Consider the following 144,179-nt stretch of genomic DNA (forward strand, 5'->3'; position numbering starts at 1 on the left):
TTGGAACAAAAGGTTATTTATTGAAATGGAAAACTAGAACTTAATGATGCCATGGGCTTCACCTCGGCGTGTTCCTCCCGAATCTCCCCTGTGCCCCCTCGTGTCCGCTCTCACAAGCCAGCAATAAATGGGCTCCTTGATGCCAGGTGGCGTTAGTTGTCCATAGTAGACGCAGTCCTTAACACACCCGGGCTCCTAAATAATGCGTCCTCGCATTACGCTAATCTGTCACGAAATGTTCGAGCTAATGTGGTGGCTTTCTTTGTCTGGGCTGGTCATAGGAAGCCGTTGGGGCTTGAGTAGGTTGGGTGGTGTCACAACGCAGTTGTGAAGTTGTGTCCTGTGTTTTCTCATGGAAGCACTTTAACTGCGTTGCAGTAGCCAATCTTGTTTCTGTGCTGTTCTTCGTTCTTGAAATAGTGTACGTTTCCTTGTTGCGGTGAGTTATCGTACATGGTCCATCATACCAAGGATCAAACTTCCCAGCTTTTGTGGAAGTCTCATACCATACTTGATCGCCTACTTCATATGGTGCTGGCGGGTGCTTTTGGTAGTGCTTGGCCTTCATACTACTTAGGTAGACTGTTATGTTGTCAAACGCTTCTTCCCTGGCCTTGTCAATGTCTTCTTGGGGCTCTTGTATGTCTACTTCCAGTTGGTTGTCAATTATCCTTCGAGGTGTATAATTAAACAGTTCGAAAGGTGAATTCTTGAGTCCAGCGTGGAACTGTGTGTTGACTTCGAACGTTGTTTTGGCAAGGTATTCACTTCAGTTGTCAACGTCTCCATCGACATTCTTGCGCAAAGGCGGGAGAATTCGACCGTTTGCTCTCTCTACAAGTCCGTTGGTCCATGGCAAGTATAGCACGATGAAGACATGTTCAATGCGACGATGCTGAAGGTAGTAATTAGTTGTCTTTGACGTGAACACACTGTCATTGTCACTGGTTGTGGCTCTTGGAATGCCAAATTTCATGACGATGTCTTCGTCAATGAATTGGATCACGTGTGACGCACTCTTACTCAGTACTGCCCGTGTCACAATGTATCTTGTAGCAGCGTTCACTGCAGGTATGAAGTACTTGTTCTCGTCAGCTGTGTTGATTGGCTTTATTTGGTCGATGGCCACTGTATGGAAGGGTGTTCGTGGTACTTCCTTCGGGTTGAGCGTTCCTGGTTGTACCCCCGTTGCATGGTTGTGCTGTCGACATGTGCGGCATTCTCGCATATATTTTGCAATGTCTTGGTCTATATTCTGCCAGTAATAACGTTTGGACAGCTTGGACTTTGTTCGCAGGGCATCTCTGTGACCTGCATGATCATGGTGACATTGTACTACAGCGGATTGAAGTGATTTGGGCACCACAACACGTATCGTCTTGCTGTGTTGGGTTGTACTGTGCATTAGTATGTCCTCGACGATCTGGGAACTTTTCCCAGCTTTGCTTTGACTTCCTGCTTTGCAAGGAGTCTCGATGTCTGCAATAATGGCGACCAGTTCTGCATCTTTGTGCTAGGCTTGCGAAGGCGGAATCATTTGCCTTCAGCACAAACACTGCATTGACCATTCTTGATAGTGCGTCTGCCGCCGTATTTGTCTTGCCAGACGTGTGACGCACAGTGAAATGGTATGGGGATAGGTCAAAAACCATGCGTGCAAATTGCCTATTGGGGTTTTTTTTCGACATAATGTGTGCTACAGCCCAGTTGTCCGTAACGAGCTCGAAGTGTTCTGGTCCTTGGAGGTAAGGATGGAAACGTTCCGTTATGCATTCGTTTTCTCGCTGTGCTCTTGCGTCAATGTAAGCAACCCATTGGCAAAATAGTAGTGGCTTGTCGAATTCCATTTTCAGCGCCTTCGCCCATTATGTCCAATCATTGTACAGGTTACCTGTCGTTTGATGCCAAGCGGCTGCATGGCCCCTAAGTCGTGAAATGCCTGCGTTTAGCGTCGCTGCTTCCGTCCATGCGCAATGATCGCGCATTGATTCCACCGCGGTTTTCCACTGTTCAAAATTGTCCGACTTGGTTCCCGAGTATGTCGGCAAAGTTCCTGTTAGATCCGGTGTTGTCGTTATTCGCAGTGGAACGCTGGTTTCACTGTCGTTCGGCGCATTGGATGGTTAGGCCTACGTCAGGCTTACGAGCCATGAAATCAACAATCGAATTCGGAATCAGCGGCATCTAATGAATCAATCTTCATTACACACATTAGTTGAGAAAAAGCAATAACTGCAGTTACTTCTCCTAGCTTACGAACTTCATGCGTTACCAAGAATTAAGCCCAGTTTGGTACTCGGAGAGCCGTCACTTCGATGGGTGCCGCCATATTTGCTGATGCAAAGCTTTTGGGGCAGCTTTTGGGGCTCCCGCTAAATTGGTGAAATAGTGTGCCCAACACAAAGCCCAAATGCAGTTTGCGTCTCGCGCATGCGCAGTGGTGTCGACGCTATTTTATTGGGGCCCCAAAACGTTTGGGGCCCCTAATCTAGAACTCTCTAATGACTGAGCGAAAAAGATTAACACTCAAAAACCACTTGAATGGGTTTGTACATAAATGATAGGTGATGACATGAATGTCATGACTAATTATTTTTATGTCATGTCATGACATGCATGTCATGTAGGTCATGAAACAGCCGCCTACACCTCGGTGCTCCCATGGTCGCTTCATTAACTTGGTAGGCTCCCCGCACACTGCTTCACATAACATCGATTCACACAGGGCGTGGGATCTGCCGGCTTTTCTTTTTTTATGAGGTATCTTCTGAGGATGCACGATAAACACAGAAGGCACGGACGACAGGAATGCAACCTGCGCACATTCAACACACCGAGACGAAAGCAAGATACCGACGACACGGATGTAATTAGTGCCACACGAGCGATGAAGCCTCACATATTTGATGCTTTCCGACTGAAACAGTTACAACGCGCACTTAAATATCGCACACTGCACATGCGTACCTCCGCTACCGTGTCAACAATTCCTGAGGCTACAGTTCATGTTGACGACAGCAGAAAGTTATTTAAAACGAAGTAACAGAGCGCACAGGCAGCTGCGCAGTATGTCATGAAGGACAAATTGGTTAGGTATGAGAAAAGCAAATTTGGCGCTATCTACAACTGACCGAAGTCCAACATCGTTCAAATCACGCCCCAGCGACGGCTTCCTGAGCATAGCATAACCAGATCTCGAAGGCCGTGCTTTTGTTGGCTTCATATGGCACAAGCTATTCAATATAGAAAATACGTCATAAAATATCTTTCTACGCTAAACATTAGGGTAAAATATAGACGGTTCAATGCTTATTTTTGTCTCACAACATCTATACGTAGTTGAGCGCAACACCGCACAAAACATGAGTACTGGTGAATATTTTAGGTATCACGGAGGCCACAACAGCCTGACAAGTATGCAGGTGGCGCTGTTGTTATTCCTGCGTGTTCAGTGCCAGGTTTTTGTGCGAGCTGCTACTTCTGTGCTTCAACGATGCTTTTGTTTGATCGCGTGTTTTTGTGTTTGCTGTAATGAAATGTGATGTAGTTAGTGTACACAAAAGTGCCAGAAGATAGCTTGTGTCTTGATGCAAACTCGCCGTATGCGTGGCGAGCCAGACAAATGTTGACCAATGATTTTCATGCCGTGGAGTGCGTTCCCTTTGTCACTGGCTGTGGAAAGTTGGGTGGACGTCGCTAAGAAATAATGCTTATTATTAGGGTGCCTCAGTTCGTCCACTACGCAGCGGCATGTATGCTGAGAGTAACATCGTCAACGCAGCACCGGCAACTTGGAGAGCGCTTTTCGACCGCTTCGTACCATTTGAAAGGTATGTAATTGTGCTTGTGCATATTGTGTGTGTATAAAGTGCATGAACGTTGGAAATATAACTCCCACGTCAACAGTGAAACCTGTACTGATGCTTGCTGAGCGCTGGTTGTCAGAATTAATTTACGCACGTTTATTGCTTCAATGCAAAATTGAAAATCTTGATTACCGTTTTCTTTCGATGAGAAATATTGCGTTCGGAAATGATCATGTTTATCACGTGTGCCTATGCGTGAGCTCCGGCTTTTCTACTGAATTTGCATAATGACGACTCATCTGCATCTTCACCGATTCTTACTGCAATGTTGTTTCCTCACTTATAAATGCTTTCACATTGTAAATAATCTGTGCTTACGAGCAATTTTAGAGGAAAAGATTAAGTAATCACAGCTTGCTACTAGTACAGCTTACTATCGATGGGGGCGAAATGTGAAAACACTCGTGTGCTTAGATTTAGGTGCACGTTAAAGAACCCCAGGTGGTCGAAATTTTCCTGAGTCCTAAACTACGACGTGCCCCATAATCAGATCATGGTTTTGGCGCATAAAGCTTCATAAATTAAATAAGTACAGCTTACTTTTAAAAGGTGTGTTGAAATAACTGACACGCAACTGAACATGACAGGGGAAGGTTGCTTATACTAAGTCATGAAAGAAAAAAATGAATTTTCATGTAAACAAACATTTATTTGTAATTTGCTGCTGCTGCGTCTCTGTTAAAAATTTTACTGTGATGAAGGGGTCCCTGTTATGACATTCATCGGTGACTTCGACCTTGTGCTCTGTTGCCACTCTGCACTAGGGCAAACATTGTTTTCGTGACTACTTTTAGATGCTCCTTGTATGTGTTAATAAATGTTGACAGCTTTAATGTGTCACTGCTATAAGTTAACAAAAAACTTATTTTGTAGTGGCAAGGCTGTGACCCACAACAGTGTCCGCATAACGGAGCCACCAGACCCCTTGGCTATACTTGCCATAGTGCAACGTGCAATCTGGATGGTCAGCTAGGTATGTATGAAGTGTACGTGCTCCAAAAAGTAGGATCTTGGTATCATTAGTGGATAAGTTTATCGACATATTACTCAACATGGCTTACTAAATAGGCTAAATGTTTATGCAACTTGCCGTTTATTTATGTAAGTAGCTGTTATGCACACATTATCATGTTCTATATAAAATTATATCTAACATGTCCTGATCTTGAGTATTTTTTCTTGCATTAATCGCTTGGCTGCAAGTTACATTTTATTTTTGCTTAGTACAGAGTGTATTTATCACATTTTATTTTTGTTTTATTGTTTTGAAACTTTCCTATGCTGCAGCTTTTATGTGATTTTTTTCTGTTTATGCTACACGCTGTGCAGTTTCTGTGCATGCAAGAATTCGAAGTGTAGTGGGCCAAATATGTCAAAGGTCTAAGCAGACAGCGTGCTTACCACTGTTTAACATTCATATTCACAATTATTTCTCTCTTGTTCCCAGAATAACTGCCACTGGCAAATACACATTTGATGAGCTTGAACTTCTTGAAATGATACATGAGTATCGGTGTTCACTGTGCTGCAGTTACTACCATAGTGAGGTGTTTTCTAGTAAGCTTGCTTTTATTCCCATTTTTTTATATTCTTGGCAAGCTATCCCCATTCATGCAAGTAGGCATTGTAGCAATTGCAAGTCTGTGACCGGTTACATTATCTTTCACTTGAAGTCAATACAGCATAGAACACATGTTAGCTGGTAGAGTACAGTGCATTGAGGCTCTATCATTAAAGCAGCACACTATTTTGCACATAGTGCTAATTGTCTGCTTGCTCTTGCTATGACGTTTGCTGGTTATTGCAATGTTGCCCATCAAATGAATTTTGATTTCAACCATACTACACAGAACATTCTGATTGGCACTGGTGCAATTTTAATAGTGATAACCAATCAAGAAGCCCTAATTCTACATCTGTCAACAATTATTTCTAATACTTTGGGTCCCTTTCCATGTGTTCTGTTTCATCCTGTGTATTTGGTCAGCACAGTGGGCAGTCTTCTATTCATTCTGCTTGGCCTGTTCAGGTCAGAGTATGTTCAACCAGTAAGTCCAAATTATAATGCTACCAGTAAGACTTCGATTACTGGGCGATGAATTGAAAGCGTTATATCTAATTCTAAAAGTATTTTTGACAAAAATACCAGTGTGTACAACAAGCATCATATGCACTGGAACTTATAGCTTTAAGTTGGGTAGGTAATTACCTGTAGCTAAGCATACTTGTACGTATACTCTCTACATATTAGCTAGTGTTTTATCTACATGAAACAGCCTATGTTGGGACTGCTGAAGTCAAACTTATCATTGATGTACCTGCTTGTTTTTGTTGTGCACTTACACTTCCGTGGTGTCTTAAGCACTGTAGCCGTGTGACAGCTGAAGTACGGCAGCAGTGTCGAAGCTAACTTGCACCTACTATTGCTACAGTATGCCAACAGATACCTATCACCGTATTTGTGCATTTTCTGAAAACCAGCTGCATGAAATGTGTAGTGACCTTATGAGTTTGCCGGTTACTTCATGTAACTTTTCAGGAGAGAATTTACACAGGGAGTGAAGGGAGACAATGCAACTTGAGTGCTGCTTGCAACTGACCGTTTATTTTGATAGAAGGATTAAAAATAACACAGCACTGGATGTTGCTTATGTTGTGCACAAGTTTTTTCAGAGGGAAGGCATAACTTGTAAGTAAAAGGCATAAAATTTTTTGTATTTTCACATACTGCAGCCCATGGTGGGGATATAGCATGAGTGGATAATACAATAAAATACAAAAAAGAAATACAACAGGCAACAAAGAAAGTAAATTCTATAATGTGTTTGTATATTACATGCTCTAGTATTTTGCATGAATATGGTGTTAAAGATATTGGCCGGTAGTTAAAGATGCTGCTTACTACCCTACTTATGTAATGGAAGCACCTTAGCCATCCTCCATGATGAAGGTACTATGCCAGAAGTTCGTGATTTTTTGAAGATAAGAGTAAAGTAGCATGAAGTCCATAAGTCATACCGAACGAGAAACAAATTCGGGATACCATCAGGCCCTTCACTTTTTTTTGTTTTAAGATTTAGTATGAGGTTTAAGACACCTTCAGTGCTAAGACATTATTCATGGGGCAAGTTACATGAATGTTTGAGAAAGGAGGAACAATATGATTATCGCAAGTAAAAACAGACCTAAAGTATGCATTGAAGGCGTTAGAGATTACTAATGAATCACTAGTCGTTTCGTTGTTCACACATAAAGATGTACACCAGCTGTCATGATGAAAAATGGAATCCCAGAACTTACGCGGGTTACTTTTAAACAGAGGCGGCAGCTGCACGCTATAAAAAAGTGTTTAGCTGGGCCGGTATTTTGTAGCAATGCTTTTCCGATGCTAATGCCTTTTCGCACTTGGTCAGTGGTCAGAGCGACGGTCCACTCACGTTATCAATGATATCAGCCGGCCATGAGCGGTGGATGATAACACTAGTATAGAATAAAGCGTAACGCATCTCTACAAAATACCGGCCCCGATTTGGTTTTTGTACAAAGGTCCTCCTTCGCCTTAGCAAACCTAGCAATGTGGGCGGGGTTATGGGAATCCTTCAATCGTCTAAGCCTGCGAGCACGACGTGAAAGATGTATATTGTTGTTCATCCAAGGGATTTTAGTATTTTTCTGTTTTGTTTTGATGGGAATGAAGTGTTCAATACATGACATGACAATACCTTCAAAATATGTCACGAGAACATTCACCTCACTTCATATACTGAGTGTTTCAAAAGTGGTGATGCCGTCAGGTAATGTATCTAGAATAGAGGTGTCATCAGCGTGATTGAAATCGCGAAATGTAAGAATGAAGGATGGTTTAGGAACAATGCACGAAAGGGAAACAAAAACAGCCTGATGATCAGAAATGCCTTCTACTACTTCACAAGTGTAATCATTTGCGGCAAGGTTCGAGCTAAAGAAGACCAAGTCCAAAAGAGCCTTCTGCCTGGTAGGCGCGCAAACGATTGAGTAAGCCCCAAATTCAGTTTAAAATTTATAAGTTCGTTATCCAAAGTGGCATCAAGACCGCATGTCAATAGAGAGGGCCAATGAATGCCTGGTGCATTGAAAACACCAAGACAGATAGCGTTGAGTCCACCGTGGTTTCCAGATGGCGATAGAAAGCACTGATTACAAAACGCATTTTTTCCAAGTAAAGTTTGCACCAGGCCGACTCCGTATCTAGAGGAGCGGGAAAAATTTAGAACCTAAGATCTGACCGAAGCAAAAGGGCGATGCCGCTCCCTTTGCTGTTTTGTCTGTCCGTCCGAATTGTGATATAGTCCGGTGGAGTGAATTCTGAGTCAAAAATCCCATTGTGTAGGCACGTTTCCGTGAGGGCAACTATGTGAAGACAGTATCAGTGAATAAGAGGCAACAAGGCAGGAAATTTATTGGTGATACTTCATGCATTAACATTGAGTAAATGTAGGTAATCAAGCGACGTGGAAGCTGGTCAAAGATACGATGATGGTGGTAAGGTATGGCTGCTGGCATTGGCGTGGTTGGTAACGAAGGCACAGATGAGGAGCGAAAAAAATGACTGGAAAATTTCAACATTGAGTTAGACGCATGATCCCAATGATAGCGAATTGTATAATAAAGAGATGATCATAGCGCATTTTTACAACAGAACCTTTGTCGCAAAATGAACCGGAGGCCTCCCAGAGCTTTTTTGCAAACAAATCTTACATTTGAAGACAGGTCATCAGTGAAGCGCAGGTCTGAATTTTCTAGTTTAAGGCGATTTTGAAGATCTGAAGCTTATCTTGGAAATTTCAAATCTTCATTATGACTGTGCACTGGTGGCCTTCTCGAGGCAGACCAAGCCTGTGCCACCGCTCAATTCAGGGACATTGCATCGTCAGTGTCTCGTGTTTCGCGAGTTTCGCCAGTCGGTTCATCAAAACCGTGTAGAATTATATTGTTTTGACGGGACCTGTTTTCTAGTTCATCATTCTTGGAAAGTAGCATGTCACAGTTGTCAAAAGCGAAGCCACCTCTGCCTGTAGTTGGTGCACAGGTCAATGACTGCAGGGGCGTTATCGGCTGTGGTCATGTGATTGGCTAAGTCCTCAAGAAGAAGAAACAGTCTTGAAGTTGTTTTCACTGAGGCAAGCTTCCAATTCACCATTTTGCTTGACAAGATTGTAACCATTGAACCAGAATCGACGACGCATCCTGGACCGCCGGAGGGGGGCCCGCAGTAGCAAGGAACCCAAAGAGAAACTGCAGAAAGAGCAGAATTAGCCTTAGCATAGTTGCGGCGTTGCTGTTGCCTTGTTGCCATCACAATAAATGGTATTTGCGTAAACAGAAAAGTAAATATGCGCAGACTTAGCTAGTTCTATCCCTTGTCATCTTGAAAGGACACTTTTTTTTCATGCATTGATAATGGGGGCTAGCTCACACATCTTATTTATGTGATATGCCTCACTGATTTCGCATCAATTTTTCACCTTGGGTGAAAACAGATGAACGATCTTAATCCAGCCTGAAGGCTTATCTTGGCAATGCATGGCCAAGTTGGACGTGCATACTGGTCGTTTTTATTTATTTGGCACATTTAGTTACCGGCCAGTCTGCCCTGTGTACATTTGACCACGTGAAAGGAATACTGTACACTGCCTCTCACACACTAGACAAATTTAATTTGGTGATATCTTTAACCAAATAAACCTCACTTGCCTGCTCGCCTTTCTCAGTTCACTTGTGGACTGTCGTGCATATCCTGACTACTTTATTTTTCGCTGCAAATATGTGGTGCAAATGTGGAGCATAGCAGTCCACAAGCGAATTCAGAAAGGCACCCAGGCAAGGGAGGCTTGCTTAGTTAAAGATGCAACCAAATTTTGTCTCGTGTCCGTCAGGGGTAGTGTATTCCTTTAATCATCTGTATATTTGGTCAAATGTATATAGGGCAGACTTGCCAGTGCCTCAACATGCACCCAGGAGAGCATTATAATTCACTCAAGGGACAAGTATGCTTGTCTCACTTGACAGTGCATTGAAACGACTGGTGCTGCATGCCAGATTTCAATTGTTCTTCTGTTTTGTTTGTTCACCTATGGCCACCGATGGACGATCACAAACAGTGAAGAATACCATATAAAAGAAGGGGACAACATGTGTCAGTCAGTGCTCATTATAATTGCATGACAAAGAGGAATACTCTCTAAATGACATGGAATAGTAATCACTTTGTGCTTTTTATTCAATTTTTATGCAAATATTGTTTATCATGATTTTATACATTTGTATTGCAACTTCTGCCCCCTTTCTGAAATAACTCTTGTGCAGTACAAGAGCACATGCTGTGTAAATATTTTCTTTAATCCTTCAATAAAAATAAATGTTGGATTGATAGCTTTTGAGCCCTGTGGTCTTCCTTCGTGCACTTGTGTCGCACTCAAAAGTTAACCACGAACATGCACCAACTTTCTCAGTTACTTGTCAGCCAGCGTTGATAAATTGTAAATGTTTTGAGCCGGAGCATTCTTACTATTTATGTCACTTCTGGTCAGTATAGTACTACTCCTCTGGCTTTTCATAAAGCATGCTATTATGTAGTTCTGCATTTATGGTTTATGTAATGATAGCCTCACAGCGCACACCAGGAGTTGTATTTTGGCTATCACTAATTGCTCAGAGGGTGATAAGAGGCAGATACTAGCAGAGCTGGTCTCTTTCAAAATTACTTTCAATCAGAGGGAAGTCACATAATTTTGTGTGCAGTCCCTACACTAATGCCACTGGATGTACCTGCTCTTTCCGGTTACATTTATTACACAGTTAGACAGACTTCTTTTTGCTACTAGTACCTAATGACATAAAACTGATGGCCGATTGCATTAACAATAAAAGCACATCAAAAATTCTTGGATTGATGTCAAATTTGTCTGGTAGGTTCCTGTACACAAAGAAAACTAATTGCTTTAATAAGAAAGTTTGGCGGACCGGGTGGGAATAGATCCTGGGGTGTGAAACGAGCACGCTTCCCTGATGACACGGCGGCTCTGATTTAGGGTGTGCCATATTACACACATCACATTGAAGCCGGTTGCTTGACTAAAGGTGCTTTCGCGTTCGCACAAATAAACAGTCTTAATGTGTGGTAAGCAGTCTTGTGAGTCTCTGGCGTCTTTTATTGCGGGTACACATGGCAAATGCTGTATACATTGATGAGAGGTGGGACTTGCTCCAGTGTTATGGCCGATACTCCCTTTTCTGCAAAGAAGTGGCAAAACTGGGGTTGGGAGTCCCTGCACTCAGGGTTAGGAGCTTCGCAGTGGCTCTTTGTCAGCGCTTCCTGAAGGACGGCAGTGCAGTTGAGAAGCCGGCATTGAGCACACATAAATTGGGAGGTGTGGGTAGTAAGTATCATTCACATTCTTTCAAGTTTGTTTTTGTAATGATTGTAACAATACATGTATAACACTGAAAGGATGAATTCTTTAGATACATTTGATGCATAGAGCCCATCACAACAGGACCTCATGGTGCAAGAGCGGCATGAGATATTAAGCCTACAATATATACTTGTTGTGCAGCACACAAAGCCCAATAGTAGCGTAAGGCAGTGCATACAAGGGCCTCGTATTCATATATACTTGTTGTGCAGCACACAAAGCCCAATAGTAGTGTAAGGCAGTGCATACAAGAGCCTCGTATTCATACGTGAGATACGAGGACACATATCCAATAATTTTGTATATACGAGCCACGTATAACATGTACATATTCGATTTTTCAGTAGGGGCACGCGCGCGATGCGACGATTTCGCTTTTGCACAAACGCAGAAGAGAAAAGTAGGAAAACAAGTCAAATTTAGCACTCAGTGGTGGGATCTTAATTTATTTTATTCTGTCTTATAATTTAGCATTTAGCAAATGAGTTTAGACTGTCTATAGAGTTTGTGCAGGCTTCTTGTATACGACTAACTTTCTATAGATTCATTCTTTTGTCTATACAAAATCTGGAGACGGTCTGTTGACAATAGGTGACAAGGTTTCTATTTTGTTTTGTCTGCTCCCATTCTATAGTCAGTCTATAGAAAAAAGTCAATGTTTATGTCTTGTCTACTTGCACTCTATAGACTACCTGGAGATAAAAGTCAATGCAGTATCTATTCTGGTTCATTCTTTGTTTATAGACGACAGTCGATAAGGTAAGGGTCTTTTTGTATACTCCCAGTTTATAGGTTGTTGAAAGAAAAAAAGTTGATAAGGTGTATTTCTTATTTTTTTGTAATGATATTTAAATAAATATTTATCAGTCCAGTCTAGCAGCAGCTAGCAGCAGAGCGAACAGCCCGAGCTCTGGTAAACACAGAACGGGTCGTCGTCTTCGAGCTGCTACCGAAAACATGAGGCACGTCTGCTTCATTACATTGGCCCCAGGTGTGAAATGGAGCCATCGGGGCGACTCAGGGAGCAGACAAGATGAGGGGGGTCATTTATGGCTTTAACCAGTTAACATGCACTCTCTCGTGACCCCGACAACGAAGGTCCGGCGATGGTGTGACAGGCTCAACGATATAGTTCACAGGTGATGAGGTGTTGATGATCCAGTACGGACCATGGTATCGCGCAAGTAGTTGAGAAGAAAGACCAGGAGTGTGAGGCGGTATCCACAGCCAAACAAGGGAACCGGCAGGGAAGGTGGGCATGGCCTGATGACTGTCACGTCTTGTCTTCTGATGCCCTTGATCCTTGTTGGTAAGCGAACGAGCCAGCTGGCCGCAATCTTCAGCAGATCGGGCGAGTTCTGAAGTTTTAGTGCACTCGGAGGCGTCAGGTCGGTAGGGGAGGATAGTATCCAGTGGACACGAAGGCTCACGTCCATACAAGAGACAAAAAGAGTGAAAAACTGGTGGCGACATGTCGCGGTATTATGGGCGAGCGTAACGATGGAAGTACGGTATCCCAATTAGTTTGGTCGGGCGAGACATACATCCTCAACATGTTGCCTAAAGTTTGGTTGAAGTGCTTTGTGAGACCGTTCGTTGAGGGGTGATTAGCAGACAATTTCCAGTGAATGATCTGGCACTCGCGAAGGAGGGATTGTATCGCTTCTGACAAGAAGACACGAACCCTATCACTGAGTAGCTAGCTCTCTAGGAGCTTTGCGGTGAAGGACGAAGTTGCAAAGAATGAACATAGCAACGTCGCACACGGTCGCGGCGGGGATAACCGCGGTCTCGACATAGCGTGCCAAGTGATCAACACCAACAATAATCCAGCAGTTGCCACATCCGCTGTATGGGAGTGGGTCGTAGATGTCGATGCCTACGCGGTCAAACGGTCTAGCAGGACACCTGTGGACCGGTTTACTCAGCTACTGGCCCACTACATGCGGCTGTAGTGAGCCAGTAGGGTGCAGTGGAGTTTTGCTTTGTTTGCAGGCGGTGTAGGCAAAATAACAACAGGGATTAAACCCGGACCTGGATGTCTGACTCATTCGTCAGCTGGCTGCAACTGAGCTAGCAGCGCCCGTGGCAGCGGCGCGTGCTCGGCGCACCTTCTTTATTTGTAACACACTCCCACAGCCGACAAATTGCTAGATGTTGCTGGCTTCAAGAAGGTAAACCTTTTGCATTGGACGCCTTATCACGGAGCCGGATGCCAGCTTCAGGCAGCATGCTCGAGTGACGCCGTCGCGACCAGGAAGCAGTTCCGTCATCCGGGCCAGCTTCTACAGGATAGGCGGCCGATGCATGCTTTGACATTGCAGTTCAACGCTTGTTGACTGGGGTAGCGTGGTGTTCAACTCTTGAGGCAAGCACGTTGCACATTTGCCAAGAAGTGTGAAGGCGTCAGAGGGCATAGCTTGTCAGGGTCTACAGACAAATGTGTTAAGGGACAGCTGTTGATGTTCGCCTCTACCTCACAGAAAACAGTTATCTCTTCAAAAGAGAGGGAATTTCGACCTAGAGCGCGCTTCAATGTGTCCTTAGCGATGCGGACCAGTTGTTCCCACCATCCTCCCCACCAAGGCGCTCGCTTGACGCTGAACTTCCATTCGATGCGACGTGCACTGCAGAAATCTGCCCAACTGAATGTGGGATGATTTACGAGTTGTCGAGCACTGTGATGAAAGGAGAGGGCATTGTCTGAATAAATGGTCGAAGGGATGCCCCGACGAGAGATGAAACGCCAAAATGCGGCGAGGAAGCTGGTGGCCGTCATGTCAGGTGTAAGCTCGAGATGAAGAGCACGTGTTAAGGCACATGAGAAGACGGCAATGTAGGCTTTGGGGTAAGTTTGCTGTGCTGAACAACAATAAAGTGGTTCACAGAAGTCAACCCTGACAACTATAAATGGGCTCTCTTCAGAAATCCGGTCTCGTGGCAATGCTGCTATGTGTGCTGACTCTGGTGCGAGCTTGCATCTTCTACAAATCAGACATCCTCTCAAGGCAGACTTCACTGCTTGGCGCCGTTGTAGCAGCCAGAAGCTTTCGCGTAGCTCGGTGAGTGTCTGTTCGACACCATAGTGAAGCGTCCGTTCTTGGGTTGAACGAATGAGCAGCTGCGCAACGTTTATTGATTCCGAACACATGTAGACTGCAATGCCATACGCCCGCAGACTGGCGTCTGCGAAAATATGCAGCTCCGTGACTCCAACTGTGTGTTCTTGTGGGCTGTTGACTTGTCAGGGTAGATGAACCTTGCTCAAAGCCGGAAGTTCGGAAACCCAGGCATTCCACGCGGTGAGCTGCTCTTGAGGTAGCGGACAATCCCATGGGTGCTGCAACTTCCAGAGATCTTGAAAATCAGCTTGGCACGAACGGAGAATGGTGCAAGAAAGCCAAGAGGGTTGTACAGCCTTGCAAAGCCTTGAAGCATTGTTCGTTTTGTATAGGTATGGTTGACACAAAGTTAATGATTTGGTCTGCACTGACGATCGAATCGTCGCTTCTCTCCCAGCGAAGTTCCAAGACCTTCATGGTGTATGGATCGCCACCTTCGTCTTCAAAAGAGAGGCGGTCCTTCTGGAAGTGTTCTTGCAGTACTGAGTGATTTGATGCCCTTTTATGAATCTCCATGCCAGCGTCCGCTAGAATGGTCCTTGCCTCCATATATATTTGGGGTGCTTTCTGAACACATTTCGCACCGACTACGAAATCGTCTACATAAAAGGATTCTTTGAGGCATGCCACCGTATCGGGAAATAGGCTTTCAGTGACAGAAAAGTGATGATGCAGCATTGCCACTAACAGTAACGGGCTGGGCATGGCGCCGAATGGAACGCGTGTCATCCGCCACTGAACAATTGGCAGCAATGGTTGATGCTGCGTTGGGAGATGAGCGATCCACAAGAAAGGAGAGTGCATCTCTCTCCTCAGGCCGAATGACCACCTGCAGGTACGCCTTCTTTATGTCAGCCACCGTAACGATTGGATGAAAGCAGTTTCAATAAATCAGCATCCATTTTTGGCCCTAAGCATGCTGTTCAGGGCTGGTTGACTGGGAGCATGAGACGATGCGTCGAAAACAACTCGAAGTTTGGTAGTGACTGCGTCGCGCCGAATCACTCCATGATGCGGCATGTAGTACGTGTTGAGGTTGACGGGTACGTCTTGGTCAGGAACTCGTTTGGCGTGACATTCGTCAAAATAAGTTGTGGAATAATTTGTTTCCGCCTTCGACAGCGACCGGCTAGCGTAACTTACAACCCTTTCTAGTCTGTCAGTCCTCTGCACAAGCACGGCGCCGAGTCCTACACTGCTTGCATCGGTGTGCACTTCGGTATTGGCGTTTTCATCGAAATGTGCAAGTATTGGTGGTGATTGCAGGCGTCGCTTAAGTTCTTCAAAAGCTTCGACTTGCGGCGCGTCCCACTTGAACTCATTGTCGGCCTTCGTGAGGTACATCAGTGGCTCAGCGATCCGCGAAAAGTCCTTGACGAAGCGCCTGTAATAGGCGCACAGTCCAAGAAATCCACGGACTGCCTTCTTCTCGGTGGGCAGAGGAAAGTCAGCGATTGCCACAGGTTGCTGTGGATCAGGGCACACTCCAGACCTATTGATGACATGGCCCAAAAATAAGAGCTCCTCGTATGCGAAGCAGCACTTTTCTGGCTTTAACGTGAGTCCGGAGGTCTTGATTGCTTGAAGAACTGTTTCAAGGTGCCGGAGGTGTTCCTCGAAGCTTGAGGCAAACACGTCGTCATCCAAATAGATGAGGCAAGTCTGCCACTTCAAGCCTGCCAGTACTGTATCTATGAAACGTTGGAGAGTCGCAGTGCCGAGCAAAGACCAAACGGCATGACCTTGAACTCGAACAGTTTGTCTGGTGTTGTAAAGGCAGTCTTATCCCGGTCCCTCTCGTCGACTTCAATTTGCCAGTAGCCGGTTTTGAGGTCCATCGATGAAAAATACTTTGTGTTGTAGAGTCGATCCAAGGCGTTGTCAATCCATGGGAGAGGGTATACGTCCTTCTTCGTGATTTTGTTGAGGCGACGATAATTGACACAGAAACATAGGGTTCGTTCCATTCTTCTTCACTAACACCACGGGGGATGCCCACAAACTCTTGGACGGCTGGATGATGTCGTCGCGTAGCATTTTGTCGACTTGTTGCCTTATGGCTTCGCGTTCGCACGCCGAAACTCGGTACGGACTCTGACGGAGTGGGCATACATATTCGTCGGTTATGATGCGATGCTTGGCGACAGGGGTTTGTCGAACTTTTGACGACGACGAGAAGCAGTCCTTGTATTGCAGGAGCAGAGCTTTTAGTTGTTCTTTCTTATGCCTGGGAAGGTTCTGATTGACGTCGAAAGTTGGTTCAGGTACTATAGTCATCGTTGCAGGTGCACTGTAATCCGCGAAGGCAAAAACACTGCTGGCTTGTACTATTTCATCGATGTAGGCGACCGTGGTGCCTTTGTTAATGTGCTTGTATTCGTGGCTGAAGTTCGTGAGCATCACTCTTGCTTTCCCTTCACGTTGCTCAGCTATGCCTCTAGCGACGCAAATTTCACGGTCGAGGAGTAAGTGATGATCGCCCTTGATGATGCCCTTCATGTCTGCAGGCACTTCGGTACCGACGGAAATGATTACGCTGGAGCGAGGCAGAATGGTGACTTGTTCTTCTAACACATTCAAGGCATGGTAACTGATGTTTGTATCCGGTGGTATCGCGTTGTACGTTGAAAGCTTCATCGACTTAAACCTCAAGTCGATGACTGCACCGTGTTGGTTTAGAAAGTCCATGCCTAGGATGACATCCCTGGAGCAGTGCTGCAGGATTACGAAGCTCGCCGGGTAAGTGCGGTTGTTTACCGTGACTCACGTTGTGCAGATTCCAGCCGGCGTTATTAGGTGGCCTTCTTTCGGTGGCGAAGTGCTGTCGTGAAGGCTCTTTCCAGGCGGCGTGCTGATACCTCGTCGTGATGATTTGCGAATCTTCGGCGGCGGCAGAGGATCTTCGGTATTGCGTCGTACAGCAACCACGCCTACATCGGTTGCTGCTTTTAGTTTCCCGGATAGGGGCTCAAGGACTGGCCCCGGGCTGGGCCTGTGTATGGTCGGCACTGCGGTGACAGGTAACGTCCTGGTGACGGCGAACGTGAGGGTCGTCGTGGTTGCCACTGGGCTCCGGTGAGGTAGTTGGCAATGTCGCGTGGTTGCTTGCCAAGCTGTGGACGTGGCGCGTTAACGGCGAACCATGGCCGGCTTCCCCACAGTGATAGCAGAGCGGGTGGTGGTCGGGGGCGCGCCAAATGTCCGTCTTCCTCTGGTAGCTGCACTGGGCGACGGGCGGGCGTGCTGGCGGCAGCGGCGGTGGACGACGGAACTGCGGCGTTACGGGGCCCTGGCGCGAGCACGGAGGGGGCCTTGACGACAGGCGACGGCGGCGTAGGTCATCGCTTGCGGCTGTGGGTGATGCGATGCTGGAACTTCTGGCACGTTCAGTGATCGCTGAACCTCTTTAACTATGTCAGCGATCGAAGTCACCTGAGGCTGCGATCTTGGGAATAATTTCTGTAGCTCTTCCCGTACAACCGCTCTGATTGTCTCGTGCAGGTCGTCGGCGCCTAGCGCTTGAGCTTCGGCGTAGTTTGTCAGTGCACGGCGGTCATATTGCCTGGCTCGTATTTTAAGTGTCTTCTCGATCGTTGTGGCCTCCGAAACAAATTCTGCCAGTCTTGGGCGGATTGCACATCAATCCGGTGAATAGATGCTCTTTGACGCCCCGCATCAAGAACCGAACTTTCTTTTCTTCAGACATGGGGTCAGCGTGGTGGAAGAGGCGAGGCATCTCCTCCGTGAAGATCGCGATGCTCTCGTTCGGCAATTGAACTCTAGTTTCCAGGAGAATTTCAGCCCTTTCCTTTCATACGACACTCGTGAAAGTCCTCACGAAGTTCTCGCGAAATATGTCCCAAGTTACCAGGGTGGTCTCTCTGTTCTCAAACCATGTCCGAGCAGCATCATCCAACAAAAATAGACATGGCGCAGCTTGTCATCGTCGCTCCATTTGTTGAATGTCGCGGCCCTCTCGTATGTCCCCAGCCAGGTTTCAGGGTCTTCAGCTGATGATCCACGGAAGGTCGGTGGCTCCCGAGGTTGCTGCAGCAGGATGGGGGACGCTGGGGCTGCCATTGGGGTCGTTGACTTGGCCTTGATCGCTGTGGTCTTCTCGGGAAGAAGTCCGTATTCTGGCAAAAGACCTTGCTGCCTACGGCTAGCTCACTGGTCCTTGGTGACGTTGGTCTCGTCCTCCGGTTTCGGGCTTGGGTCGCGGCTTTGCGGGGGCGTCCGCTGCATGGACACAAAAGCACCTCCACCAGATGTCACGTAGCAGTGAAGCTGAAGTAAACAGTCGTAAAACTGTGTATGACGAAACTGATTCTTTATTGGGTGAACCTGTGCCCACAAAAGCAAGCTACACTCGAAGCACAACGAAAGTGGCGAACACAGTCGGCGATCGTCGAAATCTGATCAGCAGTGAAACGCGCCGGCTTTTATACATGAGCGTCGAATGTTCCAGATTAATCCCTGGTACCCGCAGTGTCTTCCAGAAAGTTCTAGACAATTCGTGTCGGTCATGCAATCAGATAACATAAGCGTAGAGGAAAACAGGCAACGGAAAGAAGCATTGATAACGTTCTAGAAACTTCCGATACAGGCGCATCCTGCGCCAAGCGATAACGTTTAACATTTGTTAGCCGGTGGAAAGCGGCCACCGGTGAAAGATAAACATGTATACACGTCAGTATGATGTTGAGTGCTTAAGCCCTCCATGCTAAAGTGCTAAATTTTAGCAGTAGCCTTGACTGACAGAAGTTAATGACGGCTCACCAGACAAAACTAGGTGCACTACTTGACATTGCCATGAACACTTGTTCGTGAAGCGTGCTAACAATTCCTTGTGGCCTAGAGGATGTGCTTAGGTAGCCTGAAAGTGTTGTAATATAGGAATTGTGGAGAAGCTATGCTCAAGTGCAGTTATTGCTCAACTCGAGGGATGGCACTTTCACCAAATTTCAGCAATCAAATTGGCCCTCCGGGTTCTGTAATGCAAAGCACAGTAGTTTCACCTATTTTAAGAGACCACATTGAATGAACGTTGGTCCTGTCTTGAAGGAGTTCCATGTGCTGCCAGACGGCAGCCTTTCAGCAGAGGGAACATAAGTTGTCTGGCATTTTTCTTTGGTTGTTTCGATCAAAGCAACAATAGGGACATAGTTCCAAGCATCACTGTCAATAATGCTGTGTTAAGCGAACTCTCATTCTTTCTAAGCACCTAACCTATTTATTAAAGTATATGCACTTCATCACTTTGTATTCTAAGATATGGTAAAAAATACATTTATGCGGCTTTTCTCCAGATGTTTAAATAAATTGAGCAGAACGAATACAGTCTAAAGCTTTTTACCGACCATGTCCACAACTCTTATTCTGCAATGGTGCGAAGTTTCTCCGGCTTTTTTACTTCAAGGGAGCACTTGCCTGTTCATAGGGTTATTATAAACCATTGCTCAAGTAGCCTATGGGTTTAAATTTATCAAAAAGATGAATGGGCTCTCAAGTTCCACTTGTTTAAGCCGCTGCGGATCACATTTTTGGGGAATATGTCTCCCAATTAAGATGTTATATATTTTTTAGGGGTGTGGAATATTCGAAACTTTTGACTAACAATTTGAATAGTGTCCTATTTGATTTGGTTTTCAAATTGAATAGTCACTATTCGTAAATGCAAATATTTTTGGAATATTTTTGAAATATTTCAAAAGCCCAATTAAACCAAAATTGGAGCAAAAGTATGGTAAATTTTCACCTCAACAGGCATAGTATAGACATAAAACATCAGAACTTGCTTAGCAGAACAAGCTATGTCACTTGCATAGCCGTACTTTACATGCTATACAGCAATCATTCACGCTAACTGAAAAGTCCTGTGCATCTGAAGAAGCTACTCTTTTGCTGCTCCATTTGTGTTTTTAATAAACAGTGCTTCATAACGTAGTATGCAATGACCAGAACTTGTCAACCTTAAGGATACTAGGATGTGAACATAATTTTGTAATAATTGTTATAGCGGCTGTTTATTATTCCAAAGCTATTGATTATTTGATTCACTTCTGGCATTATTTGATTCATATTGATTTGATCTCAAAAATCACTGTTCGCACACCATTAATATTTTCGTTTCAGATTTATGCTCTTCAGAGTGACTTTTCTAGAAAAAGTGGGCAAATAATGTTTAAGTGACAATAAAGTGACAGAACTTCTTTAGTATTTGCAGTTTACACATGGTTTATTGTATGTGGGATAAAATAGCATAATTTTTTAATGTAATGAAATTTACAAAACTTGCTTTAGTAAGCTAGGTGAATTGGGAATACTCCCAAATTACTGCAGGTACAGTCACATAGAGCTAACAGAAAAATCGGTTTTGTAGAAAGCCAATGGGTGACAGCACAGTACAAATTTTTTCTATAAGTCCCAGAAGGTTGCAGCACCTCCAGCATGATGCTAGACGACGCTTCGTTCTGAAAAGGCAGTTTTCTTTTTTTAAAATGTTCCGTTGCCGTCTCACTTTCAGGATGGTGACCCTCAAAGGGTTAAAGACGCCAATCCACTTCCATACGTTCTTAGAGGACTCAGCATTTCTTCGTATAGCGGTCATGTTCTGCATGTGTTAGTGTAACCAGCTTGGCGCACAAATACAGAGAATCCTCTTTAGAGTCATTGAAGCAGGACACACACTTCCTTATAAGCTGTACTTTCTTTAAAGTAGAGAGTCCTAGAACAGCCATTGTAAGGTGAGAAGTGCACTGCAATTTGCTGCACAAGGACTTGTGGTTGGACAAGTTGGTGTTTGCTTAACGACGTAGCGCGAAGACACAATTACAAAGAAGATACACAGACGCACGTCACAGGCACCTGTGACCCGTGTCTGTGTGTATGTTCTTTTTAATTGTGTTTTCGCGCTACAATATGTCGTTATGCACTCCAATTGTAACTTCAAATGAAGCCACACTCATTTCTAGTGACATGACCATATTGTATTTGGAGCATGAAAAAGCGCAATAAAGTGTGGCACATTTGAATTATGAAAGTTATAAGAAATATTTTTAGTAGCCAGTAGATTCCCCTTCAGGAACGACATGAAGTTTTTTAAACCATTTTGTTTCTAAGCAAGCAAGGTTCACATCTTTGACATCGAGAATATTCATTAAGTTATCCTGCCTCAGGGTGGTGTTGCTCTATGCCCGCATCTGCATTTATGCTAAGTGGAGTCTAGTGCCACTTTACTTTGAATAAAATCAACTGGTTATGCTCTGCAGTTGTACCTGCAAAATGTTTGAATAAAGCAAAATAAATAAATCAATTTTGTTATAACGACACCATACGGTATGCCACACTCTTGCATGTGGAACTTGGCTCTTAAAACTTGTTCTGTTTTTTTTAAATTGTTTTTGCAGACTTCATCTGGTTGCAAATTTTCTGGTACCAACATGCCCTATGTAAAGAACACCCTGGCCTCGTTTCTCGCATGGGACCTAAAGTCTCCTGAAGAGCCCAAGTTGGGCAGCTCAAACCAAAACACAAGTGTTGTGTGTTTGTAAATGTTGTCATTTTTACGTTCATTTATGTTTGTTATGTCAGTGTCCTGAAGAGCCCAATTCGGATTTCTCAGGCGAGCACAGAAATGTGCTTTTGTAACTCTTGACATCTTTATGTTAATTTTATTTATGTTATTTATACTGGTCTCCTGAAGACCCACTGTTGGATGGCTCAAACCAGAACACAAGTGTTATGCTTTCAAATTTTTAGTAAGTTTTTGTTAATATTAATGAAGTGAATTATGCTAGTAGCACTTGTTTGATGCTTCAAAGCAGCATACAAGTGTTGTGTTTTTTAATTTTTTACTACATTTTTATGTTATATTTTATATAGTTCACCAAAGATAGCGTTTCTTTGCCTATACCCAGATACCTATATTTTATAGGTAGCTTGGGTAATTTCATGCCAAACAACCCGGTTTTCAAAAGCTGTTTTCAAAACCAGTTCAAAAGTTGTCAAAACCCAGTTCAAAAGCTGTTCCATGATAGCACATCATTTCAAGTTTGTTTGATAAGCAAAAGTAGGTACTACTAGAAATTTGTCGGAAAATTTGGTTTCATACACACAGCTGCAAGTGCATATGTGCCATTGTCGGAGTAGTTCATTTCAATACAACTGTGTTTTACAAAAGTTCACAAAAATGGTTTGTCTTGCTATCCCAATACATGACTAGGATTTAAGGGGTATAAGTTAGCTTGAATTTAAAGTGCAACAAAAGCTGTCTGCTAATGGCAATGATGTGCCTTTCATGTATTCATGAAACCAGATTTTTTGTTAATTCTTTCCAACGTTTTTTTGTGGCACTGAACAAAATTGAAATGGAACTCATGTGAGGAATAATTTTTAATCCTCCAGCACGTCACTGATAGTGATAGTTTTTAATACAGATATCTGAAGTCGTGAAAATGTTTAAGTCGCTTGGCATGGAGTGACCTGCTCAGGAACTTAGTACAGTATAGACCACTTGTAACATAACCGCTTATAGTGCAGGACCTGATATAGTGCGGTCTTTTCAGAGTCCCGTTACTTTTCCCATAGCACTCCATGTTTACGGTATCGCTTATAATGCAGTTGCGAGAAACGAAATACCGGTTACAGTGCGGCTGCCTGGGAGTACGGAAGTCAGCGGAGATGGCGAACGCTCCCCTAAAACGGGCGCCCCAAGGAGTGCTAGAGGAAGAAAGAGAGACGAAGTGGAGGAGAAGGGCACGTGGTGCGAACGAACAGCCAGTGAGGCTGAAACCAGAACCTTGAGCGCGAAAACATATCACGGCGTGCATAGCGAGCGAGGGCCACGAAACTGCCAACGTCGGCGAACGCTCGCTTCAAGATAACAGCAGTAAACGAAACTTTTGGGAGATAACGGGCGGTGCCGGGCACGGCATGGTGAAGGGCGCACGCGGAAACTCTGGAATGTGAGGGAGGAGGGCGGCAGGGAAGCGGATTTCGCCTCGGCAACTCTGCCGCTTCGGTGGCTCCCCTCTCCCTCCCTCGTAGCTCCCTAACTTTAGACTGCCACCCTGCGCGCCTGCAGGCGCCGCCGCTCCAGCCGGCCCGGCACCAGCTCCCTGAAGTTTTGTTTTCTGCCGTTATCAGGAAGCGGGCATTTGCCGGCGTGGGCAGTTTCGTTGGCCGGCCTGAGACAGCGCCGCTGCTTCCCTCTGCACCGTAGCCGCAGCGGACAAGGTGAACACGTGACTAAAAAGTAGAGGAAATATAAAGGAGAAAGAAGGGTTCACTGCCATTTTCTACGTGTGGCTACGGTAGCGTGGCTGAGACGTCGGCACGTACACGCATGTTCCGGCACAACGCAGAATCGGCGACCTTGCCATTTGAGAGAGGGTGAAATTTCCACCGCATTTTTTTCTTTCATTTTCTTTATTATTATTATTATTATTATTATTTTTTGTTCACGTGCGACATTGAGGGGTCTCTCCTAAGCTTTCACTCTATGGCGGTGCCGGAGCAATGCCGGTCGGAGGCGCCACCGCGTGATTTGGTTCGAATTAACGAGATTCGACTATAAATCGAATGCAAACGTTCTAGCCGCATTCCTCGACTGTCGCATACGCGTGGCGGCTCGGTGCGCATGTTTTGCATGTGTGCGGGCCTTGAAAATTGTTGCTTTGGTTATAGTGCGGTACCGCTTATACTGCGGATACTCGCGACTCCGGCGACTTATTTTATAAGCGGTCTAAACTGTATTCATGGCAGAAAACAACCGGATGTTGCAACAAGCAATGCAGCAAAATAAACTGCTACCATGGCATCACTTATTGCAATTGCCATGTTGTTTGAGAGGTAGATATTGTTTAGTGAAATTGGCACACACCATTCAACCTTTAAATAAAAGGATTATACAGAATGACCACCTTTGAGTTTTACAGAAGTTCTAAAGATTGCCTGTGGCAGATAGCATAATTTTTCTTGAGCTGGTATATTCAAAGTTGTATACATTACTAACACAAGAAATTTAAACACATATTCAGTTAATTTTTGCAAATTTAATAATTCACTAAATAATTACTTTACAGCACGTAATGCAATTGACAAGTTGTTGCCGGTAAGTTTGCTAGATGTATCCACTTGAAGTGGATTTCCAGGATGACACCAGTTTCGAGATATTTCCAAAAATATGGGACAAACTACATAGGTGTCCCGCATACTTTTGTGCTTCATTGCATTGAAGTGTGTTTTGTCAAAGAAGTAATTTGAAGAACAGTCCATTTTTATGGCCAGTTTGATGGCATATATTCATCTTGAAACAGGCGTCATTCTGGAAATTCATTCCAAGTGCATACACCTTGTAAACTCATCGGCTACAACTTGTAAATTGCAATAGGAGCTGCAAATAATTAGGTTAGCAAATATATTGTTAAATAATTGAATATGTGTTTTGATTTTTCATGCAACTAATGTCTGCCTCTGAATAATCCAGATTAAAGACTAGAATTATGTCAACTGCATCAGCTGATCTTCAAAAATTCCATGAAACTTAATGACCTCCCGGTATATCAGTTTCTGCCGCGGGCTCATGCGGCTCGTGTTATGGTTACTGTCACTGGCTGCCTAATAAAGAAAGCAATTTTTTTTGTTCTTGTGTAGTGTCATGTCCGTCTGCTTGTGCATTTATTTATGTATTATTTGCTTATTTACTTATATTGTTTGCTGTTTATTTCTATTTGGAGATGTGTTTTACTTTAGGGCCACACAGACTTTACATCTATCAGTATTCAACGTTCTTATGGTGTCAAGCTGCAAGCAGTTTGTACTTTCCAATACTTGTTAAGAAATTTCTGATGTCCTCAAGCTACTAGTGGTTGTACATTTACGCAAATGTTTAGTTACAAATAAATACTTCACCTAGAAAAATGATTTTTGTCTGCATCAGTTTTGCACTCTTGATTTAGTATAGGTGCATTGGTTTTGCAGTGTTAAGCCAATTGAAAAATGGCAAACGGTCCTGCTAGCAGATTTAAAATATGGTTTATTGCAGGCTAAGAGCATGCTTTTGAGCCCAGGTGGCCTAGGCCTGCAACACAGAAGCACCTGTATTTAATTTTGCCCCTGTCCAATAATATGCAAGGACTATATCAACCTGACATCAATGCTATGTGACACAACATAGCTGAAGAGTATTTAAAAAAAAGTGCAGTTTTTAACACTGCTGAATGTACAGGGAGTTCACTTGAGCGATACTTTAAAAATATGCAAATGCTATGTAGCTGGACAAAACAAGATAATGTTTGCCGTCACTTGGAGATACTCGGATTATTTTTTGCATTCCGCCTAATTACATAATTTCAATCAACTTCTGAATTATAATTACATGAAAAGTGTCAATAATAAAATTGTAGATCAACGTGAAAAACTCCCGTTACAGCTTTCTATTGCTCAATAGGTGCTACATAAATGTGCTTTTCCGAGCATGAGAGATGTCCGCGAATACACACAAAGTGCTTGAGTGGCCAGTCGCGCTGCAATTTTGTGAGTATTCACAGGCTTCTTTCATGCTTGGAAAAACACTTGTATGTAGCACATATTCAGCAACAGAAAGCTATATTGGGAGTTTTTCATGTTAATTTAATATATGGGGTTTTACGTGCCAAAACCACCATCTGATTATGATGCACGCTGTAGTGGGGTACTCCGGAATAATTTGGACCACCTGGGGTTCTTTAACGAGCACCTACATCTAAGTACACAGTTGTATGCCGCTGTGGCCGGAATTCGATCCTGCAACCACGGCGGGTATTTTTTCATGTTTCTCTATAATTTTCTCCTTGACACTTTTCATCTAATTATAATTCAGAAGTTCATCAATGAAATAAGACTAATTATCTAAATAGGCAGAATGCAAAAAATAATCTTAGTATCTCCAAGGGACGGCTAACATTACCTTGGTTCTGTCCAGCTACATATCATTTGCATATTTTTGAAGTTTGGCCTAAGTTAAGTGAAACACCCTGTACATTCGTTTAATATAGCTCCAACAATATTTCAATGGGCTTTCAATATTTACATGCAATGTATCCCAACAATGTTTCATTGGACTTTCAATATTGATATTCGGCACATCTTCAACAATGCTTCAACGGGCTTTCAATATTGACATACAACGCATCTTCAATGCTTCGATGGGCTTTCAATGCTGAGACTAAACACATCTTCAACAATGCTTGAATTGGCTTTCAATATTGAAATACAACATTGTTTTAACAATACACCAATGACTTCTCAAATTGAAATGCCTCAATGATGTCTTGACAAAATGCCGCAGGCCAATTATTAACACTTGTCAACAACTGCCTCAATGATGGTTCAACAATACCACAATGTACTTTCAATGCCATTTGTTGACATTGACCAATGGCATTTCAGTAACTTCACAAGAATTTTTTTTGTATGGACGTACGCATACGTTTCTTGTTTCAAAGGCATCCAGCTTTGAAACACTCGTTGCGGGCACCACGTGCCACTTTCTCGTCTTTGCATGTGACAGCTTGCGCTATGAGCACCGTGTTAGACTGCCCTACCTCCGGGACCGGCCCTCATTTCCCACGGCTTTTCTCGTAGCAGTTTACGATACGTAGAAACTGCACGACATTGTACCAACTTAATGATGTTTTAACATTTATTCATCGGAGTACCAAATGTCATCGTCGTTTTAACGTACACCACATGATATAACCATAGGTGCGTACGATTGTATTAGAAGTAGTTGCAGCCAGGTGTTGTAGCATAGTGGCTTTGGTCTTCCCCCCATGTACTGTGCATTGGATGCACGTTAAAGAATTGCAGGTGGTTAAATTAATCCAGAGTCTCCCACTATCGCATGCCTAATAACCATATTGTGGTTTTGGCATGTAAAACTAGAATTTTATTTAATATTTACACGTAGTTGCTGATGACATCACAATCAGTCCTTTCTCGCTTGGGTTCATGCACTACCTGTATTACCCAGTATTAACCCAGAACCCAAGTTGCTCGTCAAGTACAACGTAATACCCCATAATTGTCATGTCGTAAGCTCGCATTGAGCGGCTGGCATAGATACGCCTTTGCTGCCATACGATCGTCTTTGGTGTGTTCGTTGTCATGCTGCTGTCACAGAAACGATCACTACCGACCCACACACACAACTACTTAACTTACACAAGCACGTTGGTTCATCTGGTAACAGTTTGCGGGACTCCAAACAATGCTGCATAGCCAGATAACTCCAAAAAAGCTTCGCATAACATCGATACCCACAGTGCATTGGATTTGCAGGATTTGCTATTTGTGTTTGATGCCGACTCTGGACTAATGCTCAATGTGCACGTGTCGTCTCTGAAGGTTGCCGAGGGAGCGCCTGGACCCAAAGCAGAGCCCGGAGAATCTGTGAAAGGAAGCAAGGGCGAGCCGGGCCAACCGGGACCACCGGGGCAGGGCACATTCCTGGGAGCGGTACGTTTGGAGGCAGTGGGGAGCTGGCACTGTAGGCCGGCCCTCCAATACATTCGTGTTTATGTTGTTCAACACAGAATGGTTATCTCGTTCGCGTCTACTTTGTTTCACAAGTTCAGCACGCCAGGACTCATAACATACGGCGTGTTTCCGTGCATGCAAGCAATTGTTCTACGTTAACATGTGTGATACCCTGATTTAAATGTACCTAAACCTTATATGGTCGTCTTATATGGCCACCATACATAATTATATGGCTTCGATAAGCTCCTGTTCTAGTATGGAAATGGTGGGAAAAAGACATTGATTAATGTTCAGTTTTGACAGGAATTTCACTATCAGCTGAGAAGGAATTGGCAGACACACAGTATTTTTAAGGTTTTGTCAAATATAAGAGATGCACGTAGATAATCATTAATGATTTTACCTTCAGAAATATCTCGGGTGCGGAGGAGTGGAGGTACAAGAATTTCGCAACTCCTGTGCCCTTATAGGATGAAATTTCGTGACAAACCGCAAGAAGCACTTGTCACACAGTCACTTCAATACATTCTGCGAATGCTCTTAATCTTCCCGGAAAATTTGCGTATTACTATTTATTAGCGTAAGCACAGTACGGTTCTTCCCATTTTCATTTGATTCATAATTATCGTACACTGCTTCGGCGAGATTTCTGTCCGGAAGAACAGCGTTGCTTGACGTGCATAGCTTCGCAGTGGGATTGATATTGTTACGATGGGGTGCGTTTATTTTACAGATGAATTGATGATAAGGGGCCGCGCCGACACCGAGCCGCTACCAAGACAAGCGCACTTCGTTCTCCTCTTCCTCCGTCCTTGCCGTAGCTTTTGCGTAACACTCCTCCCTTCACAGACGAAGCCCGCTGGGCGAGTAACTGTTACGTCCACTCGGAGTCACGTGGATGACAGCGTTTCAGGCGAGCGACATGAACAAGCTGCGTCTTCTTAGACCGGTAGCCATTGGACACGAGCCGAGCAATCGAGTAGGTTACATCACTTAGGCGATCGGTGATGACGAAAGGCCCGGTGTAACGAGCCAGAAACTTCTGGCACAGGCCGCGCTTGCGAAGTGGTGTCCAAAGCCATACAATGTCCCCTTTGTCGTATGACACATTCTTATGTCTTGAATCGTAGCGGATCTTGGAGTGGTCCTGGGATGCCAACGTACGGAGTTGAGCTATGCGGCGTGCTTCCTCAGCGCGGCAGAGAGTCTGGGCAATAGAAGAGTCCGCATGAGGAGTAAAAGGTAGAATGGTGTCAAGGAAGTTGCGGGGTGGTCTAACATAAAGAAGATAGAAAGGGCTGTAGCCTGTAGTTTCATGCTTTGCAGTGTTGTAGGCGTATGTGATAAAAGGCAAGATGTCATCCCAATTTTTGTGCCTGGAATCCACGTACATCGAAAGCATGTTGGTCAAAGTTCTGTTAGTGCGCTCGACGAGACCATTTGTCTGTGGGTGATACAGGGTCGCGTGGCGAAACTGGCAAGCACAGAGACGCAACAGCTCTTCGACTACGTCGGCCACGAACTGGCGACCGCGATCACTCACAATAACACGAGGGGGTCCATGACGGAGTATAACGGAGGATAGGAGGAAGCTCGAAACATCAAGAGCCGTGGCCGTTGGCATCGCTGCGGTTTCAGCATAACGCGTCAGATGGTCGACGCAGACTATAATCCAACGGTTGTCATTTGTTGAGCGCGGGAATGGGCCGAGAAGATCCACTCCAACCATTTCGAAAGGAGATGATGGTGGCGCTACAGGGTGAAGGAGTCCGACCGGAGCAGTATTAGGGCGCTTGAATTGCTGGCACTTGTTACAACTGGCCACATACTTCTCTATATCCCGTCGCATACTGGTCCAGTAGAATCGGCCCTGAATCCGGTGGTATGTTCTGGTGAAACCCAGGTGCCCAGCGGTCGAGTCGTCGTGCATAGCACGGAGCACGTGGGTTCTTAAATTTTTAGGGACCACTAAGAGGAGGCGGGCACCATCAGCCGCATAATTCTTCTTGTAGAGCAGGCCACTTTGGATGACAAAGCCATTGTTGCCTGTTGGCTGAGCAGCTGAGGCGAAGAGGGCATCCAGGCTGCGGTCGTCACGCTGCTCTTCCCGGAAGGTGGCCAGATCAGGAAAAAGAATGTCGTCGATGGCGGCCAGAAACTCATCGAAATTGTCGGCGTCACATTCACTTGTTGGTAGAGGGAGCCTCGAAAGACAATCAGCGTCCGCATGATGTCTGCCACTCTTGTAACGGACTGCAAAGTCAAATTCCTGTAAACGTAGCGCCCATCGAGCAAGGCGGCCAGACGGGTCGCGGAGACCAACCAACCAACATAGTGAATGGTGGTCCGTAACGATTGTGAAGCGACGCCCGTAGAGATATGGCCGGAACTTCTGGACTGCAAAGACGACGGCAAGACACTCTTGCTCAGTGACGGTGTAATTTTGTTCGGCCCTGCTCAACGAACGGCTGGCGTAGGCAATGGCATGCTCGGCGTCACCAAAGCGCTGCACGAGGATGGCGCCGAGGCCGATTCCACTCGCGTCGGTGTGCAATTCTGTAGTGGCAGAGGGGTCAAAATGACGAAGTATGGGTCCAGAAGAGAGCAGGAACTTCAGTTGACGAAACGAGGAATCGCAATCTGCTGTCCAGGTGAAAGGGTTATCCTTGCGCAGCAATGAAGTCAGGGGGTAGGCAGTATCGGCAAAGTTGGGAACAAAACGTCGGAAGTACGAGCAAAGACCCAAGAAGCTCCTCAGCTCGCGTTGTGACTGCGGTTGTTTAAAGCCGCTAACTGCAGCGACCTTCTGTGGGTCTGGTCGTACCCCGTGCTTGTCCACCAGATGTCCTAGTACTAGCGCCTCTCGTTGGCCAAAGTGACATTTTTTTGAATTGAGTGTAAGGGCAGCTTGTTCAAGGCACGTCAGAACAACGTCCAGTCGATGGTTGTGTTCTGCAAAGGTGCGGCCAAAAATGACGACGTCGTCAAGATAACACAAACAAATCTCCCATTTCAGGCCGCGCAGTACCGTGTCCATAAACCTTTGAATGTTGCAGGCGCGTTGCACAAACCGAAAGGCATGACGTTGAATTCAAACAAGCCGTCTGGGGTCACAAAAGCGGTTTTCTCTTTGTCAGCTGAATGCATGGGTATCTGCCAATAGCCTGATCGGAGGTCCACAGATGAAAAGTAGGATGCGGAATGAAGGCAGTCAATAACGTCATCGATCCGGGGAAGTGGATACACGTCCTTTTTCGTCACAGAATTGAGACGCCGGTAGTCGACACAAAACCTCCAGGACCCATCTTTCTTTTTCACGAGGATGACCGGCGCAGCCCAAGGGCTAGAGGAATCTTGGATGACGCCCTTGGCTAGCATGTCGTCGACCTGTTCAGCGATGATCTTGCGCTCTGACGCGGACACGCGGTAAGGCTTCCTTATGGGATGCGCGGACCCCGTGTCAATCCTGTGGCGCGCCCGCGTAGTTGGAACGCGAACTTTGTTAGCGTTCTGCGCGAAATCAAATAATGACACATGTTTGCTAAGGACGCTGACCAGGGCTTGACGCTTCTCTGAAGACAGTGACTTGTTGATCATTCTGAGAAAAGGCAACGAGTCTTCAGGGACACCGGGGCCAGCCCCGTGCTCTCGGGATTCATGTGACGTGTCATCAGTTAAAGCGCCTATGCTGAGACTGGTGTCCACTTCAAAAGAGGCGAGTCGCATACCCCTGGGTAGCACAACAGACTGGGAGGCTAAATTTGACACCCACAATGTAGTCGTTCCGCAGGCCACAGAGAGGACGCATCGAGGTACGAGCACACTTTTCTTCACTACCATCGAAGGCACAGGCTCAACAATTGCATCAAATGTATCGGCGTCGACACCGCAAGCAGCAACCCGAACTCTGGATACGGAACGTGCCGGTAAGACTGCATCTTCAATGACGGCGAGAGTGCATGAACAGGTAGCAGGTTGGTCGGCAAGCGAAGAGAGGAACAGCTCGCCAGTACCGCAGTCAACAGTGGCACCACACTGTTGTAGGAAATCGAGGCCAAGAATTACGTTGTGAGTGGATTGAGCAAGTACGGCAAATTCGGCTTGATACACCTTATCGGAGAAATAAACGTTCGCGGTGCACACTCCAATTGGTCGGAGCAACTCTCCACTCACAGCACGAAATGCATTAGCGTTATTCCAGCGGAACATCACTTTACGGCCTAGTCGGGTTTTGAAAGCCAGACTGATAACGGAGACACTCGCTCCCGTGTCCACTAAGGCCAACGTAGCGACATTGTCCACTAAAACATGAATCTTGTTATGACGCATGGTGACTGGCGGAGGCATAGGGGCGTGTAGCTGATGATGACTGGCGACCTCACCTCCATTGGTCTCGCCGCCTAGTTTCCCGGCGGCGGTGACGTGAGACGTCGTCGCGGAGGTGGAGACCTGCGCTGGCGTGAAGGCGGTGGCGTCAAGCTCCGCACAGAAGCTGGAGAGTCACTACGGTGATGCGCCTGGTGGTTTGTCCTGCTATCGGAGTCAGAAGGCCAGCGTGTGCCGCCGCCGTGCCGGTTGCTACGCCGATAAAACGTGCGCGGTCGTTCATACGACGGTGGTGACATGCGTGGGCGATGAGGACAAAATCTGGCGACGTGACCGCGAATACCGCATTGGAAGCAGATGGGACGCTCACGGGGCGCACTAAAATTGTCATTAGCAGGATAACTGGCACGGTCATCCCACTCGTGAGAAACTGCAGGTGCTCTGGGTGAGTAACCGTCGTGGAACTTATAACTGGGATACGCGTTCAGAGTAGGGTTTGGCGCTCTTGAACGAGGAGCGAAGTTGTTGGCGTCTATGGAGGCGGCAGTGATGGACGTCTCACCGAAGTCGCAGTGAGAAAGGGGCTCTCGAACCCGCGGAGTAGAGAGGGAAGCCGCCTCACGTCGGTCAAGCTCTTCGCGCACCACTTGCCGAATAACTGACGCAAGGTCGGATGGAGTTGGGACCAGGTCAACACTGGCGACGTTAGTTACATTGGCCAGGCGGCCGAACTTCGGTGTGATACGCCGAGCTTTCAAGGTTTCAAACGTGCGGCAGTGTCGAATGACGTCGCTTACGGAGTCCAGACTGTCTTTGCCGATGAGGAACTGGTACACGTCCTCGGCGATCCCTTTTAGAAGATGACCAACTTTGTCCTCTTCTGTCATCTGAGGGTCCAGGGCCTTGCACAATTTCAGGACTTCCTCGATGTACGTCGTGCATGTTTCGCCGGGAACTTGGGCTCGCTGCATTAGGGTTTGTTCCGCACGCTTCTTTTTAGCTGCCGGATCTCCGAAGCACTTCTTGATTTCATCTACGAACCGTTCCCACGTCGTCATGCTTTCTTCGTGGTTTTCAAACCACACTGACGCGGTTCCCTTGAGGAAGAAGGCAACGTTGTTAAGCTGGGCGGTGGCATTCCAGCCATTGAACCGACTTGCGCGTTGGTAAAAGCTGAGCCATCCGTCCACGTCTTCCCCGGCTTTTCCGGCGAAGGTTCGTGGTTCGATGTAGGGCTGCCATTGGGAGCTGGAAGACGGCGGCGGGTTGTCGCCGTCGGAAGCCATCTCTGGTGGCAGACCGGCAATTCGGCGACTTCGGCGAAGCTCCACGGATTGCACTTCTGCGGGCGGTTCGTTGTCGTTGTTCGGGGACGCCGTTGTTGTACCCTGGCACCTCCACCAAAACTATTACGATGGGGTGCGTTTATTTTACAGATGAATTGATGATAAGGGGCCGCGCCGACACCGAGCCGCTACCAAGACAAGCGCACTTCGTTCTCCTCTTCCTCCGTCCTTGCCGTAGCTTTTGCGTAACAATATTATTCTTTAAAACATCGTGAGTAGTTCTCCCGATAATTGAGATTTAACGTAGTTTAAAATCATGTGCAAGCCATAACTATGGTCGCTCAGACGACATTGACTCTATTAATAAATATGAGTGTATAGCTAGTAAGAGTGCCATTTATGGCGATAGATATGGAGCTAGTCGGTACACTTTACAGGAATCGTTCGTGAGGTCTAAGGGATATTTAGATAGAAATGTATGAAGAGACCCGTGTCACAGCCTTTTTATTTTTTCAATAATCTAAATACGAAGGAGATGAGCGCACTTTTTGCACCTTCGAACAGGCTCCTCCTAGTCACACATTGCCAGCAAGACGCAGAAACTCTCTCCCGACCTCGTTAGTATGGAAAGAGGCCGTTCCCATATACTTTACACTGTTCCCATATGTAATAATGTATTATAGTTCTGAATAATATTCTCCTCTACTCACGTTTCAGTTTATGTTGCTGGTACGCAAGATACAACAAGTAAAGCTTCGCTCACAAAAACCTTTACTCTTTACTAACTGTGAACTTATATACTATACAGGCTGTGATTGGGCTTTGCAGTTTGCATGCAGTACAGACATACACAATAAAAAATATTTTTTTGACTCTATGCTCTTGCTTCTCCTTCTTCTGTTTTCAGGATGGCCTTACATACGCAACAAGTAAGTAATATTTTTTGTTATGTGGCTACAATAAAAATATCCACGTTGGCGTGCTTTTCAGGACTTCTCCAAAATAATCAGATAATGGGCTAGTAACAAAGCTAGCAGATCCCATACAGCGTAATTTTCAGTAAAAAATACGCTTATGCTGCCCAATATTTCTAATGACAGAAGGTCTTGTTTCAGATGCATAGTTGATTTGCTATGATAATAGCTTTTTAGCCATAAATGGCATTATTTTTTGTACGATCTTTAACATTCGTTACGTGCATAAGAAGTTTGATAAACATGCGGCTGAGCGAAGGAAGGCTTGAGACATTGACTGGCCATTGTAAGGTTGACGAATTCGTAGGAGGCGCGAAAACTTCGCTTAGGCTCCCCACTTTTTTTCCTCCCACACCTTCCACTTTCCCCAAACTTAGTGAAAGGCTCTACACTAGAATGTGCTGATATAAAAGCGTGCGCTTATATTTGTGTGGGGAGTGATTAACAAATGTGTTCGCAAAAAAGACGTTGAAATGAAAAAAAAAACACCGCATATCCACGGGGTGAATGATGATGAGTGGGCGAAGCTCCGGAGGGAATCATCGGTAAACCGTGAATCTTCCGTGTAATTCGCCCAGTCTCGCCGCACTAAATCGAACGATTGACTTCCGCCAATGACACGCGCCATATGTGACGTCATTCCTATTTTATAACAGCGCCCTTCATTATAATTGCACCATCTCCCCTTAAGGGGACGCTAGCACAAAAGCGTTCGAAACGTGCAGTACTCTCTAGTAAGGGGGAGAGGCCACAGCGTCTTACGCAGCCGTTTATACATGCCGGAACGTGCACCACGTTTGCCGACGCCATCACATGACTGCTGAGAGAGTATAACCCCCGTATTCATAAACGCTCCTCAACTTGAACTTGACTTGCCACCGCCTTCAACGCGTTTCGAACGCGCTGCCCAAGTCAAGTCAAGTTCAAGTCGAGGAGCGTTTATGAATACGGGGGTAAGGCGGAGAGGCCACAGCGTCTTACACCAGCTTCTTACATGCGCTGTAACGCACTAGCACAAACGCGTTAGAAACGTGCAGTCTTTCGTTAATGTTGGGTATTTATTGTCATCGTGGTGCGTGTCCATGTGCGCTTCGTGGCATAGTGGCTAGCGCCGCGCGTTCAGAAGCGAGGGGTCCCTGGTTCGATTCCGCGCTACGGACACAACTTTCGGAATTTTTTTTTCATAAAAGTAGACGTGGCTACCTACTACGACGACGACGACTACTACTACTACAACTACTACTACTTCTACTACTACTACTACTACATACTACAGAGGAGGGACAGACCCACACCCTAAGGAGCTTCGCCCCTAAAAGTCTTGTGCCATATCACTCAGGGAACGAGCGTGGTGAACCTGGACCGTGTGCGCCTCCAGGAGAGCGAGGATCCATAAGATTCCCAGGGCTCAAGGCAAGTGCTTCTGACATTTTTTCGTTGAACGTAGAGCAATTTGAAGCATTACGCTTCATCTCACTTGATTCATACAACTTTGGATACTTGGTGTGGTCCTTTATACAGGAAGTATATGAACAAATCACACCTAGGAGTTTGGGCATTGTGTTATATTCCGCCGTAATTTCCGCCTATTAATTTACTTCAGAATCTTTCAATATCTGTGAAATACCTAAAAAGTGGCATGCCAATTGCCTAACGCGTGCGACTTAGTCTGATGATTTTCTGGCATATTTTCAATGTAATTCTTGCAGTGGAGGTAGCGTGTTGAAGTTATGGAAAACAAAGAGATCGCTTTTTATGTAGAGCGAAAGCACATCATATTTACAAAAAGTTCATGAAAAGAAATAGCCTCATAAAATCACAGACTGCAACTCACCAATCGAAATGTAGGTCCTATAGGATTATTTACAGGAAAGCTTATTAGTACAACATTGTGAATTGCTACTGTGAACAGCCGCGAAATCAGAGATGACATTCATGTCATTGGCTGTTCTCTTAAAAATTTGATTTCAGTTGACTGGCACTCTTTCTTGACACAACTTTGTTTAGCTGTTGTATAATCAGGCAGAATAATTATTAATATCAAGAACCCACCATGTGAATTCTTGGTACAAATGCTAAAGTTGTTGAAGGTTCATCAAAGAACCCAATCATAGTTTTAGTGAAAGTTCATATGGCTCCTGTAGGCTCGATAACATTTGTCAATGTTAACTATTGACCTTTCTAAACAAGCACTATTAATTCGGGCTTGGCTACATTAATTTTTTCAGCGATTTGGTGTATTGTCCGAAGTATGACAGTTTTATTTTCCTAAGAAAGGTGGGGGATGAGGTGTGTGGTTCTTTCGCTGAGGTACGTCTGTCGCACTTATCATTTTAAGTGCTGATAAGCTTAATCAGACATATATATATATATAGATATATATATATATATATATATATATATATATTCATTTATTTTTCATACTGCGCATACTGCCCTCCTACTCTGTCCCGTGATTAGCGTGACGTTAGTTCAACTACAGCCTCAAACAATACATTGACTACTCAAAGCAGAGAAAAAGTTCTTTCAATCATTATTGATATGTATCATCTACATTCAATGATGATCCATTAAGATACACTTGGAATTCCTAGAAATAGACTGAGCATATCATGATCTCCAGTTCAGGTTCTCGCGCCTCACTCTCAACATAGTGTGAGCAAAGTCAGCAGGTCATAAGCATTTTCCAATGGCCGTGTTCTTTCAGAGGAAGAGAGGTGAAAGCGGGCCGCCTGAACCTCCAGGTTATGGATCAGGCTGCGGAGAAAAGGTATGGCTTCATAGTCTTCTTAAATAACTTCAAGGTGCTACTTTGATGAGTCAGTGCAACCTGCAGCAGAATTTGGTGATAGTGGGTGATATACCTACTTTCAGAAATGTATATGCGCCGTCCACCATACGCCGCTGCTTCGAGACAGATTCGTCTGAGTGTTGTTTATGAAATTATGCCACCGTGGGAAAATAGGCCACTGAAGGATCGGCTATCCCTAACATCAAAGATAAATTGTAGTGACTGAGGAATGTAGAAAAAGGCAAAACAAAGAAAAAAATTACCACGATGTCACACCGCGGGAACCCGTGTCTTAAGTTTTTGGATCTTTACATAGCTCGTTAATAATGAATTCAGCTTAGTCCACGCGAGTCTCAGCAATAGCCAAACTGTGGCATATGTAGACTTCCCAAGGCATCATGCTTCTGCTATACGGAATCAAACCTATCCCAAGCCATCACTCTGATGATTTCACTCTCCACTTCCCCACTTTCACGAGCGCATTGGTTATAGAAAAAACATTTGCATTCAAAATGGCAAGATACACATGTCTGTTTCGTCATGGTTGCATGAATTGGTGTCGAAAGTATGGTGCACACTTCAATTTACAGAGGCCTTCAATCTTAAGGGAAACTCCTTGTCAATATTTGAGTGGTTATTGGGGCTTTTATTTTCCATAAACATTGCAGACTAAGCATCCAATAATGGCTACCTTTGCAAGGTGTGACCTACTCCACACTTTTATAGTAAAGTTAAATGCTTAAGTCACATATTTAATGCTGATGAGGTTGTCACAAACCCTGTACTTTCTTAGCCACTCTTGCTTATAAACAAGTGATCATAGGTTGCGTCGCAAGACTTACTGGCTTCATATGATTGTTGGAAGCACAATATACATAATGATGGCCTCGATTTATGCAGCCCTGATGCCTTCAGGTTTTCGTACCAGGGCTTATTGTCCAATTGCATGCTCCTACAATCACATATTATAGGACGCCAGGGGTCAAAAGAATGTTCCTCATCTGCCACCTCTACTTTCAGCAGCGCTGGCTGACGCTCCCGGGGCTAAGTCTACGGAGCAATTGTTTTTAAGTTATCTGGAATTTTCAAAGATCGCCTGTTGTAGATGCCATAATTCTAGTTCTTTGGCTGAATAATTTGAACAGTTTAAAGAGGTGCTAAAGAGGAATATTACTGAAGAACGGCAGATTGGGCGAGTTGGTGGTTTGCATCTTACCTAAAAGAAGAACATTACGTTATCCTTAACTGACGTGTTGAACATCAGAATGCCGAAAATAGTAGTTTTACCTAGCCAGAAGCCTCATAAGTGTACAAAAAAAATTCAGAGCCCTTCCACTACTGTGAAGACGGAAGTCAGCGAAGCTGTGACTATGGTGGGTCTGCTATAGGTAATGTTGCTATACTGACTGTTACTATAGTGAATATTTATATTGTTATTGACTATATTGAGCGTTTTCAACATGTTTGTCAAAGAGCAAGGACATCGGCATCTTGTTTGCTGCGCTAGGTGCGTTTGCTGCGCCAAGTCCACCCCATCGTCATAGACTAGCGTATGAGCCACAGCATTCATAGCCGCGGAACACTGCACGGCATCGTCAGGATCCTGGAAGATGTAGTTAAACGAGCATCCATTCCATAGCGAGTCCAAAGGGCAACTGCTCATAACAGTGATAGCGTGATCTCTACATCACTAGAAAAAGGGGCACAACGATTGGTGGGACGTGCTGCCACCGAGTATCGTGGCACTTGTGAAAGAGGCATCAATGGTGGCGAGGGGTATAACAACTGGCCATCCATCATCCGTATCTATTTGCACACCTGTGCTAAGGCACAGCTGATGGGAAACCGCCACGCACATGGAGCCAAGTCACCATGCACATGGAGCCAAAATTGTTGATCTACCCGTCTATCTATCTACTTCCGTTGCCAGACACAATCTCCAGAAACCTAGCCTATAAAAGCTCGGCTGTAAAAAAAGGAAAGAAAAAGAAACATTACGGGCGATGCCGCCTTGAAGATCATGCACCTGGCTTCCGTGGACATGGTAGGGCATTTAACACTAGTTGTTTAAAGACTAATTGTTCTTATGTCAAAAGATGGTGTTTTTGTTGCGGGTCTCTCTGGAACGTAGGGCATGTGGCTGCAAACAAACCCACCCAGCGTGCGTTCAAAAAAAGTTCGAATGTTGACCAATGGTAGGGCCACTCGTGATCAACCGCGGACCAGAGGCGGGAGACAGGAGGCGATGCAAAAACATAAGCTCAATTAAAAGGAACTTATGCGACAGAACATGAAAAACAGAACATATACACAAGTAAAAAAGCTTCGCTAAAGGTGAGACGAAACAACAATAGCGAACCCTTCTACGATGCGTACAGTCAAACCCGCATATATCGAACGCGCAAAAAAACAGGATTTTGTTCGATATATCGAGTCATTCGATATAGAACATTTAAAGAATTTGACAATGTACAAAACGCACCTCATTAAATAACTGTTCTTTATTTCCTAAATACATGTGCAGTGGGCATATTAGCGTGAGAAATAGTCGCTGATCTTCTTCTGCTTTTTCATTTTTAAAGCATTGTTGAGCATTCACTTTTCAACATTGTCGAACGACTCGGAAAAGCCGAGCCCACAGCCTTCTATGGACGCGCAGTGGCGGCAAACAACTCAGTGCATGAAGTGCATCGGAACACGTGGGCGGGTAGGAACTGGTTGGGTCTTCTCAGTTACTGTTGCCGGCAAGATCCCTAGCCAGATCGGCAGCAATGTCTTCGTCAGCGAGCTCTCCGGTGGTCGCACCATGGTCGTCGACGGTGACGAAGTCTGTCGCTGCAGTCCCATCACAAACGGCACCCGGGAACTCAGACAGCTGGCTAAACAAATCATCAAGTTCCTCAATTGGTTCATCGCAATTTTCGAATGAGATTGCGCCAGCCTCGCCGGAAACACCGAGTCCACAATGACGGAAACAATTCTGAATTGTTTTTTAACATCATTCCATGATGCATTCAGCATCGTTATTGCATCCAAGAAGTCAATTTTCAACTCCCGGCCAGTGCGAAGGTTTAGCAAAAGCCGTTGCAGAAGGCGCTTTCGATAGCCTGCCTTCAGTGCACGAATGATGCCTTGGTCTAAGGGCTGCAGCACTGAGGTTGTGTTCGGCGGCAGGAAACAAAGCTGACGCTTACAATGATGTGCAGAGCATTTATCATCGAGTGAGCAGATTTTTGTTCCTTCGCTTACCAGGTCATCGTCCGTACTCGGTGGGCACCGGTAGCACCTGGTCTCTTGTCTGCCTTACGTCGGCCTTATTTTTCAGTATCGTACTCAGCGTACTTCTTGGGATGCTGTATGCTGCGGCGACATTCGACATCTTTTCTCCACGTTCAACTCTTCTGATGATTTCCTGCTTTGCGGATATTGGCAGGTTCTGCCGTTTCACGGCAGCCATCTCTTATGGAGCGGACGATTGCTGCATTCCGAGAACGCGACTACGCACACATCTTGCAACTTCACGAATGACAGAGGACTGAGAAATCGAGCCGATCGCATGCAGGCGCACGTGGCCATGAGTGAGCGAGAGAGTAGTCGAACCACTTTTTCTAGGGGGTGGCTGTCCGAGGGAGCGAAATCAGCACCGCACGCGCTGATTTCGTGCGTGCGGGCTAAACCACTTTGTTTGGGCTAAACCACTTTGTCTGGGGGGTGAGGAGGGGTAATGGCAGCTCGCCGGTCGCGTGTATGATGCTCGCCATGCGGGAAAGCCAACTTCTGGGGTTGTTTTGTGCTGCTTCAAGTTTGATATACCGATAGCGGCTGCTATTTTTGTTCGATGTAACCGTAATTTTTGCTATATATTTTCATTGTAACATTACGGTGTTGAAAAATGTTCTATATACGGGGTAATTTGATGTAAACGGGTTCGATATAGTCGGGTTCGACTGTAAAACAAAGCCCACCCCGTGGGGATTTATGTTTGATGTGGAAAAAGAGATAAGCGAGCAAAGGAAAAAATACAAACCGCAATACACGCGACAACCACTTTACTGGCCAAATATACAATGAATGAGTACGCGATGATTTTTAAAATGAACCCAAAATGCAATTAAGAAAAGATAGTCTGATGAAATTCCCTGGGAGCAGTCAAACATGTGGGCCTATCTGCAGTCTGCGATGAGATTCCGATCCGAAGAAGCGTCAGAGTGCTGGTTCCTTGCTGTCGGGAAAGATGGCATTACTGCGTGTCGGTCTGCTTGCCGAGGACTCTGTCCTGGAAAGTTTAGGCTGCCGACCACATCTTCAATTGACTCCCGATGCATGTACACTCCACCCAGACGTCTAAAGCAACTGTGCCGCTTCCCTGCGCTGTCCTTCCCACTGTCTCCCTCGCTCCGCGCCAGTGATCATGCAGCAAACAGGTCGGGTGGCTTACGGAACAATATGAGAGCTTCGCTCCCCACAGCCGCGTGAGCGATGCCATGGCTGCAGCGGTAGTGGCTGCCATATTTGGAGGGGCACGCATGCACGCGCTTTGTGACATTGTCGAGAGATGTGACCCGCCGTGCTCACGTAGTGGCTATGGCGTTGCGTTGCTAAACCTGAGAGCTCGAGATCTAATTCCTGCCATGGCAGATGCATTTTGTTGGGGGCAAAATGCAAAAACGCCCGTGACCGTGCATTGCGTGCACGTTAAAAAACCCCAGGAGGTAAAAATAAATCCAAAGTATAGGGCATCTCATATTTTGCCAACGCCGCAAGTCCCCTTGCATGCCTCCCTCTGCGCTTCAGCATCTGATCGAGACTCCTACCGAATCATTTTTTCGTGTGATGCTCGATCTACTTGGCCCTTTCTCAATTTGAACTTCCGGCAACAAATGGGTTACAGTTGCGACCAAATATGCCACCCACGAGCCCTGCCCACCTGCTGCACCGCAGGCGTCGCGGATTTTTTCTGGACAATGTTATATTGCACCACAATGTTATACTCCTCACTTATTTGGGACACTACTTCTAAAGAGTGATTGAAGACATCCTTTGCTCATGCTCTACTGCACAACAAGTCGCCAATGCTTACCACCCCCAGACAAACGGCCTTACCAAGTGCCTCAACAGAACACTCACCGACGTGCTTGCTATGTACTCCTTCGCAGACCACCCTGACTGGGACGTCGTTCTGCCGTATGTCACTTTTGCATATACCTCGTTCTGTCATGACACCATGTTACTTGCGGTTTTACTGTTTGGCCATGATCCTGTTTTGCCTCACGACACCGTACTTCCCAAGGCAGTGCAGATGCTGAGCGCTTATGCTCGCGATGCAACTCCCCTGGCTGCCAAAGCTCGTCAGATTGCGCATGTCCGCCGCATCACGTTCACGCTTCGTGACATCTCGAACGTTATCAATCACCATTAAGTCATTCTCGAACAACAGCCTGTCGCACACCGCACAACTGAATCTGAAATGCCTGCCCAGAAAGTCCCTCTGAAATTTTGCATGCACACCCGTATGCTCGTCCAATTTACTGCCGTGGTACCTGCATCGCTTCGCTGCACTCTCCGCTTCGCAGCATCCCTCTTCCTGTCAAGCCCGCCACTTACGGGCAGCCTCTTGGGCACGATCTTCACTTCTACTCGCGACCGGTTTCCCAGCTTTCCTCTTGCTACGCCAGGTGTCAGCATGGGCCTTGGTGGTTTGCTCCTCATCCTCATTGAGGGCGGCTTTATGTAGTATTGGGTGGTTTCTTATTTGTTTGTGCCCGCTTTCAGTGCCTCACCGTAGCGTTCTCCAGGTCAGTGCATCATTGCCGGCGGGGTACTGTCGCGGTGACTAAGACGACAAGCGAACTGAAATGAGGAGGATGAAGTTCAGTGTCATCAGTTGGTGGCTGCCTGTGGCACGTTTCAAGAAGGAGTTTAAACTTCTGTGTTTGTCGTGTTGCTTTCGCCTGTGTCAAAGACTAGCTCTTACCTCTGCCTCGTAACAATATTATGGTTTTGGCACATAAAATCCAAGAATTAGATTTTTAAAATTGTGGATTACATTGTATTTCAAAAGAACGAAGCTTTCAAAATAATCAATGTTGATAGCGCTTTTTGTGGAGAAACAGCGCAATTAGTCGAGTGCACTTTACAACCTGTGGTGCCGGAGCGACGTTGCGACGCTGCGGATTGGGCCGCAATATTTAAGAAAATTAATTTCTGTCCTGAATGTTTTTTTGTTTCTCTTGTAAATAACCTGTTCTTGCCTGAAAAATACAGCAACCTTTCAAAGAACATTGCTCGTTTCTAAGCTGACTTGTGACTGCTGTTTAGTGTTTCGTTAGACAGCGAAACTCGAGATGGGTCACAGGTGACTCTAAAGTGACGTATAGGTGACAACAGATCTAGGGGAGAAACAAAAAAGGCAAATTTAATCAGCGACAAATCTAAATGCACAACAAGGCGCATTTCTGCATATAATCCAGTCGACATGCAGACATAACCGAAAGTATTGCGTTGCAAAAAATGGAATGGCTTGTCGTATTTCGGTACCTGCAGATGTCGTCACAACAAAATTTTTTGATCATAGCTCACGAAAAGTCGACTCTGTCTTAGCAGTAGCAGTCTATATGCCTCATGTGTTGCTGTTGCTACTTCAGTGTTGTGGAGACAACAAAACACTTGACTGTCGTGACAAGAGGACAGGCAAATGAGAGGATTTTCTGCAGTATTTTGGGACCTTCTCTGTCGTACTCTTCAACTGCGAAAAACAGGAAGCTACGAGGACACGTGCAGCTTAGCGTATTTACTTGCATTGCAGTACGGCCAGTTGTTTACCCATGAAGTGTCCTTGCAGGCGGTGACAGTCGAGAACATGGAGTCGCTACTGCACATGTCCCACATCAGCCCCATGGGAACACAGGTGTTTGTGCTCGACGAGGAGGCACTACTCATCCGTGTCAGCAGAGGCTGGCAATACGTGGCTGTGAGTAGACCCTTGCACTCAAGTCTGCAACAGTTAACCTTTAACCTGTGACCTACTGCTACGCAACGTCTGGTATTTATAGAGAACGGTTGCGGTGCTGGCGTGCCAATGCAGGTGCCAGCATTCTTTTTTCACGATGCCAGCATTATAACACTTAAGAATTGCGTGACGTCTCTCGATTATTTCTTTTGTCCTGTTGTTTGTTATGTCATTTGCACAATGTGTGCTAGGTCTGCTTTCCTTAACATCAAGAGCAAAGCGTCAAAAAAAAGAAAGAAAATGAAGCTATTACTGGCAGGAATTTAGACCTTCCTAAGCCATCTTCTCTTTTATGTATACATTATCATGTAAGCTTGGTTGTCTTTGACTTGATAACTGTGAAATTACAGCTCCCAAACTGAATTGATAGGTGATGATTATAGGGCTGCTATCAAGGCATAACAAGTAACTCTTATAGCAGGCAACGTATCAAAAAATTAAATTTTAATTTTGATACTTCACGGGTTCATCGCCTATGACCCTCAGTCATTGTAAGGAGCTGCTTTCACAGCACCTGATGTGTACCTTAATTCGCCGCTCTGTCACTGAGACAGGAAGAATTGCATAGCGGTAGAAGCACAAGTAAGGTTCTGTTCTAGAATGTCACAAAGCTCTTTATGAGCAACAACAATGCATACTTGTAAGTTTTGCTAGGAAGAATTATTTCTTGTAATGATATATGCCACACCTCTTCCCTATTATCAGTAGGGGTTTAAGAGCTAAGAGTTTTCGTTGAGATTTTAGAGTTGGATCATGGAATGAATTTGCCTGGGGTAAGCCAAGATACCGTCGAGTATCAACTTCCACTGACGATAACCTCTGCTAGGACCATTTCTGACTTCTTCGTCCACCACTGACGCCTTCTTGTTTTATGAACAAGGAAAAAATCTACACTGCTCTTGAGCAGTTGTCCACGTTATTTTTGCGCACGGGTGTTGTGGTCTTACTGACGACATTCACTCAACAGTTCCACTGAACCGGGTTACGCACCTTGTGATTGGCGAACATGCGCAGCATGAAGAAAGTTACTTGAAAGGGATAAATGGAATTCACCTGAGAATAGCACAAATCTACAAGGAAACATGCATGGTATTCTTAAAAAAAAGCTTCGTAGTTGATTAGATATTTGTCCTGATCCGGGATATCAAAACCGGTACCGATGCCTCCCCGAAGCAGTCGCTCCACCATCTCATCTAACCGCGTGCCGACAGGGGTCCACATATACGCTTTAGCGTTCTCCACTTCGATGTGTGCACCATGAATTTTTTTAAAGGCATAGACGCACAGGTTTGTCAACCCGACGGAACTTCGGACATGCACTATGGACATGCAGTCCAAGATTGTACTATGGTAGCTAACAGCGAGTTAGAGGTGTCTCCCTCACTTCTACAAGTCATCTCAGTACAATATGCATCAGTATAGAACTGAATGTAATAATAATCAGGACACAGCCATAGCCACAGGAAGTCTGCACTCTTGCTGCGCACATACTGCTATGAAAAAAAGAAAACATGCGAGCGTGCAAACCTTCCCAATACACCCATCACCGCGAAACGTATGACTCGAATGACTTGCCTGAGTCCTTCCTGATAGGAATGTAATTCCACGGAACCATGCAAGGGCTACCACAGAAATGTGATAAGGGATGCTGGCGCGTGGGAAATGAATGTCACATTGACTACCAGCATTGATTCGAACGCATAAAGAAAGTCGAGAACGACTGGAGTGCATGTTTGAGTTTCCAGATTTTGCTCAATTTGTAACAGTGTCATATTTCTGACTCTAAAACGTAATTACGGGACTACGCCATGCATCTAAAGCAGCTACAGGGAGATTTCACATTGCGCTCTCATTCATTTATTGGTACTTTACTGGCTTTTTTCTAAGTTACTTTTCTCTTGTTCGCACCTAAATTCATGCTATAGGGGTACTGCTGTCTTGAGATAAAGGTTAGTCGAAGCGCTTCGCCTCCCCCTCCTCTCCCCCCATTTCACACACACACTTGGCTGAAAAAACTTTTTTTTTCCTTGCAGCTCGGATCTCTGGTTCAGCAACCCAAGAAGACGACACTGGTATTTCCCCTTGTTTATACTTCCCGTTTAATGTGCGCTAGTGGCAGGCAAACCAAACAAGAGGAATTTTAATGCAAGAAATTTTAAATGCACGCATTTTCAAGGTGATTGAGGGCGACGTGTTCAACACCGTGCAGTTTCAACTGTTAAGAGTATAATAGAGAAATCACCACAACACAAGAAGCACTTTATTGCGTGCGCAGTTTCAGAAGACTCTACAGGATGAATCGAAATTTTGCAGCATGTTTTATCAAGTTGAGTTATTCGGCTTTCACTGGCTATGAGAGCGGCCGTCTCAGAACGACCCACAATGTGCAGTAGGTGTACTTTTTGCAACACTGTCGAAAAAATATAACACTGATGTCTATACTTTATTTTGAGCTTGAAGAGATACACTCGTTTGGGGTGTGGCCTAGTGGTAAGGCGACTGCATAGAATGTTCCCCGAGCACTTTCTTTTTTTAGAAAAATTTTTTTTTCAAGAACTGGCATACCTAGCCCAGGCGAAGTGGCCAGACAGGCGAAGTGGCCAGGTGTACATTAGCAGCAAGCAAAATGTCAAATGGCAATTTTGCTAATTAGTTAAAATGCGTAATATAACGTTTTGATTATTCACTCTAGGGCATGTGTGATTGCAAAATTAAAGCCGATGCTCGTCAGCTTCACTTCTCACTTAATGACTTGGCTTCAGAACTTGTCGGCTTCAATTTCAGGATAAGAAGATGTGCGCTAAAGTGAATAATTAAAAATTCAGTACCACATTAGAGGTAATTAGCAAGGTTACCACCTAAATGTTTTTGCTGCAAATGTCCGCCTAGCCACGTAGCGTATCTGCAATAATGCCAAGGCTCAAGATGTGAAATTTTCTGCTAACAGAAAGTGTTCCGCATAAAAAGAAACAACTGGTATATCTGTGCTCTTTCGAAATTGTGCACTCTTTCGGAGTTATTTGTATTGTTGGTGTTACAGAATTCTGATGTTGTAGAACGCTGTTTCTCGTGTGTTCGTTGTGCATTCATGTGTTCTTAATGAATGTTTCTCATCTGCTGTGTTGTCTTACACTTCTTATCTCTACTCTATCTTTTGCAAATGCAAACCAGATTAAAAGAAAGGTATGATGAGGTTGCGTTCTTTTGCACGAATATGTTAGCTGTTCCTTGTCCACATTGCTATGTCCTTCTAGGGCCCTTATCGTCTACAAAATGCATAATCATACACAAAGTGGCATCTATGTGATAACACACTCCCGACCCTTTGTTCAGTTAAAATCATGTAGTCCGTCTGTCTTGTTGGTCAGCACAACTGTACTCTGCATTTCAATAGTTCTCACACATATTGGCCTGTATATAATGGAACATTTGGTTAAAGAAGCTGGCGGATGGATTAAACAATGGCGTATCTATCACGCCTTCCACAAAACTTGTTTCGCTTTTGCGTCCAGCCCATGTAGTGCTCTATATATGTTCTTTGAAATTCGACTAAATTTTAGTAGTCGATTGGAGTTACTGCTTACATGGCATATTTGTAAAGTGTAACGAACTTATTTAGGCATTATTTGTTGTGCTAGGGCGAATACTTTTGCTCAATCTTGTCTGTATAACCCTGTATTGACTATCAAATCCTTTTTCATTTTAGGAACCATCAATGTTCTATTGCTTTTACCATGGTATATGCTTTAATGTACATAAGTATTTAGTAGTCGCGCACTCAACCAAATTGCAGCAACTTGATTGGAGGCCACGCACTTCCTGCTACTGACGTAATAGTTCAGCGGAAATCCGCTTCCTGCTACTCCATTTCACTTATACTGTTTCTGCTAAGGTGCCCTATGAGTCATGACAATTACTCGGAATAATACTAAATAAGATGAAAATATTCGGAAAGAACCAAAATGGTAGATTATGTGATTACACATTAAATTACGAGGTTGAAATAAAACGAATGAAAAGAAAGTTCAAATGCATGCAATATAAGTAAAAAAAAAGAAAGGAAAGTCTGGGAATACAATGTCAGTTAAGATAGGAAGAAAGAAAATGTAATGCATCTATTCTACATACCCTTTCTGCCAGAAAGTAAGATGTGCTATCATTTGAAAAGAAGGCTGAATCTAGATTGGAGTAGTTCCCAAAATCAAGTTTTTCTCGTCCAGTCCTCGTGATGTAGCGGAGCATTGTAGCGGAGGTTGGAGCATGGCTATGAAAGGGAAACCGTAAACATTGATGCACAGCATTCACTACTGACTTTCGCTGATGGCTACACTTTCTTCCAGCTCTGTTTGCACAAGTGTTTTGTTCACGTCTGTCACTACCTTCCTCTTCAAATCGCAGGGCTCAACCAGGCCATGCAGGGAACAGGGCCTAACGGGCTTACCTGGTCGGCCCGGACTGAGGGAACCCACGGGACCAGAAGGACCACAGGGACTGAAGGTGAGACTGCAGCCGATGCTGTAACAAATACGAAATAAAAACAATACAGTGCAGTCCACTTATAACGATATCGAGAAAAACGAGAAATCCGATCGTTATAACCGATTATCGCTATATCTGGACTGCGAAAAAAAAAAATGCCGAATATACCTTTGCAGTCCCGAAACCGAAACTGACACTTGCGATAAAAAATCGACGTTGTAGAAAGTAGGCCGTGAAAAATGAAACCTTTATTCATACCTCTAAATAGCGTCTCAATCGTTAGGCACGCTGAAATAAAAATCTGCTTTTGCTTTCGCGGAAGTTTCGGAGTCACAACCGCCGTGTGCATCGCGTCCATCTGCTGCGCGAACACTGGCGGCTATAATTTAGCGCGCATGAATTCAATGAGCGACTCGATCGACGATGTTGCACTTTGGTTGAACCTCGGGGTCGGTGTCAAAGGCGGGCAATTGTCAGTCTCATTGTCACTGCTGCTGCTGTCATCGCCTCCGTCGCACAACGCCGCCGTCTGTCGCGACAACGATCGCCCCGTCGGAGTTCTCTTCGCAGAACGAGGCAGCACTATTTTCACTCAGAAGCTCCTCCATCGAAGCACCACCTATTTCATCGTCAGTAGCAACGTGCTCCCAGAGTTCGGACACCACCTTGTTGGTTTCGCCCATGGGGTTTTCGTCGTGGCGCACGAAGCCCGCCTTTTCCGTTGATCGGCATGGACACTGCTTCTAGCCTTCATGATCGTGGCGCTCCCAGTTTTCATAATCGTCATATCATCCACTGCGCGAGTTCGTATTTCAAGTCTTGCAAAATTTGCAGCTTCGTCTCGAGAGACGCAGCTTTGCGCTTTGACGGCGCACCTCCCGCTGCTTCCGCGGTGCATAGGCCGCGCAGGCGCCGCTTGCTTATCGCTTTCTCCCCCCTCTTGCAAAATTAGTTTCGTCTCAAGGGGCGCACCTGCCGCTGCTTCCGTTGAGAGAGAGAGCGCGGCAGGGAGTGCAGGCGCCCCTCGCCAGAGGAGGCGTTGCCTTCGCTTATCGCCTTTCTTCCGCCCTCTGCTCGCGCGACCGCTGGGGACGCGGGGGTGAAGCAGCTGGCGCCATCTTGTGCACGCTGCACCAACTTGCGATGCTCTCCGTGGCTTTCGCAATCGGCGCGCGGGCGGGATGCGCTGCGCGGTAATGGCGGCAGATACGAACTCGCGTAGGCAAACTTTTCGCCCCGTCTCGGTTAAGGGCAACGTAGGAACGCAATTTTCACGATTATTCTGCATGAAAAGCACTGCCCAGAAGCAAAATTTCAATCGTTATATCCGATATGCGGTGAATAATATATCGTTATATACGTTTTTTTTTCTCATAGCCCCAATGCATAAGTTGATACTCTTACGTCGACTCATCGTTATAACCGATATATCGTTATATGTGGTATCGTTATATGTGGACTGCAGTGTATAGAAAGGGTTCCTTTAGGCAAAGATGAGTCAGTGTCGTTTGCAACACTACGCCATGACAGCACAAGGAGATGGCCAACATCTGTTTCCTATTATGTCAATAGAAAAAGGAAAATTAACAATTTGGTGGAACAGTATTTGTTTAATAAATGATGAGGCACCGCAGGGAAATACGCCACCGAAGTGCCGGCTATCCCAATCATTGAAAATAAGTTACAGTATAGAAAGAGAAGGCACCACAAACAGGAAGGCGCGTGACAGACTGAATTCAGGTACAATGGAAGAAGTGAGAGGCTTTCTAATAAATTTTGCACGATAAAAAAGTTCCATTCGTATTGAAAAGACAAGATTGCAAGTGTGACTAGTAACGATGCATGGAACCGAAATGACCGCAGTGACCAAGTCTACTGTTCAAAAAGCGTTAATTACAGTAATACTCTGCTCATATATTGAAGCAATTTCCTGAAGCAGAAAAGATAAATATCCCTTCAGTTACAAAATGTAAGTTCCTTTCATGTGTAAAGTTGAGCGAGTGGATGGTCAAAGGGCCTTCGATGCGACACATAAACAGAAGGAAAACAGAAGGGAAGGAGCGAAAAAAGTTTGCGCCTGACTAGCTACCTAACATTTGGGCAAGATGGGACCATCAGATAACGAGGATAAAATAGTAAATTCACGCATGCATACGGAGGAACTTTTCTTTCAAATAAATGTATTTAAGGAGAGGTTGGTGCTCCTGTGTGGCGCTGGCTATTCTTCTGTTACATCATAGTTTTCGTCAGAAAGTCGTCAAAGATCACAAAACTGGACTAACAAACACATGGACGAACATTCACGTACTAAGTCTTAGTACTGCAATATAAATAAATGTTTCCACAACAGAAGAGTTCACGTAACATAAATACTCGCAAAACGGAAGAGTTCACACGCAACACATGAGTCCACACAGCATAAATGTTCGCGAAACCAAGATGTTCACACAGAAGATGTTGGGCACGTGCGAATTAGGTCCCTCTTGAATGCCACACTCTAAATACAACAGTCTTGTATGCATCCACAAATGCTACATTAACACGAAAACACAATAAACATGTAATAAAGAGTACCTGTTAATAATAGCAATGCGAGCAATAACTGTTATCTGACAGTATTTTTGTCATATTTTTGATTCCTGTGAAAATTTTACTAAGGCACGCGCAACAATGTTTTGAACTTTTTCTGTTGGCCAAGGACCCAAAATTTTTCTTAAGGATAATGGCCGTCTATCCAAGCCATTTAGTTTTTTCGAAAGCTTCTTACGAGGAGCAACATGTTCTTTACAGTGCAGAAGAAGGTGTTCTAGGTCTTCTTCAGCCTCTTCACATGAGCATGTAGCACTGTTAGTTTTTCTTATTCTATACAGGAAGCTTAGCGCAGTGCCTAGCCAAAGCCTATGAACTGTTGTTTCAACAGATCGGCTAATTTTAAACGGAATATTGAATTCTATTCCAGGATCAATATTATATAATTGACAGTTGTGCGCATCATTTATGAACAAAGTTTCCTCAGAAAATCTACCGCAGTTTGTTCAATAAACATCGCGCATCACTCGTCGTTAGAGAAAGTAGTGACAATTCATTCTTTTGATGCGCTGCACGTGCCGTGTGATCAGCTGTTACAATTGCTATGATTTCACAGTGACTTGGAATCCACTGGAAAGTTATGTGGCGTTGTAGATCTTTCGCTATGGCGTATGTCTTCTGTATTTAGTATGCCAATGTGCTGTTTGTTTTTCTTAAGCTGATTTCATTTAAGCACAGCTGTGAGGCTGGCGAGTCACTCAGAACTACCCAGTAAAGAGGTCCTGACTGCTGACATGTAATGTAAAACAGAAACTATTCCTTAAAGTTCTGCCGTTAAAGACGTAAATTGGCAAAGCTGATAAGCTCTTTTCTCTTGGTATGCAGGTATATAAAACGCTGATGTAGAGCGTTCTTTGCAGCATGATCCATCGGTATATACGTGAATGCTATCTACATACTTAGTGTAAAGATGTGATAAAGTTAATTGCTTTATCGCAACTACGGATAAATCACATTTACCACATACTCCAGGAATTGAAGTGACTATTTCTGGAATTGCAAGTCGCCATGTTGGATGAGTTGTGCATGCAGGCCAATATTCGTAAGCAGGCAGCATGTTTTTGCACCGCCATATTTCTTTATCTATGCATGCAGCGGTTCTATCCGGATAGTCTTGGCATAGTGGATGATTAGCGTGTTGTGTTGCCAAACGAAAAAAGTGGCGACAAGTTTCCGTAAATCTTAGTGCAGGAAAACTTGGTTCGCGGTTCTCCGCAATTACCAAAGCACTGGCAGATGCGCGGGGAATGCCAAGACATACGCGAAAGCTTCTGGTCAATAATCTTTGAACTATTTCCTCTAGAATACGGGATATTCCATGTAGCACAGGAGCAGAGTATGCTATTCTTCTAATGATTGCTGAGTGAATGCGTTATAAAGAAGAGGTTGAACTACCCCATCTCACTCCAAAAAATTTACGAAGAATGTTGATTAGGGAGTTGACTTTCTGCTCTAATGCTTTTATTTGGGAAGGCCATGATAGCCGTCTGTCTGTAATAATACAGTTAAACCCGCATATATCGAACTCTAAAAAAAACTGGAATTAGTTCGATATATCGAGTAATTCGATATAGAACATATAAAGAATTTGACAACGTACAAAATGCACCTCAATAAAAAAGTGTTCTTTATTTCCTAAATACAGGTGCGGCGGGCATATTACCGCGAGAAATAGTCGCCGATCTTCTTCTCCTTTTTCATTTTTAAAGCATTGTTGAGCATACACTTTTCAACATTGTCGAGCGACTCGGAAAAGCCGAGCCGACAGCCTTCTATGGACGGGCAGTGGCGGCGAACAACGCTCAGTGCATGAAGTGCCTCGGAACACGTGGGCTGGTTGGAATTGGTTGAGTCCTCGCAGTTACTGTCGCCGGCAAGATCCCTAGCCAGATCGGCAACGATGTCTTCGTCAGCAAGCTCTTCGGTGGTCGCAACATGGTCGTCGACGGTGACGAAGTCTGTCGCTGCAGTCCTATCACAAACGGCACCTGGGAGCTCAGACAGCTGGCTAAACAAATCATCAAGTTCCTCAATTGGTTTATTGCAATTTTCGAATGAGCTTGCGCCAGCCTCTCCGGAAACACCGAGTCCACAATGACGGAAACAATTCTGAATTGTTTTTTAACGTCATTCCATCATGAATTCAGCATCGTTATTGCGCCCAAGAGGTAAATTTTCAACTCCCGGCCAGTGCGAAGGTTTAGCAAAAGCCGTTGCAGAAGGCGCTTTCGATAGCCTGCCTTCAGTGCACGAATGACGCCTTGGTCTAAGGGCTGCGGCACTGAGGTTGTGTTCGGCCCTAACGTCGGCCTTATTTTTCTGTATCATACTCAGCGTACTTCTTGGGATGCTGTATGCTGCGGCGACATTCGACTTCTTTTCTCCGCATTCAACTCTTCTGATGATTTCCAGCTTTGCGGATATTGGCAGGCCATCTCTTACGGAGTGGACGAGCGCTGCGTTCCGAGGACGCGACTATGCACACAATCTTGCAACTTCACGAACGACAGAACACTGAAGCAATCGAGCCGATCGCATGCAGGCGCACGTGGCCGTGAGTTAGAGAGAGAGAGAGAAACAGTAGTCGAACCACTTTTTCAAGGGGGTGGCTGTCCAAGAGAGCGAAAGCAGCAACACGCACGTGCAGTTGGGCTAAACCACTTTGGGGGGGTGAGGAGGGGTAATGGTGGCTTGCCGGTCACGTGTACGGCGCTCACTATGCGGCAAAGCCAACTTTAGGGGTAGTTTTGCGCTGCTTGAAGTTCGATATATCGATAGCGGCTGCTATTTTTATTCGATGTGACCGTAATTTTTGCTATATATTTTCATTCTAACATTACGGTGTTGAAAAATGTTCGATATACGGAGTAATTCGATGTAAAAGGGTTCGATATAGTCGGATTCGACTGTACAACAAAGCCCACCACTTGGGGATTTAGGTTTGATGTGGAAAAAGAAATACGCGAGCAAAGAAAAAAATACAAATGGCAACACAGGCGACAACTGCTTTGCTGGCCAAATATACAATGAATGGGCACGTGATAATTTTAAAGGGAGTCCTTCCTGATAGGAATGTAATTCCACGGAACCATGCAAGGGCTACCACAGAAATGTGATAAGGGATGCTGGCGCGTGGGAAATGAATGTCACATTGACTACCAGCATTGATTCGAACGCATAAAGAAAGTCGAGAACGACTGGAGTGCATGTTTGAGTTTCCAGATTTTGCTCAATTTGTAACAGTGTCATATTTCTGACTCTAAAACGTAATTACGGGACTACGCCATGCATCTAAAGCAGCTACAGGGAGATTTCACATTGCGCTCTCATTCATTTATTGGTACTTTACTGGCTTTTTTCTAAGTTACTTTTCTCTTGTTCGCACCTAAATTCATGCTATAGGGGTACTGCTGTCTTGAGATAAAGGTTAGTCGAAGCGCTTCGCCTCCCCCTCCTCTCCCCCCATTTCACACACACACTTGGCTGAAAAAACTTTTTTTTTCCTTGCAGCTCGGATCTCTGGTTCAGCAACCCAAGAAGACGACACTGGTATTTCCCCTTGTTTATACTTCCCGTTTAATGTGCGCTAGTGGCAGGCAAACCAAACAAGAGGAATTTTAATGCAAGAAATTTTAAATGCACGCATTTTCAAGGTGATTGAGGGCGGCGTGTTCAACACCGTGCAGTTTCAACTGTTAAGAGTATAATAGAGAAATCACCACAACACAAGAAGCACTTTATTGCGTGCGCAGTTTCAGAAGACTCTACAGGATGAATCGAAATTTTGCAGCATGTTTTATCAAGTTGAGTTATTCGGCTTTCACTGGCTATGAGAGCGGCCGTCTCAGAACGACCCACAATGTGCAGTAGGTGTACTTTTTGCAACACTGTCGAAAAAATATAACACTGATGTCTATACTTTATTTTGAGCTTGAAGAGATACACTCGTTTGGGGTGTGGCCTAGTGGTAAGGCGACTGCATAGAATGTTCCCCGAGCACTTTCTTTTTTTAGAAAAATTTTTTTTTCAAGAACTGGCATACCTAGCCCAGGCGAAGTGGCCAGACAGGCGAAGTGGCCAGGTGTACATTAGCAGCAAGCAAAATGTCAAATGGCAATTTTGCTAATTAGCTAAAATGCGTAATATAACGTTTTGATTATTCACTCTAGGGCATGTGTGATTGCAAAATTAAAGCCGATGCTCGTCAGCTTCACTTCTCACTTAATGACTTGGCTTCAGAACTTGTCGGCTTCAATTTCAGGATAAGAAGATGTGCGCTAAAGTGAATAATTAAAAATTCAGTACCACATTAGAGGTAATTAGCAAGGTTACCACCTAAATGTTTTTGCTGCAAATGTCCGCCTAGCCACGTAGCGTATCTGCAATAATGCCAAGGCTCAAGATGTGAAATTTTCTGCTAACAGAAAGTGTTCCGCATAAAAAGAAACAACTGGTATATCTGTGCTCTTTCGAAATTGTGCACTCTTTCGGAGTTATTTGTATTGTTGGTGTTACAGAATTCTGATGTTGTAGAACGCTGTTTCTCGTGTGTTCGTTGTGCATTCATGTGTTCTTAATGAATGTTTCTCATCTGCTGTGTTGTCTTACACTTCTTATCTCTACTCTATCTTTTGCAAATGCAAACCAGATTAAAAGAAAGGTATGATGAGGTTGCGTTCTTTTGCACGAATATGTTAGCTGTTCCTTGTCCACATTGCTATGTCCTTCTAGGGCCCTTATCGTCTACAAAATGCATAATCATACACAAAGTGGCATCTATGTGATAACACACTCCCGACCCTTTGTTCAGTTAAAATCATGTAGTCCGTCTGTCTTGTTGGTCAGCACAACTGTACTCTGCATTTCAATAGTTCTCACACATATTGGCCTGTATATAATGGAACATTTGGTTAAAGAAGCTGGCGGATGGATTAAACAATGGCGTATCTATCACGCCTTCCACAAAACTTGTTTCGCTTTTGCGTCCAGCCCATGTAGTGCTCTATATATGTTCTTTGAAATTCGACTAAATTTTAGTAGTCGATTGGAGTTACTGCTTACATGGCATATTTGTAAAGTGTAACGAACTTATTTAGGCATTATTTGTTGTGCTAGGGCGAATACTTTTGCTCAATCTTGTCTGTATAACCCTGTATTGACTATCAAATCCTTTTTCATTTTAGGAACCATCAATGTTCTATTGCTTTTACCATGGTATATGCTTTAATGTACATAAGTATTTAGTAGTCGCGCACTCAACCAAATTGCAGCAACTTGATTGGAGGCCACGCACTTCCTGCTACTGACGTAATAGTTCAGCGGAAATCCGCTTCCTGCTACTCCATTTCACTTATACTGTTTCTGCTAAGGTGCCCTATGAGTCATGACAATTACTCGGAATAATACTAAATAAGATGAAAATATTCGGAAAGAACCAAAATGGTAGATTATGTGATTACACATTAAATTACGAGGTTGAAATAAAACGAATGAAAAGAAAGTTCAAATGCATGCAATATAAGTAAAAAAAAAGAAAGGAAAGTCTGGGAATACAATGTCAGTTAAGATAGGAAGAAAGAAAATGTAATGCATCTATTCTACATACCCTTTCTGCCAGAAAGTAAGATGTGCTATCATTTGAAAAGAAGGCTGAATCTAGATTGGAGTAGTTCCCAAAATCAAGTTTTTCTCGTCCAGTCCTCGTGATGTAGCGGAGCATTGTAGCGGAGGTTGGAGCATGGCTATGAAAGGGAAACCGTAAACATTGATGCACAGCATTCACTACTGACTTTCGCTGATGGCTACACTTTCTTCCAGCTCTGTTTGCACAAGTGTTTTGTTCACGTCTGTCACTACCTTCCTCTTCAAATCGCAGGGCTCAACCAGGCCATGCAGGGAACAGGGCCTAACGGGCTTACCTGGTCGGCCCGGACCGAGGGAACCCACGGGACCAGAAGGACCACAGGGACTGAAGGTGAGACTGCAGCCGATGCTGTAACAAATACGAAATAAAAACAATACAGTGCAGTCCACTTATAACGATATCGAGAAAAACGAGAAATCCGATCGTTATAACCGATTATCGCTATATCTGGACTGCGAAAAAAAAAATGCCGAATATACCTTTGCAGTCCCGAAACCGAAACTGACACTTGCGATAAAAAATCGACGTTGTAGAAAGTAGGCCGTGAAAAATGAAACCTTTATTCATACCTCTAAATAGCGTCTCAATCGTTAGGCACGCTGAAATAAAAATCTGCTTTTGCTTTCGCGGAAGTTTCGGAGTCACAACCGCCGTGTGCATCGCGTCCATCTGCTGCGCGAACACTGGCGGCTATAATTTAGCGCGCATGAATTCAATGAGCGACTCGATCGACGATGTTGCACTTTGGTTGAACCTCGGGGTCGGTGTCAAAGGCGGGCAATTGTCAGTCTCATTGTCACTGCTGCTGCTGTCATCGCCTCCGTCGCACAACGCCGCCGTCTGTCGCGACAACGATCGCCCCGTCGGAGTTCTCTTCGCAGAACGAGGCAGCACTATTTTCACTCAGAAGCTCCTCCATCGAAGCACCACCTATTTCATCGTCAGTAGCAACGTGCTCCCAGAGTTCGGACACCACCTTGTTGGTTTCGCCCATGGGGTTTTCGTCGTGGCGCACGAAGCCCGCCTTTTCCGTTGATCGGCATGGACACTGCTTCTAGCCTTCATGATCGTGGCGCTCCCGGTTTTCATAATCGTCATATCATCCACTGCGCGAGCTCGTATTTCAAGTCTTGCAAAATTTGCAGCTTCGTCTCGAGAGACGCAGCTTTGCGCTTTGACGGCGCACCTCCCGCTGCTTCCGCGGTGCATAGGCCGCGCAGGCGCCGCTTGCTTATCGCTTTCTCCCCCCTCTTGCAAAATTAGTTTCGTCTCAAGGGGCGCACCTGCCGCTGCTTCCGTTGAGAGAGAGAGCGCGGCAGGGAGTGCAGGCGCCCCTCGCCAGAGGAGGCGTTGCCTTCGCTTATCGCCTTTCTTCCGCCCTCTGCTCGCGCGACCGCTGGGGACGCGGGGGTGAAGCAGCTGGCGCCATCTTGTGCACGCTGCACCAACTTGCGATGCTCTCCGTGGCTTTCGCAATCGGCACGCGGGCGGGATGCGCTGCGCGGTAATGGCGGCAGATACGAACTCGCGTAGGCAAACTTTTCGCCCCGTCTCGGTTAAGGGCAACGTAGGAACGCAATTTTCACGATTATTCTGCATGAAAAGCACTGCCCAGAAGCAAAATTTCAATCGTTATATCCGATATGCGGTGAATAATATATCGTTATATACGTTTTTTTTTCTCATAGCCCCAATGCATAAGTTGATACTCTTACGTCGACTCATCGTTATAACCGATATATCGTTATATGTGGTATCGTTATATGTGGACTGCAGTGTATAGAAAGGGTTCCTTTAGGCAAAGGTGAGTCAGTGTCGTTTGCAACACTACGCCATGACAGCACAAGGAGATGGCCAACATCTGTTTCCTATTATGTCAATAGAAAAAGGAAAATTAACAATTTGGTGGAACAGTTTTTGTTTAATAAATGATGAGGCACCGCAGGGAAATACGCCACCGAAGTGCCGGCTATCCCAATCATTGAAAATAAGTTACAGTATAGAAAGAGAAGGCACCACAAACAGGAAGGCGCGTGACAGACTGAATTCAGGTACAATGGAAGAAGTGAGAGGCTTTCTAATAAATTTTGCACGATAAAAAAGTTCCATTCGTATTGAAAAGACAAGATTGCAAGTGTGACTAGTAACGATGCATGGAACCGAAATGACCGCAGTGACCAAGTCTACTGTTCAAAAAGCGTTAATTACAGTAATACTCTGCTCATATATTGAAGCAATTTCCTGAAGCAGAAAAGATAAATATCCCTTCAGTTACAAAATGTAAGTTCCTTTCATGTGTAAAGTTGAGCGAGTGGATGGTCAAAGGGCCTTCGATGCGACACATAAACAGAAGGAAAACAGAAGGGAAGGAGCGAAAAAAGTTTGCGCCTGACTAGCTACCTAACATTTGGGCAAGATGGGACCATCAGATAACGAGGATAAAATAGTAAATTCACGCATGCATACGGAGGAACTTTTCTTTCAAATAAATGTATTTAAGGAGAGGTTGGTGCTCCTGTGTGGCGCTGGCTATTCTTCTGTTACATCATAGTTTTCGTCAGAAAGTCGTCAAAGATCACAAAACTGGACTAACAAACACATGGACGAACATTCACGTACTAAGTCTTAGTACTGCAATATAAATAAATGTTTCCACAACAGAAGAGTTCACGTAACATAAATACTCGCAAAACGGAAGAGTTCACACGCAACACATGAGTCCACACAGCATAAATGTTCGCGAAACCAAGATGTTCACACAGAAGATGTTGGGCACGTGCGAATTAGGTCCCTCTTGAATGCCACACTCTAAATACAACAGTCTTGTATGCATCCACAAATGCTACATTAACACGAAAACACAATAAACATGTAATAAAGAGTACCTGTTAATAATAGCAATGCGAGCAATAACTGTTATCTGACAGTATTTTTGTCATATTTTTGATTCCTGTGAAAATTTTACTAAGGCACGCGCAACAATGTTTTGAACTTTTTCTGTTGGCCAAGGACCCAAAATTTTTCTTAAGGATAATGGCCGTCTATCCAAGCCATTTAGTTTTTTCGAAAGCTTCTTACGAGGAGCAACATGTTCTTTACAGTGCAGAAGAAGGTGTTCTAGGTCTTCTTCAGCCTCTTCACATGAGCATGTAGCACTGTTAGTTTTTCTTATTCTATACAGGAAGCTTAGCGCAGTGCCTAGCCAAAGCCTATGAACTGTTGTTTCAACAGATCGGCTAATTTTAAACGGAATATTGAATTCTATTCCAGGATCAATATTATATAATTGACAGTTGTGCGCATCATTTATGAACAAAGTTTCCTCAGAAAATCTACCGCAGTTTGTTCAATAAACATCGCGCATCACTCGTCGTTAGAGAAAGTAGTGACAATTCATTCTTTTGATGCGCTGCACGTGCCGTGTGATCAGCTGTTACAATTGCTATGATTTCACAGTGACTTGGAATCCACTGGAAAGTTATGTGGCGTTGTAGATCTTTCGCTATGGCGTATGTCTTCTGTATTTAGTATGCCAATGTGCTGTTTGTTTTTCTTAAGCTGATTTCATTTAAGCACAGCTGTGAGGCTGGCGAGTCACTCAGAACTACCCAGTAAAGAGGTCCTGACTGCTGACATGTAATGTAAAACAGAAACTATTCCTTAAAGTTCTGCCGTTAAAGACGTAAATTGGCAAAGCTGATAAGCTCTTTTCTCTTGGTATGCAGGTATATAAAACGCTGATGTAGAGCGTTCTTTGCAGCATGATCCATCGGTATATACGTGAATGCTATCTACATACTTAGTGTAAAGATGTGATAAAGTTAATTGCTTTATCGCAACTACGGATAAATCACATTTACCACATACTCCAGGAATTGAAGTGACTATTTCTGGAATTGCAAGTCGCCATGTTGGATGAGTTGTGCATGCAGGCCAATATTCGTAAGCAGGCAGCATGTTTTTGCACCGCCATATTTCTTTATCTATGCATGCAGCGGTTCTATCCGGATAGTCTTGGCATAGTGGATGATTAGCGTGTTGTGTTGCCAAACGAAAAAAGTGGCGACAAGTTTCCGTAAATCTTAGTGCAGGAAAACTTGGTTCGCGGTTCTCCGCAATTACCAAAGCACTGGCAGATGCGCGGGGAATGCCAAGACATACGCGAAAGCTTCTGGTCAATAATCTTTGAACTATTTCCTCTAGAATACGGGATATTCCATGTAGCACAGGAGCAGAGTATGCTATTCTTCTAATGATTGCTGAGTGAATGCGTTATAAAGAAGAGGTTGAACTACCCCATCTCACTCCAAAAAATTTACGAAGAATGTTGATTAGGGAGTTGACTTTCTGCTCTAATGCTTTTATTTGGGAAGGCCATGATAGCCGTCTGTCTGTAATAATACAGTTAAACCCGCATATATCGAACTCTAAAAAAAACTGGAATTAGTTCGATATATCGAGTAATTCGATATAGAACATATAAAGAATTTGACAACGTACAAAATGCACCTCAATAAAAAAGTGTTCTTTATTTCCTAAATACAGGTGCGGCGGGCATATTACCGCGAGAAATAGTCGCCGATCTTCTTCTCCTTTTTCATTTTTAAAGCATTGTTGAGCATACACTTTTCAACATTGTCGAGCGACTCGGAAAAGCCGAGCCGACAGCCTTCTATGGACGGGCAGTGGCGGCGAACAACGCTCAGTGCATGAAGTGCCTCGGAACACGTGGGCTGGTTGGAATTGGTTGAGTCCTCGCAGTTACTGTCGCCGGCAAGATCCCTAGCCAGATCGGCAACGATGTCTTCGTCAGCAAGCTCTTCGGTGGTCGCAACATGGTCGTCGACGGTGACGAAGTCTGTCGCTGCAGTCCTATCACAAACGGCACCTGGGAGCTCAGACAGCTGGCTAAACAAATCATCAAGTTCCTCAATTGGTTTATTGCAATTTTCGAATGAGCTTGCGCCAGCCTCTCCGGAAACACCGAGTCCACAATGACGGAAACAATTCTGAATTGTTTTTTAACGTCATTCCATCATGAATTCAGCATCGTTATTGCGCCCAAGAGGTCAATTTTCAACTCCCGGCCAGTGCGAAGGTTTAGCAAAAGCCGTTGCAGAAGGCGCTTTCGATAGCCTGCCTTCAGTGCACGAATGACGCCTTGGTCTAAGGGCTGCGGCACTGAGGTTGTGTTCGGCCCTAACGTCGGCCTTATTTTTCTGTATCATACTCAGCGTACTTCTTGGGATGCTGTATGCTGCGGCGACATTCGACTTCTTTTCTCCGCATTCAACTCTTCTGATGATTTCCAGCTTTGCGGATATTGGCAGGCCATCTCTTACGGAGTGGACGAGCGCTGCGTTCCGAGGACGCGACTATGCACACAATCTTGCAACTTCACGAACGACAGAACACTGAAGCAATCGAGCCGATCGCATGCAGGCGCACGTGGCCGTGAGTTAGAGAGAGAGAGAGAAACAGTAGTCGAACCACTTTTTCAAGGGGGTGGCTGTCCAAGAGAGCGAAAGCAGCAACACGCACGTGCAGTTGGGCTAAACCACTTTGGGGGGGTGAGGAGGGGTAATGGTGGCTTGCCGGTCACGTGTACGGCGCTCACTATGCGGCAAAGCCAACTTTAGGGGTAGTTTTGCGCTGCTTGAAGTTCGATATATCGATAGCGGCTGCTATTTTTATTCGATGTGACCGTAATTTTTGCTATATATTTTCATTCTAACATTACGGTGTTGAAAAATGTTCGATATACGGAGTAATTCGATGTAAAAGGGTTCGATATAGTCGGATTCGACTGTACAACAAAGCCCACCACTTGGGGATTTAGGTTTGATGTGGAAAAAGAAATACGCGAGCAAAGAAAAAAATACAAATGGCAACACAGGCGACAACTGCTTTGCTGGCCAAATATACAATGAATGGGCACGTGATAATTTTAAAGGGAGTCCTTCCTGATAGGAATGTAATTCCACGGAACCATGCAAGGGCTACCACAGAAATGTGATAAGGGATGCTGGCGCGTGGGAAATGAATGTCACATTGACTACCAGCATTGATTCGAACGCATAAAGAAAGTCGAGAACGACTGGAGTGCATGTTTGAGTTTCCAGATTTTGCTCAATTTGTAACAGTGTCATATTTCTGACTCTAAAACGTAATTACGGGACTACGCCATGCATCTAAAGCAGCTACAGGGAGATTTCACATTGCGCTCTCATTCATTTATTGGTACTTTACTGGCTTTTTTCTAAGTTACTTTTCTCTTGTTCGCACCTAAATTCATGCTATAGGGGTACTGCTGTCTTGAGATAAAGGTTAGTCGAAGCGCTTCGCCTCCCCCTCCTCTCCCCCCATTTCACACACACACTTGGCTGAAAAAACTTTTTTTTTCCTTGCAGCTCGGATCTCTGGTTCAGCAACCCAAGAAGACGACACTGGTATTTCCCCTTGTTTATACTTCCCGTTTAATGTGCGCTAGTGGCAGGCAAACCAAACAAGAGGAATTTTAATGCAAGAAATTTTAAATGCACGCATTTTCAAGGTGATTGAGGGCGGCGTGTTCAACACCGTGCAGTTTCAACTGTTAAGAGTATAATAGAGAAATCACCACAACACAAGAAGCACTTTATTGCGTGCGCAGTTTCAGAAGACTCTACAGGATGAATCGAAATTTTGCAGCATGTTTTATCAAGTTGAGTTATTCGGCTTTCACTGGCTATGAGAGCGGCCGTCTCAGAACGACCCACAATGTGCAGTAGGTGTACTTTTTGCAACACTGTCGAAAAAATATAACACTGATGTCTATACTTTATTTTGAGCTTGAAGAGATACACTCGTTTGGGGTGTGGCCTAGTGGTAAGGCGACTGCATAGAATGTTCCCCGAGCACTTTCTTTTTTTAGAAAAATTTTTTTTTCAAGAACTGGCATACCTAGCCCAGGCGAAGTGGCCAGACAGGCGAAGTGGCCAGGTGTACATTAGCAGCAAGCAAAATGTCAAATGGCAATTTTGCTAATTAGCTAAAATGCGTAATATAACGTTTTGATTATTCACTCTAGGGCATGTGTGATTGCAAAATTAAAGCCGATGCTCGTCAGCTTCACTTCTCACTTAATGACTTGGCTTCAGAACTTGTCGGCTTCAATTTCAGGATAAGAAGATGTGCGCTAAAGTGAATAATTAAAAATTCAGTACCACATTAGAGGTAATTAGCAAGGTTACCACCTAAATGTTTTTGCTGCAAATGTCCGCCTAGCCACGTAGCGTATCTGCAATAATGCCAAGGCTCAAGATGTGAAATTTTCTGCTAACAGAAAGTGTTCCGCATAAAAAGAAACAACTGGTATATCTGTGCTCTTTCGAAATTGTGCACTCTTTCGGAGTTATTTGTATTGTTGGTGTTACAGAATTCTGATGTTGTAGAACGCTGTTTCTCGTGTGTTCGTTGTGCATTCATGTGTTCTTAATGAATGTTTCTCATCTGCTGTGTTGTCTTACACTTCTTATCTCTACTCTATCTTTTGCAAATGCAAACCAGATTAAAAGAAAGGTATGATGAGGTTGCGTTCTTTTGCACGAATATGTTAGCTGTTCCTTGTCCACATTGCTATGTCCTTCTAGGGCCCTTATCGTCTACAAAATGCATAATCATACACAAAGTGGCATCTATGTGATAACACACTCCCGACCCTTTGTTCAGTTAAAATCATGTAGTCCGTCTGTCTTGTTGGTCAGCACAACTGTACTCTGCATTTCAATAGTTCTCACACATATTGGCCTGTATATAATGGAACATTTGGTTAAAGAAGCTGGCGGATGGATTAAACAATGGCGTATCTATCACGCCTTCCACAAAACTTGTTTCGCTTTTGCGTCCAGCCCATGTAGTGCTCTATATATGTTCTTTGAAATTCGACTAAATTTTAGTAGTCGATTGGAGTTACTGCTTACATGGCATATTTGTAAAGTGTAACGAACTTATTTAGGCATTATTTGTTGTGCTAGGGCGAATACTTTTGCTCAATCTTGTCTGTATAACCCTGTATTGACTATCAAATCCTTTTTCATTTTAGGAACCATCAATGTTCTATTGCTTTTACCATGGTATATGCTTTAATGTACATAAGTATTTAGTAGTCGCGCACTCAACCAAATTGCAGCAACTTGATTGGAGGCCACGCACTTCCTGCTACTGACGTAATAGTTCAGCGGAAATCCGCTTCCTGCTACTCCATTTCACTTATACTGTTTCTGCTAAGGTGCCCTATGAGTCATGACAATTACTCGGAATAATACTAAATAAGATGAAAATATTCGGAAAGAACCAAAATGGTAGATTATGTGATTACACATTAAATTACGAGGTTGAAATAAAACGAATGAAAAGAAAGTTCAAATGCATGCAATATAAGTAAAAAAAAAGAAAGGAAAGTCTGGGAATACAATGTCAGTTAAGATAGGAAGAAAGAAAATGTAATGCATCTATTCTACATACCCTTTCTGCCAGAAAGTAAGATGTGCTATCATTTGAAAAGAAGGCTGAATCTAGATTGGAGTAGTTCCCAAAATCAAGTTTTTCTCGTCCAGTCCTCGTGATGTAGCGGAGCATTGTAGCGGAGGTTGGAGCATGGCTATGAAAGGGAAACCGTAAACATTGATGCACAGCATTCACTACTGACTTTCGCTGATGGCTACACTTTCTTCCAGCTCTGTTTGCACAAGTGTTTTGTTCACGTCTGTCACTACCTTCCTCTTCAAATCGCAGGGCTCAACCAGGCCATGCAGGGAACAGGGCCTAACGGGCTTACCTGGTCGGCCCGGACCGAGGGAACCCACGGGACCAGAAGGACCACAGGGACTGAAGGTGAGACTGCAGCCGATGCTGTAACAAATACGAAATAAAAACAATACAGTGCAGTCCACTTATAACGATATCGAGAAAAACGAGAAATCCGATCGTTATAACCGATTATCGCTATATCTGGACTGCGAAAAAAAAAATGCCGAATATACCTTTGCAGTCCCGAAACCGAAACTGACACTTGCGATAAAAAATCGACGTTGTAGAAAGTAGGCCGTGAAAAATGAAACCTTTATTCATACCTCTAAATAGCGTCTCAATCGTTAGGCACGCTGAAATAAAAATCTGCTTTTGCTTTCGCGGAAGTTTCGGAGTCACAACCGCCGTGTGCATCGCGTCCATCTGCTGCGCGAACACTGGCGGCTATAATTTAGCGCGCATGAATTCAATGAGCGACTCGATCGACGATGTTGCACTTTGGTTGAACCTCGGGGTCGGTGTCAAAGGCGGGCAATTGTCAGTCTCATTGTCACTGCTGCTGCTGTCATCGCCTCCGTCGCACAACGCCGCCGTCTGTCGCGACAACGATCGCCCCGTCGGAGTTCTCTTCGCAGAACGAGGCAGCACTATTTTCACTCAGAAGCTCCTCCATCGAAGCACCACCTATTTCATCGTCAGTAGCAACGTGCTCCCAGAGTTCGGACACCACCTTGTTGGTTTCGCCCATGGGGTTTTCGTCGTGGCGCACGAAGCCCGCCTTTTCCGTTGATCGGCATGGACACTGCTTCTAGCCTTCATGATCGTGGCGCTCCCGGTTTTCATAATCGTCATATCATCCACTGCGCGAGCTCGTATTTCAAGTCTTGCAAAATTTGCAGCTTCGTCTCGAGAGACGCAGCTTTGCGCTTTGACGGCGCACCTCCCGCTGCTTCCGCGGTGCATAGGCCGCGCAGGCGCCGCTTGCTTATCGCTTTCTCCCCCCTCTTGCAAAATTAGTTTCGTCTCAAGGGGCGCACCTGCCGCTGCTTCCGTTGAGAGAGAGAGCGCGGCAGGGAGTGCAGGCGCCCCTCGCCAGAGGAGGCGTTGCCTTCGCTTATCGCCTTTCTTCCGCCCTCTGCTCGCGCGACCGCTGGGGACGCGGGGGTGAAGCAGCTGGCGCCATCTTGTGCACGCTGCACCAACTTGCGATGCTCTCCGTGGCTTTCGCAATCGGCGCGCGGGCGGGATGCGCTGCGCGGTAATGGCGGCAGATACGAACTCGCGTAGGCAAACTTTTCGCCCCGTCTCGGTTAAGGGCAACGTAGGAACGCAATTTTCACGATTATTCTGCATGAAAAGCACTGCCCAGAAGCAAAATTTCAATCGTTATATCCGATATGCGGTGAATAATATATCGTTATATACGTTTTTTTTTCTCATAGCCCCAATGCATAAGTTGATACTCTTACGTCGACTCATCGTTATAACCGATATATCGTTATATGTGGTATCGTTATATGTGGACTGCAGTGTATAGAAAGGGTTCCTTTAGGCAAAGGTGAGTCAGTGTCGTTTGCAACACTACGCCATGACAGCACAAGGAGATGGCCAACATCTGTTTCCTATTATGTCAATAGAAAAAGGAAAATTAACAATTTGGTGGAACAGTTTTTGTTTAATAAATGATGAGGCACCGCAGGGAAATACGCCACCGAAGTGCCGGCTATCCCAATCATTGAAAATAAGTTACAGTATAGAAAGAGAAGGCACCACAAACAGGAAGGCGCGTGACAGACTGAATTCAGGTACAATGGAAGAAGTGAGAGGCTTTCTAATAAATTTTGCACGATAAAAAAGTTCCATTCGTATTGAAAAGACAAGATTGCAAGTGTGACTAGTAACGATGCATGGAACCGAAATGACCGCAGTGACCAAGTCTACTGTTCAAAAAGCGTTAATTACAGTAATACTCTGCTCATATATTGAAGCAATTTCCTGAAGCAGAAAAGATAAATATCCCTTCAGTTACAAAATGTAAGTTCCTTTCATGTGTAAAGTTGAGCGAGTGGATGGTCAAAGGGCCTTCGATGCGACACATAAACAGAAGGAAAACAGAAGGGAAGGAGCGAAAAAAGTTTGCGCCTGACTAGCTACCTAACATTTGGGCAAGATGGGACCATCAGATAACGAGGATAAAATAGTAAATTCACGCATGCATACGGAGGAACTTTTCTTTCAAATAAATGTATTTAAGGAGAGGTTGGTGCTCCTGTGTGGCGCTGGCTATTCTTCTGTTACATCATAGTTTTCGTCAGAAAGTCGTCAAAGATCACAAAACTGGACTAACAAACACATGGACGAACATTCACGTACTAAGTCTTAGTACTGCAATATAAATAAATGTTTCCACAACAGAAGAGTTCACGTAACATAAATACTCGCAAAACGGAAGAGTTCACACGCAACACATGAGTCCACACAGCATAAATGTTCGCGAAACCAAGATGTTCACACAGAAGATGTTGGGCACGTGCGAATTAGGTCCCTCTTGAATGCCACACTCTAAATACAACAGTCTTGTATGCATCCACAAATGCTACATTAACACGAAAACACAATAAACATGTAATAAAGAGTACCTGTTAATAATAGCAATGCGAGCAATAACTGTTATCTGACAGTATTTTTGTCATATTTTTGATTCCTGTGAAAATTTTACTAAGGCACGCGCAACAATGTTTTGAACTTTTTCTGTTGGCCAAGGACCCAAAATTTTTCTTAAGGATAATGGCCGTCTATCCAAGCCATTTAGTTTTTTCGAAAGCTTCTTACGAGGAGCAACATGTTCTTTACAGTGCAGAAGAAGGTGTTCTAGGTCTTCTTCAGCCTCTTCACATGAGCATGTAGCACTGTTAGTTTTTCTTATTCTATACAGGAAGCTTAGCGCAGTGCCTAGCCAAAGCCTATGAACTGTTGTTTCAACAGATCGGCTAATTTTAAACGGAATATTGAATTCTATTCCAGGATCAATATTATATAATTGACAGTTGTGCGCATCATTTATGAACAAAGTTTCCTCAGAAAATCTACCGCAGTTTGTTCAATAAACATCGCGCATCACTCGTCGTTAGAGAAAGTAGTGACAATTCATTCTTTTGATGCGCTGCACGTGCCGTGTGATCAGCTGTTACAATTGCTATGATTTCACAGTGACTTGGAATCCACTGGAAAGTTATGTGGCGTTGTAGATCTTTCGCTATGGCGTATGTCTTCTGTATTTAGTATGCCAATGTGCTGTTTGTTTTTCTTAAGCTGATTTCATTTAAGCACAGCTGTGAGGCTGGCGAGTCACTCAGAACTACCCAGTAAAGAGGTCCTGACTGCTGACATGTAATGTAAAACAGAAACTATTCCTTAAAGTTCTGCCGTTAAAGACGTAAATTGGCAAAGCTGATAAGCTCTTTTCTCTTGGTATGCAGGTATATAAAACGCTGATGTAGAGCGTTCTTTGCAGCATGATCCATCGGTATATACGTGAATGCTATCTACATACTTAGTGTAAAGATGTGATAAAGTTAATTGCTTTATCGCAACTACGGATAAATCACATTTACCACATACTCCAGGAATTGAAGTGACTATTTCTGGAATTGCAAGTCGCCATGTTGGATGAGTTGTGCATGCAGGCCAATATTCGTAAGCAGGCAGCATGTTTTTGCACCGCCATATTTCTTTATCTATGCATGCAGCGGTTCTATCCGGATAGTCTTGGCATAGTGGATGATTAGCGTGTTGTGTTGCCAAACGAAAAAAGTGGCGACAAGTTTCCGTAAATCTTAGTGCAGGAAAACTTGGTTCGCGGTTCTCCGCAATTACCAAAGCACTGGCAGATGCGCGGGGAATGCCAAGACATACGCGAAAGCTTCTGGTCAATAATCTTTGAACTATTTCCTCTAGAATACGGGATATTCCATGTAGCACAGGAGCAGAGTATGCTATTCTTCTAATGATTGCTGAGTGAATGCGTTATAAAGAAGAGGTTGAACTACCCCATCTCACTCCAAAAAATTTACGAAGAATGTTGATTAGGGAGTTGACTTTCTGCTCTAATGCTTTTATTTGGGAAGGCCATGATAGCCGTCTGTCTGTAATAATACAGTTAAACCCGCATATATCGAACTCTAAAAAAAACTGGAATTAGTTCGATATATCGAGTAATTCGATATAGAACATATAAAGAATTTGACAACGTACAAAATGCACCTCAATAAAAAAGTGTTCTTTATTTCCTAAATACAGGTGCGGCGGGCATATTACCGCGAGAAATAGTCGCCGATCTTCTTCTCCTTTTTCATTTTTAAAGCATTGTTGAGCATACACTTTTCAACATTGTCGAGCGACTCGGAAAAGCCGAGCCGACAGCCTTCTATGGACGGGCAGTGGCGGCGAACAACGCTCAGTGCATGAAGTGCCTCGGAACACGTGGGCTGGTTGGAATTGGTTGAGTCCTCGCAGTTACTGTCGCCGGCAAGATCCCTAGCCAGATCGGCAACGATGTCTTCGTCAGCAAGCTCTTCGGTGGTCGCAACATGGTCGTCGACGGTGACGAAGTCTGTCGCTGCAGTCCTATCACAAACGGCACCTGGGAGCTCAGACAGCTGGCTAAACAAATCATCAAGTTCCTCAATTGGTTTATTGCAATTTTCGAATGAGCTTGCGCCAGCCTCTCCGGAAACACCGAGTCCACAATGACGGAAACAATTCTGAATTGTTTTTTAACGTCATTCCATCATGAATTCAGCATCGTTATTGCGCCCAAGAGGTAAATTTTCAACTCCCGGCCAGTGCGAAGGTTTAGCAAAAGCCGTTGCAGAAGGCGCTTTCGATAGCCTGCCTTCAGTGCACGAATGACGCCTTGGTCTAAGGGCTGCGGCACTGAGGTTGTGTTCGGCCCTAACGTCGGCCTTATTTTTCTGTATCATACTCAGCGTACTTCTTGGGATGCTGTATGCTGCGGCGACATTCGACTTCTTTTCTCCGCATTCAACTCTTCTGATGATTTCCAGCTTTGCGGATATTGGCAGGCCATCTCTTACGGAGTGGACGAGCGCTGCGTTCCGAGGACGCGACTATGCACACAATCTTGCAACTTCACGAACGACAGAACACTGAAGCAATCGAGCCGATCGCATGCAGGCGCACGTGGCCGTGAGTTAGAGAGAGAGAGAGAAACAGTAGTCGAACCACTTTTTCAAGGGGGTGGCTGTCCAAGAGAGCGAAAGCAGCAACACGCACGTGCAGTTGGGCTAAACCACTTTGGGGGGGTGAGGAGGGGTAATGGTGGCTTGCCGGTCACGTGTACGGCGCTCACTATGCGGCAAAGCCAACTTTAGGGGTAGTTTTGCGCTGCTTGAAGTTCGATATATCGATAGCGGCTGCTATTTTTATTCGATGTGACCGTAATTTTTGCTATATATTTTCATTCTAACATTACGGTGTTGAAAAATGTTCGATATACGGAGTAATTCGATGTAAAAGGGTTCGATATAGTCGGATTCGACTGTACAACAAAGCCCACCACTTGGGGATTTAGGTTTGATGTGGAAAAAGAAATACGCGAGCAAAGAAAAAAATACAAATGGCAACACAGGCGACAACTGCTTTGCTGGCCAAATATACAATGAATGGGCACGTGATAATTTTAAAGGGAGTCCTTCCTGATAGGAATGTAATTCCACGGAACCATGCAAGGGCTACCACAGAAATGTGATAAGGGATGCTGGCGCGTGGGAAATGAATGTCACATTGACTACCAGCATTGATTCGAACGCATAAAGAAAGTCGAGAACGACTGGAGTGCATGTTTGAGTTTCCAGATTTTGCTCAATTTGTAACAGTGTCATATTTCTGACTCTAAAACGTAATTACGGGACTACGCCATGCATCTAAAGCAGCTACAGGGAGATTTCACATTGCGCTCTCATTCATTTATTGGTACTTTACTGGCTTTTTTCTAAGTTACTTTTCTCTTGTTCGCACCTAAATTCATGCTATAGGGGTACTGCTGTCTTGAGATAAAGGTTAGTCGAAGCGCTTCGCCTCCCCCTCCTCTCCCCCCATTTCACACACACACTTGGCTGAAAAAACTTTTTTTTTCCTTGCAGCTCGGATCTCTGGTTCAGCAACCCAAGAAGACGACACTGGTATTTCCCCTTGTTTATACTTCCCGTTTAATGTGCGCTAGTGGCAGGCAAACCAAACAAGAGGAATTTTAATGCAAGAAATTTTAAATGCACGCATTTTCAAGGTGATTGAGGGCGGCGTGTTCAACACCGTGCAGTTTCAACTGTTAAGAGTATAATAGAGAAATCACCACAACACAAGAAGCACTTTATTGCGTGCGCAGTTTCAGAAGACTCTACAGGATGAATCGAAATTTTGCAGCATGTTTTATCAAGTTGAGTTATTCGGCTTTCACTGGCTATGAGAGCGGCCGTCTCAGAACGACCCACAATGTGCAGTAGGTGTACTTTTTGCAACACTGTCGAAAAAATATAACACTGATGTCTATACTTTATTTTGAGCTTGAAGAGATACACTCGTTTGGGGTGTGGCCTAGTGGTAAGGCGACTGCATAGAATGTTCCCCGAGCACTTTCTTTTTTTAGAAAAATTTTTTTTTCAAGAACTGGCATACCTAGCCCAGGCGAAGTGGCCAGACAGGCGAAGTGGCCAGGTGTACATTAGCAGCAAGCAAAATGTCAAATGGCAATTTTGCTAATTAGCTAAAATGCAGTAATATAACGTTTTGATTATTCACTCTAGGGCATGTGTGATTGCAAAATTAAAGCCGATGCTCGTCAGCTTCACTTCTCACTTAATGACTTGGCTTCAGAACTTGTCGGCTTCAATTTCAGGATAAGAAGATGTGCGCTAAAGTGAATAATTAAAAATTCAGTACCACATTAGAGGTAATTAGCAAGGTTACCACCTAAATGTTTTTGCTGCAAATGTCCGCCTAGCCACGTAGCGTATCTGCAATAATGCCAAGGCTCAAGATGTGAAATTTTCTGCTAACAGAAAGTGTTCCGCATAAAAAGAAACAACTGGTATATCTGTGCTCTTTCGAAATTGTGCACTCTTTCGGAGTTATTTGTATTGTTGGTGTTACAGAATTCTGATGTTGTAGAACGCTGTTTCTCGTGTGTTCGTTGTGCATTCATGTGTTCTTAATGAATGTTTCTCATCTGCTGTGTTGTCTTACACTTCTTATCTCTACTCTATCTTTTGCAAATGCAAACCAGATTAAAAGAAAGGTATGATGAGGTTGCGTTCTTTTGCACGAATATGTTAGCTGTTCCTTGTCCACATTGCTATGTCCTTCTAGGGCCCTTATCGTCTACAAAATGCATAATCATACACAAAGTGGCATCTATGTGATAACACACTCCCGACCCTTTGTTCAGTTAAAATCATGTAGTCCGTCTGTCTTGTTGGTCAGCACAACTGTACTCTGCATTTCAATAGTTCTCACACATATTGGCCTGTATATAATGGAACATTTGGTTAAAGAAGCTGGCGGATGGATTAAACAATGGCGTATCTATCACGCCTTCCACAAAACTTGTTTCGCTTTTGCGTCCAGCCCATGTAGTGCTCTATATATGTTCTTTGAAATTCGACTAAATTTTAGTAGTCGATTGGAGTTACTGCTTACATGGCATATTTGTAAAGTGTAACGAACTTATTTAGGCATTATTTGTTGTGCTAGGGCGAATACTTTTGCTCAATCTTGTCTGTATAACCCTGTATTGACTATCAAATCCTTTTTCATTTTAGGAACCATCAATGTTCTATTGCTTTTACCATGGTATATGCTTTAATGTACATAAGTATTTAGTAGTCGCGCACTCAACCAAATTGCAGCAACTTGATTGGAGGCCACGCACTTCCTGCTACTGACGTAATAGTTCAGCGGAAATCCGCTTCCTGCTACTCCATTTCACTTATACTGTTTCTGCTAAGGTGCCCTATGAGTCATGACAATTACTCGGAATAATACTAAATAAGATGAAAATATTCGGAAAGAACCAAAATGGTAGATTATGTGATTACACATTAAATTACGAGGTTGAAATAAAACGAATGAAAAGAAAGTTCAAATGCATGCAATATAAGTAAAAAAAAAGAAAGGAAAGTCTGGGAATACAATGTCAGTTAAGATAGGAAGAAAGAAAATGTAATGCATCTATTCTACATACCCTTTCTGCCAGAAAGTAAGATGTGCTATCATTTGAAAAGAAGGCTGAATCTAGATTGGAGTAGTTCCCAAAATCAAGTTTTTCTCGTCCAGTCCTCGTGATGTAGCGGAGCATTGTAGCGGAGGTTGGAGCATGGCTATGAAAGGGAAACCGTAAACATTGATGCACAGCATTCACTACTGACTTTCGCTGATGGCTACACTTTCTTCCAGCTCTGTTTGCACAAGTGTTTTGTTCACGTCTGTCACTACCTTCCTCTTCAAATCGCAGGGCTCAACCAGGCCATGCAGGGAACAGGGCCTAACGGGCTTACCTGGTCGGCCCGGACCGAGGGAACCCACGGGACCAGAAGGACCACAGGGACTGAAGGTGAGACTGCAGCCGATGCTGTAACAAATACGAAATAAAAACAATACAGTGCAGTCCACTTATAACGATATCGAGAAAAACGAGAAATCCGATCGTTATAACCGATTATCGCTATATCTGGACTGCGAAAAAAAAAATGCCGAATATACCTTTGCAGTCCCGAAACCGAAACTGACACTTGCGATAAAAAATCGACGTTGTAGAAAGTAGGCCGTGAAAAATGAAACCTTTATTCATACCTCTAAATAGCGTCTCAATCGTTAGGCACGCTGAAATAAAAATCTGCTTTTGCTTTCGCGGAAGTTTCGGAGTCACAACCGCCGTGTGCATCGCGTCCATCTGCTGCGCGAACACTGGCGGCTATAATTTAGCGCGCATGAATTCAATGAGCGACTCGATCGACGATGTTGCACTTTGGTTGAACCTCGGGGTCGGTGTCAAAGGCGGGCAATTGTCAGTCTCATTGTCACTGCTGCTGCTGTCATCGCCTCCGTCGCACAACGCCGCCGTCTGTCGCGACAACGATCGCCCCGTCGGAGTTCTCTTCGCAGAACGAGGCAGCACTATTTTCACTCAGAAGCTCCTCCATCGAAGCACCACCTATTTCATCGTCAGTAGCAACGTGCTCCCAGAGTTCGGACACCACCTTGTTGGTTTCGCCCATGGGGTTTTCGTCGTGGCGCACGAAGCCCGCCTTTTCCGTTGATCGGCATGGACACTGCTTCTAGCCTTCATGATCGTGGCGCTCCCGGTTTTCATAATCGTCATATCATCCACTGCGCGAGCTCGTATTTCAAGTCTTGCAAAATTTGCAGCTTCGTCTCGAGAGACGCAGCTTTGCGCTTTGACGGCGCACCTCCCGCTGCTTCCGCGGTGCATAGGCCGCGCAGGCGCCGCTTGCTTATCGCTTTCTCCCCCCTCTTGCAAAATTAGTTTCGTCTCAAGGGGCGCACCTGCCGCTGCTTCCGTTGAGAGAGAGAGCGCGGCAGGGAGTGCAGGCGCCCCTCGCCAGAGGAGGCGTTGCCTTCGCTTATCGCCTTTCTTCCGCCCTCTGCTCGCGCGACCGCTGGGGACGCGGGGGTGAAGCAGCTGGCGCCATCTTGTGCACGCTGCACCAACTTGCGATGCTCTCCGTGGCTTTCGCAATCGGCGCGCGGGCGGGATGCGCTGCGCGGTAATGGCGGCAGATACGAACTCGCGTAGGCAAACTTTTCGCCCCGTCTCGGTTAAGGGCAACGTAGGAACGCAATTTTCACGATTATTCTGCATGAAAAGCACTGCCCAGAAGCAAAATTTCAATCGTTATATCCGATATGCGGTGAATAATATATCGTTATATACGTTTTTTTTTCTCATAGCCCCAATGCATAAGTTGATACTCTTACGTCGACTCATCGTTATAACCGATATATCGTTATATGTGGTATCGTTATATGTGGTATCGTTATATGTGGACTGCAGTGTATAGAAAGGGTTCCTTTAGGCAAAGGTGAGTCAGTGTCGTTTGCAACACTACGCCATGACAGCACAAGGAGATGGCCAACATCTGTTTCCTATTATGTCAATAGAAAAAGGAAAATTAACAATTTGGTGGAACAGTTTTTGTTTAATAAATGATGAGGCACCGCAGGGAAATACGCCACCGAAGTGCCGGCTATCCCAATCATTGAAAATAAGTTACAGTATAGAAAGAGAAGGCACCACAAACAGGAAGGCGCGTGACAGACTGAATTCAGGTACAATGGAAGAAGTGAGAGGCTTTCTAATAAATTTTGCACGATAAAAAAGTTCCATTCGTATTGAAAAGACAAGATTGCAAGTGTGACTAGTAACGATGCATGGAACCGAAATGACCGCAGTGACCAAGTCTACTGTTCAAAAAGCGTTAATTACAGTAATACTCTGCTCATATATTGAAGCAATTTCCTGAAGCAGAAAAGATAAATATCCCTTCAGTTACAAAATGTAAGTTCCTTTCATGTGTAAAGTTGAGCGAGTGGATGGTCAAAGGGCCTTCGATGCGACACATAAACAGAAGGAAAACAGAAGGGAAGGAGCGAAAAAAGTTTGCGCCTGACTAGCTACCTAACATTTGGGCAAGATGGGACCATCAGATAACGAGGATAAAATAGTAAATTCACGCATGCATACGGAGGAACTTTTCTTTCAAATAAATGTATTTAAGGAGAGGTTGGTGCTCCTGTGTGGCGCTGGCTATTCTTCTGTTACATCATAGTTTTCGTCAGAAAGTCGTCAAAGATCACAAAACTGGACTAACAAACACATGGACGAACATTCACGTACTAAGTCTTAGTACTGCAATATAAATAAATGTTTCCACAACAGAAGAGTTCACGTAACATAAATACTCGCAAAACGGAAGAGTTCACACGCAACACATGAGTCCACACAGCATAAATGTTCGCGAAACCAAGATGTTCACACAGAAGATGTTGGGCACGTGCGAATTAGGTCCCTCTTGAATGCCACACTCTAAATACAACAGTCTTGTATGCATCCACAAATGCTACATTAACACGAAAACACAATAAACATGTAATAAAGAGTACCTGTTAATAATAGCAATGCGAGCAATAACTGTTATCTGACAGTATTTTTGTCATATTTTTGATTCCTGTGAAAATTTTACTAAGGCACGCGCAACAATGTTTTGAACTTTTTCTGTTGGCCAAGGACCCAAAATTTTTCTTAAGGATAATGGCCGTCTATCCAAGCCATTTAGTTTTTTCGAAAGCTTCTTACGAGGAGCAACATGTTCTTTACAGTGCAGAAGAAGGTGTTCTAGGTCTTCTTCAGCCTCTTCACATGAGCATGTAGCACTGTTAGTTTTTCTTATTCTATACAGGAAGCTTAGCGCAGTGCCTAGCCAAAGCCTATGAACTGTTGTTTCAACAGATCGGCTAATTTTAAACGGAATATTGAATTCTATTCCAGGATCAATATTATATAATTGACAGTTGTGCGCATCATTTATGAACAAAGTTTCCTCAGAAAATCTACCGCAGTTTGTTCAATAAACATCGCGCATCACTCGTCGTTAGAGAAAGTAGTGACAATTCATTCTTTTGATGCGCTGCACGTGCCGTGTGATCAGCTGTTACAATTGCTATGATTTCACAGTGACTTGGAATCCACTGGAAAGTTATGTGGCGTTGTAGATCTTTCGCTATGGCGTATGTCTTCTGTATTTAGTATGCCAATGTGCTGTTTGTTTTTCTTAAGCTGATTTCATTTAAGCACAGCTGTGAGGCTGGCGAGTCACTCAGAACTACCCAGTAAAGAGGTCCTGACTGCTGACATGTAACGTAAAACAGAAACTATTCCTTAAAGTTCTGCCGTTAAAGACGTAAATTGGCAAAGCTGATAAGCTCTTTTCTCTTGGTATGCAGGTATATAAAACGCTGATGTAGAGCGTTCTTTGCAGCATGATCCATCGGTATATACGTGAATGCTATCTACATACTTAGTGTAAAGATGTGATAAAGTTAATTGCTTTATCGCAACTACGGATAAATCACATTTACCACATACTCCAGGAATTGAAGTGACTATTTCTGGAATTGCAAGTCGCCATGTTGGATGAGTTGTGCATGCAGGCCAATATTCGTAAGCAGGCAGCATGTTTTTGCACCGCCATATTTCTTTATCTATGCATGCAGCGGTTCTATCCGGATAGTCTTGGCATAGTGGATGATTAGCGTGTTGTGTTGCCAAACGAAAAAAGTGGCGACAAGTTTCCGTAAATCTTAGTGCAGGAAAACTTGGTTCGCGGTTCTCCGCAATTACCAAAGCACTGGCAGATGCGCGGGGAATGCCAAGACATACGCGAAAGCTTCTGGTCAATAATCTTTGAACTATTTCCTCTAGAATACGGGATATTCCATGTAGCACAGGAGCAGAGTATGCTATTCTTCTAATGATCGCTGAGTGAATGCGTTATAAAGAAGAGGTTGAACTACCCCATCTCACTCCAAAAAATTTACGAAGAATGTTGATTAGGGAGTTGACTTTCTGCTCTAATGCTTTTATTTGGGAAGGCCATGATAGCCGTCTGTCTGTAATAATACAGTTAAACCCGCATATATCGAACTCTAAAAAAAACTGGAATTAGTTCGATATATCGAGTAATTCGATATAGAACATATAAAGAATTTGACAACGTACAAAATGCACCTCAATAAAAAAGTGTTCTTTATTTCCTAAATACAGGTGCGGCGGGCATATTACCGCGAGAAATAGTCGCCGATCTTCTTCTCCTTTTTCATTTTTAAAGCATTGTTGAGCATACACTTTTCAACATTGTCGAGCGACTCGGAAAAGCCGAGCCGACAGCCTTCTATGGACGGGCAGTGGCGGCGAACAACGCTCAGTGCATGAAGTGCCTCGGAACACGTGGGCTGGTTGGAATTGGTTGAGTCCTCGCAGTTACTGTCGCCGGCAAGATCCCTAGCCAGATCGGCAACGATGTCTTCATCAGCGAGCTCTTCGGTGGTCGCAACATGGTCGTCGACGGTGACGAAGTCTGTCGCTGCAGTCCTATCACAAACGGCACCTGGGAGCTCAGACAGCTGGCTAAACAAATCATCAAGTTCCTCAATTGGTTTATTGCAATTTTCGAATGAGCTTGCGCCAGCCTCTCCGGAAACACCGAGTCCACAATGACGGAAACAATTCTGAATTGTTTTTTAACGTCATTCCATCATGAATTCAGCATCGTTATTGCGCCCAAGAGGTCAATTTTCAACTCCCAGCCAGTGCGAAGGTTTAGCAAAAGCCGTTGCAGAAGGCGCTTTCGATAGCCTGCCTTCAGTGCACGAATGACGCCTTGGTCTAAGGGCTGCGGCACTGAGGTTGTGTTCGGCCCTAACGTCGGCCTTATTTTTCTGTATCATACTCAGCGTACTTCTTGGGATGCTGTATGCTGCGGCGACATTCGACTTCTTTTCTCCGCATTCAACTCTTCTGATGATTTCCAGCTTTGCGGATATTGGCAGGCCATCTCTTACGGAGTGGACGAGCGCTGCGTTCCGAGGACGCGACTATGCACACAATCTTGCAACTTCACGAACGACAGAACACTGAAGCAATCGAGCCGATCGCATGCAGGCGCACGTGGCCGTGAGTTAGAGAGAGAGAGAGAAACAGTAGTCGAACCACTTTTTCAAGGGGGTGGCTGTCCAAGAGAGCGAAAGCAGCAACACGCACGTGCAGTTGGGCTAAACCACTTTGGGGGGGTGAGGAGGGGTAATGGTGGCTTGCCGGTCACGTGTACGGCGCTCACTATGCGGCAAAGCCAACTTTAGGGGTAGTTTTGCGCTGCTTGAAGTTCGATATATCGATAGCGGCTGCTATTTTTATTCGATGTGACCGTAATTTTTGCTATATATTTTCATTCTAACATTACGGTGTTGAAAAATGTTCGATATACGGAGTAATTCGATGTAAAAGGGTTCGATATAGTCGGATTCGACTGTACAACAAAGCCCACCACTTGGGGATTTAGGTTTGATGTGGAAAAAGAAATACGCGAGCAAAGAAAAAAATACAAATGGCAACACAGGCGACAACTGCTTTGCTGGCCAAATATACAATGAATGGGCACGTGATAATTTTAAAGGGAACATGAAACGCAATTAAGAAAAATAGTCTGACGAAATTCCCTGGGAGCAGTCAAACACGTGGGCATATCTGTAGAGTGTGTGACGAGATTCCGATCCGAAGAAGCGTCAGAGTGCTGGTTCCTTGCTGTCGGGAAAGATGGCATTACTGCGTGTCGGTCTGCTTGCCGAGGACTCTGTCCTGGAGAGTTTAGGCTGCCTACCACATCTTCAGTTGACTCCCAATGCACGTACACTCCACCCAGACGTCTAAAGCAACTGTGCTGCTTCCCCGCACTGGCCTTCCCACTGTCTCCCTCACTCCGTGCCCGTGATAATGCAGCGAACAGGTTGGGTGGCTTACGGAACAATATGAAAGCTTCGCTCCCCACAGCCGCGTAAGCGATGCCATGGCTGCAGCGGTAGTGGCTGCCATAATTGAAGGGGCACGTGTGCACGCCCTTTGTAACATTGTCGAGAGATGTGACCCGCCGTGCTTACGTAGTGGCTATGGCATTGGGGTGCTAAGCCTGAGAGCTCGAGATCTAATTCCGGCCATGGCAGCTGCATTTTGTTGGGGGCAAAATGCAAAAACGCCCGCTACTGTGCATTGAGTGCATCTTAAAAACCCCAGGAGGTAAAAATAAATCCAAAGTATAGGGCGTCTCATATTGTGCCAACGCCACAAGTCCCCTTGCATGCCTCCCTCTGCGCTTCAGCATCTGATCGAGACTCCTACCGAATCTTTTTTTTCGTGTGATGCTTGATCTACTTGGACCTTTCTCAATTTGAACTTCCGGCAACAAATGGGTTACAGTTGCGACCGAATATGCCACCCACGAGCCCTGCCCACCTGCTGCACCGCAGGTGTCGCGGATTTTTTCTGGACAATGTTATATTGCACCACAATGTTATACGCCTCACATATTGGGGACACTACTTCTAAAGAGTGATTGAAGACATCCGTTGCTCATGCTCTACTGCACAACAAGTTGCCAATGCTTACCACCCCCAGGCAAACTGCCTTACCAAGTGCCTCAACAGAACACTCACCGACGTGCTTGCTATGTACTCCTTTGCAGACCACCCTGACTGGGACGCCGTTCTGCCGTATGTCACTTTTGCGTATATCTCGTCCTGTCATGACACCATGTTACTTGCGGTTTTACTGTTTGGCCGTGATCCTGTTTTGCCTCACGACACCGTACTTCCCAAGGCAGTGCAGATGCTGAGTGCTTATGCTCGCGATGCAACTCCCCTGGCTGCCAAAGCTCGTCAGATTGCGCATGTCCGCCGCATCATGTTCATGCTTCGTGACATCTCGAATGTTATCAATCACCAATAAATCGTTCTCGAACCACAGTCTTTCGCACACCGCACAACTGAATCCGAAATTCCTCTCTAGAAAGTCCCTCTGAAATTTTGCATACACACCCTTATGCTCGTCCAATTTACTGGCGTTGTACCTGCATCGCTTTGCCGCATTCTCCGCTTCGCAGCATCCCTCTTCCTGTCCAACCTGCCGCTTACGGGCAGCCTCTCGGGCATGATCTTCACTTCTACTCGCGACCGGTTTCCCTGCTTTCCTCTTGCTACGCCAGGTGTCAGCATGGGCCTTGGTGGTTTGCTCCTCATCCTCATTGAGGGCGGCTTTATGTAGTATTGGGTGGTTTCTTATTTGTTTGTGCCCGCTTTCAGTGCCTCACTGTAGCGTTCTCCAGGTCAGTGCATCATTGCCGGCGGGGTACTGTCGCGGTGACTAAGACGACAAGCGAACTGAAATGAGGAGGATGAAGTTCAGTGTCATCAGTTGGTGGCTGCCTGTGGCACGTTTCAAGAAGGAGTTTAAACTTCTGTGTTTGTCGTGTTGCTTTCGCCTGTGTCAAAGACTAGCTCTTACCTCTGCCTCGTAACCATATTATGGTTTTGGCACATAAAATCCAAGAATTAGATTTTTAAAATTGTGGATTACATTGTATTTCAATAGAACGAAGCTTTCAAAATAATCAATGTTGATACCGCTTTTTGTGGAGAAACAGCGCAATTAGTCGAGTGCACTTTACAACCTGTGGTGCCGGAGCGATGTTGCGACGCTGCAAATTGGGCCGCAATATTTAAGAAAATTAATTTCTGTCCTGAATGTTTTTTTGTTTCTCTTGTAATTAACCTGTTCCTGCCTGAAAAATGCAGCAACCTTTCAAAGAATATTTCCCGTTTCTAAGCTGACTTGTGACTGCTGTTTAGTGTTTCTTTAGACAGTGAAACTCGCGATGGGTCACAGGCGACTCTAAAGTGACGTATAGGTGACAACGGATCTAGGGGAGAAACAAAAAAGACAAATTTAATCAGCGACAAAACTAAATGCACAACAAGGCGCATTTATGCATATAATCCTGTCGACATGCAGACATAAGCGAAAGTATTGCATTGCAAAAAATGGAATGGCTTGTCGTATTTCGGTACCTGCAGATGTCGTCACAACAGAATTTTTTGATCATAGCTCACGAAAAGTCGACTCTGTCTTAGCAGTAGCAGTCTATATGCCTCATGTGTTGCTGTTGCTACTTCAGTGTTGTGGAGACAACAAAACACTTGACTGTCGTGACAAGAGGACAGGCAAATGAGAGAATTTTCTGCAGTATTTTGGGACCTTCTCTGTCATACTCTTCAACTGCGAAAAACTGGAAGCTACGAGGACACGTGCAGCTTAGCGTATTTACTTGCATCGCAGTACGGCCAGTTGTTTACCCATGAAGTGTCCTTGCAGGCAGTGACAGTCGAGAACATGGAGTCGCTACTGCACATGTCCCACATCAGCCCCATGGGAACACAGGCATTTGTGCTCGACGAGGAGGCACTACTCATCCGTGTCAGCAGAGGCTGGCAATACGTGGCTGTGAGTGGACCCTTGCACTCAAGTCTGCAACAGTTAACCTTTAACCTGTGACCTACTGCTATGCAACGTCTGGTATTTATAGAGAATGGTTGCGGTGCTGGCGTGCCAATGCAGGTGCCAGCATTCTTTTTTTACGATGCCAGCATTATAACACTTAAGAATTGCGTGACGTCTCTCGATTATTTCTTTTGTCCTGTTGTTTGTTATGTCATTTGCACAATGTGTGCTAGGTCTGCTTTCCTTAACATCGAGAGGAAAGCTTCAAAAAAAAAGAAAGAAAACGAAGCTATTACTGGCGGGAATTTAGACCTTCCTAAGCCGTCTTCTGTTTTATGTATACATTATCATGGAAGCTTGGTTGTCTTTGACTTGATAACTGTGAAATTACAGCTCCTGAACTGAATCGATAGGTGATGATTATAGGGCTGCTATCAAGGCATAACAAGTAACTCTTATGGTAGGCAACATGTCACAAAATTAAATTTTAATTTCGATACTCCACGACTTCATTGCCTATGACCTTCAGTCATTGTAAGGAGCTGCTTTCATAGCGCCTGATGTGTACCTTAATTCGCCGCTATGTCACTGAGACAGGAAGAATTGCATAGCGGTAGAAGCCCAAATAAGGTTCTGTTCTAGAATGTCATAAAGCTCTTTACAAGCAACAACAATGTGGACTTGTAGGTTTTGCTAGGATGAATTATTTCTTGTAATGATATAAGCCGCACCTCTTCCCTATTCTCAGTAGGGGTTGAAGAGCTAAGAGTTTTCGTTGAGATTTTAGAGTTGGATCATGGAACGAATTTGCCTGGGGTAAGCCAGGATACCGTCGAGTATCAACTTCCGCTAACGATAACCTCTGCTAGGAATATTTCTGACTTCTTCGTCCACCACCGACGCCTTCTTGTTTTATGAACAAGAAAAAATCTACACTGCTCTTGAGCAGTTGTCCGCCTTATTTTTGTGCACGGGTGTTGTGGTCTTACTGACTACATTCACTTAACAGTTCCACTGAACCGGGTTACGCACCTTGTGATTGCTGAATGTACGCAGCATGAAGAAAGTTACTGGAAAGGAATAAATGGAATTCACTTGAGAATAGCACAAATCTACAAGCAAACACGCATGGTATTCTTCAAAAAAAAAAGCATCGCAGTTGATTAGATATTTGTCCTGGTCTGGGATATCGAAATCGGTACTGATGCCTCCCCAAAGCAGTCGCTCCACCATCTCATCTAACCGCGGGCTGACAGTGGTCCATGTATATGCTGTAGCATTCTCCACTTCGATGTGTGCGCCATGACTTTTTTTAAAGGCATAGACGCACAGGTTTGTCAACCCGAAGGAACTTCGGACATGCACTGGGGACATGCAGTCTAAGATTGTACTATGATAGCTAACAGCGAGTTACAGGTGTCTCCCTCACTTCTGCAAGTCATCTCAGTAGAATACACATCAGTATGGAACTGAGTGAAATAATAATCAGCACACAGCCATAGTCGACAGGAAGTCTGCACTCTTGCTTCGCACATACAGCTATGAAAAATAGAAAACATGCGAGCGCGCAAGCCTTCCCAATACGCCCGTCACCGCGAAATGTATGACTCGAATGACTCGCCTGTGTCCTTCCTGATAGGAATGTCATTCTGCGGAACCATGCAAGGGCTACTGCAGAAATGTGTTAAGGGATGCTGGCGCCTGGGAAATGAATGTCACATTTACTACCAGCATCGATTCGAACGCATAAAGAAAGCCCAGAACGACTGGAATGCGTGTTTGACTTTCCAGATTTGGCTCAATTTGTAACAGTGTCATATTTCTGACTCTAAAACATAATTACAGGACTACGCCATGCATCTAAAGTGGCTATAGGGAGATTTCACATTGTGTTCTCATTCATTTATTGGTACTTTACTGGCTTTTTGCTAAGTTACTTTTCTCTTGTCCGCACCTAAATTCATGCTCTGGGGGTACCGCTAACTTGAGATAAAGGTTATTCGAAGCCCTTCGCCTCACCCTTCTCTCCCCCATTTCACACACACACTTGGCCGAAAAAAACTTTTTTTTCCTTGCAGCTCGGATCTGTGGTACAGCTACCCAAGAAGACGACAACGGTATTTCCCCTCGATATACTTCCCGTTTAATGTGCGCTAGTGGCAGGCAAACCAAACAAGAGGAATTTTGAGTACACGAAATCTTAAATGCATGCATTTTCAAGGTGATTCCTTTTATTGGGTCTCGTTAGATGTCAGTGCAGCGTAACTTTCTCACCTTTTTGGGTCTCCATATTACATATTATTTCCTATAGTTTTATGCTATCATTCTTGCTCTGCCGTAATTTCTTTTCTCTGCTCACACGTTTCTGTTTCCATGCTATCCACGTACAGTATAATATAAAGATTTTTTCCATCATAGCAGTTGCGAAGGATAAATTAAAGAATAGCTGGCAATAATACACGGGTACATTTTTGTTGTTTTGTTATGCTTACTGTGTTTGATGAGTGACCTTGAGAAGTGCAAAAGTTCTCTCCCTCCTGTACACCGCTCCCTCTCTCTCACGCCCTTCCCGTCCTTCTTTCACTCCAACAGACTACGTCAACAGCATCACCACTTTTGCCACCAGATAGTCTGCGACTCGACGGATCTGCACCAAAGGTAGGCGACACGAACCGACCACATGCGCGCATTGTTTAATGGCTCAGCTGCATGCCACCTCACTGCTTTTTCCTCCAAAAAGAATACTCAAATATAATATTGCTTTGACACCCGGTTTTCTACACTTTAGCTTTATCTCACCGCCCCCCAACCCTTCTGTTCTTTTTTGATACCTTGAGCGACAAGGTAATATGTCTTGACATGCCTTCGAAAAGGACCGTAGCGAAATCTGCTACATCGATGATAAGCAGATGCCATGAAAGCAACAAAGGCACGCGCCTTAAAAATTCCCGGCGTTTTTGCTCGGGTACATAGCTTTTTCTTCTCTACCATTCTCACATCTCTTGTGTCATAGACTGTGCGTACCCACATTTAAAGATCTTGTCCCCCTTAAAAAATATTAGCTTTGCAAAAACATTTTTGTTCTCTGAACACCGAGTACACAAGCACAGGCAAAGGCAAGATTAGTAGCCAAACAAGAAGACGAGTGCGTCGGAAGTACGTGGCACGAAGTAAGCACGCTGCTTGTGAGCATGTTACGTGAACAGTGGTATTCCCATATGTTATCAAAGTACAGGTTCCTTTGCTCACATATCATCTGTTGCGTAAGTGTCATCCGGGTTTGACCATCATGCGGTGGTCATCTGGACACCACGACAATCCATATCTTGAGTGACAGGTGCCCGTATGCAGGACATGATCGAAACACTTTTACGTAGGAGAAGTTTTGCGAATTCTGATCCAGATTGGGCAGCGTTTTCTTATGCGTACAGCCTCGAATCTATGTTTTATTGTGAATGGCTGAATGAAGGCCCACTTTTGTACTGTATTACTAGCCTTCAAAACATGAATCGTTATCACAACCTGGTTTTGTAAAGTCGTTACAATAAGTTCACCCACAATTATTTTCCGATTGAGCATATACTTTTGTATTGACTCATTAAAATTTAACCGTATTTGTGTCCCGACAGTAGCGCACACCATATACAGGAAATTCGAAGCACCAGCAAATAGCGAGTCTATAAGTCCTCGCCTGTAAACAAGCACAGTTCTTGAGGAAAGATGCTGGTTTTGCAAATGACTCTGAAACATTATGATTAGGCCTTTCCTCGTAGGTATAGTTTCGCCACGCTGATTTGTACATAACACATGTAGCCGTGCTCTTCATGGCAAAGTTCGTGTGTTGCACATCGTGCAAAGTTTCAACTGTTAAGAGTATAATAGAGAAATCACGACAACACAGGGAGCACGTTATTGCGTGCACAGTTTCAGAAGACTCTACAGGATGAATAGAAATTTTGCAGCATGTTTTATCAAATTGAGTTATTCGGCTTTCACTGGCTACGAGAGCGGCCGTCTCAGAAAGACGTACAATGTGCAGTAGGTGTAGTTTTTGCAACATTGTCGAAAAAAATGTAACGTCGATGCCTATACTTTAATTTGAGCTTGAAGAGATACGCTCGTTGGGGGTGTGGCCGAGTGGTAAGGCGATTGCATAGAATGGTCCCCGACCACTTTCTTTTTTAGAACACTTTATTTTTTTTCCAAAAACTGTCATAGCTAGCCCCTATTGTTTTTGAAGACAGGCGAAGTGGCCAGGTGGACAGTCGCGCACTCAACCAAATTGCAGCAACTTGATTGGAGGCCACGCACTTCCTGCTACTGACGTAATAGTTCAGCGGAAATCCGCTTCCTGCTACTCCATTTCACTTATACTGTTTCTGCTAAGGTGCCCTATGAGTCATGACAATTACTCAGAATAATACTAAATAAGATGAAAATATTCGGAAAGAACCAAAATGGTAGATTATGTGATTACACATTAAATTACGAGGTTGAAATAAAACGAATGAAAAGAAAGTTCAAATGCATGCAATATAAGTAAAAAAAAAGAAAGGAAAGTCTGGAAATACAATGTCAGTTAAGATAGGAAGAAAGAAAATGTAATGCATCTGTTGTATATACCCTTGCTGCCAGAAAGTAAGTTGCGCTATCATTTGAAAAGAACGGCTGAATCTAGGTTGGAGTAGTTTCTAAAATCAAGTTTTTCTCGTCCAGTCCTCGTGATATAGCGGAGCATTGTAGCGGAGGTTGGAGCATGGCTACGAAAGGGAAACCATAAACATTGATGCACAGCATTCACTACTGACTTTCGCTGATGGCTACACTTTCTTCCAGCTCTGTTTGCACAAGTGTTTTGTTCACGTCTGTCACTACCTTCCTCTTCAAATCGCAGGGCTCAACCAGGCCATGCAGGGAACAGGGCCTAACGGGCTTACCTGGTCGGCCCGGACCGAGGGAACCCACGGGACCAGAAAGACCGCAGGGACCGAAGGTGAGACTGCAGCCGATGCTGTAACAAATACAAAATAAAAACAATATAGAAAGGGTTCCTTTAGGCAAAGGTGAGTCAGTGTCGTTTGCAACACTACGCCATGACAGCACAAGGAGATGGCCAACATCTGTTTTCTATTATGTCAATAGAAAAAGGAATATTAACAATTTGGTGGAACAGTTTTTGTTTAATAACTGATAAGGCACTGCAGGGAAATACGCCACCGAAGCGCAGGCTATCCCAGTCATTGAAAATAAGTTACAGTATAGAAAGAGAAGGCACCACAAACAGGAAGGCACGTGACAGACTGAATTCAGGTACAATGTAAGAAGTGAGAGGCTGCCTAATAAATTCTGCGCGATAAAAAAGTTCCATTCGTATTGAAAAGACAAGATTGCAAGTGTGACTAGTAACAATGCATGGAACCGAAATGACCGCAGTGACCAAGTGTACCGTTCAAAAAGCGTTAATCACAGCAATACTCTTCTCATATATTGAAGCAATTTCCTGGAGCAGAAAAGATAAATATTCCTTCAGTTACAAAATATTAGTCCGTTTCATGTGTAAAGTTGAACGAGTGGATGGTCAAAGTGCCTACGATGTGACACATAAACAGAAGGAAATCAGAAGGGAAAAAGCGGAAAAAGTGTGCGCCTGACTAGCTACCTAACATTTGGGCAAGATGGGACCATCAGATAACGAGGATAAAATAGTAAATTCACGCATGCATACGGAGGAACTTTCAAATAAATGTATTTAAGGATAGGTTGGTGCTGCTGTGTGGCGCCGGCTACTCCTCTTCTCCTACATGATAGTTGTCATCGGAAAGTCGTCAAATATCACAAAACTGGACTAACAAACACATGGACGAATATTCACGTACTAAGTCTTAGTACTGCAATATAAATGTCATGGTGATCTGTTATGACTTCGAAGGGGCGGCAGTACAGGTAGGGTCGGAATTTTCCAAAGGCCCAGATGATAGCCTAGATGATAGCCACACACTCCTTTTCAGTGACGGAGTAGTTGGATTCCGCTTTCTTTAGTGTTCGGTTGGCATAGGCTACTACGTATTCATCATGCCGACTTTTTCGCTGTGCAAGCATGGCACCAAGTCCTACGCCGCTGGCGTTGGTGTGGACTTCCGTGGGGGCCGTGGGGTCGAAATGGCGCAGTACGGGAGGCGAAGTGAGTAAATGCCGCATAGTTTCAAATACATTGTCGCAAGCTGTGGTCCAAATAGAAAGTCGTGTGTCGCCACGAAGCAGCTGAGTCAATGGAGCAATGGTGGAAGTGAAATCCCAGATAAAACGACGAAAGTAGGAGCAGAGCCGAATAAAACTCCGAAGTTCTTTCACAGACGTGGGTTTCGGGAATTTGTCGACGGCGCGAAGTTTGGAAGTATCAGGGAGTATGCCATCTTTCGATACGATGTGTCCGAGTATAGCAAGCTGCTTGGCTCCAAAGCGACATTTCTTCAAGTTGAATTGGAGGCCTGCCTCGGTGATGCACTGCATTACTTGTTCGAGACGGTACAGTTGTGTGAAAAAATCTGGAGAAAAGACGACAACATCATCAAGGTAACATAGGCATGTCTTCCATTTTAGCCCACGAAGCAGATTGTCCATCATTCGTGCGAATCTAGCAGGGGCATTGCAAAGCCCAAACGGCATAACGTTAAATGCATATATGCCATCTGGGGCCACAAAGGCCGTCTTCGGGCGATTGGCAGGATCTGTAGGCACTTGCCAATAGCCTAAGCGTAAATCGGGCGAAGAAAAATACTCCGCGTCTTCCAAACAATCCAGAGCATCGTTGATGCGCTGTAAAGGGTAGACGTCTTTGCGAGTTATCTTATTAAGATGGTGGTAGTCAACGCAAAGTTGAATTGAGCCATCTTTTTTCTTAACCAAGACTGCAGGTGACGCCCAGGGAATATTCGAAGGTTGAACCACTCCATGCTCAAGCATTTCGCTTACTTGGTTTCAATAACACGGCGCTCCAGGAGTGATCCATGATGAAGCCTCTGGCGCAGTGTTGCGTGCATGCCGGTGTCGATCTGGTAATGTACAGTTGATGTGCGGCCTAGTGGGGCGTGTTGACAGTCGAACGTAGATTTGTATTTCCATAGAAGGCTGAGAAGCTGCGAACGCTGTGTAGGGCTCAAGAGAGCATCTACTGAACTATGGAAGACCTCTTGCGTAGGCTGGGAACAAGGCAAGCTATAAGTCAATGAGTTCACGTCTGAACAGGTGTCGTCAAGAGGCGCGTCAAAGATGGTTACTGAGTCGGCAGACTGAATACGTCCAAGGCACTCGCCAAGATGTAAGACGAGGGGCGTGGCCTTAGCGTTGGAAACGAGCAGTCGCATGTAGCCAATGCTGACAGGACAGCAAAGAGAAGGGAGCATTGTCGGCGAACAAAAATGTCCGATGGGACAAGCACGGCAGTAATCTAAGTGGCGAAAGTAGAGCAGGCATGCGCAATGACCAAAGATTGTGGAGGGATCATAGTGTCTTCTGTAACGACCAGTTTGTCACCAAGATCGTTAAGGTCGTGAACAGGTATCGGGAAGCGGAGAAAATTAATTTCGGCGTGAGAACAATCAATGACAGCCTGATGATCGGAAAGGAAGTCCCACCCCAAGATGATATTGTATGAACCGGATGAGAGGACGACGAACTCGACTGTGTACGTGTATCCTTGAATGACGATGCGGGCGGTACATGCGGCAACAGGGGTAATGCACTGGGAACTTGTAGTCTGGAGTGACAGTGCAGATAAGGGTCTCATTACTTTTTGAAGCTTGCGGCAAAGTTCTTTCGTAACTACTGAAACGGCAGAGCCTGTGTCGACTAATGCCAGTGTGACGACTCCTTCAACAGATACTTCGATTACGTTTGTCGGAAGAGAGCGAGGCCTTGTGTGGTTCGACTAGAATGGAGTTCTCGCCTCTTGAACTGTGGTAGCTAGTTTTCCCACTCCGATGGGGCTGGATGCGGCCGCATGGGGGAAAGGGAGCGGCGACGAGGGGATGGCGAGCGACGATCACAGGCAGAACGAATGACGTTGCGTGTAGACGCAAATGTGAATCATTTGGCGGCGAGAAGGACGAAGATGGCGAAACGTAGGAGGAGACAGGTGGGTCATGAGCTTGAAGCCATAAGCAACGGTGACAGTGCCATGCCACGTGTCCAGGGATACCACAGAAGAAGCACACGGGTCGATTGTTGGGTGTACGCCAGGGTCCCGTGCTAGCTGGTGATTGGTGGTGTACACTGGAGGGATTGGACGTGGCGGTGCAGCAAACGGTGCTGCTGAAAAAGTCAATGGAGGTGGCCGTGCTGCAACTTCGGCGTAGCTGAGAGGTACAGGCAATGGTGGCGCTGCATGAGGGGACTGTATAGCTTCGGACACTTGTTCCTGGAGCATTTGACGCAACAGGAGCCAAGGACGACGTAGGTCCGGGGACAGCGGTGAGTAGGGATAGTTGGTGGGCTACTTCAGAGCATATGAATTCCTTGATTTCGCCGAGCAGGTAGTCATTGTGAGTCACAGTGGCTAAACTTGCAATGGAAGTATCGGGGATAGAAGAACGTCAAGTGAGCAGACGTTGCCTCCTGAGTTCGTCGTAGCTCTGACAAATTTCAGCGACCTCGACTACGGTCCACGGTCTTTTCGAGAGGAGCATTTGGAATACGTCGTCTTCGATTCCCTTCATCACGTGACGGATCTCGGTGATCGTGACAGTCATCGATGGATTGATGCGTTTGCAAAGGTCCGCATCTTCTATGTACTTGGTGAAGTTTTCACCGGGTTGCTGAGAACGGCTGCGCAAGCGCTCTTTGGCACGGAGCTTCCGCACCGCAGGGCAACTGAACACTTGCGCAATGCGTGCCTTGAAATCTGACCAGGTGCGGAGGTCGGATTCGTGGTTGTGGTACCACACGCTAGTGACACCCGTGAGATAGAAGTTGGTGTAGCTGAGCTTCGCAGCATCATCCCATTTATTGTGGGCACTCACCCGCTCTATAACGAGAGCCAATCTTCTACGTCGTATTCGTCGGAACCGCTGAGGATGGGAGGATCACGTTGACGCATTGAGCCAGGACAAATCAATGTTGGAGATGCCGGAGATGTTGTTTGGCTGGCGTCATCAGGCATGATGGCCTGCAGTGTCCGATTGCGTAGTTCCAGGGTTGGGGAAATAGAACCCAGCACAGCTCCACCAAATATGTAATGTGGTTTATTGACAACTCAGAAACGTGACCGTGTAAGTCGAGCATCAGACGCCAAGAGCGCGAGCCTATCTTCGTCGGCGGGCCGATGATGATAGTGCGTCCATAGGGCGCGCCAGTCTTCTTCGCTACAATATTTAAAGACGATCTCTGATAGGGAATTTCTGTTAATTACATGCAATTAAGAAAAAAATATGAAAACGAAAATTGTGCAGATTAAGCATATATGCTGAAATATAAGAAGCAAAGCTTTAGTGAAGTGGTCATTTGAGTACTTTACAAGTAACGGCAATATGTACAATTTTGTTTGCTTTCATTTGGTGCAGTGTACAACCTGATCATATGATTATGTTGGTCAGCTATAAAGATGAAAATTTTATTCTCATGTAATTTTTATCGTTTTAAGCATGCTTATGCACTACACCGTGCACAAGCTATATATGTCAAAACGGAAACACTAAATCAGGAGGGTATACTGCGAGTTGTCTGTGTAGCGATATTGCGAGGATGAAGGCAATGTATGACATTTTTCGAAGGAAGAATAGTGATGACGGGTTTATGTACTGAGAAGTACAACATAGATCTCGCCCATAATTACAGGTAGGGCATTATGTAGCAGACAAAATTGTTGTTTCTCGAATTCTTTCGGGTCGCGATAAGGTGTTTCGCTCCACCGCATGCATTCAATCTTGACTTCGTCGATATCCTCCTATATCTGCTGAATAACTTGGCGTTCAAGTCGCAATACTTCTCCACATTAAAATCAGAAAGATTGGGGAAGTATGCAGCGAATTATAAAATGCTGGTTTTGTTTTGAAGCCTTCTACCGGTTCCTGTGTGCGATTTTCACAATACCACCACTTGCAGGAACGCAGCACTTCGCCTAGGCATGACCATCGGGATGCCGAAGGCCACAACATAACCAATGCTCCATGGCTGGGGTCTGCAGAAAGGCTTTTCCAAAAAGCAATACAAGGTACGTCATCGTAGGGTATACGAGTAGGCATAATTTATGCAGTCATGTCAAAGGTGAAGCTTTACCACAAAGGCACATTATGTTACAAAAAGCACGTCTACAGCTATAGTGATGCTCCTCAGAATCAATCCGGAGTGCCCATTTAGGCTTAATGTGTTGATATGCAATATGCTTACGTTAACACAAATCATTGCAGTTGCAAGTGGCTTTGCGAAGGGGCCGGTAAAGCATTAGCTAAGTGTCTGAATCGGAGACGAGTAAAAGTGATGACAGTGATTGTTTTTATCTATATTAATTTAATTTGAATGATTGTGCCGAAGAAACAACACAATAAAGGCATCAAGTGAAGTAATTCAGTGAGTAGTCCATCCGACGAATGCTGTGATGAATTGAGTAAATAATCAGACTGTAATAGTTCCTTTGTCATAGCTCATGCTGAACTGTGTGCACCCTGGACCACTCATTCTTGTTTGCCTAGTTTAGCGTGCATGAACAAGAATGAGGGGTCCTAGCTCAGCGTGGCTTAGTCAGGGGTAAGACTCTTGTGCGAATTGCACAATCTTGATGCGTACGCAAAGTCCTGCGCCAAACTGTGCCAAACACAGAAAATTGATCGAAATTGCACTATGCTACGCCTGCACAGCTTTGGCAGTGGCCGCGAACAGCGAGCGGATTCGTTCTCCGAAAAAAGAGTGCAGCCATTCACATTACGCACACCGCGTGAGGGCACCTCCCGCAGTGTTTCTCATAATTTTCGCGTTTATAACACTGGACTTTTCAGTGCTTCTGGCAAGTGGCCGGCGCGCTCGCAGCCCCTGCTGACTGTTGCTGCTGTCGGAATGGCTAGGGCAGCTATGTTTAGAGTGTACTAGAATACGGTTGAGTGGGCTGAGTGGCGCAGCGCCTCCTAGCTGAGGGGCAAAACAAAGAGTAGGCGGAGAGTGCTGCGAGCGAACTAGATATTTTGGAGGCATGCGCTGCAGCAGGTGAAGCAGGCAGGCGTCTTCTGTCCCCAAAGCCAGTATAACATAGAGCTATTCCAATCTGTTTTTATGCCCATATGGGCGAGGCATGAGCCTTTGTTGACCTATCACGAAGGGCTAATGGCAGACTTGGAATAAAACGTCGCAGCATCGCCCGAAAGCTGAAGCATCGATTGTGATAGCAAATTAGCAAATTAGACTATAAGAAGCAAGGATAGTATCTTTATTGGCCGATTAATCTTGTAAACATGTGTTCACTCACTAAATTAACAAGCATGGTCTCACGTGCACACAAGCAAACTTGAACACATCTCACTCGATTACACCAGAAACTCTTTGAAAACGCTCGAGTGAGCAAGCATGGTGGCATCAGAGAGCGAATTCACCTTTGTGCGGCTTCGCTTCAATGCGAACTAAGCGGCGAAAAACAGTGTACACGAAGCTACCAGCACTCGCACAATGTCTCTATCGCAGATCGCTTTCAAGATAGGGTCTGTGCGGCCACGCCATACGCAGCAGCCGCCAGAGTAGAACGACCGCTCCCCCCGGAGCCTTGCACGCATTTGAAGATGGTGCACTTCGTTCCCGCTTTCGCCCCTTGCACAGGCAAGATTGAGCTGCCATCATCTGCTTACCCTCATCAGCTCACCTTCGTCGGCTCGTCCTCACGCTTTCACTCGCACATACAGTATACGGCTCATGGCGATGATGTTATCGCCCCCGGACTTTGTAGAGAACATAACAGCGACGGTGACACCAGAAATGCGCCTGGAGTGTTGATATAATTGCTATCGCAACAAAAACATATTGGAATAGTTTTACATTATACCAGCCCAGGGTTGATTGCGGCTCTCTTGGTCTGCAGTGACATATGGTGACACAAATTATGTTACAGTGTAGATTGGACCGCATAATTTGAGAACATTTTCTGCTACCGTCGTGAGCGTGGGCACATAAATATATAGTTTGATCGTTGTGCCACCGATGTTTCTGGCTTTACAAGAAAGCGTGCCCTGATCTGCCACACGACCAACTCTTCCATATTCTAGTACGCTATAACTACAAGGTGCACTTCTACTACGAGCTTCAGATTGATTTATTCTGTGTTTGGTCGTGATTTCGAAGTGCGCTGCCATATGCCATTATTCCACCAAAATTCACATTGGCGTGCTCTAAACTACTTCAAATTGAAATTTTATCTGTTCCAAATTGCTCCAAAATGAAATTTAGTCTGCTCCAAGCTGCTCGAAAACACATTTTGATTTGCTCCAGAAATTGTGCCAAAATGACTTTGGACAGTCGCCACCCCTGTTTAGTGGATACATATAGTAGCGTTGCGTTGCTAAGCACGAGGTCGCGGGTTCGTTTCCCGACCATGGGGGCTGCATTTCGATTGGAGGGAGGATGCAAACACGCTCTTGTACCATGCATTAGGTGCATATTTAAGAACCCCGATTTTTCGAAATTAATCTGGCATCCCCACTACGGCATGCCTTATGATCAGATCGTGGTTCTCGCACGTAAATCCTTAGAATTTCGAAAAAAGCTAGCATGTCTCCCATCGCTTGTCTAATGAGATCACGTTTCTTTGCAGATCCCAACTCGCTGACTTTACAGGAGATATGCTCTGTGGTCATGGCCATTTTCAAGGCAGCCCTCAAGGATACACAGTACAAGCAACAGGCAGCCAGCCTCTGTGTCCAACTCCTTGCAGTACGTCAGTAAACTACGTTCACATCCTGTCCGCAGGCTGTACAGACCACACAAGCACATCATTACATGGTGCTCGGTTGTAGGGTGTACTCATCTTTTGGACAGACGGACAGAGCAGAGAAATAATGTATTTCCCTGCTCTGTCTGTCTGTCTCGTGTTAAGATACCTTGTATGTCCTGCTTCACCTGTTGAGTGAAAAAGTAGTAATCTTAATTTCTGGCTTGACAAAAAATATGCAAAGCACTGTAACGCATACAGGGCCGCAATTTCGTAGTGAAGGCGTTTTGATATTATTACTTTTCATGCTGTACGCGCTTCGATAGTGCTCAGAGCAAAACTCCGCCCATGTTATCAAAGGGATCAGTCAGCCATGAATGGTAAAATCATAATTGTGGCATAGAATTGAGCAAATGGTATTGCGACAAAGTAATGACCCAGATATCAACTATAGCTGTAAAGTATGTGTTCATTTTCATAAATGTTGCCGCATTTTACGTGCACCTTCAATTATATTGTTATGGTGAGGCGAGGTGAAAAAGAGAACGATGACGGCTCCGAATACGACAAAAAGTCAACACAACCTGGCGGGGCTCTCTTCTGTCTGACATTACCAGATGAACCCGGATGTACTGGAATCGTCTGGTGATCGAGAGGTCGAGCGCCGAGTGAGAAAGACAGAGCAGCAACACAAGCTGCAGCAGGTTGAGTGCTAGTCGACTGACCCCAAAGTTGTGGGCAAGCACCGGGCCCAAGCTGAACAAGATCGACAAAAGGGGCGGGCTAGGCCTGCCCAGGAGACTCCCAAAGAACGTGCTAGGTGGTTTGCGACAATACGGAGGTCTCAGGCGAGACGGCATGGCTTAGAAACTACGGAACAGCACTCAAGTGATTGTGTGTAACATGTGTTCATGTGTTGAAACGTCACTTCAATTTTTTTCAGTATGCCCTTATAATTTTAAAATTCAATTTTGGCACGTTGCACAATTCTGATATGGCATTTGAGTTACTTAAAGAGTTGGACACTACTTGTTCAGCGTATCAGAATGAAACCGATTTTTTTTTTCATTTTCTCGCTTAATTATTTATACTTATCAATCTAAATCCCCCCGTGGCAGGCTTTGTTGTGCACTTCGCGGGAGGGTTCTTTGGTGTTTGTTAATACGCCACCTTTAGCGAAGTCTTTATGGTTGTATGTATTTTCTCCTAAATTTTGTGTCGTGTAAGCCTCTGTTAATTAAGCTCCGAAGTCTTTTTCTCGTCACCTCTCAGTTCATGCGTCATGGTCCGTGGTTGATCAGGTGTGGGCCTATCGCCGGCCAGCACTCAAACCGTCCTTTAACGCACACAAAATGGGTCTGTTTGTTGCCCCATACCTTTCATTCTGGAGAGTGCAGTAACTTTACCCTCCTGTTTTAACATAATCTGGTCGCTGAGCGTGCATTATTAACAAAAAATTGTGCAGTGTCTGCTCTTCAACCTGGAACACGTCAATTCTACAAAGTTAGCAAATGTCACCCTGATAAAAGCTATCCATGGTATTGAAGCTTCCTGGGATACTGTTTCTTCGCAAATTACTGCTGCTTGCTTCTCAAAAGTTGGAATTATTTCTCCCATCGACGCACCATGCTGCGTAGAGGATGTTATGGCCATTTGCGATAACAAAGTACTTGAACAGCTAACAAATCTTGTCCATATAGATGAACCTTACATCTTTTAACAAATGGTGCGATATGACAGTGAACAAACAACTTGCATAAATTAAATGAAATGATGTCACATGATGAGATATGCACTGAAATGTGCCTTCTTTGGCAATTCCTGAAGATGAGACAGACGATGATTCGCCCGTGCAGATTGCTTCAACTCCTCATGTAATTATTAAAGCGCCTTAAAGGGCAACTCCGGCGATTTTTCGATGACAACGAATGTCGATGAAATTCGCTGGGTCTGTTCCTCCGAATACCTCCGTCGTGTCCTAAAAAAAGCAGGCTTGAGAGTTGCACAGATTTTTTACAAATGAATTTAATCTATTGCCTCGAGCACCCTACCTTACCCCCTCCTCAGTTATAGGCCACATTGTGTATGACGTCAGGAATGGTCCACGCAGAGCATGCCGGGATCATGCAGACGACAGCGACGAGAGCGTGCAGGAGTCGACGATAGTGAGCTAGCGCTTAGCGTGAGATGTTGCTGTCGCGAGAAGTTGCATTCCCTGTGGACGGGCAAGTGATGCGGGGTGCCAAGCGGTGTTGCGTTGTTAGCTGCATGAACTGCAGCCCTCGCCATCCGCAAACACAGTTTGAGCCGATCGCGTTCAGCCGAGGTTAATGAATATTAAAAACCAGTCAAAAGACGAAGGACAAAGAAGAGACGTGGCACACACGACGACTGGAATATTCAGTATGTACCAACTGACCCAGACTGCTACTCTACTGCAAAGCCGAGGTTAAGCCTATCACAGTGGCCGAGTTCGTGCGTCTGCTGCTGGCGGACCAGACCCAGTGATATCAAGCTAATTAAGCTATTAGGACGAGGAAAGCTGCTTCTGTAGTTCAGTTTTGACCATATGGATTTGAAATAAAGCATTCCTTATTTCGTACAGTGCACACGCAAAAAGCTAGAAGCGATAACACGACGCCCAATCAACATCTGTATACGTTGCCGTTCTCGAATGCGGCCGGTCGCACTCGCCGGCGCTTCCCTAAATGAAATGTGACTACGCAGATCCATTGGTGTATTATTACCTATTGTTATGCTGACTCATTATTTAGCTTACGAGGTGAACTGTTTGCCTCGTATCCCAAATGAGCAGCAAGCGGAGGCCCCTTTGATACAGCATGTGTAAACAACCGTCTCGTTCAGCTGCCAACGATGTCATACTTCATGGAATCTGCGTTTCCGCGAGAAAACTATACATTCTCTAAATGAGCGTTCATACGCGCAATGTCCCAATCTATGTCTACTTTACGGAGCACTAATTGTGTGCATGAAGAGAATACGAAGAATGATAAGCAGGCTGCACAACGCTTCCCTACTACGGTCTCCCGCTCGCTGTTTCCGAAGGTGTGTGGTAGCACGTATCAGCGCGACCCAGAGTGATGTAACGGTGCTTGCATGCACAAAATCTACGTGTTTTGATATGTTCTGACATTAATTGATGTCACCGATGAGCGCCTATCTCAAGCGAACGACGTACGAGTGGTCGCTGTACCTGCCGATGTAAACAAATGCACCGGTCGGTGCTTTGGACTGTCAGCGGCGTTCTTGTGGGATACAAATGCGGAAAGTCGTGCTCCACATCTTATAGTGAGCATGCGAAGCGGTTCCTTGAGAGGGGTAAAACACCTAAAATAGCAAGCAGCACGTATATCAGTGGTTAGGGCTACCCTTGGTCTTCATGTCGCAGCGCGATATGTTGCGCATGGGTGCTGGCTCTAGTGGTGGAGGACGGCGATTCGTGGCTATTGAATTCTTCTGAATCATAACTGTCACTGTTTGACAGATCCGAATAGGTGGTGCAGCTTACAATGTCACCCGAAGGTACGGCGCGGTCACGAATAAGCTGAGCGTCTGCTCTTCGCCGGTTTCGTTCACCCCGCGGGCGAGACCGGCATGCGTTGCGCGCCTTCCCCGCCGGGAATACATTCGTGACGTCACACGCAGAGGTTCGCTCGGCTGCTTGCTCCGGTTTCGGTTTCGTTTTTGCGCTTTTTTGCTTATTTAAAATTATTTTCGACTTTGCGGAACAATTATCCTATCAGGTGCGTCACAGGAGGGTCTCGGGAACCTAAATATTTTATTAGCTCGACATGGTCAAAAAATCGCCGGAGTTGCCCTTTATGTGCACGAGGTACTCTGAATGATGATTTTAGACTGTCTTTGTGGTTCGGGCCAATACTGACAAAACCAGAACACAGCATTGTGTGAACAAAATTATTTCAACACTTCAGAGCAAAGTTACACATAATCTGAGTTTCAATAAAGAGCATATTTGCGGTCTTTTAATGTGAAAAAATATATAGCCTTACAGAAGGGCAAAGTGATGAACTACTGCTATAGTGAAGATACTGATACAGTCAAACCCGGGTATATCGAACTCGCCAAAAAACGTTTATTAGTTCGATATATGGCATAATTCGATATAGGCCCACCAGCCGGAACCGCCTTGGAAATCGTTCCTGCCAAGCAAGAAAGCAAGGTCCTTGGCTTTCTGCTCGATCATAGGGCTTGACACCGGGATGTTTCGCGACTGAACGTCCACAAACCATTTGTAAATGGCTGCTTCAACATCTTCGTACACAGCAGTGCGCACACGTCGGGCGCCACGGGCACCTGGCCTTTTGTCCGACTTGGCCCTGATGTCTGCCTTGTTCTTCAGGATAGTACTCAAGGTGCTCCTTGGAAACTTGTACGTGGCGGCGACGTCGGACTTCTCATCACGCTCGACTCGATTTATGATTTCGAGTTTCGCGGCGAACGGCAAATTCTGCCTCTTTGCACAAGCCATGACGACAGCGCGCCAAGAAAGTTCACAGAGCGCCAACAGGCAACACCACCAGCACGGACCACGCTGAATGAGGACTCGAGGAAAAGAGGCAGCAGCAGGCACACAAGCATAAAGAAAGAAAAAATGGCGCTCACTTGTACAGCCTCCACGCCTCGGAGAAAGCACGATGGCCTCTGATTGGCTGTAAGTGCTGCGAGCAGGCCAGGATCATTTTTTGCAGGGGGGTGTTCGCCCGTGCACAGCCGGGTCTAAACCATTTTTTCTAGGGTGGCGCCGGCAGTTTTCCCCGCCACCGCGAGGGAAAGCCAACTTGCTGGGGCACTTTTGAGGCACATGGAGTTTGATATATCGGTTGTCGTTGCTATTTTTGTTCGATGTAACAGTAACTTTTGCTATATATTCTCAATGTAAATTTACCGTGTTTAGAAATTGTTCGATATACGGGATAATTTGATATAAACGGGTTCAATATAGTCGGGCTCGACTGTATAGCGAGGATTGTTCCCAGTCCTTACAACTTCATTATAACGAGATGCTATGGCATGTCTGGTATGATGATTTGCTGGCATGTACTCTTACGAAAAATTCTAGAGAAAGAGCTTCTTGTGAATACAGGCCCAGTTTCTTGTATCAGGATATCGGTTCTCAAAATAAGGGGTGATTATTTTTAAGTTTTCCGAAATTTTTATTAATGGCCTGTGGCAGATCGGGTAATTATCCTTGAGGTGAATTATTCGAAGAGGTGGACATTATTAGCATGAGAAATCCAAATGCTTATCAACTAATTAGCCAAAATTCAATAATTACTAATTAATTACTTTACAGCACATATTGCAATAAAAAAATTGTAGCCAGTAGCTTGCAAGACGTACTCACTAGAAATGAATATCCAGGATGACAACAGCTTCCGAATATTATTTCGCAAAGTGTGGGGCAAAATACATTGGCATTTCAAATACTTTTCTGCTGCAGTGCATAAAAAGTGTTTTATTAAAAAAGCAAGTGGAACAGTGCATTTTAACGATGAGTTTGATGGTGCATATCTCCAACCAGCACGGAACCAGCAAACCACGAACACAGCAAAGAGCTTTAGCTTGACTTTTCCCTGCACCGTTCCAACTTCGCTAGAAAGTGGTTTATATTTATTTTATTTATACAATACTGAGGCCCTACTTCAGGCCCTAGCACTTTTGAGGCACATGGAGTTTGATATATCGGTTGTCGTTGCTATTTTCGTTCGGTGTAACAGTAACTTCTGCTATATATTCTCAATGTAAATTTACCGTGTTTAGAAATTGTTCGATATACGGGATAATTTGATATAAACGGGTTCAATATAGTCGGGCACGACTATGTAGTGAGGATTGTTCCCAGTTCTTACAATTTCATTATAACGAGGGTAATACTCGAAGTTACAAGTTAGAGAAATTATAAAATAAATATAGATCATGCAAAAAGTAAACCAAATACAGCAACAAAAGGCAAGAAACATATAAAGCGTGAATGACTATATTACAGCAATTTTTAAAGAAATTATTAAAAAAAAAGTTAGGTACGAGGTAAAGCAAGTACAGCCGCAAAAGGCATGAAAGGCTTCTAGATCATTGCAAGGTTAAGGAAGAAAGAAACATACATAAAACACTGGTGTAGGAGGAAATACTACAATGTCCTAAGCAACCAGGTGTTCTATTGCTTCTTTGCTCAGTAGTGGTGAAGAAGGTTTCACCTGTTTACCATGCGTGGAAAGAAGGTAAACTTGAAGCCGTTTGTTTTGCCTTTGAATGGAGTAACGGAGCCCACATGATGATGCCTTGTCATTCTTGATATCAGGGGTGAAATGTAATCCTCAGAATTTGAAGACAGTTTCCTATGCTTGAGATGAAAACAAAATTTCTGTCTTTGAATTTTTCATCACAACAGCAAAGTTTGATACCACAGTACCAGACCCCCAACATGTTGGGGCTTGTTAAGCCTGTCAATACTTCGAGTAAATAAACTGGACGGATCTCTGTTAGATCTTTTCAAGTGCACCAATCTTTACTCATGTGTGGGTCTCAAACAGTTGCTCCGCATTTGAGTTTTGGTCTAATAATTGACGTATATGCTAAATGTGTCGTTTGGTGCATGCTTTATGTCTGAGGAAGTAAAGCTTGTGGATATAGTACGCACAAACTTTTCATATGTGCGAATTCCTTTTGAACATGCTTACTATAGTCGCACCCAGATATTTCAATTCAGCGACTTCGACAAGTGGTTGTAACGCAAGTGTGTACAGAAAGGTAAAAAGGTTTTTCTTCCTAGTTATTTTCATGAAAACATCGCAGCAACGAGCACCATGTCCCATTGTTTGCACCATTCATGAATCTTATGAAAATTATAATTAAGGAGCACTTGATGAGAACATTTAATTTCATTAAACAGTACTCATCATCAGCGAAGAGTTGAACTTGCACTGGCCCGTGGACTCCATCGATGATATCATTTATGTAAATTGAGAATAAGGGTCCAAGGATGCTTTCTTGTGGTACACCTGAATTCACCGGTAATAGCCCTGAACAGTCTCCTTCAATGCTTACAAATTGGACTCGATCACTCAGATATGCAGCAATCAAAGAAAATATGAATTCGAGCAAACCTTGATGCTGAAGCTTTAAAACTAGCTTTGAATTACGTACAAGATCGAATGCCTTCATAAAATTGAAAAATAATGCGTGAACCTGACCTGACTTATCCAGAACAGATGTAAACCTATGAACAAGTGACGTCAGCTAGGTGACTGTAGAAAGCCTCTTTCTAGAACCATACTGAAAAAAGGTAATTATATTCTTATCCTTTAAAACTTAGTGATGCGATTTGCGATGACCCAGACGTTTACAGCATGATGATGTCGGAGAGATAGGTTGGTTATTTGCTATTAAAGTGGAGTCTCCTTTCTTGAGAACAGGAACGATTCCAGCAGTTTTCCAATTGGTAGGAATTCTGCCAGTTAATAAGGATGCACAGAAAATTACCAGAAAAAATTTAGCTTGTACTTCAGCACAATGGCGAAGAAAGGGGTTCGGTATATCGTCAGGTCCAGGCGACACTAAAAAGTAACCCAAGTGATTCAAGCGACCACTTGGAAGCAGCAGATTTGCATCGTCTGCCACCGATCATTTTACAGCGTAAGCTGTTTGGGCTCATTCCATTAGCCGTTGCGGTTGGCGATAGTGTCCGCCACCGACGGTGTTGGTCGCAGCTATCGCTGGGAATGAGAAAAAAAATACCCACTTCCTGCCTGTATCGAACACGGACCCGCTGTGCTGGAGTCAGCTATGCTACCACTGAGCTTGCTAGCAAGCATTGGAAAAATGCCCTATAAACATGTCCAGCACAAGAGCAGGCACGCAATATAACATGCGGGCGGTGTAACGTCGATACGTGCACACTTTGCATTGCAGTTGCATATTATTACACCAGGAGAACGCCATGTAGAAGATGCACAAGTAGTGGTTCAAGGCAGTTAAAAAGGTTTGAGGAAGAAAAAGAAATTTAAGGAGATACGGGAATGCTATAACAAATATATGTATTCTGTACCTGATTAAATCAATGGATAAAGCTGCCTAGGTGACTATGTCATCGCGGCCTTTCAAAGGGGATGTCAGTAAATCATCATCATCATCATTTGCATCGCATTGTGCCACTTGTCATGCGATCTGAAATCGATACATGCACACTTCGCATTGCAGTTGCATATTATTTCACCAGGTGGCACGCCAAGCAGCACTTTATAGGTAGCGGTACAAGGTAGATAGAGAAGGCTTGAGGAAGAAAATGAAGATTAAGATGTATACAAAAATGCTGAAATGAAAAACATGCATAGGATACCTGAATTAATCAAGAAGGCTAGGTGACTTTCACCGCTCCATTTAAAAGATATGCCAATAAATCGTCATCATTATCATCATATCATGCCACTTGTCACACCTAAAGTCACTGGAACCTTTAGTCACAACTTGACATGCATGCCGCACAGCATTGATAAGTGCAAATTTTTCATTGCAGTTGCATTGTATTCCACCAAGTGTCCCATCAAGTAGCAGTTCATGTTGCATGTAGCTGGACCTGGTCAACTCGTGCAGGCTATGTGGCCATTTGTCAATGCCTTGTTTCAAATGGGATGCAAATAAATTATCATCATGATCAACAGCATCGTATCTTACCACGGGTCAAGGGTTGTGACGTGCACTGCATAGTCTCGATACCTGTGTTTACTCTTCGGTACAGGTTATGGTGCCTCCTTGCAAGGTATGAACCCTCTAGTGCATGCTGCCGAAAATGGAGCTCCTATGGAGGCACTCCTCAAGCTTACACTGTGACTGTGCTGCGTGTGCCGTGCAGGTCTGTGACTTAATTGAAGACAAGGTCTTCTTAGCTGACTTTACAGGGGTTTGGCATACCTGGGGTCTGGGTAGCTTGTAACCACTTCCAGAAAAATAAAGTACGCCATTTTGCGCCTCCAGAGTGTCGTAGCGAGACGCAAGAGGTATAAAAATGTATGCCCGAATCAGACAAGAATCGAGAATTTGTTGCAGAGTATGTAAAATTAAGAGTAGGTGTGTAATTAGCGCTAGTATAGTCAAAACTTAGCCACACTGCTCTATGCTCCTGTGAAGGGTGCACCGCCATGGATATAACCATCTTGAGGCAAAGCCACCGTACGAGGCACTTTTGGGAAATGGAGTGAGTTCCCTTGGACGAAGCAGGGCTCGCTGAGCCATGCTTCCTCAAGGGCTGCAAAAGATAGCCGCCACCCTTTCCTTCATAAAAAAAACCCAGTCACAGTAGCCGTATTACAATAGGAGCCGGCCGCAGAAAACGCTTGTGTACTGTGACTTAGGATCAGCTAAAGAACCCCAGGTAGTCGAAATTAAGCCGGAGCGCCGTGTGTTGCTTCGAAACCCCATGATATTATTTGTATTCATTGCGATAGAAATTACATTGGCACACCAGGCAAAGTTTCACCATGGGCGCCACTGTTATGTTCCGTATAAAGTACGAGTGCAATAAGATTGCGGCGGCGCGCTATAGGAATTAGGTGCGAGGGAAAGAAAGCTTGCAAGGGTGAGCTGAGAAAGGCTCGGCTCACCCTCGGCTCACCCTCCCCCCTACCCCCCTCTCGCACGCTCAAGGGGGGTAGGGGTGAAATGTGTGCACATTAGGAAGGGAAGGGGACAGGTTAGGGTGCAACTCCAGCAGCTCAGCGTGGCCGCGTGCGCCCTGTTTCGGAGAAAATTTCCGCTGGGTTTGAAGGCTAAGCAATCCGAGATAGCTGACGTCCCCGCATGGGTTGTGTTTTGGTGTGCTTAGTTCATGTTGAAGGGAAAGGCAGCATGAAGGGGAATTTGCTTGCCGCTGCTGCCGCTCTCCATCACACCAGCTTTCTGACATGGGTAGTCCATGATCATTGATTGAAATGTGTTAGCGTTTGCCTTGGCTTTAGTTAGTAAGCATTAGTTGGTTATAAAATGTTTACAGCAGTTTATGCAGCTGATAAAACAAGCTATCATACTGCATGTAGTTGTCTAATAATTTGCTGTCACAATCAGTGCATCGCCTATCTGGCGAAGCTGTAACTTTTTAAAACACATGGTAGAGGTGCTCATCTTGTTTGTGTGATTCAAGCATGCATCTCTTCGCAGCCACATACATGAAGCACCAGCTATCGCAGTAAAGATTTCTAACTACGTGATAAATTTTCTATTGTAAAAAAATATACTCCTACTCTCAACCTTCCGGTTCACTTTGCAGACAGGACGCGCTGACGTGTACCGGACCATACTGGCCACCTGCCATCTGTGGTTTGAACATAGAGACCAAATGCTGCCAAGGCGGCCGCCACCAAGCGCATCGATAGCAGGGCAGGATGCCTGGACCTCCAGATTCCACTGGACTGCATACGTTTCCTTTGTCGCCTCGCTGTTGGAGGCCATGTACCGAACGGCACCCAACTCAGTGGCTCCTTTGGTGTCGCCCGGGTACAGTGTGCATTTTGCGTATGTGCTGTACAAGTGCTGCAAGATCATGGTGCGCTCAGCAGCGCACAACATCGCAACTGAGGTAAGTGTGAAAGTGGACATCGACCAAGCTGTGGTATTTACGCGCTCCGTGGTTGTCCATCACAGAGAAAAGTCGAAGCACGAAATTCGACTGTCACCTAAATGCACTGAATTTGAAAAAAAGGGAAAAAAATCTCGTGGCTGAAGTTCCCTTCGTCAGTGATCGTCGTCCTGTATGAAAGTCGCATTTTTGTGTTCATTGGTGGGTGGAGAAGAAAAAAAAGGGGGGGGGCTTTCCGTGTGGAATCCCAACCATAAACTCTTTTGACCGCATTGATTTGGTCGGCATATCTGTTTTTGTGTTCTTAATTTGAGAAGCTGTTACTAAACTAATCTCCTGCTTCCAGAGGACATGTCTCTGGTACGTGGTGATCGTGGCCGTGACGTTGTTGGAGAGGTCGTCTAACGAGTGTAAGGCAGTGATGACAGAGTGCATCCGGGAGGCACTTCGCCACCCGGTCCTTAGGGCAGAGTACCGCCGTTCTCTCCTACGCTTCTCCGAACTGCAGGGCCACCCAAGGGAAGAGCCAGCTCCATAGTCCACATAGCGTAGGACAGCATTTGCAACTAGAGGCATACCCTTGTCCCTCATGTTGCTTGCTATGTGTTCTTTTTTTTGCACCTAAACTCTTAAAAATAGAGCCTGCATAACAATTTTTGTATTGTCATTGACAAAAATTTGTGCAGTTTGATTCTCTTACTTTCTGAAATTATTCAGCAAGTGTGCAAGTTTGAGAGCTTATAATTTCAGTTTTTTCGGTCAGCTGGTTGCCTGATTGTTGTGTGTCTTAAAATGCCCATTTTTCAATAAAAGAGAGTTGTGAGTCTGCTGCAAAACTGTCTGTTTCTTCCTATGACATGTCATCCCATACTAGCCCTGTGGTGAATTAACTTGAATGTAAATCGATTTCCCCGGCTGACGTAGTTTTCTCTAACCACTTGACTTCGTGAAGATAAAGTGTGTGAAAAGAAAATTAGTGTCTCATAGCAGCAACAAAATAGATTGTTTGAGAAAACACAACGTTCGTAAAGAGCGAACCGTTTGATATTGAAATATAAGCGCTATAATTATGGAGCCATACATTGTCGAAATGAACGCCAATTATGGTTAGTAACATTAATAGTTCCCAGAAGCACTCACAATGTGTGCACCGTAACGACCTCAGAGCCAGTCCGCACTATCAATATAGTAAGCAGCGTTGCATCTATCGGGAAAATACTTTTGTTGCGGCAAAATAGCTCATTTAAAGTAAAGGAATTTTTGGGCAGATTTTGAATAAAGTTTCCTTAGTCAATTTTTGAATGATCGTAGAGCACTCGGTCGGTACTCAGAAGAAATTTTCGCACCAGTAATGTCTGCATCGCTGAGGCTACGCATCTCTTTTTCACTCGAGGCGACATTCCAATTCCGCGCCCATTTTGGCTGGATAGTGCTAGTGGCGTACCAGCTATTTCTCGAGTGGGGGGGGGGGGGTAAACTGCAAACAGTCTGACCGCTCTCTCTCTCTCTATATATATATATAAAAGGCTATGAGTGCTGCATAGAGGTCCTGGATCCCTCCCATAGCAGCAGTATAGCGCACATAAAAATGGCACACTAGCTACATGCAATTTTAATAGTTCAACAAAAAATTGTACTTAGTATGTAAGTCTGCAGCATAAATGTATTCCTAGTTTAAGTAATAGTATTGTTGAGGTTATACGCAGCGAAGTACAACAAACATAATTTACTTGCAATATTCAGCAGCCTGAAAAAAAAGACAGCAGATGTGTGCAGCCTTGGAGAATTACAACCCGGTTTCTTGTAATTATATTGCATACATTAGAAAGTTGCTCGTATGACTGTTCCGCTTGAATCCTTGTTCGCATGTAGTGCTTTCGAGCACTTAGTGATAATTTCGAAAAAAGCAGGAATTCATCAACACACATGGTACTTCGCCACAGCATTTACTATGGTGTCGAACACTTGCTTATAATCTTTTTAAACTGTATTTGATCAACACGCATTTACCATCGCACATAAAATTGTTCACCCTATGTTGGCAAATTTGGACCTCAGTTTTAGTTGTAATTATGCCAGCGCAGCCGTATGTTTTACACCGCCCATGAAACAAACTACTGGACCACTTGCATACCTATTCTAGCAGACAATGCGCATTATACCCACCTATTTAGAACATTGCCTACACATTACCCATACCATGCCCCTAATTTTCCTCAGGTATAAACGAGATGCCTTCTTTAGCTCACTGAGGACACAGGAGAAGCCAACTGCGAATCTCGTATGATGCATGGAAACACATGGAAAAACGACGGTTTAGTAATGGTCTGCTACAATTATATTTAAAGCCTGAAAGGGAAAGTTTCGCAACGCATTGAGCTTGAAATTATTTCTATTTTAATGGAATTTCAACCATCTCTCGTGTGGTTTTAGAAGTCTGGAAAACGCTTCGATTAGCGGCAGTATGACACCCTGGAACACTTCAATGAGGAACTTTCTACAAAAGCTGTAAGGAACCCACACAGAATAAACATTTATCACTCGTCATTCAGCATAATGCTTCATAATTCGAATATATAAAAACACTGTGCCCAGCATTGTTTACCTGGGATATCGGGGGAAACAACTAAATGCCGTGTATAATGCACAAAAATCGGGAGAAAGCGACTATAGATGGCTTGCACTGACGTCATTGTAGCCGCCATGTTGGTGCACCAACAGGATGATAAGCTGGGTCTGTAATGTCATGTGAAAGCTTTCAATAAGATGGATTGGACTGAAGTGCTCGTAGTCGCCATGTTGGTGCCCCGACACGGTGATAAGGTGGGTGCGTGACGTCACGTGAAAACTATCAATTCAGTAACTGTTTTCAGAGCACATGAGCAACCTACGCAGTGCAAATTTTCGGTGCACGTCACCAAAAAATAGCCCTCGCTTTTTTAAAATATGAACTATCTGCTGATTTTGCTCCTGCCGGGAACAAGTAGTAGTGTAGCTCTTATTTCGAAGCAGTCTAAAAGTGAAATCTACAAAATCAGAAGTGACACGTACTTTTAGAAAACAAATTTAAGTCAGTGTCTTATTGGTATTGAAATGGCTCTGTACGTTCGACCAAGGTCATTTTCACGAACATATCTATGACAAATCGTCATTATACAATGAAATTCGAAAGTTATACCTGTATGTGGTTGGATTAGATTTTGATGGTGATTAGATACTGAGACTGCAGCTCTATGTAGGCCATCTCTGGACAGGGAAAAAAAAGTTCCAGTATTCGATAGTCCAATGATTTCGTGTCGTAAACCCCTTGCCCCCCCCCCTTCTTGGTAAATACGCTCATGCATATCGCAGCCTCAGTTGCGCGGCGCTTCTTGCCCTCTTGAAATGGCTGATGTGCAGCATGTCTATAGTGTTTCGCGAACGAAAACGTGACTCGTGACATACGCCCGCCCCGCCGACAACGCGAGAGCACCCGTGCGAAGAAAATGCCATAGGCAAGGTCCTCCGATATGTGCGGAGAGCAACACGATTTGGTGATGTAGCTGTGACCGGGCGTCGTGTCATGTGACTGCGAGATAGGCCGTGGCTACCTGGGAAATGCGAGGTGAGGGAAAAAATTTGGCCAAGCAAAACAAACATTAACAAAACTGCCACGAAAGCATTATATTGCAGTGGCCGCCATGTGTGGTATCTTTCGTGGGCATATAATTTCGAACAACTTGCTAACAGTCTGTCGAATGGCGGCAGTTATAAACCAGTTCCTATCCGAGTCCAGCTATCATGCACATAATACACCCAGATTTATACACGACTGACAAGTGCAGACATTGCGACTCTAGAGCCACCCTAGAGCATATCCTATGGGAATGTGCGGGTATAACACACAATAACAGTGATGCAGCCTCAAACAGCGACAGCCTCCGAGCGCGCTGGGAGTCTGCGTTGCTCAGCTCGGACCTGCAGCAGCAACTCTGGGCCGTCCAGCAAGCCGAGGAAGCCGCCAAGGGCCAACAACCCTTGGCCGAAGCCTAGGCGGGGTCTAGGCCCACCCCACCAAATCGCAGGGCACTCAATAAAGTTATTTGAATGAATGAATGAACTTGCCTGCACCTCTATAGCCATTATCAAGAAAATTAGATATTCATTACCGAGAACAAAGCTGACCCCCAGCGGCTCAGATCTGAAAAACCGAAGATCCCTGACGCGAGGGAAAAAGAAAAAAAGAAAAGGCTCCGCACTACTCTTTAAGACTCTCGTCGTGATCCACTGGCCTTCCGAATTTGAGCGAAAAGCTGACAAGAGGCCGTTCTGGCAAGCGATGTCGAGGCGACAAACCACTCTGCCTCGGTCTTCACTGTCCTATACCTGGATCGAACGACTGTGACCTGGTCACCTGCACCAGTGCAGTCCAACAGTGGAGGACGAGTGCTGGGGCGACGCAAACTCTGACGAACGACCGCCCTCTACGGTCAAACTGTCCGCGGGGCACGTGAGTGTGTCCTAGAAAAAACAACCGGTAGAAATACCTGATGTATTTGTATACGCAGTTAGACGCATGCCAGTAAAAAGCTCTGGTTTTAGCTGAAAACCTTTCTTTTTTTAAGACAGTCTTAGCGAGCTACCACCACTTTTCCCTATCGGGTCGATGCTGTAGATCAGCCTAAAAAAAGTTAGCCGATACGTGTTGTGTATGTGCTTCAGGGACTGCTGGTCGCCAAGATGTTCCGGATATATATGGTATACAAATTATTTATCGATATATATATATATTGATCATCAGCCACCTATTTTTATGACCACTGCAGGACGAAGGCCTCTCCCTGTGATCTCCAGTTACCCTTGTCTTGTGCTAGCTGATTCTCCAGCTGCGGCGGCTGGGCACAGCCGTTTGCGTCCTACCTTGGAGGCAATCTGCTGTGGAATCAAAGGCTAGCCGACCGGATATAGCTGATGGCTTTGCCTGCGCTGTGTTCGCGCGTGCCTATAGTTTACGTTGAAGCGAGAGGCAGCACAAAGGGGAATTCGATCGCCGCTCATTGCGCCAGCATTCTGATAGTAACTGTCCGGGGTCATCGAGTTAGAGGTGTTCGTGTTTGCCTGTGCGCGCGTGACAACATGCTTGTTAATTTACTTAGTGGGCGAATGTTTACAGCAGTTTACGCAGCTGATAAAACGAGTAACCTTACTACGTGTGGCCGTCTCATAATTTGCTATCGCAATCAATTGGCATAGCCAGAGGTGGGGTTAGCCCCCCCCCCCCCCCTCCCACAGAACAGAACGTTTTAAGAGGCAGCCTCAGAAAGAGCGACATGAATGAAAGGGGAAGCTTCAATGTGTGAAAGCAAGGCGAGGGCTAGTGGCGGTCCGGAGGGAGGTAGGGGAGAGGGGGGAGTTGTCATAGAGGCGATCTTCTCTCCCATACACAAAACATCGCAGCCACACTCATGGCATGCCTCTACCTCTTTAAGGAACTGCTGAGGAAGGACCAGCGCTAAATATTCCACCTGCAGATAAAGATGAGACGAGCGCGTGTATAAAATTTTGAGACATTGTTGCTCCCCACCAGACATTAGTGCAATCGAAGAGCTTCTTAGTTCTGGTACTTCACTGAATCGTCGACCACGCTACGTGGAAGAAAAGCATTCCAAAAATATTGCGACTTGCTTGTCTATAGAAACACATAATACGCACCCCTCCCCTTTTTCCATCTTATTTTTCTTTCCCTTGTCTCTAACTTTCATTATTTACGTTATTAACTTGAGAAGACCTTGCAGTTAGGCTGGTTTGCGCATGCTGTTTAGAATGAAAACAGTGCAAAAAACCGGACAAGAAGGAAAGACCTACAGAACGCTGATTGGCGCACGGCAAAATGTATCAAGGACGGGGGTGCTGGGCCAGGGAAGCTAAAAAACGCCCCCAACAAACACGTGCGAGGGAAGGTAGGTGAATAGCCTCGAAGGCCACGCAGAAACAAGTATAGGAATGTTAGGGGCCGCAGCAGCATTAAACAACCCGGTGAATGTTAAAGAGTGCGACAGTGACTAACGGAAAATAATTTAAAAGGAGTGGGGTGATGGATACGAGGAGGGGGGGAGGGGGACGTGCATAGAAGGCGTCAAGAACAAAGTCGGCGAATAATTATTGGCACAGAGTGAGCATCTGGTCACTGCCCGATCTCTCAACACCATACGGCCGTCCATGGCCAGTCGCCTAGCTGAGGCTTACCTACCCCGTCCTAACACGGGCTGCTTGCTGCGGAGAGCCCATCGTAACTAAACGTCTCGGCAATATTCAGAATAGCCGGGTGTCAGGAGACATGCCACTTTCATATCTCTCGGAGCTACAGGCCCTTATTTTACTGCTAACTATGGATGCCCTTATTTTCACAAAGGCTTCTTTCTGAACAGGAAGCAGCCCTGCTTCGACTGTCTGCCTCATCAATTACCGAGTGGGATCAAATAACAATATGCATCGCGTGATGACTACACTACCATGATTGCAAGTTACTTCCAAACATCTCTTCAAACAAGTTGTACAGCAGGTCACCAAAATTGAGTGAAACATGCATCATATGACACCATCGAAGTTCAAGAGCAAAGCTTCATTCCTTTATTTTTAAATCTAGAATAATGTAGCATGCCTACAACGTGGAAGCATGATTGATAGAGGACTTGCAAAATAGTGCCCGCCCTCTTCCGTACGTAACCGCGGATGTACCCTTCATTAAAAGACCTGGCTGGAAAACAATGGTTATCTCCACTGTTCCTGGGCTGCAACAAGTCTGGGCTGCAAAATGCAAACAAGCAGACAAACGATAGTGCGCCGTCTTGTTTTTGCGTGGCCTAGTTGTTAGCGCTGTTCGTTTTTCGAAGTCATGCACCAGCTATAGGTCATCAACGTATACTATATATAAATGCTTCAGTTACTAAACAAAATTTTAGTTTCTTTTAATATCATGAATTTCTTCAAATAGCATAGGGATGATAGCATAATTTCATGCGTAGTGTTTATACGCTTTAGCAATGAAACACTCCTGTCAGAAGTTAAGCTAAGTGTTGTTTCTGCAACGCAAAGACGTGCATTCTCGTTAAGTATTTGGGAGTGCTAGGAGCTTCCGTAGTTTACAGCATATATATATATATATTGTGAGACAGAGTTTAGGTAGACTCTCCTTTATTCTCTCAAGCGAGAGCCGCACCACCAGGCCCAAAATGGTGAGTATGTACAGATGAGAATAAGAAGCGTATGAATAATGATCACACTAATTTCCCCGAGCACGCAAGCGGCTACCCAGGCCGCGACTTAGCCAGGAGGTAAAGGCCGAACGAATCGTTTGAGACACGAAACGTCAACGATCTCCGAACCACCATAACGATGGTCTGAAGAAACCTCGACGGGAGTGACACGATAGTTCACTGGAGATGCTTGTTCATTGATAAAGTAGGGGCCAAGGAAGCGCGATTAAAAATTCTCACACAAACCGGGTGTACGAATGGGCGTCGAAAGGAGCACTTCATCTCCAGGACCAAAGGAGACGTCTCAACGAGAGATGTCGTAACGTTGCTTGCGGTCAAGTTGACTGACTTCTGTGTTGAAGCGAGCACGGTCACGACATCCCGATTCGTCAAGTCGCGAGACGAACTGTTCGGGTATACTGGCCGAGGTGTTAGTTGGGGCAGTTAAGAAAGCGGCGTCGATTGTGAATATAGGCGAGCGGCCGTTAACGAGGTAGAAGGGTGAGTACCCTGTAGTTCGTTGGATAGCAGTGTTGTGAGCAAACGTCACAAAAGGTAAACGTTTGTCCCAGTTGTCGTGGCTTGGCCCGATATACATTGATATCATTTCTGTTAGCGTGCGATGAAATCGCTCTGTTAAGACATGCTTTGAGGGTTGGAATGCGGATGTCGTCTTATGAACTGTGCCACAAGCTCTGAGTACTTCTTTCATCAGTGTTGACATGAACGTCTTGCCGCGATCACTCAACAGTACACGAGGTGCACCATGACGCAGCACAATGGCATTCAGAAAGAAGTCTGCAACGTCTGAGGCCGAACTAGAGCGTAGAGGTGCGGTCTCTGCGTACCGTGTGAGGTGGTCGACAGCTGGCACGATCCATCGATAACCTGTTGGCGTTATGGGCAGAGGTCTGACCAAGTCTATTCCAACGATGGCAAAAGGTGTCTCGGGACATGGGATGGGCTGTAAAAGGCCAGCAAGAGGCAAAGTCGGTCGTTTCTGCCGTGGACACTGGACGCAAGAAGCGACGTACTTGGCCACAAAGGTAGACATGCCTGGCCAAAAGAAACGGCTCCTAACGCGGTGGTATGTTTTGTGGAAACCCAAGTGGCCAGCAGATGGGTCGTCGTGAAAGGCTTCAAGGATTTGTGTGCGCAGCGAACGTGGAAGAACAGAGGTACCCAGCGGTGTCCGTCGGTGTTGTAAATGTAGTGGTGCAGCACATCGTTGTCGAGTTTAAATAGTTGCAGTTGTCGATGTAATCGGGAATTCGGTGCAGAAATGGTACCGCACAGGCGCTGGATGATGTTGCTGCAGTAGGGATCAGAACGTTGACACGATGGTGAACTGAGTGCCGTGATTAGATGGCGTGTCAGTAACCGCTAGCGGTAATAACGTAGGTGCAGACATAGTCTCATCATCAAGTGGCGCGGAATGGAGAGACGCTGCTCGAAGATAATAGTGGCAGAGGGCAGCAAGAGAGAGTGTCAGCATCTTGATGTTTTTTTCCAGACTTGTACACTACATCCAAATCGTACTCTTGTAATCGAACCACCCAGCGACCAAGGCGTCCAGACAAATTTTTCAGTGATGAGAACCAGCATAAGGCGTGATGATCGGTTATGACCGTGAAGTGGCATCCGTAAAAATATGGTCGAAATTTTTGTATTGCCCAAACTACTGCGAGGCATTCCTGGTCTGTGATCGAGTAGTTCTGTTCAGCAGCCGTTAATGCGCGACTGGCATAAGCAACAACTCTCTCTCGTGCAGTGGTATCACGCTGTAGAAGGACAGCACCGATTCCATGGCCACTAGCGTCGGTCTGCAAGCAAGTTGGTGCGTCCTCATCGAAGTGGCATAAAGTGGAGTTGGATGTCAAGGCTTGCTTGAGGGCTTGGAAAGAATGTTCGCAGTCGTCTGTCCAAGTAAGAGTAGCGCCCGACATCAGCAACTTGTGCAGCGGTGATGCAATGGCAGCAAAATGACGGATGAAGTGGCGGAAGTAGGAAACCACGCCCAAGAAACTTTTTAATTGATTGGCAGGGCAAGGGAACCGAATCACGGCAGCAATCTTGTCAGGATCTGGTCGAACGCCATCTTTACTGATCAGGTGGCCCAATACTTTGATGTTCTTTCGGGCAAAATGGCATTTCTTTGTGTGGAGTTGGAGTCCAGCGTTAGACGTACATGTTAAAACGTCGTCCAAACGCTCAAGGGGCTGACAAAAAGTTGTAGAAAAAATAACAATGTCATCTAAATAACACAGAATGGTCTTCCACTTAAGACCGTGTGAAACTGTGACGATCGTGCGTTCAAATGTTGCAGGAGCATTACATAAACCGAATGGCATAAGGTTGAACTCCTAAAGTCAATCTGATGTTGCAAAGGCTGTCTTGTCCTTTTCCGCTTCGTGCATGGGTATTTGCCAGTACTCGGATGGAAGGTCTAGACTTGAAAAATATTCAGCGCCCTGGAGGGAGTCAATGGCATCGACGATTCTTGGCATCGGATATACGTCTTTGCGCATGATCTTATTAAGTTCTCGATAATCGACGCAAAATCGCATAGAGCCGTCTTGCGGACCAACACAACAGGAGACGATCAAGAACTGGACGAATGAAGTCTTTTAAGCATGTCATCAACGTTGTCCGCAGTGATTTTTCGTTCAGCGGTAGACACACGATACGTGCGGCGGCGTACAATCGAACTGTCTTCGGTTTCGATGCGACGCACAGCAATGGAAGTGTTCCCCAGAAGCTTGGAGTAGACGTCAAATAAAGCGCTGTGCTTTAGCAGCAGGGCCTTAAGGTCTTCTTTCTGCGCAGCTGTCAGATGGGGATTTAACGCGTTCTTTAAAGCAGCCGCAGCAGCAGCATGATCATCAGTTGTGATAGACAAAGGTGGTGATTCGGTGTGAAGGGGTACCAGTGGAAGAGGTTCGGTGTCAGTAAAGCAAGTCACAGTGGTGCCCTGGGAGAGCACAACTGGTGAAGAAGTAGGGTTACGAACAGCGACGAACGCTCTACCGTCCTGAAACTGCACCAAGCTAGGAGTAATGCTAAGCCCACCAGAAATGCAGCCACTGCTCGGTGCCAAGAACACATCGCCATTAACAATAGCGTCAGAAGTCAACGTTAAAATATGCTCATTGTCCACGGGAATGAAACAGGTGGTAGACGTGACGTAACGTAGGCTGTGAGCATCGACAGCGGACGAAGATTCAGTGTCCGTCATACGGATAGTGTGCTGAAGGCAAGAGGTGCAAGCTGAAGCAGGGCACAGGAAGTCCCATCCCAAGATCATCGCCGATGATCTTGGGATGGGTACATGAAGATAGCACCACCAACTGGGATGGGATGATGTACACGAAGATAGCACCACAAACAATGTGGTGAAGGATGCCATCAATGAAAACACACGCAGTGCAAACACCGGAGGGCTGAACAAGAAGGTCCAAGAAGGTACAATTGACCCGTGTCAACCAAGGCTTCAGTCCGCATACTTTCGACACACACAAAAAGTACACTTGACGGGCGCGCCGGAGGAGTTTCACGTTGTCCACGGGATGCAGCTTTCCCTCCTGAAGCTGCACTATTAAGTTTTCCGGGCGGTGATCGGAGGACGAAGTAGCCGGTCGAAGAGGGGAAGAGGAGCACCGCATCGGTGATCGAAAGCGACGGCGGGGGAAACGCAGTGAACCGGCAGCGTTGAATTCCTGCAGAGATGGGGAACGTCGTGGATAATAATCGTAGTAAGAACGTCGACGTCGTAGTACAGGGCCAGAAAACTCATCTCTTTCAAACTCGCCATAGCCACGCCTTTCATCTTGCGTTGCAGGTGCATGCTGTGGTGGCTGCTGGGAGGGTGGCACTATAGAGGCAACCTGGGCGTTAGTTGGCGTAGGGTTGCGGTGCGGGCTCGGGACTTGCGGGCAGGTCACGGCAGCTATCTCTTCCCTTAAGATATGACGGAGACCGCCACCAGGAGGCGTCATATGTAGCTCAGGAGGTCCTTTTGGTTTGTGCTTCGCCCCCAGCCACGTTCCAAAGGCTGATGGGGCCTAGCTGTTCTCTCAGACCTTAAGTGGAAAACTTGCTCAGTGTACCTAGACGACGTAATCGTAAACGCTGCCGCATTTGATGAACATCTCAGACGGCTAAGGTAAGTTCTTCAAGCCATACGGTCCGCCGGGCTTGCTTTAAAACCGGAAAAGTGACTCTTTGGCTACGAAGAACTGCAGTTTTTAGGCCACGTTGTAAGTCACAAAGGTGACAGACCTGATCGTGACGAAATCGCAGCCGTCGCAAAGTTCTCAAGGCCTATGGACAAGAAGGCAGTCGGACGGTTCCTGAGCCTCTGCGCATATTACCGGTGATTTATTGCGGGTTTTGCACCCATCGCCTCACCGTTCACCTGCCTAACACGAGAAGATGTCACGTTTGTGTGGGGAGAGGAGCAGGGAGCGGCATTTAACGAGTTGCAGCATCGTCTACAAACTCCGCCTGTTCTTGCCCACTTTGATGTGGATGCGCCGACAATGATCCACACCGATACCAGCAACGTCGGTCTAGGTGCAGTCCTTGTTTAGCGGCAAGACGGCGCTGAGAGAGTCATTCCTTACGCGAGTCGTATAGCGTCACGTGCAGAGTCGAACTACTTCACCACAGAGAAGGAATGCTTGGCTGTAGTATGGGTAGTTACCATGTTCCGCCCGTGCATATACGGCCGCCCTTTTCAAGTCATAAGTGACCACCATTCTCTGTTGGTTGACCAACATGAAAGATCCATCTTCAAGTTCGAAACGCTGGAGCCGACGGCTTCAAGAGTACGACATGACAGTGGTCTACGAATCGGGTAGGTATTATTTAGATGCTGGCTGCCTTTCCAGATCGCCGATCGAGTCGCCAGGCGAAGATGGTGACTAATCCGCAGACTTTGTTAGTAGTTGTTGATGCGGCCTCCATCTCTCAAGAACAGCGAGAGGACTAGGCGCTCGCTTCACTAATTGATTTCTTACACGGCCGCACCACAAACATGTCTGCAGTGTTCTCAAGGGGCCTGTCATCCTTCTGCATACGCAACGGTGTTCTTTTTAGGAACTTCTCTTTAACAGGGGAGAGATATCTCTTAGTCCTCCCTAAAACTCCGAACCAAGAAATCTTTCTAGACTGTCACGATGAAGCCACCTCAGGCTACCTAGGCAACACAAGAACATTAGCACGGATCAAAAAGAAGTACTACTGGCCGCGGCTCGCAGCACAGGTGAAGCACTACGTTCGAACGTGCCTTGACTGCCAGTGACGAAAAGTGCCACCAGCGAAACCTGCCGGACTATTATATCTCGTTCCAGTGCCGGAAACGCCATTTGCACAAATTTGGATGGACCTTTTGGGCCCATTCCGAATATCTGCTACCAGAACTAAGTGGATGATAGTTGCGACCGATTACCTCACGCGATATGCGGAAAAAAAATGCTTGCGAGCAGCACAGCAGCCGAGGCCGTACAATTCTTGATCGAAAACTTCGTCCTGAGGCACGGTTCTCCAGCGGTCATCGTAACCGACAGGGGAACCGCGTTCACGGCTCAACTTCTGCGAAGTGTACTCACGCTCAGTGGCACGGCGCACAGGACGACAGCCTATCACCCGCAAATCAATGGGCTTGCGGAATGTCTCAACAAGACTCAGACATGTTGTGCATGTATGTCGATGTGGAGCACAAGAACTGGGACAAAATATTCCCCTACGTAACGTTTGCTTATAATAGGGCTCGGCACGAAACGACGAGAATGACGCCATTCAGTCACCTCCACGGTCGAGAAGTGACTACAATGCTGGATGCTATGCTGCCTTATGATTCCAGTGATTCCGAGACTGACGCTGCTGATATTACAGAGCGCGCCGATGAAGCAAGACAGCTCGCGCGCGTTCGAATAACTAGCCAGCAAGACCGTGATGCTCGACGTTACAATCAACATCATCGATGCGCCATCTATGAGCCCGGCCAAAGAGTCTGGATTTGGACTCCAGTACGCCGCCGTGGCCTCTCGAATAAACTTATACACCGATAGGTCGGACCGTACAAAGGTCTACGACACCTTAGCGACGTCAACTATGAAGTAATTCGTGGCAACCCGTCCTGCTCGAGGCAACGTCGGAACCTGCCTGAGACTGCGCACGTGGCGGGCATGAAACCTTATTTTTCTGAATAACATGGCCACTTTCTGGTTTGCTGGACCCACTGAGCATCGGGACGATGCTCCTCCTGGAGTGGGGCAAATGCCGCATCGCTATCTGTGCCCCAACCACGCTGATGACGACGGCGACCTCGAGAGTGCGAGCTAGATGCTAGAGAAGCCTGAACCTGAGCCCTCGTTCGGATTGTATCCAATAAATACGTCTCTCCGCTCTTGTCTACAGTCAGCCGCGACAATACTGTTACGTAGGAAGATGCAGACGAGGAGCTATATACAAGTATATTTACAAACAAATACGCCGCACTTGGCCGCATTCAGCACTTCTTTTTTGCTGAGTAACTCTCACTTGAACCCTTAAATCTCACATAATTTTTTGCAAGTCCCTCCCCCACTCCATAACCCCTTGATTCACTCTTAATTCACACTTCGTTCACTCTTGATTCACCCTATCACTGCTTGGTTCACCTTCATTCACTCTATCATCTCGGTTTTATTTCCATCACAATTGCTTTGCTATGTTACTCCAAATTTCCAATTTTCATCACTTTTGATTCATCCTATCACCACTTGATTCACCTTCATTCAGTTCTTATTCACCCTACTTAATTTACTCTTTATCTTAGCTCACTCTATCTCATCATTACCTTTTGTATGACTCCTATCACGCAACTAAACCCTTTTTTGTACGCCTCTCTGTATGCCCATTTTTTATCATTATCATTACCATCATAACCATACTTACACTCATTACTATCAATAATCCTTAGTTCTTGGTCATTTTTCTGGTTTATTGTCACATTTTCCCGCTTTGTCGTAATTATTATAATTAATTTAATGACTAACATGATCATTTATTAATATTGTTACAGTGGAAGTGCGAACTAAGCGAGATGGGTGGAGGTCGAACGACGTGCGAAAGCGGTCAAGGAGATCGACGATCTGGGCATGCTGACTTGGAGTGAGGTTGGGATCAATACGTCGGGAAAATGTTGGGTCACACGGCGGCGTCGGAGGAGACACTTGAAGGGCCATAGCGTCAATCTGAGGAGAATCCGGGTCGTCAGGCACACCATAAAGGAAGCTTGGCTCGATTGCATCAGCATAACCAAGACACTCATCGTGGAGCAGGCTAGCAGGGCAAGGAAACAGGTTCGAGACATAAAAGTGCGCTGGAACCTTGTCGAATGGCAAGAAGGGCAAAAGGAAGCAAGAAGAGATGACGGCGAGCAACAAGTTTAGACGGCGTGAAAATAACAGTGGAGTCGGAAAACCCAAGGCAGGAAACGGGTACAAGTGCGGCAGAGAATGGAGGAATCTCGGTGTCGGCGGTGACGAACACACGACCGGAAGCGTGATCAGTATCTTCAAAAACGTTGGGGCCGAATGGCGACAGAGCGAGTTCAGCATGGGCACAATCTATAATGGCATGATGAGATGACAGAAAATCCCATGCTAAAATCATGGCATGGGAGCAGTGGGGCCGAATAGCGAACTCAACACGGTATAAAGTGCCGCTTATAAGAACACGCACGGTACACTTCCCTAAGAGTTCAATCGGCGCAGCGCTTGCGGTGCGTAATGAAACAGCAGAATATGGCGTCGCGACTTAGTTGAAGACGAAGCTAGTTCGAAATCACTGATATTGCTGCTCCCGTGTCTACAAGCACATGGACGGCAATGTCTTCTGCAAAAAAAGTTGTCGCAGTTTCACCTGAAAGGCGAAGCATCAATTGCGATAGCAAACTTGTAGAGAGCTATACGGAGTTATGATATTAGCTTTATCAGCTGTATAAACTTGGACATGCAGCAGCACCGGCAACACGCAGAACTGTTGTCGACGCCGTCGGCGTTTTGCCCACGTTCGCTCAAAATGCATGCGGCGGTGGTGACTGTTGCCGGAGCCTCTCATATAAATAGGCACTGCGTGCCGCAGCTAAACGTCGCCTCCCTTCCCTCCCCCTCCCCCCTCCCCCACGGCCTCTCGCTCGTCGGAAGAAGGCGCGTTTGCTCTACATATATAGTGATTGTAAAGGAGGAAAGAGACGCCTACTTCTGCAGCCCTTAAGCGAGCACGGCGCAGAACGCGCGTTTGTTCTCCGCCGTGCATTCACTCCCCGTGAAAGCGCGCGCCCCTCGCGCCCTTTCACTCGCACATACAGCGTTCGGCGCGCGGCGACGATTTCATCTCCATTGACGTCATACGGAACCTCACGGCGACGGCGACGGAAGAAATCTGCTTTTGAGTGTCCATATAATTGCTATCGCAATAAAACTTCAAGGACGTTCGCAGGAAATAAATTAGGTCTTGAGGAGTTCGTTGAGATCGCAGTTCTGGCGTCCGGAACTGCGTTCCTTAGTTTTCCTCTCGGAGAGCTTCAGGCCGGCGGACAAGCGACGACAGAGAACGCCGACGGGGTGACGGAGACAGACGGCTATTGAAGGTTCGGGAAGCAGGAGGTGAGGCTTCGAAGTGCTGAGCGGCAGAAGCGGAACGGAGCGAAGAGTCGAAACCGTTGCTTGGTGCCCTCGGAGAATCCGAAGGATACCAAACCGTTGCTTGGTGCCCTCGGAGAATCCGAAGGATACCACCCGCGCCGGCGGCAAAACCGTGCTACATGCCCAGGCAGGCCGCAAGAATAACAGATAAGGCGGTTGTCATGGGTGTGCCATGGATTGAGAACAACGGGCTGAGACTGATGGAGATATTAGCCAGGTGGGCGCACGGGCTGCTGTGGCGGCCAGTAGCTGCTTGGAGATGCATATGTTGCAGATATATACTTGCGAAGGTGAGGGAAAAGCACTGGTAGGTCTGGATTGAACAGCTGCAGACGGAGGCCTTGGATTTGCGACAACGGCGGCGTACGTAAGTGGAACAGGCGTAGGAGGCGGTTGATGAGCAAGGGGTACGGCGCTAGCGACTTGGTCTTGTATCACCTGACGGAGATCGGGAGACAAGGGTGACTCCGACGCTTGACTGGCTGGCAGAAGAGAGAGTTGGCGTGCCACTTCTCGTAGAAATTGCTTGATTTGGTCGAAGATTGCTGAACTGGAAGGAGTAGCACTGACACCGTCACTCAGAGCTGAGAGCGCGACGTCCGGAGCGGAAACTCGGCGCGTAGAAAGCCGTTGTTTGCATAGCTCTTCATAGCTCTGGCAAAGCGAGGTGAGGTCGTTGACCGTCTGAGGATTCTTTGCCAAGAGCATTTGGAAGGCGTCATCGTCTGTGCCTTTCAATATGTTCTTGATTTTGTCATCTTCGGACATATCTGGGTTGATACGCCGGCAAATGTCAACTACATCTTCAATGTAGCAAGTAAAGTTTTCGCCCTTTTGTTGGGCACGACAGCGAAACTGTTGTTCAGCCCGAAGTTTGCACACAGCAGGGCGACGAATACTTTTTGAAGTTTCGTTCGGAACGCTGTCCAGGTAGAAAAGTCAGCCTCATGGTTGCGGAACCAAAGATGGGTGACCCCGGAAAGGTAGAATGGTACGTAACCAAGCTTGTCAGCGTCATTCCATTTGTTGTGGGTACTCACTCGGTCGTACGATGACAGTCAGTCCTCTACGTCATGATCGTCAGTGCCGTTGAATACGGGAGGATCCCGTTGGCGTGGCGCACCAGGACAGACGACCGAAGGTGGTGCCGGGGATGGATCGGTAGGACTAGGCTCCTCAGGCATGGGAGATGTTACAGGGATTGTCCGGCTGCGGAGATCCAGGTTTGCAACAGACCCAGCACCTCCACCAAATGTTACGGAGCACTTGGGGAAGTCAGCGTTCGCGACTAGAACGATAAAGCAGCGAGAGGTAGCACAGCTGATCGAGCACAGACACAAGGCTTATCTCTCTCGTCGTTCTCTCTCTCACACACATCCACACTGCTCCTTATTTCACAGTATAATATTTATATTCCTCATGTAATTACCTATCCATTGATATTTAATGTTATGAGGTTTGTAATTACGCTAAGGAGTTATCGATTTTTTTGTGCATATTTTTACGATCTTAAGGCGAAAAAAGATTGCTGTGAGGTCCAGAAAAAAACTGTCAGCCCTTCCGCTGGGGTGGAGGTGGAAGACCGGTGAAGCTGTACTACGGTGGGAATTATGTATTTCCAATTATGACTATTAAGATGTGATGGTGTAATTGGTTTTTTGAAGTATTAGAGAATGAAAAGTATGTATGATCCGGTGGTTTTCATTTATTTAGTGACCACAGGGACCAAGGCCTTATGATCGCTACGGTACACCGCCATAGGGTGTACGGCAAAGGCTGGCACGTTGTTCATAAACACGTCACCAACTTCGCGTGCGTTCGGTGCGAACGCGGGCGAAACGCCGCCGCCGTCGACAACAGTTCTGCGCGTTGCAAAGCATCAATTGCGATAGCAAAATATTAGCGCGGTATACGGAGTGAGGATAGTAGTTTTATCGGCTGTATTAACTTGGACACATTCGTTTACCAACTGAATTAACAAGGATGGTGTCAGCGTGCACACGCAAACATGAATAGATCACACTCGATGACCGCACACAACCACTGTCAAAACGCTTGCGTGAGCAAGCGCGCCAGCAGCAGCGAGCGAAGGTTCATGCGGTCTATCGCTTCAACGGAAACTGAGCGGCGAAAACACATCGCATACAAAGGTAGGAGCCGTGTTGCAGATCGCTTTCAAGATACGGTGCGCGCGACCGCACGTCGCCGCGCAAAGCACACGTACAGTCGCAATCTTTTTGAGGGTGAACACGGGAACGCGTGGCCTTCTGAGCTCACAGCGTGGTTCAGTGGCGGCAACGAGAAGCATTGCTCATGCGCAGTGTGTCCGGCGCGCACAAATTCTCCCGCCGCGCGCATTGCGTCATGCAAGCAAGTGCGTGTCGTCTGCTGCGCGCGTACCGCAATAAGATAGCCGTACGGTTCGGGATTGGTGACGATGTTGAACTTCTCATTCCGCTCCCCACGATGCATCAATAAACTTGAAAATATATGTAATGTTTTGTGGGCGTTCTCAAGATCATTGTTGATCTGTAGCCAGGCCACGAATGCTCATGACACTTGTGGGAGTATTTAAAAAGCAGCTTCAGTCTTTGAGGAGCGTATATATATATTCTTGCACATTACCGCATCTGTCAGAGCAGCAACTGAATTTCAGCATGGCCCGCGTTCCCGAGAAGAGAGGTGGAAAATTGTACAATATTCGCTCAAGGGATATTCACAGCGCTCCATCGTCGCTCTCGTGCACAGAAGACCGTCAATAGGATTATTCAGGCATTCAGCAAGGAAGGCCGACTCTGTGATGCCCCACACAGGTGTCGACCAAAGGCAACGACGCGCTTATGGTAGCTGCTGTCGTCGAGAACCCGTTCCAGCCCGCGAGGCAAGTGCGGGAGCAGCAAGATGTGGACGCTTCCCTTACTACGGTCCGGCGACGCCTCCGAAGTGCTGTACCGCGGAATGCTGTAGCTCCACGAAAGCCAGTCGTCACTGCTTCGAACAAGAAGTCACGTCTCCAGTTTGCCGAAGCACACGCCTCATGGATGGCAGATGACTGGGGCCGAGTGATCTTCTCGGATGAGTCGACTTTTACAACTCGCCAAGACCAACGGATGCGAGTTTGGCGAACCAGAGGCACACGGTAAAAACTTTTCTTAATGCACGTTTGATTTTGCGAAGGATGGTCAAAATACGTTTTCCATGCAGTTACGAGCCAGCCAATGTGCAGGGAGTCGCCGCAAGTGGCCGAAACTGCGTGAACGTGTGGGGCGCGGTGTCAAGGCATGGTCTCGGGCCTCTGCATCGCATAGAAGGTGCCCTTACATCGCAGCGATACTGCACAGAAATTTTGGACAATGTGTTGCTGCCCTACGCCCACAGCGTACGTCTTTCCCGATGCCGACTTCATGTTTCAACATGACCTGGCGCCGGTTCACACGGCAAAAGTTGTCAAGGAACATATAGAAAATCGCAGAATCAGCATTCTTTCCTTGCCGACCAAAGGCGCTGACATGAACATCTGCGAAAATATATGGGGGTACATCAACGCAGCCATGTTGCGAAAACCTGTCCGCCCGACGACTGGGGACGAGCTGTAAGCAGCCGTTCGACAAGAATGGGAGGACCTTCGAGCGCATCATGACTTTGTGCCAGCGCTGTACTTGTCACTGCCCTCTAGGATGGCAGCAGTCGTTTCCGCAAGGGGTTGTATGACTAAATACTAACATCATCGAAGAGAAAATTATTCCTGCTTACTAATACTACTTCTAAACGGATCAATCTTTTGTTGAACTTGCATGAAATAAAAGTTCGGATGTTTGTGTTCCCTTGCCTGTTCGTTGTACGATAAGAACACAGCAGAAGGAAAACTAAACAAAGTGAAAAGTTGAAGTAATTACAATAACGCCAAGCATAAGAAGCACAACGTTCTGAATTAAAAGCATAAAAATCGTGGTTTCTGTGATAATTTGGTTTCTATTGAGGGAAAAAAAGCTGCTAGCAGACGACACACGCGCGCTACGATGACTTAATGCGCACGAAAGGAGCCTACCCTCTCCGAGCATGCGCGCAGATATTGTGGCTGCCGCCTGACGGCGCTGGTGATATAGAAAGCCACGCGCTCCCGTGTTCACCCTCAAAAAGATTGCAACTGTACGCAGTTAATTGTTCGAAGGCGATAGCTGCTGACACGCGCGTGGTAGAAGCGAAATGCCTGGCCAAATCGCTCCTGCCACACACGGAAGTGACGTCAGAGTTGTGGCCACGTGATCGTGACATTGTTAAACAAGTATGGCGTGTTCCGATTTATAGTTTTGCGCGCGCTGCAGGGCGTGCTGCTGGAGCTGCTTCAATTTTATGGTTTCTTACTGTAATGTGTGCTTGAATATTCTTGTATCTAGTTCCTTTGGAAGAGCTGGATCGTGTCCGAGCTTGCGATCACGAGCGACACAAGGGCACAACCCTGGAGCAGCTCGTTTCCTTACGCCTTGCAGTGCGTTTATGGTTGGTATTGTGTGGTCTTGTGCATTCCGTTTTTCAGTGCTGCTGCTCTTGTTTGTTGAATTTGCTGTTGTGAATGGGGCACATGTGTGCTCTCAGCTAGGCAGCACTTTTTTATCTGATGGTGTAAAGGTTTAAACTCGTTCTAAACGCTTGTTGCTGCCGTTGCCGCTTAGTTTTGTGCATCGATCGGGTTTGTTTCCTCCTTCGTGGGACTTGCTGTACGTTGCAGATAATGCGCGAATAAGTGAGTTGTTGCATACATCTTTATGGCAGTCCATGTAGTGTTTACCTCTACTGTTGCTTATCTTGCATGTTCTTACTGTTTCCCTGTTTATCTCGGATTTTGGTTGCTAGCGAATCACGACTTGCTTGAGCAAATCTCGCCACAGTTCAAAAAGCACATGTTGAGTAACCCGAATGTAAGTGATGAAGAGAAATGTTGGGGAACGTGGTACAGCCGCTGATAGTTCTACTCAGGCTCAATTTTGCTGCAAAGTTTAGCTGCCTGGAAGACCAAGACATTTTCTTATATTTATTCCAGCTAGCTTGCTAAGCTGCTATCTAGTATTGCTTTTTTTGGTGCTATGCGAGGTACCATGTTTGTACAAATGTTCCTCGTATGCAAACACGACGTAGGTTCATTGCAGGAACCTGCACTATGTTGTAGACGTAATATGCACGCAAATATGACCGGTGTAGGTTTGCAGGCCCGTGTCACTCTCAAGCAAATGCCAAATTTCCATTGTTTGAATCTTCCTTCACTTTGCTGCACTTCACAGGGCTTGTTTGGTTATTCCCTTGATCGGTACAATGGAATGCTGATAAGTCTTGAGCCTTACGCTGATGCTCTTGTCTTACAAAAACGTTTTAGGCATTGCATTAGGACATCTATCTGGGTGACAGTGTGACAATTTTTGCTTCTATAACCTTTATTTTCTCCCATCTTTATCAGTGAAGTTGTCAACCACTCGTGACTTTGTTCAGAGTGCCGTGCAGTGAGAGAATTTCTCTCGGGAAAGGAAAGTCCGTGAAGTGGATTTTTGAGACTCAATAGGACTTCCTCTTGGGCAAGTTGGTGAGGTCTGCTAAATAATGTTCTTGTGTGCAAAAAGATATTTACACAGGAACAACACGTGCACACGAAAGTGCGAACTACCAACTGATTTTATGATTCAAAGGATAGAACATACGGTGCAAATTTTGTGCACACACAAGACATGGGGATGTTGTGACAGTGCTAGTTTGTCGCGTAATGCTACAAATCGGCCTTCATTGAGTGCATCTCTGGGGAATATAAGGTAATTGAAGTGTTACTAGCATGTGCAGGTTCGTTATGATAAAAAAGCCTTCATGAGCTCTTGTGCTGTTTAGGCGCTGCTCGTGCCCAGGATCATAATGTATGAAAGCACGGCTCACGTGAGCAGGCCTTGCAACGTACGTGGCACCACCCAGTTTATTTAAAATAAATTGTTTGAATGAATGCTCCCTCATATAGTCATTTAAGCATTGGCCCGTTTAGCCCACATAGAACTCGCCACAGCTGAGAGGTATCTCGCTGACCACGCCACAGCACAGTGCACGAAATGGTTGGCTTGATTTTTCATACACCCTTGTTCCGTGGTACGAGAACACATTTGGGCTAATTTGGCGGGCATAAAAAACAACTGGGACACCGTATCTAGCACGCATGATCCGAAATCTGTGGCTAAATTTGCGTACATATGGCAACCTCAGGTCTAGTGGCGTCTGTTCCTGTTACATCTGATTGGCAAGTCCTTGTCGAGCTGCTCTTCAGCTTTCAAAGAATGGATTCGGCATGGTCTATAGGGTAAACCTGCTTTTAAAAGCCTGTCCATCTGATCTGCCTCTTTTCGTCCATCAGTGATAAATCGACGGCTGTTGCTGTAGCACCTACTTACAGATAGTTCAAGGTGATCCCTTTTTGGTCCCAAAACATGGATGCTGTCACCTTACCTGCATAAATTTGGATTTAAAATTCCTTAGGCCGAGGGAACAAGTGTCTTCACTTTTCTTAGTTTTGAGATTGTACAAAAATAACCATGTGTCAATTCATTAAGAGTAGCCCACAAAAATAATCTGCCTTCATAATAGCATATAGGTTCTGACACTGCCAAGGCAGCGCGCCGGAGCAAGAACTATAAGTGCCTCGCACAGCAAGTTGAGTCAACACTGGCATGGACAGACCAGTCCGCTAGCGTTGTGCTGGCATTGAACCTGCATGCGCGCTCTTGCTTATAGGAACATGAATGGAGCGAAAAGCCAATAGCAAAATTATTCACTTTCACGTATGACAAATGTTCTATGCCGCTGCACACGTTCTCGGCGTGAAAAAATTGTTCTGTTTTTTTTTGCTGAACAATCCCACATTCGAAGCGATGGAAACACTCAAAAATTGTTTTTTAGGATATTGCCACGCCGCACATGAAGTTATGCTTTGACATAGCAATTCAATAGAGTCTGCGAGCATGACTCAGCTTGGTGTTCGAGTAGCTCACTCCTAAGATTTAGGGGCACGTCAGAGTAGACATAAATACAGATTTGTGGTGTAGGGCCGCCTCACGATGGACTTCTGGCACATTAGTATTATGCATTGCAGCGCTATTGCCAGTTGGTGACAGGAATCACGCTATCCAAACGTAATTGAAAAATACAAATGAAATTAACTCGTCTCGAGTTCCAAATCAGAGTGAATGAGTCCAGTTATCCAGACACTGCCGAGGCGCATACCTTCACCGGATGCTGAAGCAACAGGAGCTTGCCCTGGCCACCAGTGTGAGAGCAGAGAGGTAATGAAGCCTATGAAGCATCAGCAGGGGAATCGAGTGAGGCATTAGATCGGACGGAGCAACGATCTAAAGAAGACATGTATTTTATGTTAATCTCGATTTATAAAACAATTTTTCGCCCTAACATGACGCAGAGGACATCTTAACCAAGCCTCTATACGGACAAGTAGAAGAATGACACTGTGGGTTGCAAGCGCAGGCGAAGAGCAATGAGACCGTGAGCGAGGAGTTCCAAACAAAGACTGAACTTTTTTATTTGCTCAGGAGACACGGGGAAGCGCGTGCACCAACAGACTTGCCTTTCAGGTGCACAACATGGTGTTCAAGAGTGGCGCTATACACTAGCCATTTAAACGTGCGCCAGTTATAGCGTCACGGCGGATGCAGTTCACAACATCACTCCCTCCCCAGTGAGCTGCCGAAAGTTACAGGTCCAGTGCAACGGGAGCAGTGGTTCGCGCCCCACTGCGTTTGCGCTGCACTCTTTTCGGGGGGAAATCGCAGTTGGTTCTTTCGTTGCTCTGACAAGAGTTGAGACAGCCGCGGGACCTTCAGAGTTCTCCATATGAGCCGGTTTCACGCGGTCCGTAGAGACTACCTCACGTCGACTACGAATGTCCAGAGTAAATTGCTTGTTTGTACGATGGAGGACATTGAAAGGGCCGTCGTACGCTGGTTGAAGAGGTCGCTGCACTGCGTCATGCCGCGCAAACACATGGGAGCAGGACAGCTCTTAGTGCATGTGGACGGGTCCCGGCGCTGGCTGACGCGGTGGTGTGGCACGAAGCTTGCCCATGATGTCACGCAGCCGGCTGGCATAGTCGCCAGTACCTACAGGGCTTTCATCTCCACAGCGTGTAAAAATTTCGCCAGGCAATCGCAGTGTTGTTCCATACACCAGGTCGGCGGCGCTGTAGCAAATGTCGGCTTTCAGCGTTGTACGAAAAGGACGAGCGGTAGTGCTTCGGTCTAACTGTGCCCTTCCGTCGCCATGAGAGCCGCTTTCAACTGGCGGTGGAAGCGCTCCACCGTTGCTTTGAGGATGGTAGGCAGTAGTTCGGATGCAAGATGTTCCGATCAGCCGTGTTATGCTGGCGAAAAGAGCTGACTCGAACTGCCTGCCGCGGTTAGTCGTAACTGTGGACAGCGCACCGAAGCGAGCCACCCAGTGGTACAGAAAAGCATGGGCAATTGTGTCAGCGGTGATGTCTGCGATAGGCACAGCTTCAACCCATCGTGTAAATCTGTCCACGCAAGTGAGTAAATACGACTGACCATTACAAAATGGTAGCGGTCCGACAATGTCCAAGTGCACATGCTCAAATCATGCGTCTGGCGCTGGGAACCTCACCAATGGCGTCATGGTGTGGCGTTGGACATTGGAGCGGCAGGCGATGCACTCTCGCGTCCACTGCTGGACGTCTCGATTTATACATGGCCAGATGTACCTTGCCGTCACTAGCTTTTGTGTCGACCGAACACCCGGATGCGCCAGCTTGTGCAGCGACTGGAAGACGGTACAATGAAGGCCAGAAAGAACGAAATGACGAGGGTTGTCCGTTGATACGTCACAGCACACTCGGTCTTTTGAGCCGGACACAGGTAGCCATTTCAACTTCAGCGTGGTTGTTGTTATCAGCAACTGACCGAGTTCATGATCTGCTTGCTGAGCTGCCACCAGGTGAGTCAAATCAGTTCCCTCGGAAAGGCAAAGGGCGTTGACAGGACTTCGTGACAGGGCGTCTGCGACCACATTGTTGACGCTGCTCACATGCCGGATGTCGGTAGTGAACTCGGATATGTAAGACATCTGACGTAGCTCGCGGGCTGCGTGCGTTCCTCCATCCGATGTCGGGAGACTCATGGTGTACGTCAGAGGTTCATGCTCTGTAAGGACAAAGAAATCCACGCCTTCCAGATAGTGACGAAAATACCGGATTGCGGCATAGATGGCAAGCAGCTCTCAGCCGAAAGTGCTGCTGTGCTCTTCTGCAGAGGTCAGTTTTCTCGAGAAGAATGTTGTTGGGCGCCAGATTCCGTTGCTCAGCTGCTGTAGTAGTGCGCCGATGGCTTTGTCTAAGGCATCGACCATGATGCACTGCGGTATGCCTGGTTGCGAATACATGAGCAAATCAGTGTTTGCCAAAGCCTCCTTGACTCGATGGAAAGCGTTGCATGCTTCGTCAGTCCAAGTGAGGGTCCCCGCTGTGCTCTCCGCAGTTTTAAGTACTCTGTGTAGAGGGTGCAAGATAGCCGCGCAATAAGGTACAAAACGGCGAAAGAAGTTCACCAGTCCAAGGAACTCGCGGAGCTGCGGCTTAGTGTTAGGTTTTGGAAATTCTCACACAGCTTTTACCTTTTCTGGGTGGGGGCAACTTCCGGCACTCGATATGGTATGGCCCAGGAAGATGAGCTCGAGCACACCAAGCTGGCATTTTGCTGCATTGACGACAATGCCATGTGCAGAGAGACGCCGAACAACGGTTGGCAGGTGTTCCTCGTGTTCAGATGGAGTGGCGCTAGCGATAAGCTGATCATCCAGGTAAACGTGGCAAAAATCTAGACCGTGTAAGACACCGTCCATAAACCGCTGAAATGTCGGTCCAGTGTTGCGAAGTCCGAATGGCAGTCGAAGAAATTCAAATAGGCCGAAAGGTATTGCTACTGCGGTCTTCGGGACGTCCTTTGGTGCCACTGGCATCTGATGGTATGCCTTCACGAGGTCCACCTTAGAAAATAATATAGCACCGTGCAAGTTCGTTGTAATATCATGAATGTGTGGCACAGGGTAGCGGTTCGGCGCTGTTGCTCGATTGAGTGCCCAGTAATCGCCACATGGTCGCCAGTCATCTGATGCCGGTTTTGGTACCATGTGAAGCGGAGACGCCCAAGGGCTTGACGAGGGCCGAATGATACTAAGCTCGAACATATGATCGAACGTTTGGCGTGCCAAACGGAGCTTCTCAGGGGACATGCAACACAGTCTGGCATGGACGGGAGGACCAGTCGTTATATGATGGAGCACGTCATGCTGAGTCGCAGTTTCCGCCTTTGCTTGGTGCATAAGTTCTGGAAACTCATTCAGTATTGCCACAAAGCGAGATATTCTGGCTGGTCCGACCAAGCTAGGGCTTAACGGAGGGTGTCTTGAGGGCTTGCCTTGAACTGTTGCTTGCGACACAGGATCATATAGGCGTCGGTTGCGCACGTCTACCAAAAGACCAATGTGACGGAGGAAATCGGTGCCAAGGATTGCAAATTTCACATCAGCAAGTATAAAACTCCAACGAAATGTTCTTTTTAGGTCTAGGTTGACAGACAGCGACCAATGTGTTGTTGACTGCTTGTAATGGAGATGAGCTCGGGCGCTTACGGTCAGCTGGAGACGTAGGGATAATGCTCACCTCTGCGCTTGTGTCCACAGGGAAACGGACACCACAACTACGTTCGGTGATGAAGAACACTGAGGGGCGACTTTCCGTCAATATTGCAGCATTTGTCGCCCTCAGTGCTGGCCTCTGACGTTTCCCGGATAGTCGCAGAGTGCAACGCATTTGCGCGCAGCATTGCTCTGTTTCCTGTGGTACCAGCACCAACGGAGTCGCGGCTGCTGTGGCAGTGCACTGTGCGGCTGCAAAGGGCGCCAGATGTGTGCCTGCAAAGCTGCCACTGTTTCGGTAAGGCACGCGATCTCCTCGCGAAGCTTGAGGAATTTGTTGGAATAGGGGGCAGAAGCACCCTCCACTTGCGCGTTAGCAACGGAGGCGGAGGGGTTTGCCGCTGCCATGATGGTGTCAGCGATGGCGGCCGTCTTGCCGAGATCCTTTTCAGCCACCGTAGCAAGCGGCACCTGCACTTTCCTGCGGACATGCTGAAGAAATATCTCGCGCAGCAGCGTGCTGTCAAGATCTATAACGCTTCCCATAAGACGCTGCATGTGGCGCAGTAGTTGAGATGGTGTGCGGTCGCCAAGGTCGGTGTCGTTCAAGAGCTGCCGTAACCGTTCGGGTTCGGATAGTGTGAGGCGTCAAATAAGTGTCACCTGCAAAGTTTGTAGTTGTTCTCCGTAGGTGGGGCAAGGTGCAAATTGCGGACCTCGTTGACTGTTGCTGGTGGCAAGCTACTCACAATGTGATGGTATCGCGTGAGGTCGGCTGTGATGCGCCGGGCGGCGAATTGCGCCTCGACTTCAATAAACCAGCACTCGGGGTCAGTGGCCAAAAGGGCCGAGCTTCAATTCGACTGCAGGCACGGTAGGCGCGTCTGTGTCGCTGTGCGTGTTCATGTTGGGTAACCACTGTTGGTTGCTAGCGCGGGAAAAGAGCAATGAAACCGTGAGCGATGAGCTTCAAAGACAACTTGTTTATTCTCTCACGAGACATGGGGAGGCGTGTGCACCAACAGACTTGCCTTTCAGGTGCATAAGATGGTGTTCAAGAGTGGCGCTATAATCTAGCCATTTAAACGCCCGCCAGTTATAGCGGCACGCGTATGACTACAACACAAATGACCAGCAATGTCATTAGGAATGTGAACATGCGAGCACCGAAAACAAAGTAGCCGTTGCTTTGATGACTGACGACTTAACAAGAACCACAACGCAGTATTGAAAGTATAAGCGTCAGCTCCCATCTTTCAAAGAGATTCATTCTTTCATTGAACACGTCAATACCATGCTGTGCCCCGACTGTTTTCAAAGCTGTGAACTGCGCTGTCTGACAGGGTGCCTATTCGCCATCCGTCTCCTAGTTGCGCTTCTGCTGCGACATGTGTCGCGATGCTTGCCGGCAAGCTCCACTGTCAGGACCGTATACTAGATTGAGAAGTTACCTTGAGTTTGCAATTATTATTAGCAATTGGGGGCACACTTAGCTATAACGTTCATGTTTAATGCACTAGTGAATATTTACCCTAGGTACCTTTACAACAAATCAAGTGTCTGTGCTGTGCATTTAGGTGAAAACTTTCTATTTTTTAAAAACTGATTCTGAACAGTATCCACAACTGTCCAGAGGGTCACTTCCTTTGGCCTCCTCAGCCGTTCTTGACTTCCAAGCTGAAGTAACCTGTATCAAGCTGAGCCATGATTCTTTTAACCAGATGATTAAAATGGACAATTAACTCAGAAAAAGCATAGGGTAAATTAATTGTGATTATTTGGAATTTATAAATAATATGAAAAAAAATGAAAGTGGACGAAAAGACAACTTCATGTAGGTGGGAGCTGAATCCATATCTTTAGGCATGTGGTGCTTTACCATTTCAGCTACTGTGGCCCTCACCCTCCCATCCACTTTAAGTATTTGTGTGTGTGTAGAATAGCAGCCCTGGGAGTTAGCCAGTACTACTCACAGTCATGGCAGTAGACGTAGAAGATTCTTTTAACTGCAGGTGTCATGTAATACATGAGCAGTCAACCACTCGAGGGCCCTGACTTCGGCTGCCTTGATGCCCTAAAATAGCATACGATGGTTTATTGCCAATTTGCCTTATTGGGGATAATGATGTGATTTCATCAAATGAACAGGCATTTAAAAGCCAGCTTCACTTAATTTTTCGTGCATGCTGTGACCGAATCCATTCTTTGAAAGGTGAAGAGCAGCTTGACTAGGACTCACCAATCAGATGTAAAAGGAACAGACATTACTAGACCTGAATTTGTGCCATATGTGCACAGAATTAGCCACAAATTGAAGAACTTGGTTGCTAGATATGGCATCCCAGTCGTTTCTCCCACACCTAACAGATTAGCCTCATTTAGTCTTTGTACCACGAGTACTAAGAGACAAGGATGAATGAAGAACCAAACCAAGCACTTTGTGTGTTGTGCTGTGGGGGTTACCTGCGTGATACCTTTCAGCTGTGGCAAGTCCTATGTGTGTCAGAGGGACTAGTGTTTGAAAGGCGATACAGTGTAGACCGCTTATAACGTAGGTCGCCGGAGTCGTGAATATCTGCACTATAACCAAAACAACAATTTTCAAGCCCTGCACGTATGCAAAACGTGTGGACCAAGCAGCCGCGCGTATCTGAGAATCGAAGCGTGCGACTGGGATGGGAGTTTACATCCGTTTTAATTTACGAACGTTGAAAGATTAATGTCCAAGAACCCTAGAACTTCGCATGAAGCAGACAAAGTAATACTTAAAAAAACAATGTCCCAGTTTCGCCCGAAAGGCGAAGCATCAATTGCGATAGAAAATTAGTAGAGAGTTATAAGGAGTAGGGATAGTAGTTTTATCGGCTGCATAAACTTGACACATTCGCTTACTAACTGAATTAACAAGCGTGGTGTCAACGCGCACAAGCAAACATGAATAGACTTGATGACCGCACACAACCACTGTCAAAACGCGGGCGTGGGGAAACGCGGCCGCCTAAGCGCCGCATCGAGCGACGGTTTGTGCGGTCTGTCGCTTCAGCGGAAACTGAGCGGCGTAAGCACAGCGCATACAAAGGTCACAGCCGTGTGGAGATCGCTTTCAAGATATGGTGCGCGCGACAACACCGACAGCCGGCACAGGCGCGAACGCATTTGTTGGCAGAGTAGAAGCCGCCTCCCTCCCTCTCGCGCTGCCTTCCCGCTTTGCGCCTTTTGCGTGGAAGATTGCGTCGCCAGTTCCTCTTGCGCCCGATTGCAAGATACGCATTTGGTGCCGTGAAATGGATTTTCCTTCCTCCATGTGCCGCAGCACAGCGTCGCCCCCCCTCCTTCCCTCTCATACGCTCACGGTCTTTCGCGCGATGGCAGTCGTGTTTGCTCTCCGCTGTGCGTTCGCTCTCCGTGAAGGCGCGCGTCCCCCGCCCGCTTTCACTCGAACACACGGCGCACGTCGACGATTTTATTGCCTTTGGAGGAGGAGGAGCATGAGACGTGGAGTCTCATGCTCCTTCTCCGCATCGCCCTCGTTGATCTCCTCTCCGATCGGTGGGCCCACCGTGTTGAGAAGCGTGCTCGCTACTGCCCTTGTCGGCGAGATTTTCCCGCGGAAGCCACATTATAACCGGTATTTTGTCTCAAGCTGCTGCACTGTAAGCGGTATGCGTGTACATGGAGTACTATGGGAAAATTAACGGGAGTCTGAAAAGACCGTACTATATCCGGCCCTGCACTATAAGCGGTTATGTTATAAGTGGTCTATACTGTATTAGGGGAGCACTCAAACAAATCAAATTAATTTGCTGGTGCGGGTCTTAGCACACTTTGCAAGGCCTGCTAATGTGAACTGTGCTTCTTGTGTGTTATGATCTTGGGCAGTGCGTGAGCTCATGGAGCCATATTTTATCAGAAAGATACTACACGTGTTAGTAATACTTCAATTACCTTATATTTCACAGAGGTGCACTTGTTTGAGGCCAACTTGTAGCATTGATAGGTAAACCAGCACTGTCACAATATGAGTGCTGTGCATGTGCACAAAATTTGCTCCCTATGTTCTGTCCTTTGAAGCAACAAATCAATTGGTAGTTGACACTTTGTATGTGTCCTTTCTTTGTATGTTTGTCTTTGTGCCCAAAAACAATGTGTACCATTTCAGATATTGTGAGCAGTAGGGTACGGTGCCCCTTTCCATGCTAGTCAAAAGAAGTGAGAAGAATAAGGGGATCCATCGAGCTCAATTCTTTATTAGTTACAACCGCATGAAAAAAAATGGACAACGAAGCCAGAGAGCATAGGAGAAAATAATTGTGTGTAATTGTAATGTATAAATAATAAGGAAATAACTGCCACAGCTTGGAGCCGGACCCACATCTTCCACATTATGCGTACATTATGCGTGTCTCCCCATTAAGGGAAGACATGGGTCTGGGAGGCCTAAAATTTCTGAAAAATCGATTTTATGAAGTATTTTTTTCATAATAAGGTCCAAAGAAACTGTTCCCTAAAATACTATAGCGATGTAATGCGCATTTGTCGAGTTATTTGGTCTCAGTCAGTTTTATGGCTATTTTCGCTCGCGAAACCACCTAAAAACGATTGTATTCAACGCCGCAGCGCCTGAGAACCACGTCAAGTAGCGCGGCCATGACAGTGATTTTTGCAAGTCATCCTTTATTCACCAAACTTAAACCGCGACTCAGCACTTTTTTTGCTGAGTCGCTCACTTGCACCCTCAAATCTCACATATATTATTTTGCAAGTCACTCCCCCACTCCCTAACCCCTTGATTCACTCATAACTCACACTTGATTCATTCTTTTGATTCACCCTATCACTGCTTGGTTCACCTTCATTCATTCTGTCATCTCGGTTTTACTTCCATCACACTTGGTTTGCTCTATTACTCCAAATTTCCAATTTTCATCACTCTTGATTCCCCCTATCACCACTTGAGTCATCTTCATTCACTCTGAATTCACTCTCATTTACTCTTCATTATCTTAGCCCACTCTATCTCATCGTGGCCTTTCCTTTGACTCCTATCACCCAACTAAACCCCTTTAATTCACCCCTCTGTATACCCCTTATCACTTCAGTTCACTTGCTTAATCATTCTTCTAGCCTTAATCGCGGTTTTGTGCGCATTATCGCCTCTTACCCTAAGAGGACCATTTCGTGTCGATGACATGGTTTTGAAACTGCCTTGAAACGGAGACCTCATCATGAGACATATAAGGCTTTCGTCTTAACTCTTGTACGCTATCCCACTGCATCGAGGCTGTCAAAGTCAGGGCCGTCTACCATTTGCCTTCTCCTAAGCTCAGGTATTGGCAAATCATTTCTGTGGAAGCCCGCAAGGTGAAGGAGCTTTCACAAAAGGAATATTGTCATCGACCTGACTTTAGCAGAATGTCCCAGGTTCGATCCCCAGACCAGGAGAAATTTTTTTTTCTACTACGAAGCTTTCTTTCCGAGAAACCCATATGGATTTCTAAAGAACTGCTTTTAGCTGAGAAACCCATGAAGCCATAGGTACATACGATTGTGTAACACACAGTCACTGAGGACTTCACAATCTATGCTTTTCTTGCATATGCTCGTCCAGTACATGTGTAGAACCAAAGCATCAGCATGTAAGCTGACGTCGAATCATGCCATCAGTGTCACACGATAGTGGTCACTGCAGTCTTGTTGCTGTCGTTACACACATAGTTGTTCATTGTACAATGTACGCCTGGTAACGCTTCACGTTAACCATAACAATGCTGGGTAGCCACTTACCAGCAAAATGTTTCCCGTAACATTGATTCCCGCAATGCATGGGAACTGCTGCATTTTGATTTCCAACTGGTATAATTGTTTAGCCTTTATGCTTAAATACACATTCACAAGGCTTCATGGTAAATTACTTGACTGCAATAAGGAGTTGCATGCTAATGCAATGTTTTGTGACTTGTGACGGAAGCATTATGAGCAGAGACATATGTACAAAGAAGTATTAAACGTGTTTAATGCTTGAACATCTCTGAATTGCATGAGCTAATAAATACCCCCATCACGCAAGTCCTTCCGCTAAGTCTACCTGGCAGGAGTCCTTTGTCCTGCAAATGTTCATGTTTTTCCTGTCCATTGTACAGCTGCATGAGAGAGCCCCCGCTGCGTCTACTTGATGAGACACCGACACCTAGACAGTAAGGCTATGTCCACAATGTGTGCCTGTAATGTGATAGCATTGTTATGATTATCAGCATGCAGGATTGGCTCTCATTACAAACCACATTTAAACTCTTGTGCGGAACCCGAACCCTTCCGTAAACAGTACATAGCTAAATTGGAGAGCGTACAAAGAAAAGCGATTAGATTTATTTTTAATAAGTATCGCCGTCTTGACTCCCCTACAGAAGTAATAAGGCAAGCTGAACTTCCCACTATACAAAATTGAGCCCGAGTACTTCGTCTTAAGTTTCTTTTCCTTCTTCTTAATGACAGTATGAAAATCAATGCGCGTGACTACTTACTACAGACAGATACACGTAGTTCTCGGACAGAACACATCAAGCACTTAACAGAATACAGATTTTACAACGACATATTCAAGTAGTCATTTTTTCCACATGCAATCCGTGAATGGAACATGTTGCCTGATGACGTCACCTGCACATCACTCGAAACTTTTATCGCCAAGTTATCAAACAATGATTTGTAGCGACCACCTGCATGTAGGTGCGCTGTGTCGTACAATGGCATTCCGAGTCACTTCGCAGTGTCTTGTTTTCTGCCCTCATATATATATATATATATATATATATATATATATATATATATATATACAGGGTGTTTCAGCGAACACTTTCAAAAATCCTTAAAGGTTGCCTGTGGCAGATAGCACAATTATAGTTCAAGAGCTGGTCTACTCGAAGAGGGGGACATTACTTGCACAAGAAATTGAAATGCCTAATCGACTAATTAACGAAAAATCACTCATTCAGTTTTTAACTAAATACCTGATGGCCCATATTGCAATTTACAAATTGTAGCCGTGGAGTTCGCAAGGCGGATTCACTTGGAATGAATTCTTGGGATGACAGCAGTTTCGAGATATTAATTCACGAACTTTGCGGATAAATGCATTGGCGTTCCAGTTAGTTCCTTACAAAAACGTCGCTTTATGCATTGAAGCACAAAGTTAACTGGAACGCCAATGCATTTCTCCGCAAAGTTCGGGAATGAATATCTCTAAACTGGTGTCATCCTGAGAAATAATTCCAAGTGAATCCGCTTTGCGAACTCCACGGCTACAATTTGTTAGTTGCAATGTGGGCCATCAGGTAATTAGTTAAAAACTTAATTAGTGAATTTTTGTTGATTAGTCGATTATGCATTTAAATTTCTTGTGCAAGTAATGTCCGCCTCTTCGAGTAGACCAGCTTATGAACTAGAATTGAGCTATCTGCCACAGGCAACCTTAAATAAATTTTGAAAGTGTTCGCTGAAACACCCTGTATATTGCTGCTTATGACTCCCCCAGTACCTGCCGAGTCTTGTCTCTTGCGCAGTGAACATCCAATATATTTACATTTTCTTTCTTTGTTCTTCTTTTGTGTGCTAAACCTTCCAACATGGCGTTTACCACTTTCCCCCCTCCTTTTATAGCATTTGTATAAGGAATATAGTGTGCATATGTACTGCCTTGTTCACCTAAACTTATCTATGTCCGCGCCTACTTGAACTGTATTCTCTTGGATATGTATCCTGCCCCTTTCCTGCAACAGCCTCAAATGTGAGGCTAGCAGTATGTTCAAACAAAAAATAAAAAAATCACATACTTTCTGATTAGCTTACGATGCCCATTTCTCATTCTATAAAGCTTCATCAGTATTTTTTCTTGTAGGTTTTATCTTCAACATTAGGTACACCAGGTCTTTCAACTCATGGTTAAAATATGTTTACACAAGAAGTAAAGTTTGTGCTAGTTAGTGCTGACTCGGCCAAATTTCAGATTTTAATGTTGTATGTATTCTTGCTTTTTGTTCTACTTGGCACTTTAGATACCCCAGTGGACATTTACACACAAATCCATGCAACTATGTGTAATACAGATTTTAAACCTTAAAATGCAATAAAATACTACTGTTGAAGACAGGAAACATTAAAATTTGGTAAAGTTGGCTTTGGGCAAGGCTCCAAGAAGTGTTGCATAGTTCTGTTTCCTAAAGTCAGTTTCTCCATGTTACAGTCGTGTTACACGGTGAAGCATATGAAAAGTGAAAAGGGGCCTTTGTCACAGGACGTGTGTGTTCCTTACACGCGCACACCTGCCGTCTCCTGTCACATTACGAATACCGAGACATGTAATAACTGTTCTGGCAGCATTTAAGTTCCATGTTCTGGGGGTGAAAAGTGCGGCCCTAGCTGTAAGAAAGTAATATTTTGTTTATCAAGCTGAAGTTCATGCTGTTCATGTTTTTTGATGTGTTAAATATTTGTAGAATATTAGCTACATCCTTGCAAGGTGGTCGAAACAAAGGCTCAAATCGCCACTGCCACGTCCGAAGTAGCTCAGAACGCCTGCTATTACACTTAATAGGTGTCCTGGTGCTTTTACTGGCAGGTGACGGTGTGTGTGTGCGTGTATAATTAAGGAACAACTATTATATGTCCTCTGACCCTTTACACTCTTAAAATGCCTCACAGTTTACCACAACTGTATTGCAGCGAAGCGGACTTTAGGAAACCAAATTATGCAATGCTTTTTGGACGCTTACCTGAATTCAGTCTAGAGGCACTATGAAAGGCATGCTGCTCTATGTTCGCCGCAAGAATAAGCTGCCTCACAGCAAAACAAATGTTTGTGGTATTTATTCGCAAAATATTCATGTAACGTCAGCCAAAATTTCACCTGCCGTTTTACTTGTGGCACTGCTGCCAGTAAGTCCAAATAACTGAGCAGGTTTGGATAGTCCAGCTCTAAAAAATGCCCAATGACTATATTTGCATTTGTTTGAGATCAGTTTTGCCCTTAATAGGATGCAATGAAAAAATTGTAAAATATTTGGTGTCAATGCAACAATCGTAAGCAACCGCTATAAATCTGACCTTTTGTAATAAAATTGCAAAATTCGGCAGGTATGTATTGCCACGGGGATGAGAGCAGCAAAAAGGGATAGGGAAATTATGTTTACAAGATATATACAGAGAGAGACGGCGGCAGGCAGGATGGCAGAACAACAACACGAGCGCTGCCCAGATCGTCGTCTTCACCGTCTTTCTGGCGCATTCTTCGATGCTCGTCATAGCGCGGAACAGTATTATGACGTCAAAGCGGAAAGCATTAATTTTGTAATGAAAAACAGTCATGTATGTATTTACTTTTTCACCTTTTGTGCTTGTCCTTTTATTGGTCTACATTGTGCAACAAGTAAAATAAAGAATTGAATAATAACTGAAAACAAAGAAAATCCTAGCCTGTTAACATACACCTACTCAGTACACTATCGATACATCCTGATTTACTTGTACGAATACATAAGCGTGCTCATCTGTCAAGTCAGTCACAGAAGCAGTTAACTAAAACTTCAGTTCTTGAGCTGCAACATATACAACCATGCTTACACAGGAAACAGCTTTTAGCAGGCCAATTGTTGGCACATACATCGGAGATAGTATTATACATCAAGCATGGAGCTGACCACAATGCCCTCAAACTCTTTCCAACATACATCTACTGTCTAGCATCCTGGGCCAACCTTCTGGCTATGCTTTGAAGTTGCTGTCAGGTTTTGAACCAAGTGCAATCACTTGCTTTGTTATCTCCTCCTCGTCTTGTCACTTTGCCTTTCATTTATGTTTGTCATATTTACCGAAATATTTGATGATTTTTCATTCGTGTGTTGTTTGGACAAAATCAATTTTATAGAAGCTAGAAGACAAGAGTACAAAAGTCGCGAAGCGATTTTTATAACCCAATTTTTCTAACCCTTTGATTATGCGTACCTTCCCGCACTGCTGCAACATCAGCTGATAGAACCAATATATATGGCAACTTAGTTCTTGACGAAAGTTACGTGAATATTTCATTAATAAACGTCAACATTTCTGCCTCTCTACGACACAGACCCATTGCGGCTGCGACAATATTGGGCTGCATGGCTGTTCACAGCACCATTACAGAGCAAAATCTGCAAGTCTTACTTAATAAACAGTGAGCATATTCAGTAATCGAATAGTGTATAGTATTTTCACTAAATTTAAGTATTTTTTAGCTTCCACTGTCGTGTTTTCTTAAGTTAAAGGTTGGCAGGCCTAAAAATCTCAACAGACCATCTAACCATGTGGAGTGATTTTCTAACCAAGTACATGTTCACTGATTTTATCTGCTTTTCACATGGTTACCCATAATGAGTAGCTGTGATGCAGGTTCTTTATACTTGGAATGGGTTACTTAAGTAAAACCTCAGAGACCTAAACCAACATAAAGCCATTTAAATACATGGAACAAAACATTTAATACACACATAGAAGGGAAAGTAAATAGTATAGACTTAAGAAGCTGAGAGCAAGATGGCATCTTTATGTGACGTAAATTAACAGCAGACTACAACAAATAAAGTAGTAGTACAAGACAAAGCAAATTACAAAAACATGGTTCAGACAAAGAAAGTAGTTCACCGTTGCATGACTGGCAAGGTGAGATGAGGAAAGCAGCAATGTGCTCAACCCAGCAGCTACAGGCTTGACCGAAGGGTCCAAGACATCACAAATGTAACGTCCACACTTGGCCAAAGAAACGGGGGCCATATCGCGAACCTTGAACAGGAACACCAGGAAGAGGGTTCCCTGCCAGGCAGCTGTCTGCAAGTTCAGACCCAAAGCTTGTAAGCTTGTGTTCTGGCCACAGAAACGGGTGCTCACAGACCTTGTGTTAGAACTCCGTGGCCTGGTAAAGTTGCAAAGTGTACTCTAGTAGCTATGTGTTGGCTAGGCCTTGACTGGTTGCCATGGTTCAGTGAAGTCTCGGCAGCTTGGTTCCAAAAACTGACGAAATGTCTTCAGCACATT

General features: G+C 45.4%; 1 protein-coding gene across 1 annotated transcript; it reads left to right on the forward strand.

Annotated features, from left to right (window-relative positions):
* Positions 1-44,202: 44,202 nt before the first annotated feature.
* LOC125944160 (uncharacterized) lies at positions 44,203-107,042 on the forward strand. Its single transcript, XM_049664369.1, has 17 exons — positions 44,203-44,313; positions 48,751-48,849; positions 54,931-54,969; positions 57,296-57,394; positions 63,475-63,513; positions 65,840-65,938; positions 72,019-72,057; positions 74,385-74,483; positions 82,869-82,997; positions 85,073-85,111; positions 85,587-85,652; positions 87,889-87,987; positions 93,093-93,201; positions 95,779-95,897; positions 96,513-96,599; positions 106,196-106,504; positions 106,851-107,042. Exons 1-17 carry the CDS (start codon positions 44,203-44,205, stop codon positions 107,040-107,042), a joined length of 1,773 nt encoding a protein of 590 aa, XP_049520326.1.
* The last annotated feature ends 37,137 nt before the right edge of the window (positions 107,043-144,179 follow it).

The sequence above is a fragment of the Dermacentor silvarum genome, chromosome 1 (genome assembly GCF_013339745.2).
Source record: "Dermacentor silvarum isolate Dsil-2018 chromosome 1, BIME_Dsil_1.4, whole genome shotgun sequence".
Lineage (NCBI taxonomy): Eukaryota > Metazoa > Arthropoda > Arachnida > Ixodida > Ixodidae > Dermacentor > Dermacentor silvarum.

Bases quoted from the DNA above. Each gene is read 5' to 3' on its own strand.
- LOC125944160 (XM_049664369.1), top strand. From the start codon at position 44,203: ATGGAGTCGCTACTGCACATGTCCCACATCAGCCCCATGGGAACACAG. The intron at 63,514-65,839 runs GTATTTCCCCTT...TTCAAATCGCAG, and splicing joins AACCCAAGAAGACGACACTG to GGCTCAACCAGGCCATGCAG. The intron at 93,202-95,778 runs GTACGTCATCGT...GTTTCTTTGCAG, and splicing joins TTTCCAAAAAGCAATACAAG to ATCCCAACTCGCTGACTTTA.